Here is a 144,179-nt window from a genome sequence, read left to right as displayed (position 1 = left end):
AAAGCATTATGACTTTAACATCTTACTATGCCATGTAGACTTTAAATACCACCTTTGATGGTTAATTCTATGGATTCGGGACTCTTAGAGCCCTAGTTGCTTCATATTTCTTTAAAAGGGAGTATAAGAGTAGATTTGATGGTATAAAAGTAATTCTGAGCAATCTTACAAATAAAGCAGTTGATCAAATGTTTTTGATAAAAAACAAAGTGTATTTATAAGAAGTCTTGACTTTGTTTAGGTATGGCTTCTAAAATTAGTTTTGTCCGGACATGTTTTAAAGAGTGGCAGTGTTTTAGAGTAAGTATATAATTTCTGATGAGCAACTTCTTCATTGTAAATACTATTTAATTGAGTGGAAAGGAAATTTATTTGTATGCTTAAAATAATTATGTATTGTTCAAAAACTCTTTTGAACTGTGAGACTAATACAGGTGGATGTTAGAATGCATTTATACACTCTGGCTGGTGGTTATAAGATTCTGTCAGTTACTTATATTACTAGATGACCATCCACACTTGCTGAGGGGTTAGAGCTTCCTTGGAACCTTCGTCGGCTGGTTTTCCTCCCTTTTGACCTTACGTTATGTCTGGTCCCTATCATCTTGCTAGGGATTTGGGTAAAGCAGGTTGGGCAAACTTGTTAATACCACCACAAAATAAATTCTACTTATGAAGCACAGATACCAGTATATTTAGGTTCTATGGAGAAATAATAGTATGGTAACACATATATAATAAAAACATATTTTAACCTTTTAAAACAGAGGTTGTGGGGGTCTTAAAGGGCAAGGAAAAATTCTCAAATGATAATTTCTTTATCACAGTTGCCAATTGTAATTGCTTGCCATAACATGCCCTTTTTAAGATTTCTTGGCCTCTGAACTAAGTTCTCATCAACTTCCTCAAATCCCTTAGGAACAATTGAGAATCAGCAGTTTTATGATGTTTGGAAGGTCCTGTATCTGTAAATGGTAATTACAGAAATCTGTGTACTCTACTGCTGTGATGTTAAGTCAGCCCTTGACTTCCACTGACTTCAATTCTGTTCTTTTTTCTTGGTAGGTTAAGGAAATCAGCAGAGGTAGAGAAAGATAAGGTTGTAACAGGGCTGGAACCAAATAGAGAAGTTCTGTGACCAGGGGATAGTTTCTTCTCAATGCTAAGACTGGAATCTAGCAATCACTGTCATGTACCCTCTGTTTTCCATAGGTGATCAGTGAGTGTTGGTTATTAGTTAGGTTTCTTGTTACCTGGAGGCAGTTGGGGGTCCTGTCCTAAGAACATCTTGTTTGTTTTCCAGCTTAGTGGTACAGTGTAATCAGACTGCATTGGCTTGAAACACTGATTATCAGGTTAAGCAGGTACTAATGACTCAGTAAGCCATTTCTTGTGAGTCATAATGAACTAGTGTCCTAGAGAAATAGATTTAAAAAGGTTTTTTCATTTTAGATGTAGCAAAACTCAAGAGTTTTTAATTTGAAAATAAATTTTGTATTTTTATAAGATGCACTTATTGTATAATCTCTGTGCCACCTGCAAAGTTCCAGAGAATTTTTCAAGTAAGAGTGATTCTACTACAGGAAGTTTTGCTAAGGATGCTGAAAGAGAGAGCAGTTCAAAATAGGACTGGTAGGGAAGGCACTGTGATAAAGTATAATCTTTTGCCAATCTGTCTTGAGTTCCTCCAGGTGAAATTTTAATATTTGTGAATTAACTGGTTTATGCCTTTTTGGTAACTGTCAAAAGTTTGGCTCCAGTGTATACCATTTGCACATCACTGAGGTTTGGCATTACTGGGGACTAGAGAACTGAAGACAGGAGAACAGAAAAGGGAGGTAAGGCATAAAGCAGGCCAGGGAAGTTTTTCCAGTAAGGCCAGAAAGTGAGGAAAAATAAATTGAGGCCAAAAAACAGTACACTGGTGGCCTCTGTGGTGAAGAAGGGAACCGGGATGTGCCTGACAGTAAATGCATTGTCAGAAAGCCATTAATGGAAGAGCAAAGACTTTGTAACCCTGGCTCTTGGAGAGGGATATAAGAAAAAGCCCTTCCCCACAGTAGGACTGGAAAGCAGAACTGTGTAAGGAGTCAAGAACCGAATGGTATTGAACATTTGGTGGTCCAGACCTAAAGAAAATAAAATTTCTTGAATGATTAATACATGTACTTGATAAAATTTCAAAAGATACAAAAGGTAAAATGATAAAAATTACCCTTCTATCCCTGACTCCCAGCTAACCAGGTCCTTTGTCAGAAATGACTGCTGTTTGAGTTTCTTGTCCCAGAGATCTGTGGGTGTGTAAGCATTTACATATTTCAAAGGGTTTGTTCACTAAAAGAATGTATAAATACAGATAAACAAAAAGAAGAAAATATAAATCAGCTAATTATGTACAAGCCCGCTGCCACACATAACAGCTGTTGTTAGTTTGATGTGTAGCCTTTCAGGACTTTAAAAAATACTTGTGTGCTGCTGTATGTGCTCTCTTGCACTTCAGGCAATTTTTAAAAAATTATCTGAGTAATACATGAATACATTCTTGTTATTAAAAACAAATTCAAATAATACATAGTAAGTCAAAACTATTTTTCACCATTGTCTCCAGTTGTATCCCTTCCCCATTGTTACTAACCATGGTTACCTGCTTGTTGTAATTCTTCAAGCCTTTTATATATATCTATAGACATACATTGCTGTTTTTCATAAATGAGATCCTACTGTTTGTATAATAGCTGTAAAAGCACTATCCTGTTATTTTAATGTTCATGATTACCAGTTGGGTTGAACACTTGAAAATGCTTAGTGAACATTAATATTACCTTTTCTGTGAATAGCCTGAACTATATGTAACATTTGGTAAGCTGCTTTTATTGCTTTCTGTATAAATATTCTTCCACTGCTTGGTTTTAAGATGGCGTTAATATTGAACATACATATTTTCATAATATATGTAATCTATGTCTTTATCATTGTAATGATGCTGTAATAGATATGATGCTTGGTAAGATATGATGCTTGGTAAAGCTCTTGTACTTGTAAAGCTTTAGACATTTTGTTTACTATGACTGAATCACATTTATTTAACCATTTCACTGTGTATATTAAACTGGAGACTCAGAACTGTTAACAACAGCTATAATTTCCTGTGGAAACAGCTGGCCACCTTGACTAGACTTAAATGTTCTTAAATCTCTCTGATTATTCATAAATTGCTTGTACTTCTGCATATGTCTGATTGTGCCCCTTACAACAGAGTCTTTGTTTTTTTAATTTTCCCCTTGGTTAATCTCTTAGGCAGCCAGTTGTGCTAGACAAAAACTGTTAGGAGGGCAGAAAAAGATGTTATGGTTTAAAAAAGAAAATATCAAGGAGAAAAGATTTAAAACTATGGGAGAATTCAGAGAGGTGTTAGATTATTCCAAATAAGGGGAAAACATGAGGAAAGAAGCAAGTGTGTTTGGGAAGAGAGGTGATGGATGGAAGTGTTCAGATTGGGAAGTTGTAAGGAAAAAGTTGGAAAGGTAATTTGAGTCAATTTGTAGAACACATTTAATTCTATCTTGAGGGTTTTGGATTTTTTCACATGTAGGATTTTTCTGAAGCATTTTGAGCAGGGGAATGATATGAAGTGGTATTTTAGAAATATTAATTAGATATATTCAGAATAAGTTGAGGATAACTATGAGGGAGGAGAGAGGCTAATTAAGGCATTCATTACATTTAAGTGAAAAACAATGGCCAGCGTTATAGCATCGGCAGTTAGAATGGAAAGGGAGCTGTAGATTTGAATAATCGTATGAACAAAGACTTATAAGGAGATAAATTATAAATTATGAGTTTTAGAAATCAGCATTATTGAAGTATAATCTAAATAAATAAAATGTATCCATTTTAAGTGTACAATTTAATGAATTCCGACAAATGCACACAGTTCTATAACCACCACCACAGTCATGATAGAGAACAATTTCATTGCCCAGGGAGTTTCCTTTTACTTCTCTGCAGATAATTTTCTCCCTCCAGCCTCTGATCTACTTACTGTAACTATAGATTTTTTTGCTCTTCTTGTTTTTTTCCTTTTCAAGAGAGTTGCCTGTAAATGGAAGCTTACAATCTTTTCTGTCTGGCTTCTTACACTTAGCATAATGCTTTTGAAATTCATCTGTGTTGCATGGTTAGCAGTAGCCTCTTCCTTTTTCTTGCTGCTTAGTAATCCATTGTGTGACCTTTTTCTTGCTGCGTAGTAATCCATGTATGAATATATCACGATTTGCTTCTCCATTTATCTGATAATGGCATTGGATTGTTTCCAGTTTTGGCTGGCATGAGTAAAGCTGCTCTGAACATTAGAATGCAAGTCTTTGTGTGAACGTACATTTTCATTTCTCTTGAGTAAATAATAAGAGTGGGATTGTTAGATCAGATGGTGAGTGTATGTTTACCTTTACAAGAAACTGCTAGACTCTTTTCCAGAATGGCTGTATTATTTTGTACCAGCTATGCTGGAGAGTTTCAATTTTTCCACATCTTTGTTAACAACTTGGTGTCATTAGTCTCTTAACTTTAGCTTATGATGATGTTTTAAGGCAGAAAAATAGAATGGATAAAATGGGAATGTCAAGTGGGAGAAGCTGATTTGGAAATGAGTGACAGTGGGAACACTGGCTTCAGTTTTGGTTTTGAGTTTAAGGTGTGCTGGGTGGAAAAATGATCCCCAAGGTCCTGTAACTTCTCTTATAGAACTTCTAATAGAATAGCACTTTAGAGTCAGACATTCATGAGTTTGAAGATTGGCTCCATTATTTTCTGTGATCTTAGACAAGTTATTTTGTCCTTTCCAAGCTTAAGTTTTGTGAGTGTGAACAAATAGATGGTTGCACTTAGTATAGGTGCTAATGGAGAGTTCTCACTTGTGAATCGTAGCTGTCATCGTTGTCATCATAGGTACATAAAATAGATATTTCATGCCACTGTTAACTTGTGACTTTCTTGAAAATCTCTGCTTTTCTTTTCCTTTTCCTAACTGCTCTCTTCCCCAGCTGTGCTCATCCTTACCACAGTAGCCAGAGTGATTTTGTTAAGCACTAACCCTGTTATGTTAACTTCCCTGCTCTAATCCTTTCAGTGGCTTCCATAAGCTTACTTCAGCTCACCCTTATCTGGGCATAAATATCTTTTGTTTGTTTGTTTGTTTTAATGATTTATTAAGGTATCATTGATATACACTCTTAAAAAGGTTTCACATGAAAAACATTGTAATTACTACAGTCACCCATATTATCAAGTCCCTCCCACACCCCATTGCAGTCACTGTCCATCAGCATAGCAAGATGCCACAAAGTCACTACTTATCTTCTTTGTGCTATACTGCCTTCCCTGTGAACCCCACCACCACATCATGTGTGCCAATTATAATACCCCTCAATCTCCTTCTCCTCTCCCCACCCATCCTCCCCCACCACTCCCCTTTGGTAACTGCTAGCCCCTTCTTGGAGTCTGTGAGTCTGCTGGACATAAATATCTTGAGAAAGCCTTGATTAGGTCCTCTGTTTAAAAAAGTCCAGTACCACCTGTATTTTTCCTTTCTACCATTTATCGCTATTGTAATTATTCTTTTAATCTTTCTCCTCTCCACAATATTCTAAAATCCATGAAGGCTGGCGCTTGATAGATGCTCAGTTAATTTGCTGAATAGATTTTAAGTTCCTTCAGGACAAGGGCTTCCCTTTCTTAAATTTAAATTACCTCTGACATTTAGCAATTTGCTTTCTGTAGCATTAAGTTCATAATAGATACTTTTCAATCTAAGTAGTGGTTCACAATAAGCTACCTAACAATAAAATTATCAGGTCAAATAAGATGAAGAGTTTTAAAAATTAGTATATTTCCATTATGACATTAATACTTCATAGAAAGTGTAGAAAACAGAAGAAGCAAAAGAAGAAAATTAAGAGTATGGCAAAATTTCTTGGCACATGCTTTCAGATTGCCTTTCAAAAGAGTTCTAATGGTACACTCTTAGCAGCAGCGTTTGAGCAGTCTTCTTTGTCTTGCAAGAATTTTTAAAGTTTATAATTTGATAAATGAAATTGATATTACTGAATTCTGTTTTATTTATTCATTGCTTTCCAGTGAGTTGTCATGCTGCCTTTTTTTATGTTAAATTCTCATATACTATGGTAGGTTTCTGAACATTGCTATCCATTTATGTTTCTTATATTCCTGCCATATGTATTTTAATTTTCATAACTAAATATATTTAATATGTGACAGGGCTAGTCCTCTTCATTAGTTTGTGTCTGTTTATATTCCCAAGTTTTTGTCTTTTTATATTCTTCTTAGAACTTCCTTTCTTTTTTTGGGTGAAAGAGCCCCTCATGGATTTAACTGCTTGTGTGTTGAGTTTTACATGATAGAATAACTCTAGCAATATCTGTTTCCTTCCCCTGACTTCTGAATCTGACTGTAATCCATAACATAGTGTAAGGGTTCCAGTTTGCAAACCTTCCAAGTGGAAAAAATGAGGACAATATGTTGTGTGTTGGATTTCAGTACACACGCTTGTGTGTATTGTGTGTATGTATATGTGCTACATATGTGTCTGTGTAAAGGTTGCCAACTGGTGTTCCTTGAGAAGGATTTTCCTTGTTCTGAGATTATGCCTTAGGTGGCTTTATTGTGTTGGTCTTAAGTTGTTTTTTAAATTAACCTAACTTGTAAAATCTAAAAATACGGGAAATGCTATTTTTTCTCACATTCTAATGGCTGTCTTCATTGGCATAGTATTCTGATAGTGTTGTTTTATCCATGGAAAATCATGGTGTGGAGTCATAGCTTATGGGGATTAGGTTTTTTAATATCAGTGTGTAGGTTTTTTAACATAGCATTTATTCAGAATTACCTTTGCAAATTACTTTACACAAGGCATAGCACCATGTGTGAAACATCACTTGGTAAGTCCAACAACCATTTCTTCCCTCGAATACTGGCACTGTTTCCTTGCGTGGAAATAAAATGAAGCAATTTGCTTTTATTTAAGGTTCATTTGCACAAAATCTATCCATCTTTTACCATTAGAATCACACTTTGTGTTGAGAGATAAGCAGTGTGAGAATTGAAACTGAATGAGAAATTCACATCTTGTATCTCATGCTTTTAGGCTCAGTGGTGGCATGTTGGTAGGAAGAATCCTTACCACTAATTGTTTTCTCTCCTCTTTCTGAGCTTTCTTTCCCTGACACCCTACACTCCTGGACCAAAAAAATCAAGTAGAGGGGATGTTAGGAAGTATAGTTGAATTTGAATGAGTAAATAATATGAATATCTAAAATGCTTCTTGGAGAATGAACTGAATACTCATTTTATTAGTACCACAATATTAGGTTTCCTGCTCACTTAAACTCCTTATAACAAGTGTATATATAACCTTTAGAAAACATGTAACATTTTTATCCAAGACAGAAAGTTCTTTATACTGTAATCAGCCAGAGTTAAAAGGTTCTGTGATGTGAATAACGGAACACTAATTAATTCTTTTTGTTTTGTTGTTGCTTTACTTTTCAAAAAATTTTTTATTTAGGAAGAATTAGAGACTCACAAGAAATTGCATATACAGTATAAAGAGGTCCTTTCTACCAGTTGCCCAGTTTCTCCCAGTGGTAATGGTATCTTACGTAACTATAGTTACCAAAACTAGGAAATTGATATTGACACAGTTTACTAGACCATAGACCTTATTCAGATTTCACCAGTTTTTGCATGTACTCATTTTTTATTTTCTTAGATGTCCATGTGTGTAATTCTATAACATTAAAAAGATTTAACAACAGTTTGGACTTACAGAAAAGTTGCAAGGTAATAAAAGCATTCCCAGGTAGTCCTTGCCCACTCTCCCCTATAACATACTACATTTGTGTAATAGATTTGTTAGAACTAATAACAAACCAATTTTGGTACATTACTATTAAATGCCACAGTTTATTCGGATTTTACTAGTTTTCCCCTAATGTCCTCTTTTCACTTCTCAACCCCATCCAGGGCCCCATATCCCATTTTGTCATTTGTCTCTTTAGGCTCATCTAAACTGTAACCGTTTTTCAGATTTTTCTTGTTTTCAATAATCATGACAGCTTTGAGGAATGCTGCTCAGTTATTTGTAGAATGCCCCTCAGTTTAGTTTGGCTGATGTTTTTCTCATAGTTTAGTTTGTCATGGTGTTTTTCTGAAGGTTAAGTTACAGTTGGGATCATAGGCTTTTGAAAGGAAAACTACTAAACTATCATTTTTATCACATCATATCAAGGGTACATGCTATGACATAACATATCACTGTTGATGTTGACCTTAACCACCTGGCTCAGGTAATGTTGGCCAGGTTTTTCACTGGAAAGTTACTTTGTCTCCTCTTTTTCATACCCTACTCTTCGGGAGCAAGTCCTTAAGCATAATTTACATTCACGGTATAGGGGGACATAAATTCAACCTCCTGGATTGGGATTATCTACAGAAATTATTTGAGATTCTTCTAAGAGGTATTTTTTAAATTTATGGCGATAGTGAGAGCACTGAATCACTCTAACATATCTGTTCTTTGCAGGGTGGGAAACCCCGTAAACACCGGAAGGATCGGCTACAAGATTTAATTGATATAGGCTTTGGCTATGATGAGACAGATCCATTTATTGATAACTCAGAGGCTGTGAGTAACGTATCTTTAATATAGCAGCGATTCTTTGGGATAGTAGAAATCCAGGATAAAATCAGTTAAGCTAATGGTTTTACTAATTGTTGATGTACATCTAAATTGTTTCCAGTTTTATGTGCTTACAAATAATAGAGCATCTATGTACATTTATTTTTGTGTATGTGAGTAAATATGATGTAAGATAATTATAGAGTTCAAATATTTGTGTAGGATAAATTTTTAGCAGTGGGATTTATTGATCAAAGGGTATTTACGTCTTGAATTTTTATTGATATTCCCAAACTTGGAAGGGTGCATTTTGAAATAGCTTCCAGATAAGAACTATGCTGTCTTGAAGATTGGAGAGCTACTGGGTTGAATTTAATCTAGCAGACATCTTTAAGATGTACTTAATTATTTTATTGCTGCCAAGCCTCACTACAATGGCAGTAATTGAATGCCAGACTTTATTACCAGTCTGTTTCGATCAAGCTGCACAGCTTTTGCCCTGCAATCCTTTCTCTTATAAGAGGAAAAGAAATCTAGAAGAGCATTCAAGGACTATAGCAGTCCACTGATCACATAGGAAATGAAAGAGGGTAGACAAGGTATATATACTTAGATTCTTCTCAAGGTCCTAGAGTCACCTAAACCCTGGGATTCTGATGCCTTCTTCAGTGTGCAGAGATTACTTAGGATATGCAGGAAGTGATGCTAAGGTGACTGGTACACTGCCTACAAATTAATATGTCTTTTTCCTGTTACTACAATGCTTGTTTGTGTAGAGGATGACAAGGTGTATTAGTGATAAGAGAGCGATAGAAAGGACTTCCAGCACGAGGCGTAATGGATACCCTGCCATGCTCTGAAATTATTTTGGTGTCCTGACATTAACTGGTTTACCATATCAGGCAGCCTGGTCTATAGGAGTAAAATATTGACAGTGCCCTTTGAAGGAGAGAGGGCTTTCTGTTATTAAAAAGATTTGCAGTCTTTTTGTAGTTTAGAGCATGGGATGTTTTTGAGTCTTCAGTCTTAACTTTGATCTGTAACTCAAGTCAAAACCTGACTTGGTTTCTAATTCACCATGGACCAGGGGTAAGTCTTACTTAGCATTACCTAGTTTTCTCTGCTACTACTGGCTTGCCCTGCAGAATTACTCTGGGACTCAAATAAGATGATAACATGCTGAAAAAGCATACAGCAAGTAAAAAGCATTAGTATTAGTGTGAACATTATATGTGAGCAGATTTTGAATTCTAAATAACCCAAGAAGGAACTCAGCCATATATAAATGGACATTGCATATACTCAGGCTTACATTAATAGTATCTTAAAAAGTTAATATACTTTATTTTTTTAGAGCAGTTTTAGATTCACAGCAAACATGAGTGGAAGGTACAGAGATTTCCCATGTCTCCCGCCTGTCCCCACACATGCACAGCCTCCCCATTATCAACATCGCCACCAGAGTGGGGCTTTGGTTGCAGTTGATGACCCTACATCGAAGCATCATCGTTCAGAGTCCACAGTGTGCTTTAGGGTTTGCTCTTTGTGGTGTACATTCTGTGGATTTGGACAAATGTATGATGACATGATTCCACCACTAAGTATCACACAGACTAGTTTCACTAGCTAAAAATTGGCTCTGGCTATTCATCCCTACCCAGCCCCTGTCAACCACTAAACTTTTTACTGTTTCCATAGTTTGCCTTTTCCAGAACGTCATATAGTTGGAATCATTCAGTATATATATAGCCTCTCATAAATACCATTTTGAATATCTTTTTTTTTTTGAGAGGGCATCTCTCATATTTATTGATCAAATGGTTGTTAACAACAATAAAATTCTGTATAGGGGACTCAATGCACAATCATTAATCAACCCCAAGCCTAATTCTCAACAGTCTCCAATCTTCTGAAGCATAACGAACAAGTTCTTACATGGTGAACAAGTTCTTACATAGTGAATAAGTTCTTACCTGGTGAACAGTGCAAGGGCAGTCATATCACAGAAACTTTTGGTTTTGATCACGTATCAGGAACTATAAACAATCAAGTCAGATATGATTATTTATTTGATTTTTATATTTGATTTATATGTGGATCCCACATTTCTCCCTTATTTTTTTTTTTATTAAAATGCTGAAGTGGTAGGTAGATGCAAGATAAAGGTAGAAAACATAATTTAGTGCTGTAAGAGGGCAAATGTAGATGATCAGGTGTGTGCCTGTAGACTAAGTGTTAATCCAAGCTAGACAAGGGCAACAAAACATCCACGGATGCAGAAGATTTCTCTCAAAACAGGGGGGGGGTGAGGTTCTAAGCCTCACCTCTGTTGATCCCCAATTTCTCACCTGATGGCCCCTCTGTGACTGTGCCTGTCTTAGGTTGTTCCTCCCTTGAGGAATCTTACCCGTCTCTGGCTGACCAGCCATCTTCTGGGGCCATACAGGGAAATGTAAGTTGGTAAGTGAGAGAGAAGCAATATTCTTTGAAAAGGTTAGCTTTTTACTTCTTTGCAGATTTATGCCCTGTGGCTTCTATGCCCAGCATTTGTCTTGAGGTATCTTTACCACTTGGAAGAATTATGATACTTGGTAATTTTCGATATGAGGCACGAATTCTACTAAAGGGTTGTAATTAGGAAGGAAGAAGAAAAGCTTTAGAAGTAGCAGACGGAAGAAAACATGGGAAGGTTGATTATTTCTTTGACATAACTTCTTGTAGAGTGACATAAGCATGTATAGGTTTTAACAAACTACTAATTAAATTGCGTACACACATTAACAGAATAGGAATATAGCTACATAACAAAAGCAGACCTACAATTACCAGCCATATCCAGTGAAACCAAGAAAACCAGTTAGATACCCTAGGCATTTGTGAAAACTTAACAATAATATGATGGATCTTGTCTAACTGAATTTGAATAGTTTGAGAAAAATCAGACAAATTAAAACAACACATTCCTGGGAACTGTTTACATCTCATATGTTCTTTTAACAGTAGATAGTCTATAGTTGCATGATTTTGGAGCACTGCAACTTGCTGAATATCATCTTTTATAGCGTTGAAAATACTTGAAAAAAAAGTGTTTTCCAAATTGACTTTTGCAACCTATTTTTGGATCACATATCAATTTAAAGAGTGTGGCCATCATTTTGAAAGAAAACAAAATAGAATAAGAGCTATCATAGTTAGTCGCCAGTAGATTATGTGGTTTTATTCTGTGTGTGTGTGTGTGTGTGTGTGTGTGTGTGTGTGTGTGTGTGTGTGTGTGTATGTGCATGCACTGGGTTTTGATGGGTAATCAACGCACTTGGATTGTGGTGAAGGAAATTTGAAAGCTACTGTTTTAATAAATGAGGATAAAGTTTGTAGGTATAAGTTGTGTAAAAATTACACAATTAGTTACATTTATAGAATAGGGTAGGTCCCTATTTCATAAGAGGAAGTTGAACTAAAATTCAGGTTGTTATTGGCTTAGAAAGTAACTTTGTATCATTGTCCTAAGCAGATTATTTGGTTCTTTTTATGAGGTAATTCAGACATAAAATGATTCTGATCCAACCAAACTATTCTCTGTTCTTTTCATTGATTGTGTTGCCAGTAAGCTTTCACTGTTTGCATACTATTTGAAAGAGAGGGATAATAACCTGGCTCTAATTAATTTTTAGAATCATGTACTACTTACTCCTATAAATACCTGAAAATAAATGCTTTTCAGGATTTTTATTCTGACACACTGCCAAATTTTTACAAGTCTGAAAGCAGATTTTTTTTTTCATAACACCAGGTATGAGTAACACTTTTATTTAGGTTGTCTCTCTCATATTTCACCGGAATTTTGTGAAATAAGTAATACTGTCTCTGCTTGACAACCCTCAAGGATTGAGGCACTGTGGCACAGTGATTTTGCTGTGGGTGAGAGTAGCTACTTATTGCTAAATCCAGGCCTTTCTGATTCCCAAGTTCAGGGCTCCATTGCCTCGTCACACATTCTACTTAACAGGCTAAATTACATATGCAAAGTTGTTCCCCTGAGGGGTGTTCTTGTAGGGCAAGCTCGGTGAACAGTGCAGAAGACAGGCATTGAGCACATCTACAGTGCCCCGGGAGCTGGTGATGAAAGTGCTGCCCATGTGAGAAGCTGCTTAGTGTAGTGGGATGGGTTGGGAGGCAGTCAGTGACTCAGCATCACAAACTAATGAAATTACTCTAGCAAGGATCTTAACCTCTCTGGACTTGGTTTTCACTTTAAAATGGGAATATTTGCCTTCCTTGCATCACAAGGGTATCAGGAAGACCAAGAGAAATAATTTACATAAAGAAGCACTGAAAGTTATAAAGTATTTTACAAGTACATCTAAGCAAAAACTGTAGGTGTATTTATCACAATTATACATTTTTAAAATAATTACTGCAGAGTCTTCTCACTTTTAATGCTTTAGCTTTCACATCACACCTTTACTGGCATGTAGTACTGGGCCCTTTCTGAAGGTGTCCTCTGTAGATCTTCAGGGCATCCCAATAGTGCAGCAGCAAAGAAAGGGTGCATTCCTTTTTTCCTTCTTTTTCCTCACTTCATTTCTTTTGATTCCATATGATTAACCTGAGCATTCTTTATCCGTTCTCCTCATAATTTAAAAAGATAACAGGTTAAAATCACAACTTTTGTACTGAGCCTTAATATTGTTTGATTGATAACCAGTACCTTGTGTATATTCGTTGCCCATGACAAGGAAGTCTCCTTACAAATATGACTTTTCTTAAAGCTTAATTATATCATATGAAGAATCTGTAAGTAGCATTCTGGCTTCCCAGGTAGCAGGTATCTTGCTTCTATTAGATAAGTAGTTCCTTTTTTCTCCTCCATTGTGAACAATCACTTGGGTTAAAGTTGACCTTCATTTAATATTTGCTTTTTGTTCATCTTCATCAGGCGAGATACTGATAAACTTTAAAATCCAGGCTGAGGGGAACCTCAGCTTTAGTGATATTTTAGGTCAGACCTCCAGTCTGTTTCAGACAATTTTGAGTCTCTTGCTTCAAACAGAGTGCCTGGCTCAATATAGGCCCTCAGTGTATGCTTATTGAACTGGGCAGTTATTTCTCTGCTTCCTTTTAAAGCATGTATATGCTGTTTTTCTTTTAAATGTTTTTAAATTTTCCCTGTTTAAAAGATTTAGAGGTAAAGCAGAAGAAATAACTTTGTTATAATCTATTTATTAATAAAATTATATACTAATACGGTAGTTAATGAAATTTATTCCTTGTCTGAATGTTTAGTCATATGTTTTAATTTCTCCCCAGAATCATTTGTCATTAAGAATAGTAGCAGTGATCTTTAAATTTTTCTCAGCAGATGATATATTTATAATTTGCTTTGTTATTCCAGAAGTTACTTTCTTAATGAATATTGAGTAATCAAAGCTCATTTGTACTCTCAATAATAAAATTTTCTAAATTTATTCCCTGAACATCCTCCTTGGAGTTTTGCAGTTAGGATTTAAGGAAGATGCATGTGGTGATTGAATTTCTTTGACATATTTACAGAATTAATGACAGTGGGATATATCTGAAACCTTTTTTTTAAATCTAGTATGACGAATTAGTTCCTGCTTCTCTAACAACAAAATATGGAGGCTTTTACATTAACACTGGCACACTACAGTTTCGCCAAGCTTCAGATACTGAAGAAGAAGATATTACAGACCACCAGAAGCACAAGCCACCCAAAGTGAGTTTGTTCAGCATCGTAACAGTAACTTGAGGGCATTCAATTAATAGGGTATACTTGTGGAATTTTACTTGTGCTTTACAGCTATAAATGTAAGGGAAAAAATGCTAACCATTATTTAATGAATCTATAGTTGACTTGATTTAAAGTAAAATATAGATACAGGCAAATTAGTCCTTACATCATGGTAGAATTATATTTTCTTTTAAAATTTCTTTCTCCATATGTGGTTTAATACTTTATTTTGGGGATAGGTTAAGTTTCTAGGATAGATTAAGACTTGCTATAGAAATGACTATTAATAGCTATTTATCTTTCCTAAGATATGATTTGTAAAAAAAATTCTATAGAAAATATGTATTTCAGAAATGGATAGAGGGTCCTTAAAAAAGTGTTTCTTGATGTGTGATCCAAAGACTTACTTGTACTAGAATTGTCAAAATGTTTGAGATTTGTCTGTTTAAGATGCAGATTATAAGGCCCTCCCCAGATAACAGGATCAAAACCAGGAGTGGGAATGTTCATGGACCCTAAGAATCTACATTTTTAACAAGCAGTTCTAATGCACGCTGAAATTTGAGAAAAAAACTGTCCTGGACGCTGGTTTAGTAACATCAAAGAGTAAAGCACTGATACTTAGATAAGTTATACATTCTTTTCTCATATTTCAGATTCCCAAAATAAAAGAAGTTGATATTGAGATGAAGAAGCGGAAGAGGAAAGAGGAAGGGGAAAAAGAGAAGAAGCCAAGGAAAAAAGTTCCTAAACAACTGGGGTACGCGAAACTAAACGTGATAAGGGAGTAGTATCATAGCGTGACCAGCTCTCCTTTCAGGAAGATATATTTAGCATTAATTCAGCTTAGCTGGGTTTAATTTCATACACTATTTATATAATATCAATGACCTATTAATTTATATTTCGATAATATTATATCTATTAATAAGCAGAAGGCTTTGTTATCTTAGAGACTTCATCTTAGAGCCTTAGGGACTGTCTATCTGATTGCCTTAGAGTCATCTTAGAGACTTCATTGTGTTTTAGATCTGATTTATAAACATATTAAGTATTTTACTCATTACAACATTTTACCAATAAGAACCGGTTTGAAGAGATGGCTTAAAAATTGAACAAATTGTTTTAATATTTTTGTGCTAAAACTAAGCTCAGATGCCTGGGGATTGAGGATTGTCAATAGTCTACGTGTAAATGATTTGTGGTTTTTTAAATATAAAATAATCCATTTTATTTAGCCATTCTTAACACTTGTGACTTCAGGTAGTAATATTGAGTCTAAAAACCAAGTCGAATTCCTTGAGAGCCTTAAGTCATCAGAATAAAATGTTTGTACATGGCAGTCATAAAATTACCATTTGCCTCTGCTTCTCTATGGCTCTTTGTGCAGAACTAAGGGAGAGAATCTGTGAGAGTCTAGATTTTACCCACCTCCTTACCACAGGATTGCATCTGAATTTTAGGCTACCAATATCCAAAAGGTTGATTTAGGGAGATATTTATCCTCTCCTGAGTATGAGATTATAATGACCCTTGAGTTATTAAGAAATTAAGGAAAAACATTATTTTACTAACAGTTGTTTTAAGTGCTCATTATTTACAAGTAAATTTTTTTTAGGAAAAAAACTATTCAGTAATACCTTTTATGTACCCATTATATACCAAGCACTGTTCTGGTTTTGGGGTATATAACTTAAATGAAACATGGTCCTGCCTTTAAGGTACTAGTAATCTTTCAGATTCTGTAATGCACATGGAAACATCTAAGCCCAGAATTTAGAAAAGATTTCTTAAGAGAAAGTGATAAACTGAGACCACCTTTTTATGTAGTTCCTGAAATGAGAAAGTTGTCATTGAGAATTACACATGTCTATCTGATTGCATCACATAGCTGATCCTAGAATGGAAAGTACAAAACGATCAGAAGATCATAGCAAATAGAATAGGATCTAGATACAGGACATGGGGATGGATAGGGCTCACAGGTAGATACAGAGGTCTGGTATTTCTTTGGCAGTCTTTAGCACAAACCACCTGCAGTACCAGTTTGAAGGTGGACGTATGTGGCCTTCTCTGGTTATAAGGCAACTCTGTTCTCAGCAAAAATGCATTTCTTTATCTGGTCACTTCTTTGACTACTTAATAGATGTGTTAGAGAATGTGAATGTTCCAAAAAGAATGGTAAGTTTAACTTAGTGTACTTTAATAAACCTAAGGTACATTCAGTTTTGTTTCTTCCTGTTGACTTCATTCCTTGCATTTTCTTCACTGTCATGGCCATTTACCTGTCTGCCTTTCATAGGGGACAGTCCAGATAATGATGAAGATGCTATTGCAAAATTTAATGAGAAATTTGCTCTCCCACCTGTCAAGTGATTATTTTGATCTCTGCTTGCTCATTGACACCGCACTGTAACCTTTGAAATTGTACGTGGCCTCACTGATCACTTTTTTCTTCACAGAGTTGTGGCTCTAAATTCACACAAGTCTGAAAAAAAGAAGAAACGTTATAAAGATTCTCTTTCTCTAGCTGCCATGATACGAAAATTTCAGAAAGAAAAAGATGCGCTAAAGAAGGAGCTTAACCCCAAAGTCCCAGCGAACTTCACGCCCTCCTCTCTGAATAAACCCCCCTCCGCTGCTGTGGCATTGGGAAATGATGTTTCGGACTTAAATCTGAACAATGCTGACCCAGACCTCCCCATTTTTGTTAGCACAAATGAGCATGAACTGTTTCAGGAAGCTGAAAATGCCCTAGAGATGCTAGATGATTTTGACTTTGACAGATTACTGGATGCTGCTTCTGATGGCAGCCCCCTCTCTGAGTCAGGGGGAGAGAATGGAAACATCACCCAGCCAACCTGTGCTGCTCCGATTATGCCCAGGGTGGTACCTACACTCCCAGAAGGTCTGCCTGTCCTTCTTCAAAAGCGTATCGAAGACCTCCGTGCAGTAAGTAAAATAATGCTCTTGTTTCTTATTTGCTGCACCAATACAACAATAAATCCTTTTTTTTAAAGACAAAAATATTAACCCACATCTCATCAACTATGTAATTTTTAGTTTTCTTGATTTCCTATTAGGCATTGGCTATATGCATAGACATATACTTTTAAACTTCAGTTATAAACGTGGTTATAGTTGATCACTTTATTATTTCACTTCACCTTATAAATATTTTTTTGCATAGGTTTTTATAAATATAATTTTTATTGGTTTACACATTCATGTATAGAAAATAGAGGGAAGATAGGAACAGTAAATTGCAGAAATGTACCTAAACTTGGTCCAAACTATTGACATCTAGTTATTCTATAACCCATTTTACTAACTGATCCTTTCCAGCTAATCAGCAGCTTTAGTAAGCATACATTGTGTTCCTACTAGGACATACCTTAAGAGTTGAGCTTTTAGCATATCACAGATCCTCTCAAGATCAGCTTGGGTTTTTTTATTTTTATTGAAGTATCATAGATACACAATCTTTCAGTGGTTTCACATAAACAACACTGTGGATTCAGCATTCACTCATATTATCAAGTCCTCACCTCCTCTATTGCGGTCACTGTCTATCAGCGCAGTAAGATACTGTAAAATCATTACTTGTTTTCTCTGTACTGAACTGCCTTTCCCGTGACCTACCTATACTGTGAGTGCTGATTATAGTACCCCTTAATCCCCTTCTTCCTCTCTACCAATCCTCCCCAGCCCCTCTCCTTTGGTAACCACTAGTCCCTTCTCAGAGTCTGTGAGTTTGCTGCTATTTTGTTCCTTTAGTTTTGCTTTGTTTTTATACTCTACAAATGAGTGAAGTCATTTGGTATATGTCTTTCTCCACCTGGCTTATTTCACTGAGCATAAAACCTTCTAGCTCCATCCATGTTGTTGCAAAGGGTAGGATTTCTTTTCTTTTTATGGTTGAATAATAGTCCATTGTGTATGTATACTACATTTTTATACATTCATCTTGGTTATTGTAAATAGTGCAGTGATAAACATAGGGGTGCATATGTCTTTCAAATCAGGGATCTTGTTTTCTTTGGGTAAATTCCTACAGGTGGAATTACTGGGTCAAATGGTATTTCTATTTTTAGTTTTTTGAGGAATCTTCATACTGCTTTCCACGGCGGTTAAGCCAATTTACATTCTCACCAACAGGGTAGGAGGGTTACCCTTTCTCCACATCCTCGCCAGCAATTGTTGTTTCTTGTCTTTTCAATGTTGGCCATCCTAACTGGTGTGAGGTGGTATTTCATTGTAGTTTTAATTTGCATTTCCCTGATGATTAGCGATGTAGAGCATCTTCTTTCTATGTGCCTGTTGGCCATCCATATTTCTTTGGAGAAGTGTCTGTTCATATTCTCCACCCATTTTTTAATCAGGTTATTTGTTTTTTGAGTGTTGAGTTGTGTGAGTTCTTTATATATTTTGGATGTTAACCCCTTTATTAGTTATGTCATTTATGAATATATTCTCCCATACTGTAGGATGTTTCTTTGTTTTGCTGATGGTGTCTTTTGCTGTACAGAAGCTTTTTAGTTTGACGTAGTCCTACTTGTTCATTTTATATTTTATTTCCTTTGCCCGAGGAGATGTCTTCAGGAAAAAGTTGCTCATTGTTTATATTCAAGAGATTTTTGCCTATGTTTTCTTATAAGAGTTTTGTGGTTTCATGACTTACATTCAGGTCTTTGATCCATTTTGAGTTTACTTTTATGTATGGATTTAGACAATAATCCAGTTTCATTGTCTTACATGTAGTTGTCTAGTTTCCCAGTACCAGTTTTTGAAGAGGCTGTCTTTTCTCCATTGTATATTCATGGCTCCTTTATCGTATATTAATTGACCACATATGTGTGGGTAACTTGGATTCTTAATCTTCATTTGTTTAACTAGCTGCAAATCCAGATAAATGTCATCCATCACACTTTTCCATTTAATCTCAGGGAGATACTATTTTGACTTAAAATGTGTCAAACCCAGCTTAAAATGTTTTGTTTTGTTTTTTGATAATTTTACCATGTTTATCTGAACCCATGCTATATTTTAGTGTTTTTTTCCCTGATTACAAAAGTAAATCACACAGTACAAAACGTATTTCATACTTAGGGAAATATCCCCCATAATCTGACATCCCCCACCCCCAGAAGAGATGACCACTATTAAACTATTCATTTTTCTGGATTTTAATCCATGCATTTGCAAATTTTATATTATTAAAGTAATTGTTAGTAGGATTGTAATGTAGGATTTACATAACTTGCTTCTTCTAGGATTAGAGTAATTCATTTAAATCACATTTTAAAGTTAATCATCTCTATGTTGTAGCTCTCTTAACTCTTTAAATTTTAAATACCTGGTTAGGCAAGTATGAGATTTATCTAATTTTTTCACTAACTGGCCCATCGATTTTATTCAGCAGTTATGTTCTTTTTTCTATTTTTTGTTCTGTAACATTTCTTCTGAGGTTGTGACTTATTAATTAGTTCTCTTGTATTTTTACTTATTTTAATATATTTCAATAGTCTAGGACTTAGAGGAAGTGTGTAAAAGTATCTCATTGGCAGTGTTTCCTAAGTTGTAACTTGTGTTTACCACAGTTTTTCCTTTTTACTTCTAGCCTGTGTTGTTTGGCTCGTAAGATTCTTGATGGCTAGATCTTCATTGTGATGATTATTTGAAGGTGACCCTTTTATGCTGTCACTGCTTTTTCATCTTGAATTTCTCTTTCTCTTTATTTTTTTCATGGTGTAGCTTTTCCATCATTTACCTTCAGACTTCTTGAGTTCCTTTATTTTGGCTCTTTCTCTTATAGACAGCAGAAAAATGAAAATTTGTTTGTTTTCCTCGTTTGATCTTCTTCCTTTTAACAAATATTTTATCTTAGAGTTTTCATGATAATGTAACTGATTTTTGTCATTTTCTTTTATATTCTGTATCATTGTTCCCCACTGCACCTTTTTAAAAAATTTTTCTCAACCACTCTATGAAGTGTAGGTATTGTTTCCTTTTTATGGTTAAGAAACTTAAGTGAAGCCTAGTTAAGTCCACACACCTAGTAAGTGTTGGAGACAGAATTTAAGTACAAGAGCTAACTTACAAAAAGCATATATATTGAATGTGGTGCTGCTGTGTCCCCACTGCACAAGGCACTGTTTACCATTCAGGAGACAGTGCCCTGGCTGGGTTTAGTATACCAGTCATAGTAACAGCGACAGTTTAGATACTGTGTAATCTAATCCACCAATAATCCTGTGAGGTGGGTGTATTCTTCCATTTAATAGATGAGGAAACTAAGGTTCAAAAGGCTAAGTGATTCACCCAAGGCCACATAATTTTTCAGTAGCAGAGCTATGATTCAAAGGCAGGATTTAAAGGCAGGACCATTGAGTTCCATAGCAGCTTTCACTGGGTCTCCTGTGGTATATGCCATTCATTCTCGTTGAGTAAACAAAACTGGTTAGTAGTGAGTATGTTTCAGTCCTGCAAAACTCTGTCATATCTCATATACAAAAGCTATCATCTCTCTTTCTAGTAGCCATGCCAGGGTTAATTTACCTGCTTTCTAATCCCTTAGTAGGAAATTTTAAGAAGATTCATTTCACTTACCGATGTCTATGAATTCTCCATATATGTTCTTTGAAGTAGGAGGTGATGTTTTTTCTTCAGGAGATGAGAATTCATTCTTGGCTCATGCCTGTCTGATAAGGAGCTTCTTTTTTTGGTCTTTTCTCACTTCATAACGTTCTTCCACTGTTCAACTTCTTGACTTCTTTGGATTCTCTTTTCTGAAGTTTAGTTTTCATTCTGGCTTTCTTCCTGCATTTCCTACATGTACCCTGTCTTCATCGTTTCTGAGTGCTGCGCACACCTTGGAGGTTTTCCTCCTCTATTTACAGCAAGTAAAATTGTCAAATAACTTGGTAGATTCTCTCAGCATATGTCTTGCTCAAATTATTGGATCAGGCCTTTCAGTGTTTTGTATCTCATGATTCTCAAGATAAACTACTATTTTTTGTGATTTCCCTAGTAAATTTTGCTTATGGTAGAGTGTCTTAGTTTATATACTCTTTGTTTTTGGTCATCTGGTTAAGATGGCAAACATAATAATAGAATTGTTATCCTTAGCTCATTGAATTAATTTTTACTTATCTCATGGTAATAAACTTGGCTAATTTTTTCATTGCTAGTGATTAGTAGAATCCAGACGCAGACTGGCTGCAGTGTGGCAGTGTTACACAGTTTAAGTAAGAAAGCTTCTGGTCTCGTCCTGAATCCATCAGTTATTAGTGTGTGATTTTGGGGCATATCACATAACCTTTGTAAGATTTAGGTTTCCTGTTTATAAAATGCGGGCTGTAGTACAAATATCATTGACTGTTTTCAGGATTAAATATGGTATTGAGTATAAGATACAGAATATCATTCACATTGTCACAATAATGTCTGAAAAAGGTAAGGCATCTGCTTTCTGGTATCTTGAAAATCACATCTAGAATTGCTAAACAAGACACCCAGACCAGTAAAGAATCTTGTATGTATAATTTTGTGAATTTAGGAAGATTGAGAAAAATTAAATATGGACATAAGGGAAAGAATGGTATGTGTGCTAAATTTGCTTCAGCACTCTTTAATTGCCTACTCATGCCCGGTGCTAAACTGGTTATATATAGAGAATACAAGGTGAAGTAAACCACAGACCCACCCTCAAGGAGTTTTTTCTTATATGGACACAGTGTATTTATTGAGAGTTAACTTGACAATCCTACATTTCTCTAGGCTGCCAAACTTTTTGATGAAGAAGGAAGGAAAAAATTCTTTACACAGGATATGAATAATATTCTTCTGGAGTAAGTAACTTTCTTCTTTGATTAAAGAACCTTAAAAATTATTTAAGCCTTAAGAATTCATGTAAAAATATAGTAGATGACCACTGTACAAGTTGAATATTATCCGAGACTTAAATGTATTTTGTCACCTTATATGAAAATATCTTTCTGGGACAACTCTGCATATTTATATTAAATTTGGTATCATTTTCCTTCTACTTTTATTGAGATTTGGGGAAAATAATTCCATTGGTATCTAGTGAGGTTAATTATAATTTATATCAACATTTATAGCCAAATGGAATGTATGGTAATTTAATGAAGAAATCATATTGTGGGAAGAATGGAGGCAGTGTGGAGAGGACAAAAGTTAGATTGGAAAGGACAATGTGATGGCTGATACATAGAGTATATTTAAGTTACTGGTAATTTTTACTCTAAGAGTTTGATACTAATGAAGCTGCAGTTACCATATAGTTACACAAAAATATAATTGACTGCAAGCAGAACTGGGCAAAAAGAGTGGTCCTGGGAAAAGCAGCAAATTTTACTCCTCTTGGATGAAAATAATGTATACCTTCTCTGTGGTTCTGTAGCATCATATATAAACAAACAAAGCAATGTTTCCAATACCGCAATTCCTGTCTTTTAAATATATAATGGAGATAGTTTCTCTTGAGATAATGTAGGCTGGAATGGTTTGTGGGTTTTGATAGCTATTTTAATTAATTGCAATCTCCCATTCTGGAGTATTTAAAAAGTCTTTTTGGTCTCCATGGACTCATAAAACACATAACCTAGCATTCCACTAGTATGGTGACAGAGGAATTCCTTTTTTTTTAGCTGGGGATTTTCAGATTGATTCTGTCTGCCTAGAAGCAAGGCAAATGCTTCCTGTGACAGCTCCTTCTACCTGGCTCCCTTTTAAACAGCATACCCATTACTCATCAGAGCTCTACCCAGATTCCATAATCAAGGATCTGACAGGTTTTCTCTTTCCACTCGAGAGCCCTAAATTTACCGGATCGGGTCCTTTTCCTGAGACTGAGGTGATTCTTTTTTATTTTACATTTCTGTAAGAGGGAACAGTTATTTCTCTCTTGGTAAAATCAAAAAACAATCCTTGGGACATCTCAAATTAGCAGAATATCAGCATTCCCTGAACAAGCTTCTCTGTTAATTCCTCCCATGTCTATCTTAAAATGACTCCTCTAGTTTTTTGGAGTCTATCTGCTTTATTTCACAGAGAGCGTGCCTATAGTTCTATAAGCCCTGGTGTTCAAAGTTGAACTTTTCCCTTTTTAGTCACTTTCTTATGCCCCTGGTCTCTTTTTCCACTTCCGTCAACAAACATCCCTTATTTCTCTGGACTGAGTTAACCCACCCATCCCAACCCCTCCCCCGTGGTAACCACCAGCCACCTCTCAGTGCCTGTGAGTCTACTGCTCTTTTGTTCATTTTGTTTTGTTTATTCCCCAAAAAGTGAAATCATATGGTATTTGTCTTTCTTCGCTTGACTTATTTCACTTAGCACAGTATTCTCTAGGTCCATCCATGTTGTAGATTTCTTCTTTTTTTGTGGCTGCATAATGTTCCATTATATATATGTACCACATCTTCTTTATCCATTCACCTATTGCTGGACATTTAGGTTGTTTTCAGAAAGAACTTGATTCTGTGCCATGGCTTTTTATCTCTTCAGGGGTTACTTTTCAGTTGGAAAAATCACAAATAATTTTGAACCACATCTCTAACCTTTTCCACACCAAGCCTTCTTTAGGTAACATTAGAACCAGCCCATCTGAATAAAGTTACTTGTTCAGAGACAAGAGATGAACACCTCTCTTGTTTATTATCAGTTAACACATCGACAGGCTTTTGAATTCTTGCTTTAAGAGCTGTTTTAGATTGTGAGTTTGAGTTATTGCTCCCTAAGTCTTTCTTCAAGTGGTAATTTTTGGTGGTTATGTTATTTGGACAGTATTAATAGGATATGTGAATACTTGAGGAAAAAATGTGGGAAATTCAGCAGATCCCAGAGTTCATTTGCCTTAATTACTGTGAGCTTTTCTTTCACTAGTTGTTTTAAACTGATTGAATAAGAAATATATTCTGTTTTTTAAAAAGAGGGAGTTGATAGGGGAGAAAGACACATCATATGTCAACTTTGGGAAAATGACTTTGTTTCTAGAATCCTGAGTGAAGATACCATAGTAGGTAGCACTAAAGATTGCAGAGCAGAAGAATCTTATTTACAAAGGTGGCCATTGCCTCAGTTACGGATTCCCATGTTGCATTTCTTTGAAGCTTCTGTAGAAGCAGATGACAGCCTTGTGTAACTAGGGATATAAAAATGAGTTTCCAACTTATTTATTCACAAAACCCAGTATTTCTTCTCTAATGCATTAACAGCAGGTGGTCTTAGTATATTTTGATCCGTATAGAGCCTGTGGTGATCTGCTCATAATTTATTATCAGAGGTTTGAGACCCATTAGTAGTGACTTTCATGAATGGATATCTGCTTTTGGGATAGATTTCACTTAAGGAAGGAAAAAGAGCCTGGTGGAGAGAAGGGGACAGGGCTCAAGAAAGTTCACCACTTTAGGAGAACATTTATTAATCTGTGAAAAAAATATGAAAATATCTGAAATTCAGACTTCCATTGCCATGTGTTTTTAGTTGTCCCCAGATACTTTTTTAGACCTTCAGAAGGTTAGAATTCTTAGGGAAAAAAATAATAAAGTAGATATGTGAAGGTTGTATACTTAAAATATATTCCTCTCAGATAGAAATTTGTATATATTTGTGATAGACCAGTGCAGTCTAGATGTTACTGTTAGATGCTTCTTTAGGGGGCAAATAGAGTAAAAATAGAGCAGATAGAGCAGAAATACCCCACGAGCTCTTGAAATAGTGGGACTCTCAAGTATAGTGATTACAGGGTGGGGGGGTGGAGTATGATTTCTCTTTGAGGAAATGAACTTTTGGTTAATAATGGAGCTCCTGTGCTTTACCCAAATAAATGTAGACTTTGTCCCTGTTATAAACATATTTATTTACCCCTAGGGTTAATATGTTTCTCTAATTTTTATGTAATATAATTGGCTCTTCATGTTACTGAGTTACCCTGTCTTCAAAAACCACTGATTTTTATAAGTAGATCACTGAGTTGATCTTTTCTTACTTGGAATCTCTTACTACTTGGAGTTTCTATTTTATTTTCAGCCTCAACCAACCTTCATAATGAGGCAAGCCTAAAAAGCTTCCTACCCAGAGTCTAGACTTTTTTTTTTTTTTTGGTATCATTAATATACAGTCACATGAGCAACATTGTGGTTACTAGATATCCCCCATTATCAAGTCCCCACCACATACCCCATTACAATTACTGTCCATCAGTGTAGTAAGATGCTATAGAGTCACTACTTGTCTTCTCCTTGCTATACAGTCTAGACTTTTAATAAAAATCAGACCACATAGAATTATTTAACTAAGATGTTTATGCACAGAGGAGCTCATGATTTCAGTACTTGTTTCCTTTATGAACCTCTTCATCTGACCTTTTGATTCTTACAGCTCTTAATCTTCTTTCCATTTTTTTTATTAAGGTATCATTGATATATATTCCTAGGAAGGTTTCACAAGAAAAACAATTTTGTTACTACATTCACCCATATTATTGAGCCCCCCCCACACACACACCACATTGCAGTCACTGTCCATCAGTGTAATAAGATGCCACAGAGTCACTACTTGTCCTCTCTGTGCTACACTGTCTACTTCTTTCCATTTTTTATTGTAACTGACTTTGGTAATACCAAGAATTCTCTATTGCCAATACCGAGGAGTCTAGTTTTCCACATTTCATTGTTCGAGATTTCAGTATATCTCATAAGTAGCGGACACAATTGGTATGGCAGGGTTTCGTTTCTCCCTCAAAGGCTTGAATCTTCGCATGCATCTTACGTTTGTAAGAGGTATTTATTAAGTCTGTCTGTACTTTCCTCTATGATGAAGCGATGATTTGGACATAGTTTGTTGCCAAGAGCTGTAGTTTGGTCTTGGTCTTTAAATTAACACCTGTTCCCATCTTTCTACAGTACCAGCTGCCAGATATAATATCTTCCATCTTGGAAGAAAACTTAATTCTTTATTAATAGGCTTGTCCTGCTGAGAACATGGTGGCTGTTACAAACTCTTTTCTTTTTTTAAAAAAAATCTATTAGGCTAAATGATAATGTTTTAACAACTTTTATGCTCTTTAAAAACCTAATTTTTGAGTGGAAACAGGAATTAGGATTAACAGAGTGAGAATAAATTGAGCATATAGTTAATATCTAGTTTGTGCATTGCAGACATAATAAGAGAATGATGGATAAAACTAATGTAGGCAGAAAGGCTTTACCTCTTCTGAATCTATGATTTTTTCAAACTTCTCTAAAGAAAAAAGTAACTCACTAAGACTATGTGACTATCTAGTAGAGCAGTTGCAAGGTTGGGGTCGGGGGGAATATGATATCCCTTTAAGGAAGTGATCTTTTGGTTAGAGTTCGTATGCTTTATCCAGAAATGTAGACTTTGCCCCATCATCAAAAAATTAAATTTTTTGTTTGTGATTATATAAATTTCACTCTTAGACTAGACTCATTGAAATTTTCTATAGCATTATTATTTATTGGTGGGTCTTTTTTTTTTTCACCTTAAAAATACTGGCTGGGAGATTGTGGAAAGATAAAATGAGAAAAGAATCACTGCCTTTGCCTCCTTGCTTGTGTGTTGCTACCTAAAAGAAATACTGTACTATTTATTTGTTGTTTTGGGTAGCATTGAGTTACAGCTACAGGAACTAGTCCCTGTCATTCGTAGTGGTGTCTACTCCCATCTTGAAGCTTTTGTGCCATGCAATAAGGAAACACTGGTAAAACGCCTAAAGAAGTTACATCTCAACATCCAGGTAAGAGAAGGAACAATCATGCCTGCATCTGAGGTTTTATAACCTCTAAAGAGACTGGTTTCTGTTTAGGGCTTTTGCATGTTAATTGCTTTATAGTCATCTTATGTGTATTTAGTAACTATAGGAGGTTATTAAGGGCATGTTGGATCTTCTGGGGAGAATTACTTTTCAACAATGCATAGGTTTAAAGGATGTTTTCTAAGGCATAGATTCTTGGACTCTTAAATTAACCTCCATTCCAGAGCTAACACAACTTTGCCCTCAACAAATAACCTGACATATTTATAACTCAATTTGATTATTCTTAAAATGGATTTGTATAGATATGCTCACACTTATGTTGTGAAGACCAGTAGAAAGAATCATAGTGTTGCATTTAAACTTAGATTGCTTAGTGGAATCATCAATATTTTGCTAGGTTCTCCTTGACAACAACCCCACTAAGCGATTGTCCATGTTTGAATGCTTCCAATGGTCAGAATGTTATTTCATTACAGTATCAGAGAGTTCTTCCATGCACTGAACAAAATCTCTGTGCTTTCTACCCTCACTAGTCCTAATTCTACCTTTGAGTCCATTCACAAATCTAGTAATTTGTCTACTTCATGGCTTTCATACTTTTGAAAGCACTTAATAACCCCTTTCTCACTTCATATAAAATGTTTTTCACTGTCTTGATTATTCTTCCTTTAATGATTTGTTTGATTATATATTTTTGAAATATTTATAACTTGAGAGTAATAAAAAATAATTTGAATGTGGTTCAAGACCCAAAAAAGCCCTCCCTTTTTTTTTTCTATAAATAAAGATATTTCATTGAATTAAGGACAAGAATGCAGCCAGGAAGAGATGGGAACTGATAATTTACATTGTTTCTATCTCCTTACCTGTGTCTCATCTTTATCCTTTTATGCACATCTGCAATAAGATTACTTTATTCCCAAATTTTTATATTATAGAAAAGCCACACACACAGACTGACTCAGGTCTCTCATCCCAATCCAAATTCTTGGGACAGAAAAAAACCCCTGAATATGCTGTCTTGGGTCAACCTAAACTTTCCCGGGGAGTGGGGTGGGAGGGCATTACACAGCACAACATGGCTCTCCAAGGCCCACCATGGTGCAAATGTGGGAATGTGTGGTGCCCTGGATCACTGTAGCAGGTGTGATCTGACAGGCATAGAATTCTTTATTATAGGTTCTATACTTCGCTTAATAAAATACACTTTTGAAATGAGAAACTATAGTTCTTAATTCAAAGCAGGTTAATAATACATGAGATTTGTTTGAGGTCTCAGATTTTGTGCCTATGCCTGGCTCCTTCAGACATTGACAGTTGGAGCTTACAGCCTATTAAGTACAAATAACAGAAATGGGTACCAACAAAAAAAGAACTAGACATAGGAAAACAACTTTTTGCACATTGTAAAATATTTCTAAGCATTTCAGATAGAATGTTTGAAGTTATTAATATCCCCGTTGGCCATGGAAGAAAGATGCTTATTTACTCTTGGTTTTCTTCGTACAGTTTTATCACATACATTTGTATCCCTAAACATTATGTTGTTTGGATTTGCATGTTTTTGAACTTCATATACATGGAGTCATACTGTTTTCTTTTGCAGCTCGCATTTTGTAATATTCAACATATGTACCTCAGATTTATGTGTGACATTAACATGTGATAGAACCTCCCACATTTATGCTGGTGTACAGTATTCCATTGTATGACTATGTTCCAGTTAATTTATTCATTTTACTGTTGGTGCCTATTTGGGTTGTTTCTAGGCTGATAGTCTGAGCTATATAATTCTTAAAAAGTGATTCTCCAGGAACCATGATACCAGATGTTCAGTTTTTTTAAGTGGGATTTTATAGCAGACCTCTCATGTGCATGAAATAGGTAATTAGTAATAATATTTGTGTTCTGTTTTTATTAATAAAATATGTTTTTAAAGGAATACAATATTTTAATTTTTAAAGCATACCTCCTGTAACATGACAATTGCATTCCTGAAACTCTTCTCCTTACTCAAAATCATATTTTAAAGACAGCTGTTTCAGTGAAGAAAAGCAAAGCCTTATATTTCTGTACCTATGACAAAAATAAAGGTATGTTTTAAATATTTTTTATGGCTTGCAAGATGAAAATAACAAATTGATTGATTAAAGCTGTCAGGTACAAACCTACTTGCTTTTCTTTTTGCCCTAAACCCACATGAATAAGATTCTCCCAGTTTCCTCTCTCACTTTGGCCTTGATCTTGCATTTTTGATTGCGTTAAGTCACAATTACTAACAATAAATGAGAGAACAGGATGCCAACATCCTGTTGGTAGTCACCCAAACCAAACTGTGTGTTCCAGTATCCTAAATCAGTGTCTCCTCTTGTGGCACTGGGTCCCCGTCGTAATGGGGATTAACTAAGAGGAGTCTGTACGATGCAGATTTTGTTCTTTATTTCATCATTTATATACATTGAAGGATCCATATAATTTATTGGCCAAACATGGGGCATTTTTAGGACTACAAGGGAGCATCGTTAATAATTATGCTGGGGCAACAGGCCAAAACTAGAACTCTTCTTGGCTACTAGGGATGTGTGGTCTTCCTAATTTTATGTCCAGTGTGCATTGTGAAAAGACAGTGTTGATGAAAAAATGTCTGTATTTAAATATGTTAACATTGCAAATTCATAATGAATATCTAAAACATAAATTTCATCTTTTGAGGATCTGCCTGCCAAATAAGTTTTTTAAATACGTTTGAAAAACCTTTCAGTATATTTTTTTCCCAGGATGATCGTTTAAGAGAACCTCTGCAAAAACTGAAACTGGCTGTTAGCAATGTCATGCCTGAACAGCTATTTAAATACCAGGAGGACTGCCAAGCTCGTAGTCAAGCAAAGTGTGCCAAGTATGTACCTCTTCTGTTTGGACTGGCTTTTGCAAATGAGAAATACTTTTGGTTGTTAGAGAGTGATCATAAATGGACTTCACCAAGTTGAAATCCACATATACCACTGAGATGGTATAACTGAATATTTTCTAAGTGACATGTCACATCCCACTCAGTTGCTTTCGTGTCAAAAGCAAAAGGTCTGTTGATTTAGTGTGTGGGTGTGATCACACCAAGAGCTGGCACTGGTTAGACATTTTACATGTTGACCAACCTGACTGGCTGAAGTTGGACACAAATACTTTCTGAACTAAAAAATGCCTGTTCATACCTTTATATTACACTTTAAAAACCGTATTTACCAAACCATTTTATTATGTGCTTCAAATTCAAAGTACTATGTGGAAAGGTAGATTCCCTATGTATGCTGTCTTTTGAGTTAACATTCAGTTAAGCAATTCAACAAGTTTCTGTGGAGCATGTTACAGGCAGTGTTGGGTTAAAACTTTGCTTCATAAAATGTTTTTCATTTTTAGGTTGCAAACAGATGAAGATCGAGAGAAAAATGGGTCTGAGGAAGATGATGATGAAAAACCAGGGAAACGTGTCATAGGACCAAGAAAGAAATTCCACTGGGATGACACCATTAGGTATGATTTAACCAAAGCCTTCACTTCTAACGAAATAGTGAGGTAGAAGTAAGGTTTCACATAAAAACAATCTGTGGTAAATGGAAGGCTAGATTGGAAACAACTAAAGATTAGTATGTAGGAAAAATTTATTCAAGTGGAGATGGATTTGGTCCTAATATCCTTAGAGTGTTATCACTTTTATTTTCATAGAGTACTATTTATAAGCTGATCTTCTAATTATTGAGTAAGTCAGACTGGTTCAGAAGGTGAAATACTAGCGTACTTGTGTAATCAGGTAACTTTTTTACCAGTATTTCTGTACACGAGGTAGAGGGTTTGGTTATAGGACTACCCCTTTCAGTCTTTGTGCCTGGATTAAGGGTATCAAAGGAAATTGTTTCATATTGGGGATTTGGCTGTAGTGCAATGAATGATGTATGTTAGAAATTATCTTTGTGTCATCTTCTGAATTCTTCAGGTAATATTCTTTATTATTGCTGTCAGATTTAATGTGCTTTTTAAAAATCTGTTTGAAGCTAATTTTCTGCAGTTTTGCAGTCAGATTTACATATAAATATATTTTTTAAATCTATTTAGAACTTTGTTATGTAACCTTGTTGAGATCAAATTGGGATGCTATGAGTTAGAGCCAAATAAAAGCCAGTCTGCTGAGGATTATCTTAAATCCTTTATGGAGACAGAGGTGAAACCATTGTGGCCTAAGGGCTGGATGCAGGCAAGGTAAGAAATATGATATCCTAGATTTTATTTTACTTTCTTATTATTGCTGTTATTGAAGATGCATATATATATACACTCACACACACACATATATGACATTTATTTTGCTAAAAACTGAATGTGTTGTTTCACATTCTATACAATCATCTCAGATGCTCTCTTTTATAAATTTCAAGCACTTTAAAGACAAAACAGTCCGTGGACATACAGATATAGAGATTCACATAAAGGTGGTTTTGTTTTACTGACCACTTTTTCTTTCTTGCACCTGAAGTTGCTAGTAGAGAAAACTGGAGGAGGGAAGATGGTTATAACTTCAGGAGGGGCACTGCATACGGAAGGAAGATAAGGAACTGAGTACAGGAAATTCAGAGTGCAGGCAAAGAGCCACAGCCCTAGGATCTGTTGAAAATAGTCTATGTAGAGTGGTATCTCAGAAACTAAGAGTAGCCTAATTTAAAGTTCAAAAGAGTTAAGAATATTAAAATTAATAAACTTGTCATATTAAAGTGATGATTTTTTTATCTGCTATAAAAAAAAGATTGTGTCCTTTTAATTTTTTCAGAATGCTTTTTAAGGAAAGCCGGAGTGTACATAATCATCTTACTGCTGCTCCGTGAGTAAATGTAGACTCTAGATTTCTTCATTTATTTTTATTCATGTTATCTGCTTTGGTAAACAGAAGTATCATGTAATGCAAGGTGAAATGGACTTAAATGTACATTCAGACAATCTCCATTTTACCACCACCTTTTGAAAACATCATTTTCACTGTTAACTACAAAGACCTCACAACACATTTACGTATTAAATAGTTCTCAGGCTAGTCTCTAAAACCTGCATCCAAAGTGTAGCAGATACTGGCCTGAGATCTGGTAGAAAGGAGCCATGTAAACATGGAAGGTTCTGGCAGTATCCTTTGTTTCTGGGCCTCTGGCCTTCAGTTCCTTTGTCCTTTTTCTTCCCTTCTTAATTACCTTCTTTACACAGGTAGCCTATAGCCTTGTGCTTTCCAAGATAATTCCATATAAGTGCCTACCTTCCTTGCAAAGTGTGTAGTCCATAAAATTAACCTACTCTTCATGTCCTTCTTCTTCTGTTCAAAACAAAGTTATTTCCTTAGTGATGTGATTACAAAAGAAAGGTCTCTTAGCCTCCTGACAGGCAGTAGAAAAAAGGCAAGTTTTTTTCTGTGTTTACATTTTTGGGTGAATGACTGGTTAACTTGACAAGAGATATATTTTTACCTACAACTAGGGCTATTTCTCTCTAACCCAGATGTAGTATTAAGGGTTAATAAAATACAAAATTAGCTGGTCAAATGACAATTTACTATGCACTCTAATTCAGTATTCTGCTAAGAGGTCTGGTTAACATTACAAAACTCCCCTTCTCCTTGTATGTATGTATAGTTAAAATAGGTGGAAATTTTTAGGAAGGACACCTTGTTAGTAAACAATCAAAAGATGTATTGAATTGGTTGTGGTTTTCAGTCTTCTTGCTATTCTTGTTTACTGGATATAAATTTTGGTTGCATACATTCTAAGTTTACTTTGTGCAGATGGTGTAGTTATCCAGAAGTAGGGGGATACATACATACACATACATTTGTGTGAATCTACTTCCAGCCTTTCATTTCCCTATAGTTCTAAAATCACATATATATTACAGTTAGATATAAGTAATTCATTCCTTTAATTCTAAAGCAGGTGTTAATATAGACCCTCCCTTAGTCTTTTGTTTTATTAGTAGCTTCACTATTATGGCTGACTTCTGGTTTTCCTTTGTTTTGTAGAAAAAATAGGTATCTGGGCCTGGAGGTCTTTTGCCCCAAGTGGTCTTTATCAAAAAAAACTTTGAAAATTACGGTTGCCCTACTGAAGTTGTTGACTGGCAGTTTTAGTCAAGAGACTTGTTATTTAATTGATGACTCTTTTAACTTAGTGAAGTAGAAATACTCAGACAGAATTAAATCCTTTAGCTCATGAACCTCTACTCAACAGGCATTGGAGTGCTTTCTCCTGCTATGGAATCCATATATTTTTTTTTTTTCTCTTCTTTTTTTTTTTTTATTGAAGGGTAGTTGACACACAGTATTACATTAGTTTCTGGTGTACAACACAGTGATTTAACATTTATATACATGGTAATTCTAGGTACCAGCTATCACCATACCAAGTTGTTACAATATTTTGACTATATTCCTTATGCTATACATTACATCCTGGTTACTTATTTATTTTACAATTGGAAGTGTGTACTTTTTTTTTTTTTTTTTTTTTTTTGTGAGGGCATCTCTCATATTTATTGATCAAATGGTTGTTAACCACAATAAAATTCTCTATAGGGGGGTCAATGCTCAATGCACAATCATTAATCCACCCCCAAGCCTAATTTTCATCAGTCTCCAATCTTCTGAAGCATAACGAACAAGTTCTTACATGGAGAACAAATTCTTACATAGTGAATAAGTTACATGGTGAACATTACAAGGGCAGTCATCACAGAGGCTTTTGGTTTTGATCATGCATTATGAACTATAAACAGTCAGTTCAAATGTGAATATTCATTTGATTTTTATACTTGATTTATATGTGGATACCACATTTCTCTCTTTATTATTATTATTTTTAATAAAATGCTGAAGTGGTAGGTAGATACATGATAAAGGTAGAAAGTTTAATGGAAACCCATATTTTTTTAATCTTCAAACTTTTTCACCCTGGTTCTCAAAAGAACATTTTCACTCAAATTTCCACAGTACTTTTTCTCGCCTTTTTTCTTTCATTTTAATATTTTTATTTGTATTTTCATATTTAAAATAATTTCTTTAAAGACGAGAATATTTTGGTTTTTAACTATATTATTTACAACTTCTTGGCATAGTTTAATTTGAACTTGAAGTTCCTTCAAGTTCTGTTTTCCTATAAATAATTAAAATTCTTATAAAATTGTAAAGTAATTAAAATTCTTGAAGTGAGTCTCTTTAGGCAGCTTTGTTAGACTATTTTGAGTTATTTTATTTTGAGTATTTAAATTTAATTTAAAAAAACTTTACATTTCATATATTAATTGTTTGACCTTCTAGTTCATCAGAATTATGGGAAATGGTGCTGTATAGTCACATATAAACTGAGCACTTACATATAGTTCCTCTCTTCAAAGAGCATTGTAAATAGCAGAGGAAATGATTTGCCCATGTAATTAAGGGTTATACGTTAATAGTTTTCTAATGCATGACTGAACTGCTACTGAAGTGGCCTTTTTAATCTTTCGTCTTAGGGCAAAGAAAAAGGTGATACCTGCACCTAAACCCAAAGTGAAGGTGAGTATTGAACCAAATCTTTAATTAGTCATAACTGGTGAATGTTGAAATACGGTCAAGATATGATGCAAAAGATAATATGGTACTTAGCACAGATCAATATGTACCATACTTCTCAGGTGGGTGTTTTCAAACTTTCAAAATCCTAAAACCATTGTATTTGAAAAATGGATGACTGTGTAGCAGTGGGAAGTTTGCATATATTAACTGAATTATAAAACTTAATACTATGTGGAAAGATTAGGTAAAATATAAAAAATATCCTTTAAAAGTGTTGCTGAGATTGCAAATATGTAAGAGAAATATATAAAGCCCCAAACAAAGAAGAAACTGCCAGGGTGTTAATCTGTCAGTAAATTTTGGTTGCTTTTAGGAGCATTTGCTGATTTGTATCTATCACCTTACAGTTTAAGATTTCTTCTCAGTGCATAACAAGTTGAGTCTTCTAGAGCACCATATAGGCTGAGAATTCAAATGAAACTCTGCTTAACCTGGGACCCTCAAAGGATAGCATCTTTAGTAAAAGAAAGGACTAAAAAAGAAATCCATTCACCAGCAGAAAGATTGAGAAAAGTGTGTGTATTGGCCTGGGTTCTAGATTTGGGGAAGAGTCCCCCCTGAGAATTTTCGCTGGTTTAGTAGGAGTTTAATTTACACTATTTGCGTGATCTGCAAAAAACTTAAGCTAAGAAAATAACTTGAAGTTATTAGATTAGTCTATATTATAGACTAGTCTAGACAATATTATATGTCACCAATACAATTTTAAAAGGATGGAGAGGGAACCTATAGATTAATAGAATTAAGATAATTATTAGATTAATACTCTTATTAATTAGAAAAATTATTGGATTATTACTATAAACTCATTTGATTAGTATTAAACTATAAAATCATTTGATTAGTATTAAACCAGTTGGCAAATCAGACTCTCTCTAGAATAATGTACCCGCATCCCAGACCTCACAGGCTTATCACATGTGCCATGTCAAACATGAGTTTACAATTTGAGAGTTTAAAATTTGAGCGAGTACATGAGGAAGTAAAGTAAGTTACTGTGAGTGAAAGTCAGTGGAAATAACCAGCTACTAATTTAATTTAAGAATTAAACAACTGATCTAATTTAAGAATTAAATCCTTGAGAGCAAGTGATGGATTTATTAGGTTTAAAACAAAGTAACTTAAATTTTCTAAAAAGTTTATTTTGGTATCATTAATCTATAATTACACGAGTAACATTAAGTTTACTAGACTTCTCCCATCATCAAGTCCCCCCCACATAGCCCACTACAGTCACTGTCCATCAGCATAGTAAGATGCTATAGAGTCACTACTTGTCTTCTCTGTGTTGTACTGCCTTCCCTGTACCCCTACCACCACATTATGTCTGCTAATCGTAGTGCCCCTTTTTTTTCCCCTTATTCCCTCCCTTCCCACCCATCCTCCCCAGTCCCTTTCCCTTTGGTAACTGTTAGTCCATTCTTGGGTTCTGTGAGTCTGCTGCTGTTTTGTTCCTTCAGTTTTCATCTTTGTTCTTATACTCCACAGATGAGTGAAATAATTTGATACTTGTCTTTTTCTGCCTGGCTTATTTCACTGAGCATAATACCCTCTAGCTCTATCCATGTTGTTGCAAATGGTAGGATTTGTTTTCTTCTTATGGCTGAATAAATATTTCATTGTGTATATGTACCACATCTTCTTTATCCATTCATCTACTGATGGACACTTACGTTGCTTCCATGTCTTGGCTATTGTAAATAGTGCTGTGATAAACATAGGGGTGCATATGTCTTTTTGAAACTGTGTGCCTATATTCTTAGGGTGCATTCCTGGAAGTGGAATTCCTGGGTCAAATGGTATTTCTATTTTTAGTTTTTTGAAGAACCTCCATACTGCTTTCCACAACGGTTGAACTAATTTACATTCCCACCAGCAGTGTAGGAGGGTTCCCCTTTCTCCGCATCCTCGCCAACATTTGTTGTTGTTTGTCTTTTGGATGGTGGCCATCCTCACCAGTGTGTGGTGATATCTCATTGTGGTTTTAATTTGCATTTCTCTTATGACTAGCAATGTGGAGCATCTTTTCATGTGTCTGTTGGCCATCTGAATTTCTTCTTTGGAGAAGTGTCTGTTAAGATCCTCTGCCCATTTTTTAATTGGATTATTTGCTTTTTGTTTGTTGAGGCATGTGAGCTCTATATATTTAGAAGTCAACCCTTTATTGGATTTGTCATTTATAAATATATTCTCCTATACTGTAGGATGCCTTTTTGTTCCATTGATGGTGTCCTTTGCTGTACAGAAGCTTTTCAGCTTGATATAGTCCCACTTGTTCATTTTTGCTTTTGTTTCCCTTGCCTGGGGAGATATGTTCATGAAGAAGTTGCTCATGTTTATGTCCAAGAGATTTTTGTCTATGTTTTTTTCTAAGAGTTTGATGGTTTCATGACTTACATTCAGGTCTTTGATCCATTTCGAATTTACTTTTGTGTATGGGGTTAGACAGTGATCCAGTTTCATTCTCCTACATGTAGCTGCCCAGTTTTGCCAACACCAGCTGTTGAAGAGGCTGTCATTTCCCTATTGTGTATCCATGGCTCATTTATCATATATTAATTGACCATATATGTTTGGGTTAATATCTGGACTCTCTATTCTGTTCCACTGGTCTATGGGTCTGTTCTTTTGCCATTACCAAATTTTCTTGATACTGTGACTTTGTAATAGAGCTTGAAGTTGGGAAGTGAAATCCCCCCTGCTTTATTCTTACTTCTCAGGATTGCTTTGGCTATTCGGGGTCTTTTGTCATTCCATATGAATTTTAGAACTATTTGTTCCAGTTTGTTGAAGAATGCTGTTGGTATTTTGATAGGGATTGCATTGAATCTGTAGATTGCTTTAGGCAGGATGGCTGTTTTGACTATATTAATTCTTCCTAGCCAAGAGCATGGGATGAGTTTCCATTTGTTAGTGTCCTCTTTAATTTCTCTTAAGAGTGTCTTGTAGTTTTCAGGGTATAGGTCTTTCACTTCCTTGGTTAGGTTTATTCATAGGTATTTTATTCTTTTGGATGCAATTGTGAATGGAGTTGTTTTCCTGATCTCTCTTTCTACTAGTTCATTGTTAGTGTACAGGAATGCAACAGATTTCTGTGTATTAATTTTTTGTCCTGCAACTTTGCTGAATTCAGATATTAGTTCTAGTACTTTTGGAGTGGAGTCTCTAGAGATTTTTATGTACAATATCATGTCATCTGCAGACAGGGACAGTTTGACTTCATTACCAATCTGGATTCCTTGTATCTCTTTGTTTCGTCTGATTGCCATGGCTAGGACCTCCAGTACTATGCAAAGTAACTTAAATTTTTAAAATATTTTAAAAAGTAGAAAAGGGGATAAAAAATATCCATCAAAATAGACAATGTGGAGTTGAAAAAGAGCCAGGTATACTCTAAAAGTAAAAACTATAATCATTTGAAGTTAAAATTGTAATGAAAACCCACACACTCTTTAGGTTTTAGACTTACCCTGTAGCTTGGAAAAGATGAGTTTATTTGCGTATGAGGTTATGGCCAGAAGGTCAGCATTTGTTACTCTGTGCCCTTCTTAACTTGAATGTTAAATGAGGCTCCTTGAATACAGAGTAAATAGTGCTCCTTTTCTTAGTAACCCACTTTGTCTTCTAACCTAAATAATACTGAGCCAATATTTCATTAAATCTGTTGAATTACTGCTTTGTTTTGCCACTTACTTTACTTTTAAACTCCTAATACCTCCCATAAAGGGTTGTTAAATTTTGATAAATCTATTCAAACATAATGAGTTCATCAGAATTCTAATAATGAATGTGTTAGGATGGTATAGGGGATTTACATCTTTTTTGTGTGATTAAATTACTTTTTCCTTTTCTTGGAAAAACTGTATTTGCTGATTTGTTTTTTGTTTTTTGTGTTTTTTTCCCTACCTTATTGTCCCTCAAAATACCTATTTAATTCTAAAGGCAATATAAGGAAATACATGTAAAGGTAATAAAAGGAAATGCAGAAAATGCAAACAATACAAAAAATGAGAATTGTAGAAGTATCTAGAAATACTGCTCACCCAGAAAATCTGCCCCCTTCTGGGTCTTTGTCCCTACTTCCCCTCCTTCCATCCATCCATCCACCTGTTCTGTTTAACCATACTTAATTAACATTTTAGGCAAATGGGATGACCTGCTTTTTTGATTCAAATGTATATCCTGCACAATTTTCTCTGCCACTGTAAATATATAGTACTCTCAAGTAGATTTAATGTTTTTTTTAAATAAATAAAAAATATTAATATACTGGTAACATTACCAATATTACTCTGATTCACTCACCACCCTCAGTTTCTTTACTTGCTTTAATAATTTTCATTAATTGCGTGATTGGATAGCATGTCAGAGGAAGCTCATCTGCATACCATTCATGTTAGCAGACACTTTTGACCTTACTGCAGTTACACTACGGACTTCTGAGGGGCAATGAACTTTACAGTTGGGGCTTTCAAAATAGAAGGTTAGAAAAATTGCTAAGGAGGTTAGAGTATCACAGCATTGTTACCAGTTCATTTACTGCAACTCCTTAGAAGGTGCTAGTAAGGAGCCTTCCTTTTCCAACTATGGCTAAGGTAAGTGCTGTGGTTGTGTAAATGAATATGTGATATGGGACTTTGGGTTTGGGTTTATTTGGGTTTGTCCTTAGGAAATGACTTGAAGGAATTTTGAGATGATTTTTATGTAATAGTTTTATTTTTTAATCTTATAAATGAAATGAGTCAAACACTTTACATTTCTTATTTAAGAGAAAGTTACTTTTTAGTTCTCCTCCTCTTAATATTTTACTCTTCACTGAATTTTAAGAAAGTTAATTTTTTGGGGAGAATCAGTCTTTTAGGTATTCAGTGTTTTAATTCTTAACACCCTTGCTTCTTAGCATAATGCCTTGCTCACAGTGATCACTTAGTAAATATATGTTGAGTAAATTACAAATGACTTTTACCATAGTGAATAGAAAACATAATTTTAGCATGCTTGGATTGGATTATCTGACAGTTTGATGTACCAGTTTCTCTATGAACTGGCTATGGGGAGCTGCAGGACAGGGAATCCAAAGAGCCAGAAATTCAAGGAAGCAGAGTAAGGGTCAGGTCCTTGCAAACCACACTATGGAAGACAGGTAGATGCTTAAGGTGAGGGCAGAATTTGGGCAGAACTTTTCTTCAGTACAAAAAGAATAAAAAGAGAATAGTCTCTGAACAGATGGCTTTGGAATAGTATCCAAAGATCTAATACAGGAGGGTGAGTCAAGGCGCATTTCATCAATAATGGAACTGGTATATGAATGTTCCTTTGGCTTGGTTTTAAGCCTTCTTAGTATGGCTTACTAAGGTATGGCAGTTGTGTACAGTATTTTAGGTACTTTAGCTTATGAGGATGGTTCACTCAGCAGCTCTATCCTCTCAAAAAATTATTATGGTTTTTACAGTCTCTAAAGATTTCTGGTAGAATTTTAAACATCATAAGGATTTCTTAGTCCTTTAAAATCTAATACTTAGGATTTTTCTATCAATCATTTAATCGTTTCCCATATAATGCTGTTTATGCTAGGAGTGTAGTCCGAAAAAGGACCAGAAAACTCCCGCCTCCGTGGCAGCTTCAGTCGGTGGTCCTTCAGTGAGCTCCAGCACGTCCGCTGTGGCCTCCACCAGTTCTAGCTCCACGCCGGCCCAGGAGACCATCTGCCTGGACGACTCGCTAGATGAAGACCTTTCTTTCCACCCACCTGCCCTGGATCTTGTTTCTGAAGCTTTGGCTGTTATCAACAATGGGAACAAGGGCCCTGCAGCTGGTTCAAGGATAAGTGTGCCGACCGCAAAACCTCGTCCAGGACTGAGGGAGGAAAAATTAGCAAGTATCATGAGTAAGCTGCCCCTGGCTGCTCCCAAGAAACTAGATTCTACTCAGACTGCACATTCATCGAGTCTTATTGCTGGTCACACAGGGCCAGTACCAAAGAAACCCCAGGATTTAGCTCATACCGGAATCTCTTCAGGCCTTATTGCTGGTTCTTCAATTCAGAACCCTAAAGTTTCCTTAGAACCTTTGCCAGCCAGGCTACTTCAACAAGGACTGCAGAGGTCAAGCCAGATTCATGCTTCCTCTTCACAGACCCATGTCTCCTCTTCCTCCCAAGCCCAAGTTGCTGCCTCCTCTCACGCTCTGGGAACATCAGAGGCCCAAGATGCTTCTTCGTTAACACAAGTAACAAAGGTGCACCAGCATTCAGCTGTCCCACAGAACTATGTGTCTCCATTACAAGCAACCATTAGTAAATCACAGACCAACCCAGTGGTGAAGTTAAGTAATAATCCCCAACTTTCCTGTTCATCCCCCCTTATCAAGACTTCAGATAAGCCACTTATGTACCGCCTTCCCTTATCTACTCCCTCACCTGGAAATGGTTCTCAAGGGTCCCACCCCCTGGTTTCTAGGACAGTACCTAGCGCCACTACCTCCAGTAACTATTTAGCCAAGGCTATGGTGTCACAAATCCCCACGCAGGGTTTCAAGTCTCCCTTCGCAATGGCTGCATCCCCAAAACCTGCTGCATCTCCAAAACCTGCCGCATCTCCTAAACCCTTGCCCTCACCTAAGCCTTCTGCCTCACCCAAGCCCTCTCTGTCAGCTAAGCCTTCAGTATCAACTAAACTCATTTCTAAACCCAACCCAGCTCCCAAACCTACTGTATCCCCAAGTTCTTCCAGTCCGAATGCACTAGTAGCCCAGAGTAGCCACTCCAGCAGTAACAACCCCGTCCATAAACAGCCCAGTGGAATGAACATCAGCCGACAGTCTCCCACCTTGAATTTTTTGCCCTCGAACCGCACTTCAGGCCTTCCGTCTACAAAAAATCTTCAGGCCCCTTCAAAGCTAACAAACTCATCATCCACTGGAACTGTTGGGAAGAATAGCTTGAGTGGAATTGCAGTGAATGTACCTGCCAGCAGAGGTAGCAACCTTAACTCAAGTGGAGCTAATAGGACTAGTCTATCTGGGGGAACAGGAAGTGGAACACAGGGTGCTACTAAACCATTGTCTACTCCACATAGACCATCCTCTGCCTCAGGGTCTTCAGTGGTAACAGCCAGTGTGCAGGTATGTATGTGATCTACGTCCATGTAAGATTGTGTAAGCGTTCTTATGAATACACTTAGTGATGTTACTCTAGGTTGCTTATTATTTCTTAAGGCCAAGGAATGTTCCTGATGGTGACATCACGATGATGGGGACACCTGGACATGAGGTTTTTGGTGGGATGTGCATTTTTTCTAGTAAAATATCACATGCTTGCTTTCAAAAATTTTGAAAAAAACAGAACCAAAGTGTATATTTTAAACTACATCTTATCGAAGTCCAGAACAAAGTAGTAACTTATAAATTAAACATATCTGCACTTACCTCCTCTCTTCCCTCCCTGCCCTAGTCTCCTTCTGCCAACTTTCTTATTGTGTAATCACATTTATACATTCATATTATTTTTTTCCTTTAATCATTTGTCTTTTCAAATAAAATTTTTATTTTGTACAAATGTTGCAGTTATTCATATATAATCTAATGTCAGTAATCCTTTTTTTTTTTTTCCACTCTACAGAGTTGATTAGTCAGTAATCCTTTTATACCACAGTTTCCCTATAGTGAGTTTTTAGTTTAAATTTCTCTTTCAGGAATAGCTCACTCGAGAAATCTTTTTGAGAAGGCTCACATGGAAGCTCTTTCCTTAGCTCTTGCATATCTGATTGTTTCTGTGCTGTCACACTTGAATAGGTGTAGACTTCTTGGTTCACTAACTGCCTCACTCCAAACTGTAGTGTCCATGACCCTTGCTTAGTAGTTAGGATTATTAAAAAAGTCAGAGGACATTCTGATTTTTTTGTTCCCTTACAGGTATGTGTTTTCTCTGCCTAAATGCTAACAGCATTTTCTCTTCTTGAAATTCAGATATTCCCAGGCTATGACTAAATGTGTCTAGTTTTCACTAATTTTGTGCTTAGAACATGATTACATCTTTCAATCTCAGGGCAGTTTTTTCAACTCAAGAATTTTTTATTCTGTTGTGTGCCTGATTATAATTTCTGATCCATTTGGCCTAGGTCTTTATTACTTACACAGTTCATCTTTCTGCCCTCATATCATCTACTCTGTTACTGTTTTTGTCTTTCTGCCACTTCATTGTAGTCCGAGACTTTCTCAGATTTGTCCTTCACGTTGCTGATTTGGTTTCTTTAACCTTCTTTTCCCCTCCATGAAAAATAATGTTCATTGTAGAAAAATCATCATTCCACCATTGCTTTTATTTTTCTGGTACTTTTTTAGATGCTTTCCTAGAAAGTGGGTTTTACGTAATACTCTGTTTCATAATAAACTTTTTAAAAAAATGTGAATAACCTTTTATGATGTGTTCTTAGGTTCTTAAATTTTCTTTGAAAATAGGAATTTTGCTAATTGATGGAATTCTGTTGTTTTAAGAAAGTACTCTTAACTTTGTCCTACCTCTTATTTATATGGAATAGGAACATCTAATGAAAGAACTTTCCCCTTGGTGTTTGTAGAGGTTCTCTGTGTTCAATATAGGCAAAGCGATATTGTTTAATATACACTTAAAACCCAAATCATCACTCCACCATTACTGTAGGCTTACAAATGGATTTATTCCAGAATTGTAATACAGAACAAAATTCAGCTGATACTTCATTTATTGAAATCTAGAATTAACTGATGTTTTGTATCTGTATAATTTTACTTCAATGAGAAATAAGAAAATCACAAAAAAAATGATTAGGGATTATATGTTAAAATTTAAGTTATAACTAAGATCTGGGAGTTAGTCTACATTCCTGTTTGTATTGTCTTTATTAAAATGTTGACTGTTATTGACATTAATCTTTAATGTAGTCAAAGAACATGTGAGAGGATTAAGGCAGAAATGGCAGTGCCCAGCCCCATAGCCTCCTTCCTAGTGTCAACTGCTTATAACTCATAACTTTTTCTCTGTGCTTTTAATAAGAGTGAATAGAAGATTCTTAATTTATTCATTTTTAATATTATCTTTTGACTCTTTCTTGTTATAAATAAGGCTTTTAGCTCTCTCATACCTTTCCCGTTCTCCTGAAAGAGTAGTATCACAACTTTGGCTAAATCCATGACTGTGTAAAATTTTGTGTTTGTTGAGCTGAATATTCACAAATTATGGTTTCATTTGCTTTCTTATAAATTCTTGGCTTTTTTCCTGGAGGTAAAAATTGCTTTTTTTTTTCTTCTTTGTTTTCTTTGAATTTATGGTTAAGTCTTTCTTCATCCTTTGTCATCTGTAGAATCTACCAGTTCTTTTTTTTTTTTTCCTGGAAACCCCAACATAACCAGATATTCACTATACCTATTGTTTACCAATTAGTTTGTCAGCATAGAACCTACATGGCAAAATTTTTGTTGCTAAAAAGTAACTATTCCCTCCTGGTTTTCTCTTTCTGAAATGGCTTCATGGTTTTCAGACTTTAGTGTTTCTGCCATCATATTGGATCCTTTTTGTTCTGTCTTACTGGTTTGACTGAAGAAAGGTCAATAAATGAATTAAGGTTGTTTCAATTTCTGGTGAACCTAAGGTTCTTTTTTTCTTTTTAAACAGCATCTCATTGAAGTGTTATCAGCTACCTTGTGGCCTTGGGATCCTGTCCTTCTAGTATTCCAACACTAAAAACATTTCCTGTCAATGCGTGCAAAACTCAACTCTTGTCTGAAAGACATCTGCAGCTGTCTGCTCATTTGCAGAGTAAAAATGATAGGTCCTGAGTTTAACAAAAGTTAAAATCTTTCTAGGTTCAGATTTACTTCTGCCTGCTTTCTATTTAATAACTTTCCACTCAAGGTTTTCCTCTTCTTTCTTGCCCTTCAGCTTAATTGATTTTTTAAATGAATCCTGTCTTTGTCACTTTATAATTACCAAAGTCATTCATTCATTAAGCTAGTGTTTATTAGGTGTTTACTATGTGCCGGGCACTCTTCTAGGTGCTGGGGAAATAGGGTGACCTCCATACTCAAGGTCCCTCCTCTTATGGAGCATATATTCTGGGTGGAGGAAGATAAGCTAAATACAAATTTTCACAAATGTTAAGTGCTATAAAAAACAAAAATATGATAAAGTGTGATTACTGCTAACATAGTAGGAGAGTTGGGGAAGGCCTCTTTAAGGAGGCAGCATTCGAGCCGAGAATTCAATGAGGAGGAGCCAACCATTGGGGATCAGAGGGAGCAAAGGGTCCAGGCAAGAGGGATGGTAGGTGTAAAGGTACTGAGATAAGAAAGCAAGCCTGTTGGTGTAGCCTGAATGGCTAGGCTAGGGAGAGAAGGATAGATAGTGAGACCAGAGAACAACCAGAGCCATGTGATGGAGAACCTTGTGGGCCATGAAAAGGACTCGAGGTTTTATTCCATGTGCAGTAGGAAGCTACTGGAGGGTCTTCAACAGGGTAGTGGTATGGTCTGATTTATATTTCAAAAGATCAGTTTGTGTGTTGTGGGAATGGTGGGGGCAGATGTACTTACCAAAATAAAACATGTGGTTAAAAAATTAAAAATGTAATGCCCACCACAGGAAGAGCAAGGTTACCCTTCCTGTTTTACCCTGAAAATGAAATGTGGAGGTCATGGAAGGTGTTTTGGAATATGGATGCTGTCTTGAACTATTTGCCTGCCTTATGTTGACAGCTTCTCCCATATGCTTCTAAATGATCACAACAGTGGGATAGCCCACTTTTGAAAGGTCCCCCATCTTCTAGGAGGGAGAAATTTATAAATGCCCTTTCACTGTAGTTTTATTAACAAAAGTGGATATGGAAGGTTTTTGAAAGTACAAAATGTTAGACAGTTATGGCATTGTACCATTTTTTATTGCTAATACCAGTTACTCTTCATTTTGGAAGTTACCCTAATATACATTTTCCATCTCTTCTAATACTTCAGTTAGCCTCCTCGAGTAAACCTAACAAGAGTTCTATTAGCAATATTTACTGTTCCTCTCTAGGGGGCTCTGCTTGAGCTCCACTTGGAGTGTGTGCCTCATAGTACCTGAGACTATAATAGAATTAATTATTAAAAAGAAGAAAGAACTCTTGTTAAATTCTTAAATTGATGCAGGATCCTTTCTATCCAAACTGCATCAAAGCTTTATTTCTAACTCAGTAATTCTTTCCCATATGCACCCATTTTGTATATCATGGTTGGCACAGTAGAGGGAAAAACTGGAAATAAGAAAAGTAGTCAAATCCAACCGTAAAGTGATGAAGATTTGTACCTAGGTGTTGGAGCAGTTGTGGTTTAAAAAAAAAGGAAGTGAGTATTTTGACTGTGAGCTCAAATTGCCCTTCATTTTATGATGCCTAGAACTAAGTTTTCAAGCCTGAGTGGCAGGAAAGAATGAGACTATTGATAGCAGTTGATGTATAAGTGGGGGAAATGCTTGCAGGAGATAATTACTTCAGTTGTGGACATGCTGAGTTGGTGTTAGATATCCAAGTGATCGTGCGCTTGTTAGATATACACGATAGGAAATTGAGATCAGAGGTCAGAATATAAATTTGAGAGGTAACAAATAAAGAGATAAGGGAAGGGAAGCCTATTGGAGAGATAGTAGAAAAACCAGTATAGATGCCTTGAGGTTGTCATTTTTGTTCAGCAGTGGCATGGACCATTATGTGTATGAGTATATGTAATATGGCATATATGTATGGGAAGATCACCTGCATTTTTCTCATATATTAACTAAGAAAATGACCAGCTCATTATTAATAATGTTTACTGATAGGATAAATCAACACATAAAATAAACCTGACAAGAGCTGATGTTTATTATTGACTAAAAATATACAAAGAATTAAGTATTCTTGACCAAATTTAGAATTGTGAAATTTTTGGTCAGGGTAATTTATAATTGATAAAATAGGCTAAAAAAGAAAACTCACAGTTGAAGAAACTATAATAATATACTGAGGAAATTCTGTGATATCTGTAGATAAGTGCACATAGAAAAGTCACAATTATTTAATTGCTGTATAGAAAATTGTTCAAATAATTAGCCTGAAACCAATATAGTACTGTATGTCAACTATACCTCAATTTAAAAAATTAGCTTAATGAAGTATATTTAGTTTCTCAGTGAAAATGTATCAGTATTAGCATATTTTTGCTGTAAGTGTGTATTTATTCATAAACATGGCATCAAAGCTCAGGTAGGGGTATGTCAAGTCACCCTCTAATTTACCTATTACCTTGGGTAGTCTGTTCAGAATAGTAGTGGAAATGGAAACCAGCATTTAGGTGTTAAGGAGACTAGATACTATGGAAAACAAAGGCTATTATTGAGTAAGTTTGATAATAAAAGGAATACAAACAAGTCAGGTTGTTCCCAGGGCTTCAAGAAGAGCCACGAATAACAGTGTGGCTATAGAAAGAGATAAGAGGTCTCCATGTATATGAGAAGGCATATATCAAAAAGTGCAATAGTGGATATTTGTACCAGAAGATTCTGCATAGGTGGGATTCATGGCATAAGTCATGTGGTTAACTTTTGGAGGAGAAGCAAATAAGGCTAATGAGCAGGAAGGATATCCAGTGTGGCCTCATCTCTTTAAGATATTGTGATGAAAGGAAAGGGTATTGACTTAGGGACTCTATGAGAGATCATAGTCTGGAGCAGCAACTGTGGGCGTTGTTCCAAGAAAAAGTACAAGACAGTGAAATTACCAAGCCTTTTCAGAGACCAAATTGAGATTGTATGGAATTAATTACTAGTGGTTCAAATCTAAGAGCTAGGAGCACAGGTGGAAAAGTAGAAATCTAAGGTTAGAAATGAGTGGTTAAGAGAGTGATTGTGTGTTCATAGAGGCAAAACACAAGATAAGAAGGAGTCTACACTGGTGATGAAGAGCTGAGTATAGAATTATTTCCAAAACCAGTAGTGGTAGCTCTTTGAAATATATTTTTCACCTCAGCCTTTATTTCTGTCTTAAAAAGTTTCTGTTAGAGCAGATAAAAGACACAGTCTTACGCCCATGAGGATATGAAATAAAATAAATCAATTCAGGTTAAAGATTTATTTCTTATGTATTTTGACCCCTGGTTTCTGCAGTCCACAGCAGGAGCATCATTATTGGCTAATGCCTCACCTCTGACTCTCATGACATCACCTTTGTCTGTAACAAATCAAAATGTGACTCCTTTTGGGATGCTGGGTGGCCTTGTTCCAGTGACCATGCCCTTCCAGTTTCCCTTGGAGCTACTTGGCTTTGGAACGGACACAGCTGGAGTGACAACCACCTCGGGATCTACCTCAGCCGCTTTCCACCATAGCCTAACTCAGAGTAAGTGGGGCTCGTTTCCGTACTTGCCTACCTAGTTTAACAGGGAACCTCCCAAATTTATACTAATTCAGAGCAGTCCAGTTGGAGTTAGTGAAGGTTACAGAATATTTTTTTAAGAAATGTAGTTTACTTCATCTATATATAAGAATTACTGGGCTCTGAGGTTTTATTTACAATTTTGAAATGAACCATCTATACCACATTTCTATCTTCATGATATTTATAAGAGGAAATCAAATTTGTTGAACTATTTGCATACATATCTAAGTTTATATATGTAAAAATTTTCCATGTATGCATTCTAGTTTAAGAGTGACTTTGAAGTCAGAGGCTGTACTTTCATCAGGTAAACTTTTCATTTTTGGTCAAAGAGGGCTCAAATGTTCATTTTAGTAAGATCACTGACAAGTCTGTTTTCCTCTCAGATTTACTAAAGGGTTTACAGCCAGGAGCTCAGCACACAGCAACACTTTCCCACTCACCTCTGCCTGCACATTTACAGCAAACATTTAATGGTAAGAAAGCCGCCTCTTTTTCTTCGCTTTATTATTTGTATAGATATATAGATTGGATTAAAAATCTTTCTGAAAACAACATGTTGTGACAAAGGTTGGATGAAACAGATTTTCCTGTGACTGAATCTTCATTAGCAACACATCCCCTTTAAGAGAAAGGAAGTAGGTAAATGACATCTTTTGTTACATGTGAAGAGAGCCTTTTTTGAAGGTGTTTGTTATATTGAAATGACCAATAAGAGGATTCATAAGATAATGTACAAAAGTCATGTCCAGTTAATTATAATTGTTCACATTTATTGAAAACTTACTAAGTACCAGATAGTCTTGTGACTACTTATATGAGTCAGTAACTTTAATCTTACAACAACCTGTGAATGAGCTAAAGATCCCATTTTGCAGATCAGGAAACTGAATTAGAAGTAAAAACTTGCCAGAATGATACACTGACCCAGGAAGTTTGGCTCCATAGCCTGTATTCTTAACTATTAAACTTTGCTGGCACTTAGCAATGATTAAATTAATATGCCCAAACTGTGCATTATATACTTGCAGCCCAACTAGGTCGCTCTGAAATCTGAATTAGGTAGTAGACACTGGACTACCAATACAAACGCATTGGCTTCCAGGTCCTTGCTCTCACCGGCAGTTCTCAGGAGACTGCTGATAATTTTCTGAAGGTCATTTCAGTATCTTCCTGTTGCCCTCTTGACTTTGGAAGTTGACTGGGGCCTCACTGTTCTTTTTGGCCATGGCATTTAAAATTATCTTTGAGCAAGTTCACAATTGACCACAATGCAGAAATGGAGGCTATGTAGCAATCTCGAGGCAACAGGTTGTAATTAATCCTAGGAAGACCTAAGTGGTAAGCTTTCTGAGACTCACCCATTGAGAGAAGGATATAAAACTACAGTTGTGCAATGGGGAATGGGGGACACAAAGTAGGCACAAATGTCAGCAATGCTAATCTTCCTGAACCCTTTGATCAGGTTTTAGTGCTTAAGAAAAACTGCCATGTTGACTAAAGCAGTTCCACTCTGGGTACTGACAGCTGCTTGGTGTGATGAGTCCAGCTCAGGGCTCTGTGCTCGTGGGGAAACTGGTATGAACCTGCAAGTAGTTAGACCCACAGTATTCTTGGGGTTCAACATGACCTGAGTACTCCAGCTTTCATATGAATTATCTTAGTGTCTGAGCAGCACCACTACTGCAGAGGGAGAAAGGAAAAAGAACTGTCCATATTTTCTGCATAACTGAAATGAAAAAGTGTACAATTTTTCATTTTAAAAACATTTTAAAGTGTAGGATACTCAATTTGAGAATCGAGATTGGATTTTTTAAATTCTAGGACTGCCACTTTGAGCAAGTTTCTGAGTTTGTTTGACTATCACTTTTTTTGCTTGTAAGCTGGAGTCAGCTGTTTTTCATAGGCTTCTTATGAAAATTTAATAAAAATAATTAACTTAAAACTTATAGCATGGTACATGATACATAGGAAGAGCTCACTTAGTGTTAATTTTCTGACCTTATATAGCTTAGGGACAGGTGTCAGTACTTTTCTATAAAGGCCCAAATAGTAAATATTTTAGGTTTTGCAGGCCATACACAACTCTGCCACTGTAGTGCCGAAACAGCCAGAGATGATATGTAACATGAATGTGGCTGGGTTCCAGTAAAATTTAAAGGTAGTGGTTATGGACAGTGACTGCACTGGGGTATGGGTGGGGACTTGATAATATGGGTAAATGTAATAACCACATTGTTTTGTCATGTGAAACCTTCATAAGAGTGTATATCAGTAATACCTTAATGAAAAAATTTTTAAAAAGGTAGTGAGCCAGATTTGGCCCTTGGGCCAGACCATGTTCTAAAGAATATCACAGTCCAAGTAATATGAGTATTTTGTTTTACTAACTTAACTAAAGCTTTGTTGAGCAAAGTCCCACCTTGCCATTTTAGGAATTTAATTATACCTCAAATTATTTCTCTCCACATATGCAAGTATTTACTTTCATTATAAATGGAAAAGCTAATTCCTTTGATGTTGTCACCAAAATTATTTTAATAGTATTGTGTTCATACAGCTTTTGAAATAATCGTGTTTCATTGATATATCTTTTCTTCAATACAAGCAATTTTTTGGTTTTGTTTCTGTTTTACCAGATTAATTTAGATACCACATAAGTAAACCTGGCAATGTGACTTTTCTGGTCTCCTCCAGCCTTAAGATTGTTAATATAATGCAATAACTGGGTGGGGGTGGGAGGTAGGGTCCACTGTCCTTGTGAAGGCAATGACCTATTAGAGACTTTCTTGGTATTTTATCAGCTCCTGAGGTCACTGGGCCCTATTCTTTCTAGTTTAAATAGAGTAATCATTTTTCCCAGTGAAATTTAAATAGCCATATATGTAAAACTATGTAAAACAAAACCGTTGTTCCATGAGCAGACTTGCCTATCACAATTTTTGCCATTTTAGAACCAAAACAAAGATTCAGCTGGATTTTTCACTAGCAGTGTGCCCCGTCCATTTACAAAAATAACTGGGAATTATCAAATGCTATGTCATGGCAAGAAATTTAATTTCACTTGCAAGGAAATAAAATTGGCCTTTTCTTTTAAGAGATTCAAAAAACTGTAGATCCCTTGAAGGTGAGGATTATGTCTTCTGTGTTATAAGCATTGTAAATCTTCATAGCATTTGACACAATTGACTATGAGGTGGATAAAAAATACCTGTTGAAGTAGTATTCATAGGGCACTGAAAATGAATTGAATCACAGTCATTGACATAAGAGGATCGCTTTTGTTGATTATCTTCTTTATGTTTTCTCAACCTTTATAATGCTATATATAGTGTGCAAGATATTACAGGTTTTATTTTTAGCAGTGCCATGCACATGAAAATTAAAAGTTAATTGTCCTTTTTGCTTTCTTGAATCTATTTTTTTTTTTGAGAGGGCATCTCTCATATTTATTGATCAAATGGTTGTTAACAACAATAAAATTCTGTATAGGGGGGGTCAATGCTCAATGCACAATCATTCTTGAATCTATTTTTTATGCCTTGCTGACCCATACCAATTGAATGTCTCTTTTCTTAGATGGAGGCCAAAGTAAAGGGGACACTAAATTACCACGGAAATCTCAGTGACTTCCCTGCAAGCAAAGGAGAGGAGACGCTCAGCTGGCTGATGGAATCTACCTGATGGGAAAGTACTCATGTGGTCATAGGGCTGCTGTTCTGTCGATGTTTACATTCTCTCGTCCCAAGCACTGTGGTGAGGAGGAAAAGGAAAATAAAACATTACTTGAGTAAAGCCAGGTGCAGGAGGAAGAAATGCTTTTGTGCAAAGTTAGCGACCTTTGGTCTCTTCTAAAGAAAGACAAAGTTACCATATTAACTGACTTGAAAGAGACTCAGTTGTCAAACCCACAGAAGTACAAATTTGATTATTCCCCGGGAGGAAGAAGGAAATTGAGGATTTGGGTAAACTCCATCCATCCTGGGGGTTGGATCTGAACACTTATAGACATCACTGCATAATAAAAGGCAGCATATCTGGAATTAGGCCAGTTTGTCAGGAGTAACAATCATGTGTATTTGAATGGACTATGCAGCAAATTTGCCACAAAAAATTAATGACCCTATGTCTGATACAGATAACAGCTGAATAAATACTGTACCCTCAAAAATCCTGAACAAACTTGAATCTTCTCTAGTATATAGCAACTCCCCATGTAAATCAGTGGACTAAAGATACTTCAGGAAAGTAATTTTAGCACAGTGATATATATTATTAAGTCATCAAGATTTTTAAAGTCAAGAAATTGAAACTGTTGCTCTTAACAGACAGAACAGATGTCCCCTTTTTGTAAAAGGGTCAGTTTCATTTTCCATTCAGAAGCAGGCACTTACCTCTCTTCTTCAGGTGGTTTGTGCATCTGGAATTGACTGGTTAATTCTTATTTCCATTCTTGTTGTTAAAAAGTGACTGTGTTCACTTTTGTCTCTTGAGAAATGGGTATCTGTGATGTAGGGCCGCAACTTTTGTGCTCTTAGCCCTTACATTCCTGCTCTGTGAACTCTTAAGTTTCCCCAGCTTCACTTCAGTTCATAATTTCTCCTGTTCTCTTGGCTAGTTGTACTCCAGGTGATCACCCATGATATAAACAGGGATAAGTGTGTATTACATATGCTTCTTCATTGCTCATTCAAATGGCATATATATATTTTTGGAATTTTTAAGATAGTATTTTAAGGGGAGGAATTACATTGGGATCATTATGTGTACAATTATTTTTTTGTAACAATCACAGTGTATTTTTACTCCCTTATCCAGGGTAGTAAAATTGACTTGGAGCATTTGGGATCTTAAAGCTTTATTAATATCTACTTAGAATATTGATAAGTGAATAAACCTGCAGTTAATAAGACTCCTTAATTATTACAGCTTTCTTAGGCAAGTAGCATGTTCAACAAAGGATGTTAAGGGAGAAATGGTTCTGTTTGGATACGTTTTATTTATTTATTTTTTTTAACCTCATTACTGATCTAGTCCCCCTTTCTCTCTCTCTCTCCTCCTATTTAGACTTCTTATTTCAAACTGCACCCAAGAATGGTGTAAACTTGGTACATGTGTAATGACAGACCAACCTAAAAAACAGCATCAAATTGGTAGTAGCAAGATTTCTTGCATAGTCTTCATTACAAATCACCCTATGCTGTTAATTTTATGCAAGTAGAGTACTAACTGAGCCGTTTTTTTTCCTTTTATAAGCAGAAGTCCCAAATAGCCTATAGGACTGAATAAATTACCACAGATCTATTCAGATCTGTATACCTATATTTTGACTTCAAAGTCACATTGGCTTGCTTCCTAGCAAAAAAGTTAATAAGTAACTGAAAACTTTAGTTCCAAGAACTTGTTATAGTAAGGGGAAAGGATTATTTCAGAGGAATAATTGATATATTTACTTGCCTCTAAGAATTTAGTTTACTAGTGAAACAAATATGAATGTCTTTTCAATCCTGGTAGATATTTTGGAAGGATATTGGGATGTTGCAGAGAGATTTGACTTGAATCGAGTATGTTTGATTAAAGTTTGGTTCTTTAATTAGGGAAGCTTACCCAGTTCTTGAGTTATTCCAGTGTAGCATACCTCTTGCTTTTATATAATTTGGAAAAAAAACCTCTTTGCTAAATACTATGTATGCATTTTCCTTTGGGAAGCTAGCCTTTGTTTTACTTCCAATACTATGAGAGAATTCATATGCATATTAATCTCTTTTCCTGCTGATAACTGTGCGTGTATTCATCTGTGTATATGTGTACACATATATTTATTTGTATATAAATTCATTAATAGTTGAAATCAAGGAATATTAATTTTAATTTTTTAAATCCATCAATTCTGAATCATGCTGTGTGAAGATCCCTGATGATTCTTTGTTGTCATTAGAGAAGAAAAGGATTATCTGTTCCCCCCACTATCATTTTATAACTATCCAGTAAAACTATCTGAAGGCCCTTGGCTCTGAGAAGTTCATATATATATATATATGGAGATTACGATCTGTTTTCCTCATTCTTGATTCCTTGAGGGCTGCGGTTCCCTCCTCACACTCCCACCACATTTTCACTAAGTTATACCCATTTCTATCAAAACTACCCTTTTGTGTTGTACAAATGAAACAAACACCCTTATATTTCTTAATAAAATATTATCAGAAAGCTCCTACATGTAAATACAAAACTATTTCTTTTCTAGATCATACCATTGAAAATGGTGATCATAGTTTGTGGTCATCTATCTTTACAGTTTTTCTTACTAAAAACAAACATATAAATTGGTTATTTTTTAGCACAGAGACTTGTGACTCATACTGTATTTTTGCACTTAAAAGTCAAATTATGTTATTTTTAAAATGTTATTTGGAAAGGATATAGAACAGTGTGTATTTCTGAAGAGCATTAGCAACATCCCAATGCAAAAGTAATCAGCACACTGAATTACATCCCACTCAGCGGGATTCTTGATTCAGGAAAATTAAGCTGTTTGTTTTCACCTGTCTTGTATTTTCAATTGCCTTCACTGACGTATAAGCTGTTACTGTACATACACGTTAATCCTCAGTATTCACAAGCAATAACGGTCAGCATGGTTATCCTCGGGGATAGCAATGCTGAGCCTCAGTTGGAGACTGTTGGGAGCAAAGTGTCAAGCTCATTCGGAGCCTCCAGAATCAATGCAAGCAATAATTCTATTGTAAATCAGTTATCATTCTTTCTCGTGTGCTTCTGAGAGCAGAGGGCAAAAGAAGAAATCATGGTTTTAAAACAGCCTGAGGAAAGGTTTGGAAAGAAGCGAGGTTAATCTAAGTCACAAAATCCTGGTATTCTAAGGAAATCAGAGGATTGTGTCAGTACATTCTTTCATGCCTACCACCCCTTTGATGGATGTTGTTAGCCCAAATTACATTTTTTATATCATAGAAGTTAAATAGGGTTTAATGTATGGATCACCAAGGTAGGAGGAAGAACCGGGCCACATACATGTTTGAATACTGTGGGTTTGACACCTGTTTGAAAACAATTTATTGGAAAAGATTTTTAACCCAGGATTTTTTTTTTCCCCAAAGCAGAGCTAAATTGTTTACTACCCAGGGTTGGAAGGGGCAGACACCTCTAGTCTTTCTCTTTCTGGTTGCCCTCTACCACGCACCCCTTTCCACCTCTACTTGGTTCCAGACATTTTCTGAAATGGAAATTCTACTGTTACTCAAACTGCCATTGATTATGAGAACTCTATGTCCCTTGGGATCATCTCTTAGAACTCCAGTTACCTATCATATTTGCTGCTACATTGGTAAAATGAATTTTGCCTGTATTGGTCGACTTTAATCTAATTTACAGTTCTTCATTTCTTGAAGGCTTTGTCGGATAATTTGACCCGTGTATAGCATTAGGATACTTTATTTTAGGAGTGTACCATAAAAGCACACTGGTTCCTGTATTCTTTTAAATCATAATTTAGGTTTTGAATTTGTGTTTGCTTTTTTTGCTCATTGGTGTTTTATTTTAAATTAGAAATAGAAGAGTGAGAAATCTATGATCAGGCCAAACTTGAGAACTTTCCCTGTGCTTCAGCGCTATAATTTCTGCTGACCTTCAGTTCTCAGAAGAGGCACTTTTACTTTCTATGGTGCATGTATGATTTTTGTTTTGTTTTGTTGGCTTTGGGGGACTTTTGCTTTTGTAATAATGAAGCAGAAGAAAGATGCAGTAGTACGTAAATGATTTCAAACATGCTTTGCAATTTTTATTTTTTAAAGTTTAAGAGGAAAAGTTTAACTCTGTAAATCATTTCTTAGCTCTGGTAAAATGCTTCTATTACTCTAAAACATGCTCAATTCAGGCCTTTGTCTTTGTTAAGTGCCTTTTTTTCTTTTTCCCCCTCTTTCAAAACTGTTCTCAGATATTCTAAAGTACAGACTGGTAAGGGGATTCAAGAGGACGAATCTCAGACTTGCCAACGTCATGTCATACTATATGTTCTTGTTTTTCTTTATATGTATCAGGATGTATGTGTAAGATACATACATGTTTGTGTGTGTATATATGCATAAACATGTTTAATATATATATATTATATAGTAGTAGCTATATATTATATATATATAGTAGTAGCTATATAATATATATATATAGTAGCTGCTATAACATCACATCCTTTCTGAACACTCTCCCTTCAGTGTTTGCAGAACTTCTGCCTTGTTTATTCCATTGCTTTTAATCAATTCAAATGGGTGGATTGGGAAATTGTCTTTTCACAAGATGCTATCTTCCCCTTTTGAATATCTATAGAAGCTAACAAAAATGTGCGTGTATGTGTGTATATATATTTATATGCACACATACATGTGTGTGTATACATATATATATAGTAAGTCAGTTATTACAAGTGAAATAAATTTAGTGGGCTTACTAACTATTCCTGGATGTAACCCAGTGCTCTATGCCCTTCAAACTTGGTGAGAGTATATTGGAGAAAGCATTGGAATAACGAGTCTTTTGTGGGTCAGGTTGATCAGATGCACTATGGCAGGCAAGACTAAACACATGGGAAAGCTAGAGTTAAAACCATGGTATCGTATCTAAATGAGTTTTGAAGGAAGTTAGCAATTTTGTCAACATTAAAAATGCATAATGTTTTCTTCTGGGAAATGATTTTTGGAGAATTCATATAGCTGCATATCCACTAAAAGGTTAATAAACTTTGAAGTAGAAAGACTTAAATGCTGAGGAAAACAATCACATATAAACTATGGCATTCTTGAGAGATCTTCAGTTTTCTTTTTATTTGCCAGAAAATTACATTTGTCTTAATTTGATTTTATGGTTATTTAGATTTCTCCCTGGAGCAAGATAACATAATTTTCAGTATCTAAGATTCATCTGTTTCTTGTTGAAAACAGAAGTGACATGTTAAGGGAGACTAAGTTGAACCAATCCTCAAAACCTGGTACAAATGTATCTAATAAGTGCTCCCTTTAAGTACATTTTAATTGGGAAGAGGAGACTGGGGGCTCAAGAGGAGAAAGCAGAGGCTCCTGGTAGTGTTATCTGACAGCAAAACAATTATCAGGTGGCTTCAGGTCAGTCGTGTTACTCTTGAATTACTATGTTTAGGGGGAATATCATTTAACCTTCGTGCCTCAGATTACCCATTAGAAAATTGGGTATAATAATATTCACCTACCTCCCAGGGATATCAGAGACTTTACTATTTCAAAAATACTTTTGAGTTTTTCTAAAATGTCCTATATAACTAAAAAAGTATTATCATCTTCCTGCAGAGGCTAAAAATGTTTCACTATGATGGGTATAAAAAGCACCATATGATTTTGAAGTTAAAAAAAAACACTAGAATTCTAATTTAGATGCATATTTGTTATTTAAACATATTTGTGGTGGGATAAAATGGTTAGTTTCAGATTGATAAACGGGGAGGGGGAATAACACTAAGTTTCTGAACTAGAAGTAGGTTTGTTTAGCCTTTATGGTGTTACTACATGTGTGATTTTCACCACAGTTGTGGAACTAAAGCTAGGTAAAGTTTGGATGCTTGGTTGTTGGAGTTGATAAATGATCCTGGAAGTTTTATCTGCCTCACTTTTCCATCTTCCATTTTAATTTCCTTATATTGTTTGGTGATGGATAGCTAAGCTTTTAACTTTCTAAGAATGGGTGGGAGTCTTCTCTGATTCTTGTAAACCAGAGACTGTGTACTGTTACTGTTCTATACACTTATCCAGCTTTGCACTGAAGAGGTAAGTGCTACACACAGTCAGCTAGGCACACTTTTAGCCAGTCTACCTTTATAATTTATCTGTTTCTTCAACCCATGAAAGAGTTGGAGCCGTCAACTGCCCAGGTGGTAGGGAATGGGGTGAGAGGGGCAGGATTCACTTCCTAGCTGGAGCAGGAGTGGTGAGGGTGGAGGTAGAAGGAAACAGATTTTGCCCAACTCCAAGAAGGAGATGAAGATCATTTTATTCCACCTTCCATCCTGTCATGTGAAATAGTAATACAGAGAATTTTCCTTTTAGTATTTAAAACAAAAACAGGAAAAGTATGTAGATTTAAATTGTAGCACATGTTTCAGGGTCAGGAAAGAGAATGTAGGGGGATGAGGAACAAATTGTCCAGTTCAAATAAGTCAGGAGAAAACACCAGGTCCAAGCAGAGAAAGCCTATGGGTTAATCCCCAGAATTGGCAAAGGCCTATTTAATCTCTAGGGATAGGATGTTTTGTTTTGTTTTTCAATCACTTTTTGGTTTTTTGTTGCTTTTTCCAGATAAAGCCTTAGTAGCCTCTCAATATCAACTATGCAGATAAACACACTCTTTATTTTCCACATTTTCCCTATTTTTCCATTCTTCAGATAACAGGTTAAGACTTCTACCCAAAGAAATAAGGCACAAGGGTTTTATTGAATGTGTGTTTGTTCCTCTACAAAAAATTAGCAGAAGCATAAAATAGAGATTTTTTTTGTGTGTGTTCATCTATCCTAAAATGTGAACTTTATATTCAAAATAAATACACGTCCTTTTACTGGTGCAAAACTATAGGTAGAATCATGGAATATCTTTGGATTGTTAAAATAAAATCATCCCAATGTTCAGTTCTAAGAAAGTTTGAGATTCTGTGGCACAGTGTTCAGATTTGTAGAGCTGAACAGATAGTAAGATTCTAATTAAAAATAGCTTTGAATATTAATATTGGAGTTCTTCTTTCTACATTTCCTGTAGTCTTCATTTTCTTTCTTCTAGTCTGAGCTCTTAAGTGAACCATTTCATCAGCCAGTTGCTACACTAAAATATAACTTGCATATTGCTAAGAGTCTGGGGAGAAAAGGTTAAACAGTTTTTCATCTCCTTTTCTCACTTAGGCCATCTATCCTGTGTCCCCATTGAATTAAAAAATAAAGAGTTCAGGCATATTCTAGGAGATTGTTTACATCCCAGCACAGACTCAGACAGGGACTCACAGGATTTTAATCAGACTGCGTTTGATGAACAATTTGATATTAGATTACATTTTTCTCAGATACTCTAAAAGTACTATTTGCTTGAAAGTAGCTGTTTTTGATCTCTGCTAAATTTCTTTATAATAGAATACTTCTATTTCCAAGTCTTTCTTATATATTTTATAGTGGGTTAGCACTGAAATTTTAGACACTTTTCCAAACCGTTTCATGATCTCAGTAGTATAATTTAAAGGGGTCTGTATATGCCCAGGACTTAGATTGATTGGTGACTGGAATTGTTTTTCTCCTCTTCTTTGTATTAAAATAGATTACTATAAAATGTGGTAGCAGCCACATTTCATGGCTTCCTCTTGATACTTCTCAAGGTTATCTAACAGAGGCAGAACTTTGTTAGGGGCTCTTATTTTTCATAATGCTCTGCCTTGCTTATTTTCCTACTTTCCCCAGAGTAAACCTACTTTGCAAAGGTCTGAGTCATACAGGCCATATGAATCCTTAGTACTGATTTTATGTTCCACAGAAAACTGTATATATTATTTGTTCCCATTTTGCTAATAATAATATAATTCTATGTTATCTTAAATCTAGTTCTAAAATATTTTATAATAGAGCACTAATGGAAACCTAATTGAAATACAAACAAAATTATTATTACCCAGGAGAACTTGGAAAACTGTTTTTGCAGTTAACATCTCCGTCTACCCTCTGAGCACACTGAGTAGGAGTCAGCAGTAACCAAGGCCAGCCAGGCGGCATGTTTTTCTGTGCGACAGCCTGTGCTTAATTTGTCAAATCCTAGCTGTCTTGTGTCTTCTGTCCTTGCAGTCATACACTTTCCTTATTTTTTGCTTATCTGTGCTATTTGTAGGGTAATGTACCCTGTTGCCAGCAAATTGGGTTTTCTTTCCTACATCTGCAAAATACCCAGTTTTGGCTAGAGGCATTAAAAGAGAAGTTATTCTCAGTTAACAAAAGGTATTATTACTGTTTTATATAGTTAGTCAGAAAGTTGGCCGACTTTGACCAACTTTTTAAATCCTGGCTACGCCTACATAATTATTACATACCCCTTCTGAGACCTTCAGATAAGCAAAGGGCCCTTCTATCAGTAGAGGTGGGTTTCCGATCTACAAATAATTCTTCAAATTCATAGCCAGCGTCCAGAGAAAAAATTCAAGCTTTCTACTGTCCTTTTGTTGTCTGTCATTGAAAAAATAAAAAAAGTATCAAAAATACCAAATTTTTCTCAAGATGAATGTGTGAATCTGGGGCTTGCTCTTCTGTTTTGCTTGCTAAACAGTGTCAAGCTTAAAAGAAGAGGAAAAGAAATCTTTTGCTGGAGAAAATTTTGTGCCCCAAATAACATGTTAATCAAAGTCTACCATGGTAACTAAGTGATGGGTATTTCTTTATTACAAACAAGAAAGTTTATTTGCGGTTTTAAAAATGTGCACTGCAGACCTATTTGCTATAACTGATTGGAAATAAGGATTCTGATTTTTAGTCTGGGTAAGCACGTATTTCCAACCCTTTCGGTAGGAATTGTGGTAAGGGAAAGACTTTTGTTTGGTAACAGAAGGAAAAGGAAAAACAGGACTGACTGATACAGTGAATGTTCACTCTGTAGAGGAACTTCCCTCCGGTTACGAATCTTCCTCTTTAGCCACCTCCACACATGACATAGATGCCAACATGTTTCACAGCCAGTCTTGAAAGAAGGAGCATAAATAATCTCTGCTCCTCTGGGTGAAAGGCACTGATTACTGTGTTGCATTTGTTTATAGGGAGGTGTGTTTTGCTAACTTGAAGGGATATACTGTATTTTTAAATAAGTGTGTGACTTAATATTTTGGGATTTTTTTTTCTTCCTATAAAACTGGACCTGAACACAGCTTTGAGTTGATACTTGTAATAATCTCAGGACCTGAAAGATTGTAGCATTTAGTGTGTCTTAAAAATTATGTACTGTACCAGCCATGGATTTTTGTAAATATACCTGTCTCCCTTTTTTGTATTATTTTAGTAAAAATAATAAATTTAAATAAAAGGGGGTGGTGATGACATGTGAATGGGTGTGGATATGTGTGTGTGTGTGTGTGTGTGTTTGTATAAGGCTCTTTTGAGATGAACTGGTGCTTGTTTAATTTCCGGCTCTAATCAGAGCAGGAATATGGACAAACTGCTGCTACTGAACCCCGCACTGAGTCGAGGTGTTTCCATTCTGTCTTTCCCAGTGGTTGACTAAATACGAGCTACCAGGAAATGACTCAGAGGTTAAATTCTTCCCACTGCCATCTTGCCTTTGCATTCTCAGTTATTGCCCTTTGAACTTTAATGGTAAAGCTTTCCAAACTTTGGGTGGTTTGCTGGTCTCTAGTTTTTAGAGAGCTCTTGTCACTATTTTCTAAGAGGAAAGAAGGACAGGTAAATTATTTTAACCAAAAATTACATATTTCATAAAACCCAGATGAATTTTGGATATGTGAGAGGACTTCAACATTCCTAATACGGATCTGTGAGTCAAGTAAATTACTATACTAGAATATACTATACCCATGGATATACTCCTTCAGTGCAGTGCAGGGGATTTTTTTTTTCTTTTCTTTTTGTTGTCGCAACAGCCTTGCTCATATTCCAGGTGTAGCTAGCAAACCCCTGTTTAAAAGCAGGAGCCTTATTTGATTCAGTGTAGATGTTTCCTGTCTATCCTTTGTGACAGGGCCTTTTACATGAGTGTTTTTTCTTTTTGTATGTGTTACGTGTTTGTTGTATTAAATAAAGAGGAATGTACATACTGTTCTGGTGTCTGTTGCATTATTGGGCTAACTTGGATTTTAGTATCTCGTTCTTTCAGTGGTGGCTGACTGTTAGTCTTCATCACACTGTGCCAGGCGCTATGGAATACAGAAGTGAAGGACACAGTCCCCACCCTCCATATGTTGATAAACAGTTTGCAATCACATGATGAGTTAAAAGATAACAGTTCAAAATTTGTCACAAAGGTGTGTGGTCCATTGTCACTTGGCATTTGAGTTCAGAGCAGGGGAGAAATTGGACTGGAGACATCTGAGAAGACTTTATCAAGTGGATGGCATTTGAGCTGGACCCCAAGGATACGTGGGGTCTGGCTAAGAAGGAAAAGGGAATGTCCTGCACAGAGTTGGGAGGAAGCAGAAGCAGGACCAGGCTGCTGGGAGGTGTACACTGGGGTCAGGAGAAGCCAGATTGTGGGAGTTGTGTAATGCAGGTTCACAAGGTTCTTCCTTTGGGTTCTGGAGCGGGTAGTATGTGAGGGTGCTACCACAGTCAAGGCCTGAAACGTAGATACAGTAATTATCTGCAGAAGTGATGATCTTTTAAAGCCTTACTTGTAGAGGATTTCTTCTAGGAAAAGTATTATTAAGAGAAAAGTGGAAAAAGAATTAACCTTAGAAATGCAGGTAGGAAGTGGGTAAAGGATGAAGAGAGAGCACTTGTCAGAGAATAGTTTCTCATTTTTAAGTGTGTAAGTATATACACATAGGAGATACAGAAAAGGACATATGCCCCCAAATAAAAAGTGAAAGTATGGATGCTTTTCTTTCTTGAGTGTGTTTTCAGTTCATTGCCATAAAGATGAGGAATTTTTAAAAGGCATAGTCCTCGTGCATGAGAGAAGGAGGGTAGGCTACAAGTGCTTTTACCAAAAAACTAGTAACATTTAAGGACAGTTTTGCAAACTGTTATTGGAAGTAATAGCTCCTCAAGAAATCTGTGGTTTTTAAATAACTTGACTGAACTTTGTTAATCAACATCTTGTAAATGTGTATTAACATAGTGAAGGTGCCATTGTTAAACAAAATGACCCATAATTTTCCCCAGATTGTTTGACCATGGAATGCTTTGTATCATGTGACTCCAATTGACATTAAATTATATAAGGCATGCAAAGCCCACTTAGCACAATGACACATAGTGAACACTACATACATGTTCGCTTTTATTACTGTACTAGTACTGTTTTATCATATTTTGTATTTTTTTAAAAGTCTTTAAAAGAAAAAACATTGTCCAAGGGATTAAGGATTTCAGAATAACCAAGAAAAAATATTTCTCTCTGTTAGAGAGCCAAGAAGCAAGCAGAGCGAAATGCAACCAATTCTCTAGCACTGAATAGCGATCAAGTGTCTGGAAGTTGGGGCTGTTTAAGAGAGTATAGGAAAATACATGAAGTAGGAAGTATGTTTTAGACTTGTCCACACAGGCAAGACATCATCTCAGACCCAAGCTCTGGCTCAGGAAAGTATCTGTGGCTGGTTATGAAAAGAGTGCACAGAGCAGCAACTATAGATGGAGTTCAAAGGCAAAGTTAACAAATATTGGGATGGAGCTACTTTGCTTTTCCAAATTTTAAGGGGAAAATGGACTTGTGCAGGAGGTCTGTACAAGGATGTTCATCTTGATGTTTAAAACAGTAAAAGTTTGAAACTAACACTGTGTTAGGATTACTTAAGTAAACAAAAATAATGTTGAATAAAAAAATTTTTTTAAATAATGACCAAGATGTCCATGTATTAAGTGAAAGGGTAGTTACAAGTGTAAGTGCACATAGGATCAGAAAACCATACAAGGACATACACCAAGATGTAAAGCATTGGGGTATGGGTGCTTTTTTTTAGCCTATAGTGTGTTTTCAATGAATGTGGATGACGTAAGGAAGGTTTCTGTTTTTAAAGAAAGAAATAGGTGGGCATGGTTGAAGAAAGGGAATAGAAAGAAAGAAAGAAATGGGAAGGAGGTTCTTCCAGTGTCATCAGTGGGAGAAGGGAAAAGAAAACTATTTATTTATTCTACTTAGGCTATATTAGTTCCCAAAACTGGACCTATTCTGCAGGGAAGATACACAGAGCTACTTGATTTAAAAATTTTTTTGGTGGGGGAGATTATCCTTCCATTTGGTTAAAAATAGTATGAAGTACATGGGCATACAGCATCTCTTTCCTACCCAAGGTCCCCATTTTCTTCCCCAGGGGACCCACTGCTACCATTTTCTACAGTTATAAATGCGTGTTTGACTTTGTAACATGAATTTAGCATACATATCTGTTGTACCTAGCCTTTTTTTTAATTATCTGGGAGATGATTCCACTTCAACATGTAGAGGTCTGTCTGATTCTTTCTAACAACTCACAGTGTTCCATAATTGTGGTATCACCACAATTTATTGTATCCATTCTTTACTGACTGGCATTTAGATACTATCACAGTTCAAACTGTAATAGCCTTTATTTATTCACAGTCTTTGTATGCATATCAGACAGTCAAAAGTTCATTTTGGCATGGATAATAATGACCTCACACTCAGCTTTGAAAGTCGGTGTCTTCAGTCTCTAAAACAGTGCTTCAAAGTACAGCTTTGAGAAAATACTTTAAGAGTTTTAGAAAATGGAAGTAAAAAAACAGAAGAGCAGATTCTGGGTGCATCAAGGGTTGAGTTACATTGCAAGTGAGATCATGAGCTTTTCAAAGGGCAGTGACAACCCCCAGTGGTCTGTGTACCCTGTTATGTCATGAGTGTCCTTACCTCAAAAACAATTGCTCTTCCTTGTCAATATGTGCCTTAACTGGCTTGTTTTTTCTGTCTCTGTGTGTATCTACCTCTTCTGCGTCCCTGTGTCTGTCCCTTCACTGTTTCCCCGCTGTCTTTTTTCTAGTAGGCAGCGTAGTGTGAAGGAGATCAGGCTGACGTTAGACAGACTTGGGTCCACAGGTCCCCACTATGAAGCTGTGGCACTTTAGACGCAATGCTTAGCTCCTTTGAGCCTCTTTTCTAATTTCTACAGTAATGATATCCAATGGCGGGGTTTGTTGAATTAGAGACAAATGTATGGAAAGCACCTAGCATAGTGCCTTGCACATAAGAACTAATACATGGTGGCTACTGTTCTGTCTCTTTCTGCCTTTTTTCTTCTTAAATTTATGCTTGCTTTTGCTTTCCCTGTTTCCCAAAATATAGAAGTGAAGCCACAATATTAAAAAAAATGTTTTTAAATATTTAAAGTACAGGAGTGGATAAATATGTTAAAATTCTTTGATTGCAGGTGTCAACCCCTGACTTAAAGAGTAAAGGGAAACTGGTTTTTAAAAAATAAAAGCCTATTCAATAAAACAGTGAAGGGGATCTTTTGGTTTATTTAACTGAGTAGTCTACAGGTAAACCTAGTTTAGGCAAGGCTTCATCCACTGATTCAGTGTCACCAAGATCCAGTCCTCTATCTTCACTCTGGCATTCAAAGTACCAGGTTTCAAGCTGCCTGACCACTTTCAGCTCTCCCTTCATAGCCAGATGGCTGCTGCTTTCCAAACTATATGTGAATATGTGTTTTATATACTTTATTTTTGCCTGATTGTACCTCAAAGCAATGCGTTAATCATGTGCCTCAGTTCATAGCACATGGTCATCACTCAGTACAAGAACTCATTCCCATGTTTTATTGTAAATTAGGTTTCTCCTTCCTTAGTTCCTACTCCCACTGTCGCATAGGCACCCACTCTTTCTTGTTTGATATGTGCCCTGTTGTGCATGCATCCTTCTAAAATAAGTAGTGTTAATTTGTGTGTATGCAATTGTCGTTGATTCCAGTGGTCCTGTGCTCTCAGTTTTGCTGTTTTTGTATCACTGTGTAGCACTCCACCCTATACGTCCACTGCATTTTACAGTTGTTCCCCTAGCGGTGGATATCTAGGTTGCCTCTGATTCTTATTAACACAAGAAAGGCTATATATATAGTTGTCTGTGTATTGCTCATCTTTGCTCTTTATTCAGTTGCATTTTTGTTTTGTAGATAATAATTTCTTACCAGTTTTAGAAGTTACACATTTTAGTCTGTTACCTGTTTTAACTTTGTCTATGGCGTCCTGTACTGAGCAGAAACCTTTTTTAATAGTCAAATTGACCTACTTTTTATCTACATTTGTGTTTTGATGGGTTTGCTATGAAATACTTCCCTACCCCTAGGTAACAAAAATATTCCTCCTACATTTTCTTCAGTTAGCTTTGTACTGTTCACTTTTTCATTTAAATCTGTCTTTTGTTCACCTTATGTTGTGTAATATATAGGTGTCCAGCTCAATTTTTCTTCATTTTGTGAGCCAATTTTCCAGCACCTTCTAGAAAATACTTCTCCCATTAATTTGTGGTACCATTTAAATCCATATGTCAAGTTCTCATATATGCAAGGGTCTATTTACAAGTTTTATTCTGTTTCGCTGTTCTTTTTGTTTCTATACCATGTCGTAACTATTTTTCATTACTGTAGACTTACAGAATGCCTTAATATCCAGTAAGGAGAGTCTCCCTATTTGCTCTTCTATGTTGACTCATCTAATTGTGGATTTTTATTCTTATATAAAATTCTTTATTCTTATATAAAATCTTCAAATTCCATTAAAAAATTCAACCAAAATATTTATTAGGATTGAATTTAATTTGTAGAGTACTTTGGAAAGAATAGAATCTTCTCTCTGTTAAATTACTTCATTCATGGTATATCTCTTCATTTATTCAAATCCTCTTATGTCTTCTAATAAAGCTTTTAAATTTGCTCAGTAAAGGTATCATTTATGTATCAATTTATAGGTACTTTATAGTTGTTACTATTATGAATAGTATTCTCTATTATATTTTCTTTTTTTATTGCAATCAAGGAATGCTATTAGTCTTTGAAAGTTGTTTATATCCAGCAATGATGTGAACTCTCTTATTCTAATAATTCCTCTGATTATTTAGCATTTCAATGGAGATGATCACATAAGCTACAAATAATTAAACTGTAATCTCTTCTCCCAACTCCTTCTCTTTTTATGTCTTAAGAGCATTGGACTGATCCTTTCATACTATTTTAGACAGTAGTGTGAAAGTGACATTTTTGTTCCATATTTTAATAGGAAAATACCTAAGTTTTCTCCATTGAATATAGTGTTTATATTTTTTTGGTATATAGTTTTCATGAAGTTAAAGCTCTATTCCTAATTTTCTGGGAATGCTGATCATTGAAAAAAACATGAGGTTTATGCTTTTCCCATAAACCTTATATATGATGAGCACTTAAATAAAATTTCTTAAAAATGCATTCATAATTTTTTTGTTCCTATAATCTCTGTTGTGTTTGTTTTCCTGTTTCATTCTGTTTTGTTCATATGCATCTTCTCCTTTTTGCTGACTCATTCTTGCCAGAGGTTTGTTCTAATTTTTCAAGGAACCGTTCATTCTATTTATATGTTCATGGTTGTATCTGTTTCATCTGTTTTCCGTTTCTTTTGCTTATAATGTCCCTTGTTTTTCTTTATGATGTGTTTTTGCCCTAATACCATATTTGATACCCCAGCTATCTATATCCTGAATAATATTCCATTGTCATGAATATATCACATTTTTGTTTACCCATTCATTAGTTGACAGACACTTAGAGACTATTTCCATTTTTTGGATGTTAGCAATAATGCTGCTATGAACATTTGTGTACAGTAGTTCCCAATTATCTGCAGGGGATATGTTCCAAGACCCCCATAGATGCCTGAAACCCTGAATAGTACTGAACTCTCTATATGCTATATTTTTTCATATATATACACACCTATGATGAAGTTTAATTTATAAATTTGACAATAAGAGGTTAACAAGATCTAATAATAAAATAGAACAATTAAAATAACATACTGTAATAAAAGTTGTGTGGATGTAATCTCTGTCAAAATATCTTAAATGTTCTGTCTCACTCTTCTTGTGATGATGTGAGATGAGAAAATGCTTACGGATGAGAAGTGAGGGAAATGAGTCGGCACTGTGACATAGCATTTGGCTATTACTGACCTGACAATATGTCAGAAGGAGGATCATCTGCTTACAGTTGATCCTGGGTAACTAAAACCATGGAAAGTGAAATTATAGGACTACTGTACACGTTTTTTGTGTAGATGTATGGAATGGAATTGCTGGGTCATGTGGTAAATCTGTTCAATTTTTTGAGGCACCACCAAATTGTTTCCTGCACTAGCTGTCATTTTACATTCCCACCAGGCATGTATATGGGCTTAGATTTCTCCACATTCTTGCCAGCATTGTTATTTTCCATTTTTTAAAATTATAGCTATCCTAGTAGGTATAATGTAATATTTTGTCCTTTTGATTTGCATTGCTTTAATGACTAGTGGTATTGAGTATCTTTCATGTGTTTATTAAGTATTTAGAATAGTAAGAATAACAACTTATATTAGTATATTAAGTATAAAAGTACTTCTTCCACATTTTTCAGAGACTGCTGTAAACTTTCTAAGGCCTCATATGTCTGAACGTTTCATCTTTACATCCTCACATTTAAATACTAGTTTAGCTAGATAAAATATTCTAAGTTATTTTCCTTCATCTCTTAGAAAATATAACTTTGTTGCTTTTTTGTCTCCAGTGTCTCTGTTAAGATAATATCAATCTAATTTATTCTTTTGTGGACTATCTCTAGAAGCTTATAGAATTTTTGTGTCTTTAATGTTATTAAATTTCACTATAATGTGTCAAAGCTTTGTTTTTTTCCTAATTTTTTGTTTGATGCTCCATGAGACCTTTGAATTGGGATCTTTTAATTTTTGAAAGTTATGATTTTGTTAAATAGTCTATTTCCTAAATCCACTTTCTCTCTTCCTGTAACTTATATTGTACAGATATTGACATTGTCTTCTAAATGTTATTTCATATTTTCTCTTTCTAGTACCTTCTGTGAAAATTCCTCGAGCTATTGTAGATCATTATTCATTTTTCAGCTATGTAGCCATTCTTGTTTTTATCCAGTCTCTTGGGTTTGTTCAGTTATTACGTATTTCATACCCAGTGTTTCCATTTGGTTCTGCATAGCTGACTGTTCCTTAATATTATCCTTATATCTCTGTGTAGATCTTTATTATGCTTCTTTTAATTTCTTGATCTGCCCTGTTCCATTCTGGTTTGTCTAGTACAGTTTGTTCCATTTATTGTCTCTTCTGTTGTGATTGTACTCCTCAAATATCTGATTATTTTTCACCTGTAAGCTTGTTTTCTTCAGCATTTATCAGCTTTTTAGTTGGTGATATACACTGATTTGGAGGCCCCTGGTAGGGTGCCCTAGCATATGCTTTAAGAAGTGGGTTGGGAGCATCAGAGGGCATTTCCCAGAGCAAAGTCCCAGACCCTAGAGTCACACCTTTGACTTAATTGTGGGTCCGACTGTTAGGCAGGTTATTGTTTTCTACTAATTTGCTCACAGTGGCTTATTTCTGTGTGTTTTAGTGATTTTTTAAAAATCACATACCCCTGCACTTTAGAACTTTAACAATAGGCATTCTTTGAGGCCTGGATTTAAAATATGCTCCTTTAAAGAGTATTTGAGTTTGCTTCTAGGAACTAAATGTTTGGCTAAAGGATTTGGGGGTCACAGAAGTAGGACAAATTTCAACCACAAATGCATATGAGTGGTTATTGCTGGTGATTTGGAACTCTTGTAGAAAGTTCCCCACCGCGAACTGAAGTTGAAACAGAAAAGTCTTTTCTTGGTGAGGACAGGAATATTTTTTTTCATTCCCAGCAATGAGGTCAATCGCTGGCGGGTCCATCATTTTGCAAGAGCTATGGTCTGACCTCCTACCATGCTGTTCTGAGGCTTCCTTTCCTTTGACTGCCTAAGACAGTACAGAGTCCCAGCTACCTGGATCAGTGGAGAGCCTCAGGGCAAATGCTGCTTTGGCACCCAAGTTCTTTTCTTGCTTTTTAACCTCTAATTATTCTGACCCCCTTTACTTTATTGTCAGTTCAATCATGCTTTGAAAAAGTATTTTTTGTGTTTGTTAAAATTTCACCCAGCATTTTAAGGTGCTTAACTTTTAGAGTGATTTCTTTGCACAGCTAATCTTCCATAATGTCAAAAACAAAATCCTATATATATATTTTGTATAAAAAGTTCTATGTCTATATAAAGGTAAATACTAATATTTAACATAAAGTATGTAAATATTTAATAGTTCAATATTAACTACATTCACAGTCCAGGTCATAAGTCGCCGACAGTGTATCTGATGTCTTGGTGGAAAAACAGGCGTTCCCTGAGGAGGGGCTGACAGTGGTAACTTCCTGCACTAAAACGGGACTCTCTCTGTGTCAGTTTCACCAGACGCCCCAAAGGCTGAAAACAAAACAGTAGGTGCTGAGGCCGCCCACATTCTAAAGGGAGGAGGATCTGAATCACCTTCACACCCGAGCTAAGAGACTGAAACTGAAACTGGAAGCACTGTCAGGACTGAGGAGGATTAGTTGGCATCCACCTCCAGGTCCCAAGGAGAAAATGTGAGAGGATTTCTTTGGAATAGTTGTCAGTATGCTGGACATTTCCCTTCTCCCCAAGCAGGAGGGGGCAGGGAGTGCTTCCTCGTCACCTCCTGCCAAAGGAGGGGACACTCGGAGAGGACCATTTGGAGAACTCGACACACCCTGTGGATTTGAGGGATACAGGGACTGGCGTCTGACTCACTACTAAAGGTATACACACAAATTGTAGGTGGCTGGCTCCTTGAGCAGACAGACGAGGAGAGACAGGTGCCTTCAGAAAGGCTTCCACCCCCAAAGTCCCTGAGTTCCTGTGGGTCTGATATGGTTTGCAAGAAAGAGCCAGATTCGCTCTTTTTAAGAAGGAATTCAGCGAAAGGGAATAACCTGGAGGGATGAGATGACCTCCGTGGAGGGGAGGCTGCTGGAAACTAAGGGGCTTGGGCAGGAATCCTAAGTACCTAGAGACGGGTGGCCTACAAGAGAACGTACAGGCCAGAGATGCCCAGTGACCGAGAAACCATTCAGGTCCCTTGGGACCAGCTGTGAGGAAGGCAGCCTCAGGCAGCAGAAACACCAGTTCTTCCAATCAAGTAAGACCTTACCTGTTCTTCCTTACCTGGCTGAACAGGAAGGCAGGCCCTGAACAGCACATGGGGAGGAGGCAGTGTGAGAGGAGAAATGACAATGACCATGAGCCCCATTCTCCCAGATTTCCAGGCTGGAGGATGGAAGAAGTTTTCAATGAATGGATGTTTGAAGTTTTGATAAACAAGATGAACCTTGGATGAGGTTCATCTTGGATGAACCAAGATGAATCACTGGATGAACCTTGTTAATGCCTAGAAAAGGAGACTTTAAAAAATAATGGCAATGATTACTCTTCAATGTGTTTGTTACCTAAAAGGGACTGGAAAAGCTATAAATTTCATAAAGGCATACAGAGGAACAGCTCATTACAGCCGGTTTGTAGGGGCTTTCATGGGAAAACAAAGATGCTTTCTATTCACACCTTCCAAGTCTAGCTTGTTCCAGGAAGAGGTTGCGCCGGAGAAGAGCAGATCGGGTGGATAGAGGTTGGTTGTGCCCTCCTGCCCTCACCGCCCATTTTGCAGCCTCAGCTAACATCAGGGAGAAGTTCTATTGGATGAAGTTTGGAGTTTTAATGTTATACAGACTGGACTTTTTTAAAACCAAAGAAGAAGGGCTAACTGTCCGGTTATTTCCTCGAAGAGCTGTGTGAACCATCCTGATTTCTTGATGCAGAAGGTGGTCAGGAGGTTTGAAAGCAGCAGGTGAGAGGAAAAAAACTGCTCTCAGCATCTTCATCATCACATTTACTTATGAAGATTATAATGTACTGCAGTTTATATGCCACCGAACATTACCTGTAAGGGTAATTTGATGTAAAGCAAGAACTTTAAACAGCAGAAGCTATTATGTTATGTGAAGTAGCCATGAAGATTCCGTAAACTACATAGACATCAAGTGATTATCTTGCTTAAAAATATTTATGGAAGTTGTCAGATTTAAATATTAATTACTTATTTTTCTTTTACAAAAGAGGCAAGTGTTTCTCATTTGCTTTCCTTTTCTGTGATGACTATGAGATGAGGCTATGAGAAATACATTGCTATGTGGTCTATATTCTGTTCGATGGCAGTGAGCATTCATTCCCACATCCTTCTATGCTCTCTATTATAGGGGACTAGAATTATGGATATGACATTTCCCAAACTCCTTTGCCTTCAAGGTTCTGGATGTGATTTCTGCCAGTGTATTCATGTGAGATTCTGTAGGTGGGAGGAAAAAGTGGTATTCTTTATTTCTGTGACAGCACCTAGCAAAATGGGTAGGTCATGGTAAAGTTCTGCCGTAGCCTGCCTTCAGCCTCTATCTCAGTACTTGGGGGCAACTCTATCAGCAATTGGGGGGGGGTTCCCTTCATTTTTCTGACCTGGGTGACAGCTGCAACCTAATACTCTGAACTGTTTGTTAGTAGTTGCAACTTCCCCTAACTCCTGCTGTCCTTCTAATAGTGCCAAACCATCTCGATGCCCTGCACTCAGTTCCTTTCTGCTTAAAAGGCCTACAGTGGTTTCTCTTTTTTCTGAGATCCCTGGATACAGCTGCCTAGTTGATATTTTGAAAGAAATGAACATACTTTATGGGTCCCTTTAAGTTAAAAGTTATTTTTTACAAGTATAGGTGACATTAACTGCCTTTTTAAAAGAAACTCATGCTATGAAGAGATAAATTTGAAAATGGATATTTAGAAATGTTTATCACTACGTGGTTTTCGTTGCCTAATGTGTTAAGCCAAGATTTCAAAAATAATGAAACATGCTGAATTACATTGTTTTCAATTAAATAAATAATAAACTTTCTTTACAGAGAGAAATTAGGACTTTTTTTTACTGTTAACAAATAAAAATATTTTAGAAATATCATTTACTTCATTTTTTTACATCCTTTTTATTTCTACTTTGTGCATGTTTTAAATGTATATACATTGATTCAGTAGTCCTATGCTACATATTTAAAGTTAATTTTAAAATAAATATAGACTTATGCAGAGGCACAAGATTTTTATTGCTACAGATATACAACCACAGAAAGCTATAATCATTGTGTTAGGACACAGATCTATGGTATCACAGTTGGTGGGAGTGCCTATACATATATATCCTCTCATTAGTCCTGGTTCTTCCCCACCCAAATTTCCCCCATATTCCCATGTGCATGGCCAGGTAGTCAGTCCCTGCTGTAGCTGCAGTTAAGACTGGACTCTTGGGGTTCTGTTCCCACAGTCTAACTGGGCATAAGAAACTTGTCTCAGAACTTCTCTACCCTCACAGAGCTTGAAGGACAGTACAGTGGTGGCCACACAATAGTTGGGGAATGGAGGTAGAATCTCTTTACTTAAAAGCAAGGACATTGCCCCCCAACATGTGCACACATATAAGCTGAAGATGCCAGCTCCCTCACATCATTTGGGGCTCTGCTGAAATGTCACCCCATCAATAAGGATCTCCCGGAACATGGTAAGAAGCAATCCAATCCCAACCTTGTGCCCACAGCTTCATTTTTCTCCATAGCATTATTTGACAAATTTTGTTTTACTTGTCTTCCCCTTCCTAAAATGAAGCTTCCTGAGTATGGAAGCCTTTACCCCGTTCTGCTTGCTTTGTTTCTCTAGCATCTCAAAGAATGCCTCACAGCAGATGCTCAATAAAAATTCATTGAATGATAAAATATTTGTTTTCCCAGCCTTGCTTGACCAAGACATGGGAACATGATCCAGGCCATGCTAAGTTAAGTATTCACCGCAGAACGTGACTCTCAGGTAATGACTTAATCCATTCTAGCACAAGTGGAAACAGAGAAGCCAGCTACAGCCATTGCCTTGGAGCAACAGCTTTGATGCCAGTGTCCAGTCCCTGTCCAGTGTCACTGTGTCCGCACTGTGAGCTGTAAGCAACAGCGCTGGTTTCACTGGATCAGATCTGGGGCAGGATTCGGGAATGAGGTTCTTGGCTTCCAAACCTGGTCTCCAGCCCTACCAGGAAATTCTGAGAATTACCCAGCATCTTTTTAATAAAAGACCCTTTCCACTATGAAACTTAAAACACCATTTTTAAAAACAAGCTTTGGAGTTAGATGGGCAGAAATATTACATCAGAGTTGGCCACAGCTAGAGCTGGGGGACTCTGACAGACCCAGGAGGAAAGACCTGTTAGTGTGGGAAGTCGTGAGTTGCTGGCACATGGGCGAAGAAACATTGATTAATTTTTCTGGTCTATGAAGAAAAATGCCAAGATATAAATAGTATAGTAAGAATATGAGGGACTCCATCTTAAGGCTAATTCCATTTAAACAACAACAAAAAACAGAGAGGAGGCAAGATTCCCAACATCGCTTATGGTAATCAGCCAACAACTGACCCTATCTCAAGGCAGGGCCGGCAGTCCTGAATGTTACGTTCCCACTCTGAGGGTGACTACCATATTGGAGAAGAGGATCAATAAATTCCTTGTGCTAAGTTTACCTTACAGAATATCTAGAGGACTATGCACAATGACATAATGCCTCTCACTAGAGATAAACCTGAGACCACATGCCAAAGCCTATGCCCCCTGGACCTGTGCCTCATTCTTGAAAGCCTTAAAAGACACCAATCCTAAGACTTAGAGTGCACCTCCTCTCTGAGGCTGTCTTCACTCCCCTTTCGAGAGGATACTCTGATTTAAAGACTTTTTAAAAATTAAAGTATCATTCATATACAATCTTACGAAGGTTTCACATGGACAACATTGTGATTTCAACATTCACCTATATTATCAAGTACCCCCCATTGTAGTCACTATCTATCAGCTTAGTAAGATGCTATAGTGACTTAGACTTCTTGCGGCTCAACATAATGCGTTTTATCTCTGTGCTCTTCCAAGCCTCTTGGGAGGTTAATAAAAGATCCCTTTTCCCAGTGGTAAGTGTCTTTATTACTTCACTATTTCATTCAGTTTTCTAGACTTATGCACAAGTCTTCATTCTCTCTGTTCTACTTCAAACAAGTAGGGAAGGCTATTAAGATATGTGATTTGGGCTTGCAACTCCACGTCCCCTTGGTGATTACAGCTATATGATCATGCTCTTAAGCAGCCAGCCTGAAAATCTTTCTTTGCTTTGGGAAGTTAACAAAATCTCACTCATCCTGTGCTCCACAGCTCCCCCAAATCCTGGGGTGGTGGGGGCTTAGTTCCCATGCTATGCAGATCCAAGTGAACACTGGACAACAGGTGACCCTAGCTTCAGGAATTGGCAAGGGATTCGCCCTATGCCCAGCACAAATTCAAGGAATTTCTCTTTCCTCCCTTTTCTTCCTTGTTCTCTGCGATATTTTGCTTCTACTCTTGCTTTAATGAATTCTTTCCTTACCCACACTGGCCCAACTTAGTCAAGAATTCTTTCTCAGTTAAGAACCCTCTCATGCCGGGGTTGAGGTTTCACCCAGTGCACAGGGAGAGTCCTCCCCAGACGCAGCTGCCCAACAAGAGGACAGCTGCATCTTGACTCATCTGGAGGATGATGGAACTGCGACATAAGTAATCTAGTTTATAACACACAAGGCGTGAGGAAAACAATGAGAGGTTCGGATACCTGGAACAGAAGGTGAGAGGAAAGGAAGTGTGAGAGATGAAGATTAAGACATACAATGATCAGTTTAGGCAGGGCCCAGTACCCTGAACTTTATCTCAGGGCCAATGGGGAGCCATTGCGATATTTAAACAAGGGGTAAGGTCGCTGAGACTCAGAAACATTAGTGCCTTCTTATGCAATTAGGAACTGAACCAGAAAATGAACTCTTAATTATTTCTAATTAGCTAATTCCTAATGAATTAAGTATCAACTCCCTGATGTTCCATCTGTATCACTGACCCAACTCGGAAGATAGACGTTGCTAATTCGCCACCGGCTCTACGGAAATGGCCTCAGGGCTTAAACCGGAAACAGAAAATGACCGGGGCAAACGCCACCTAAGGGTAGGCTGGAGCGAAGCGAAGTCCGGAAAACCGCAACACCGGAAGGGGCTGGCAGTTTCCGGTAAGAACCGGATGGAGCGGCAGGTGAGAGGTCGTCTCTCCGATTCGGACTGTGTACCCAGGGAGGCCGGATCCGTGACGTAGCGTGCCCGCTTTTGCACAGGCGCAGAGGCTACGGCGCAGGCAAATGCGTACGCAAAGTCGTGCGCGCGCCCGTTCTCCGACCGGCTCTTCGGTGCTGTTTCGAGGGTAGAGCCTTGGCAACTGTAACGCGGACTTTTGTCTTCTGAACTACAGTTCCCAGCACGCCGTGTTTCACATATTGATATTCATGTAGTTTGCAAGGCAAGAGTTAAGAAATGATGACGTACCGAAGGGTTTAACATTGAATATGTTGTTTGAGGGCGTCGTTCTCAGGAGCCCCAGTGGCCTAATGGATAAGGCATTGGCCTCCTAAGCCAGGGATTGTGGGTTCGAGTCCCATCTGGGGTGATAATTACCCTTTTGCCGTCTTAAAACAATTATACCGAAACGGTTTTAGTTTTTTTTTTTTTTTTTTAGGAGAGCAAAGCAGAGGCTTTATTTAGAGAGAAAGCGAGAGGACAGAGCTCCTGGCTCACGCCTGGAGGGGACAAGAAAGCCCCCGAAACGGTTTTAGTTTTAAAAAATCGGAAGTGTGTAGCTTTTCAAAGTGTTGGGCTTCACCTTGCGAGAATCACGCTCCAATTCCTTCCTCTGAGCTGTACGTTCCGTAAAACTAATGGGAAGTCAATACGTCGAATTTTTATATCCTCTCTAAAAATAAAAATTTATCTTCTTCACGTGTCCCATTATTGACATTCCCGCCAGGCTCTTTTTCTTGAGACTCAGCAGTCAGTCAGCTAATGGCGTCTTAAATAACGCAGTCAGGAAAGGACCTCCTCTGGGTTTTTTGAGGACCTGGCTATTCAGTGACACTCGGCTTTCGTTTGCTTTTCTCTTAACTCCTTACGGGCCCCGCTCGGCGTTTGACTGGTTAGCCGCGAAGGGAAGTGAGAAGTTCCAGTGCTCTGCCATCGATAGGGGGAGCCGGCCCTCTGGGTTCGACCCTTCGTTAGGCGTCTGGGGCTGGGGGTTAGGGAGTTGGCGGGGCGTAGGGCACCTTGAGGCCCCAGGCTCGGAGGACCGGAGAATGGCGGCCTTAGGGTCCCCGGCGCGCACGTTACGGGCCCTTCTACGGGAGTTACGCTGCATGAACGCGGCCACTGGCCGACCCTATCGCGACACCGCGGCCTATCGGTACCTCGTGAAGGCTTTCCGTGCACATCGGGTACGGAAGCCCTCGTTACGGGTGCTCCCGCGTCCCTTCGCTGGGAGGGAGGGAGAGTCGGGCCTTAGCGCCTGCATTTCTGAGGCCCACCCTCCCGCCGCGACCTGCGTCCAGCCGACAAACCGGGGCCTAGGCCGGAGGCTGTGGCCCTCGCCCGGGGCCTAACCGAGGACCTGGGGGACGGCAGACTCGCCTGGGCGCGCGCCGTCCCCGAGGACTGCATTCACTGGTCTCGTCGGTGCGGAGGGGAAGGTCCAGAAAAGAAATCTGTAATAAGGTGAAGAGTAATAGGAGCTTCTTGAAGAGCAGGAAGTGCGTTTTTCTCATATTGTATTCCCTACACCATTTTAAAAAATGGTGCCTTGTAGAGTTGAACTAGAAACGTGTAATGGGGTTACGTACTCATTTAGAACATTAACTTAGTCATACGTGACCATATAGAGTTTTTCCTTATGTAGCAGATAAATATGAACACAAGGGAAGCCATGTTCGATAAATTCCTTAGTGAAATCCACACTCCATATCCCTCTTTGGCAAGAGCAGGCGAAGATAGTTTCATGATCAAAGGGTGGAACTTACTCTCGGGGACAGTGACTTGTAAGGATATGTATCGGAACAACTAGAACCTAGGTTACCTGGTTCCCAAATAGGGGTCTTCTATTTGATTGCTGCCTTCGGAGTTATGGATCGGGTTTCGAAAGAGGCTGCACCCTATCTCAAAAATAGTAAATTGGAGAGTCGACTTGGGCTTTAGGGAAGGAAACTTACTGTCCTTTGAGCAATGTGGGAAAAGGGAGGACCACAGTCCTAACTTGAGTTTTTGAGCCATGGAAGTTAAAATGCAGTGTTAAAACCAAAACTGATTTTAAAAGGCCACCATTTTAGGGACTTACAGGAACTTGGTTAAAAACGGCGAATAAGATGGACATGGGTCCTGTCTTGTACGAGGCTCATAGTCCAACTGTGATGCCATACAACAGGAGTCTTAGTGTAAAGGAGTAGGCTTTCAGGAAGAAATTCATTAGGTTGGGACTTGAAGGATAAATTGGAATTAGCAAGCACATGGTGGTTGGGGAACTTGAGGTCCAAGTAAAAGAAGCTGCACATTTGAAAACCCAGGGGTGAGAATGGTTAAAGCTTAGGGTGTGGTGGGTGAAATGGAGGAAGACGTAGTAGGCAGGAATTTAAACTTTATTGTAAATGTAATGGGAGGTTATTCTTAAGATTTTTAAGAAGGGGACGTGATTATGGTTGTACCCGATGGAGGTGACAGTAATACCCTTGAAAGAGGCTTAGAAATAAAAATTTTTTTAATTACCCAAAAAAGGGGAAGAGGATTGGTAATGGCTCTGAAATTCCTTGGAAATACGACTGAAACTCATGCTAAAAATTCTAGAAACACTATTCTGTGGCATGCATGGAGGGGAATGGTCTCTATTTCCTGCTGGAAATGGAATTCTAATCCAGTAACTATCTGTGCCCATTTTCTGTGTCCTTTCCTTAGGCTGAAGGGATCCAGTTAAGGAGGAATGTCCCCCTTACCCTTAGGGAAAATAGTTTTCTTTTTCATTTGATTGTTTTTGGCCTCTTGTGATTCATTTACTATATATTGCTGACCCTCTGACTCCTCACGAGTCAGACTCAGCTGAATCAAGGTCTGCATTCTGTCCAAGTCCTCATTCAAACTGTTATTAGTTTGGCCTTATAGAATGGAGATGGATGTTACCCTCTATTGTGATATTGGTGTTGGTCTCATAAATTTTTAATTTTTAAAAGTTGAATTCATTAAAGCAGATGAATCCTATTTTTGGGCAGCTTATGAGTGTCATTTTCACATATGTGATCTTCAGATCTTAATACATTCTAGCTGTCACATTCCAACCCTAGATATTCAAATAAAGGAAGGGGATTGTGTAGGCAGTGGTGACCAGAGATTAATCCACAGGTGGGCAGGGTGCCTTAAGTCATATGAGGCTTTGCACACATCTCTGTCTCATCTTTCCTGCCCTTTCCTCACAACCTCAGAACCCAAAACTAGTCAAGTAAAGGACAGTGTACTAATTTAATCTGGAAATTAGTTATGATTAAGAAAAAACAAGGTTTGGAATCACTGGGACTTCCAAATGGATATGATGTTTCCAGCTACTTAAGGTTATCAGAATCCAGATACATCAGGTGGATAAGTAAATTGTGAGAGCAAGTATAATTAAGTAATGTGAATGTATGCATATTACTTTTATACATAAGACCTTTATTTTCTTACTGACGCTAATTTTCAGACAAAGTAAGTTTTTAGTTTTCACTGAAAGCATGTCCCACATTAGCCATAACCAAAGTCACAGAACATAAAGCAACTCCTCATTTGTTTGGAGGGGAGAATGTTCTATATTCTATTCCTTAGGTAACACTAATTATTATTGACCTGATGCTAGTTCCCCATCTCTGCTATTAGCCAACTTCCAAGCCTCTCTGGACTTTAGTTTACTCATCTGTAAGTGAGGAGTTGAAACAAGATGACTTTTACTGGTATAAGAATTTGAGGATGTTCAGTGAAACTCCTCAGTGCAACCCTTGTAAAATTCCTCTTCATTAACTGGAGGTCATCTTTTCTAATCATCAGTAATTACAGGGTGCGTCTATGTATTAAGTATACACAAACGTATACATGTTTCTACGTCCTCTGTGCAATTTAATTTCATTCTAGAGAATGTCTATTAAATCTTTCTCTGTGCCCCTGTATCTGTACCTGGGCTATTAATAGACTATCTGGCCTTGCTACTTCTCTAGGTCACCAGTGAGAAGTTGTGCAGAGCCCAACATGAGCTTCACTTCCAAGCTGCCACCTATCTCTGCCTCCTACGCAGCTCCCGTGAACATGTGGCTCTTCATCAGGAGTTTCATGGCAAGGGTGAGCGCTCAGTGGAGGAGTCTGCTGGCTTGGTGGGTCTCAAGTTGCCCCAACAGCCTGGAGGGAAGGGCTGGGAGCCATGAAATGGAGGTTCCTTGGATGCTGCCTTCATACAAGAATTTAATCATTTCTATCAATATGTATTTATCATTAAAATTTTTTTTTAAGTTTAGGGGTTTTCTCTGTAATTTTGTTGACTGTTTCTTAGGTTTCATCTTTATTCTCAGTGAATTTACTGAACTTAAATTAGGCTGATTGATGTTCTTGATCTACTTTTAAAACTATTGTTTTTTTTTTAAAGTAATATAAGCCTATTGTTTTAGGGAATTCAGATGATACAGATATATGAAATAAGAGCCATCTTTGCTTTTCTTTTGTCCCTCCCCTCTCCCATCCCCATTACTTAGTAACTATTACTAACAGTTTGGTGTACATCTTTCTAGATACTTGCTATGCATATACAAACATACAAATCATACATACACACTTTAGTAGGAAACACACACATAATGATGTGTTAAGGTCCTGGCAGGAAAACAGATGGCACACTCAAATAGGGTTACTGAGCAAAGTTAATGAAGGGCTACAGAAAATGTGGACTGAATTAAGGTGGTAATGCTCCTAGGGGCTAGCCATAGTGGGGAGGCCCAACAGTTGACCCTTAGGTGTAGGAACACGGCCACTCCTCAACTGCAGGTTGCAGGGGGGATGTCCAGGGAGAGGGAAATGGAATGAGCACTCTGACTTCTCTCCTGCTTTGCAATATGTCAGATTGCTCTTCCTCTTGAATTTTCTGCCGGGACGAAGGGCTCCACCACGCAGTTGGCTGACCAAGTTAAAATCTTGGGCTTCCTTCTGTATTCCTCTCTCTAGTCACTCTCCACATCCAGTCAGGAATTTCTGATCCTCCAGTAGCTCTAACATTCTTCTCTATCTTCACTGTCTGTTTTAGTTCAAGCACTGATAATCTTTTGAAGTCTGAATGTTCCCTTTAATGTTCTGAATTCCTCAAAAAAATCATTTTCTTTTTGTGAACTATTAACAGTTCTTTATCCGCCCCCTTTGTGGTACACATCAGTTTCTTGTAGACGTGTCTTATGACCATTTTTCTCCTAGACTGCAAGCTCCCTAAGAGCAAGGCCCGTGTTCCTTCACCTTTGCAGTCTCCAGAGCACGTCCACAGTGGCATACCCAGCACTGTTCAGTCAGTGCTTTGAATGCATGGCTTGGAGTACACTCTGAACAGAACCATTCCGGAAGCATTTCAAAACAGCATCTCTTCTAAGAGATTAATATTAATATAATGGAATTAAGAGGTCAAATAAATATTCAGTTGAACAGATAAAAAAACTAGAAATGTTTAACATACATTTTTCCCCCTGCTTTATTTTGTGAGTATGGGTATATTAATATTCTATGAAAATTTTTACATTGGTAAGAGGAAGCAAAAGGATTAAGATTGGTTGGTATTTTGATTTCCTTTGTTATTAAAATACTATATATACAATAAGTAACATTTTAAAATAAAGACATTTGAGTCAGAACTGCCTAACAGGGTAAGAAATATTTATCACAGGTTTGAACTCATATAGCCCTAGGTTTTAATCCCACCTTGATAGTTTACCAGCTGTGTGATCTTGGGCAATTAGTTGACCTGAGTTTGTTCCCTCTTCTGTAAAATGGGAATGCCACCATTGTGGTTGTAATTAATAAAGAATAATGTTGACATGAAACACTTACACAGTACCTAATTAGTGCCTGACAAAAACATTAAAATCTTGTTTTTACTGTACTCATTCTTTTATCATGAACCGTTCTCTAATCCCTATTGCCACCAATCTTCTGAAGTATAGATAAGTTACTTCTTAAGGTTTAAATAATTCATTTAGGCCATTTCTGTCCACATATTCAAACCTGTACCTCTTATTAATGGTCTTAACTATCAGGGATTAGCTGAACTCAGTGTTAGAAATAAAAGGAATTGATTCTGGAACACAAAACTTTTAGCAATAAACATTTCATATGGAGGAGGTCCCTAAACTATGGAATCCTAAGGTTTTTGGCACTGTTTACTTACTATAATTTTTGATGTGGTATACACATTCCTTCACTTTGCTCTTTCTTCTATTTTCTCTCCTAACTTTAACAGTTGCCTCTCACTGAATTCTGTTAGCATTTAAATATGTGTAAGGCTTTTCCATCTAAAAACAAATATGGAGCCTCTAATTAAATGCCTTTTCAGTTAGCACCTTCTCTTGTTCTTCACGAAGTGGATGAATGTATTCCATGAATTGGATGAATTATATTCATTTCTACATTTTTTTAACTTAAGTTGTATTGAAGTATACTTTATAAATAAGAAATATACCCATTTCAAGTGTACATGTCAATAAAGAGTGACAAATGAATGCACTGTAACAATGACCCCAATATAAGGGTAGAATATTTCCATCACCCCAAAAAGTTCTCTGATGCCCCTTTGCAGTCAATCCCCCCTTTCCATACCGGGCTGCAGGTAACCACTGACCTGCTTGCTATCACCACAGATTGGTTTGGCTTGTCCTCAAGTACTTCATCAAAGTGCAGGCATACACCATGTCCTCTTTTAAGTAGGCTTCTTTGGCTCAGAATGCTGATTTTGAGATCAATAATCCATGTTGTTGCGTATATCCATTCTCTGCATTTTTCGCTGCCCATTTGTCCTCAATCCACTGCAGTCTGGTTTCTGCCCCTCCACTCTAACAGGACTGCCTTGCAATGTTACAAATGACCTTCAAACCACTAATCCCAGTGGATCATTCCTTACCTTTCTTGGTGTCTAGGGAGGATTTGACACTATTGCCCTTTCTCCTTGGCTCTGATGACACCACATTCTTGTATTTTTCTTCTCTTGCTCTAGCCATTTGTCTTCGGTTTCCTCTTCTGTGTAACCCTTATGTGTTGGTGTTCCTCGGGTTCAGACCTAGGTCCTTTCCTCACGCTCTACATGCTGTGCCTGGATGATCACCTCTGTTTCCCAGGCTTCAATTATCATCAACAGGTTAACTCAGTTCATGCTCCACTCCCAAGCTATAGGCCTGTATGTCCAGTGCTAGAAGACACCACCAGTTAGATGACTCACAGGCATCTCAAATTCAGTGTATTCAGAATAGAACCACATCATCCTCCCCTGTCTCTCTCCCCTCTGGTATTTATTCTCTGTTAGTTTATTGACACTTTTCACTAGTCATTCAAATCAGATATATGAGTTATTCTTGATTATTTCCTCTTCTTCACGTCCTCAGTTAAATAATCACTAAATTAATTAGAGTCTACCTCCAAAGAATCTCTAGAATCTCTATAGCTTCTATCCTAGTTCAGACCTCATCCCTTGCATCTCTTTCCCAGAAGCACTGCCCTCCCTAATTGGTCTCGTTAACTCCAAATTGCCTTATTCAATCAATTCATTTTTTACTGATCTTTTCTCTCTCGCTTACAAATCTTAAAAGTTAAACTTTAACAAGGGGTCCGGATTTTGGCCCTTGTCAAATCTCTTATGCCTCATCTCTACTCTTCTTATATTTGATAGTCTAACCATACCGAAATTGAGTTCTAGGAGCCGTGGTCTGTCTTTCAACATTTTCCTCTTATGAATGCAAAGCTCTTGCCCTAATAGTACTCCCTTTCCCTAGCTAATTCCTATTCATTCTTCACACCTCAGGTTAAATTTAACTTTCTCTTTCTTCCTTCAACAAGCATTTTTGATGCCTACTATGTGTTCAACACTGGCTTAGGTATCCTTATCTTTTCATTCTTAAAAAAAAAAAAGTGACTGTCCTGTTTCAAGCGACATGGTTTATATATGCTTATTGCTTTTAATTCCTCTGCCTTTAATAGACTATCAACCAGCTCTCTCAGTTCAGGTTTGGCTCTTGCTATTTCTCTTCTAGATAAACTTCAGATACTTGTACATTTTAACTAGAACTGTTTCGGGCTATGAGGTATGGAGTTATCAGTACTTTGCTCATCCCTTGTCTGGGTAAGTGTTAGGAATACAAGTATGAAATGATGATAAGAAAACGTTCACATAGTAGGATTATATCGGGGGAAAAGAAACCTTTGCTGTTTTGAACTAAAGGCAGGCTAATCCAAAGCACATTCTGTTTGTAAGGTAAGTTTTTAATTCACCCAACTGAAAGATATGTATCTTACACAGAATTTTAATTTTTAAACATGCATTTAAATGAACAAGAACCATGTTTATAAAATTTAATAGTAGGTATGTACTGATGCCCCAAGAATAACAATAGTATTAAAATTTACTATACAGCCTTAATTATTTACTATGTTTAGCTTATAAATTATAATAAAATGAAGCATCTGTTTGGACAGCTAGCAAAATGTATGTTACATGTACCTATTCTAATTTTTAATTACCTAGCATGTATAGATTAACTATATATATTTCTAGCATGTATAGATTAACCCTACTTTTATATAAGTTCCTGTTTCCTTATGAGACCTTGTTCCTAAAAAAGAATGGATATTATTGCTAGAATGTACAAAAAGACATTCGCAGAGGTTTTTGTTTTTTCAGATAAGATTAATATATAGTTACTAAATTTAAAAAATTAAAATTTTTTAAATTTAAATTTAAAAATAATTAAAATGGTGGAGTTAATACAGACTAGACACAGCTGAAGCGAGATTAGTGAACTATAAAATTTGTTAAGAAAAAAATTATGAAGGTAGTTTGGCAAAACAAGGTGGAAAATACAAAGAGTAAAGGGATACAGAGGATACAATGAAAACTAATACACATTTATTTGGAGGTGCAAAAAACAGTACTTGAGAATAGCTAAAAATTTCCTAGTGTGGTCACACATTCTAAAAGCTCAATAAGTCCCAGGTGGCATAAATATAAAAATAAATGCACATCTAAATACATCACAGTAAAATGGCAGAAAACCAAAGACAAAAAGATAAAATCTTAAAGCAACCAACTATCTTCAAAAAAGTGACAGAGAACTGACTTCACAGAGGCATTGGAAGGTAAAAGACAGCAGAAAGACAGAATACATATGCTGTATGAAAACACCTTCCAACCTAGAATATCATGAATATAAATGTTTAAAAGACCAGTAAAAATATCCATCTAGAATTGAGAAAGGCAAAATAATATTTTCATGTTAACAAAAATGGGAGAGTTCTCCATAGCAATCAAAGCAAAAGCAAACTCTGAAGCAGGGTAGGCAAACTTCTGTAAAGAGCCAGATAGTAAATATTTCAGTTTTGCAGACTACTGTGTATGGTATCTGTCACCATCACTCAACTCTGCTCCTGCAGTGCAGAAGCAACCCTAGACAATAGTAAGTGAATGAGCCTAGCAGTATTCCAATGAAACTATTCAGAAAGATAGGCAGTGGGCTGGATTTGGCCTGTACATTGCTTGACTCCTGTCCTAAAATTTAAACTTCAGACAAAAGGGAAATGATCCCAAATGGAAAGGCAGAGATTCCAGAAGGAACGAAGAGCAAAGAATGTGGTAAATAAACGGACACTGGTTATATGAAACTTGGTTTTAAAACATATAGGTGTGTAAAGGTGTTGATTAAATCAGACTGCAATATGTTAAAGGTGTCTGCTGCAACTTCTACAATAACCACGAAAAGAATGAAAACAAACTACCAGAAAAGGTGGGGGGGGGGTGTAATGATTAGACGACAGGCAAGAGAAAAATAAACATAAAACTGACAAGCCAAATAGAAAAAGTTTAAAAAGTAATTACTTGAATATAAATGTTTAAATTAAAAGTCCAAATATCAGACTATTAAAAAAAACCTATATGCTGTGTATAAGAGATACATATAAAATGTGAGCAACCAGAAAGAAAAAAGATAAAAACTAAAATCTCTTCACGAACTCATAATTATTCAACAAACCTATTTTCCTACCAAGGTTATTGTTCAGAATAAGGTCATACTGTATATATAATAATGCATCACTCTGGGACATAAAAATCTACATTTTTCTCTCATTGTAAATTGTTTATAAATATTATTATTCCTACTATTTGGAGTTGTTGGAATTTTGAGTTCTCTGAGTAACTGGAGGGAGGATATTTTGTCAGTTGCTAAAGACGTGATTCTAAAATGTTTATTGGCCCAATATGCAAAGGGATCTTGGGACTATATTGCTATTTAAAATTTTGATCTAATAATTTTAAGTTCCAATGCGATGCATAGAAAATTTTAATGAAAAATTTTTACCATTACTTCCTTTTAAAGTATCTAAGGAAGGACTTATGTCTCATCTTAAGGAACTATTATTAAACAAAAAAGGTTAACACCAGAGCAAAGCTCAGAGCTAGACATTTTTGTTAGCTATTCTGTCCTCACAGCAATGCTCCAAGGTATGTTATGTTTACCTCGTTAGACATGAGATTTTCTCCTGGTCATCTCTTTTACTTTCTCAGAATATTGCTTAATTTTTAGAGTTCCAAATGTAGACCAACAGCTTCCTGCTATCGTAAGTAATGATAATCCAAATGGGTTAGATCACCTATTTCCTAGCGTATTAATTTTAGGTGTTACTTCCTGAACTTGCCTTTTCCGTTTCGGGGGGCTTACAGTCGCTATGAACAGATGAAGGGAAGTGATCCAGATGTCAGATCTCCAGGGCTGCAACTGTGGAGGGCCTGGCAGCAGAGGGTGGGTCCCTGAAAACGAGTTAATCGGTCAGGAATACGCCTACAGTATACTGAGACAACCCCAGTTAGGGAGTCCTAACCGACGGACATGGTCTGTACGTACTTCCGACTGGGGCTAACCCTCTCTTTAGTACGCTAACTCGGGTGTGATTCGCAAGCTCAGCACTCTGCAACCCCAGCCGACTGCAGCCGGGAGCGAGGACTCGGCGCATTTGGCAAATGCGGGTCGAAGGTCTTTTAAGGCACCAGTCTCGCGAGATTTGGGCGAAAGGGGCATGAAAAGCCCGCGTGCACGCGCCCAAGAGCCGTTAAGGGCGGAACCCCTCCCGGGCGGAGCGGGCGGAGCAAATACAGTTTAACGCCAGTTGGTGGAGCCCCAGCGGGAAACGACTAAGCGCGAGGAGCGTGCGCGCTCACGTTGCGGTGACGGTGGTGGCAAGCGGCGTCAGAGCTTTACGGGGGGGCTGACGGTTTCTGGCGGGTGGCGGTGTTGGAGGCGAGAGCTTGCTTAGTCGGTATCGCTTCTGTCTCAGGAACCCGACGGAGTGAGGGAACGCGGGTCGCTTCCGAGGGCTCCTGCCTTCCACGTACGCGTCGTCGTGAGGAGCACAGCCCGAGCTCTCTGCAGCCCCTCCTGCTCTCTTTCCGCACGCCTTGAGGCGGCGATTGCAACCGAGACAGCGTCTCACCTCCCCCTACCCCTTCCCCTGGTCCCCCCCGCCCGAAAGGGCCCAGTCGGCGCCCCACCCCCGCCTGTCTACCCGCTACGCCGCCGCCGCCATGTCGGCGCAGGCCCAGATGCGCGCGATGCTGGACCAGTTGATGGGCACCTCCCGGGACGGTAAGTGTCTGCCAGCACCCTGGGGGTGGGGGATGGGATGGAGAAAGCGTGGGGAAGGGGCTCCGCGGGTGCACCTGGGCTTGTATGTGTGGCCGAGTAAGGGTCTCCCAGATTGGTAACACGAGGTCCCGGCTTCCGTCCCATCCAATCAACCCTGGGCAGGCGGGTTTGGGGGGCGGTGACCGAGCGGATTGGCGGGAACTGCTGCCAATGGGGTCAGGCGGGGCCTACAGGCAGAAAGGGGAGTTTGAGATTCAGTGTTGACTTGGCTGGGACGGGAGAGCGCCCGTCTATCCCCGCGTAGTCGGGCGGCGTGTTTTGTGGCTGATTTGGTACCTGTGTACCGCCAAAGTCTCCGCCCCGTGAACTAATTACTTAACTCAGTGCTTTGGTATCATCCCTCGCCGCCGCCCTCCTGAGTATCCAGAGAGAACTGTCCCACCCACCTCTTTCTCTGGGTCCGGAGGAAACGTTTACTATGAACCCAATCCCCAGGGGTGCACCCTCGATCCCCACAGAAACAGCCATTATGGAAAGATCTGACCCAAACCATGATTTCTTGCAGTGGGTGTGTTTGGTCCCGTTTTGTGAAAAGAAAAGTGTTACGGCCTGTTTTTTTTCCGAAAGGCCTCCATTTTGTTAGACAATTTAATAGAGGCTTTGTTCAAGTAAATATTGACAAGTCTTGCATGTGTCCCAAATAGAACCATTTTGAAAATGTGGGGCCCAGTTAAGTAGAATTGAGGCAAACAACGATTCTTTTAGGCACTTACGTTAGGATTTGTATAGAAAATCACTTACTGCTGGTTATCTTTTTGTCGTAAAGAGAATTTCTAAATAAGATGAAACGCTGTTGCTTTTTTGTGATAATTAGTAGTGTACTCTTTCAAATTCAGCTCAAATCTATGCTAGTATGGAGAAAAGGTTGAGTTCAGTGCTCTCTCTCTTAAAAACAAAGCAAAACATTTGCTCGTTTTTGTATGTTGCTTGTTCAGGCAGAGAGTTCCTTGGTCATTAAATGTTTTTTCTTGACAAGTTATTTGAATTGTTTGACGTAAGAGAAAAGGCACACTTCAGTTTTCAGCAGTCGCTTTTATAATTTTCTTAGGTGCTTTGCAGCAAATTATGTGAGTAGATTTTTTTAATTTATTGAATTCAAGATTTTTTAACAATGCATATTTAGAGTGGCTTTTCAGTGTTCACAGTTAGGTTTTAATGAAACTACATTGGGAGCTTTTCTTCGCAGAACATAGACAAATAGGTGTAGATGGCAAACCTACTTATGGTTGTGTTAAGGAGGGGAAGATTGGGAAGGCAATGAATTTTATTTGTGTAGTAAGCCCTTGAAAGTTAACATGAATTTAAAATGCCACTGGAGAAAATTTTACCCGTTATCATTTCCACTTTAGATAAAAATGGTTATTTTGTACCTGCAACGTGTCTTAACATTTGCTCCTTTTCCAGTTTCAAGATGGTATTGGAAAGGGCTTAATCCAGGATTTTAATTGACAGAATTATCTTTGTAATAAATTATAGAAATCATTTAAGACTGACTTTACATGATCCTTTTAATCCTAGATGTATACTATTTTTTGTACCTTCTGCATGGATTGAATTTCCTTTGAGGGAAGTTGAATCAAAGTAACTACTATCACCTGATAAATTTCCAAACTAGGTAGCCAATCTGGTATTAAAAAGCTAAATTAAAAAAATATATATATATATATTTATATATATATATGTGTGTGTGTATGTATATTCCTGTGTGTGTAATCAGAAACACAGATTTCTTAAAATCCACTCTGCTTTTATACAAATAAGTTTATATTTTTTATGTGTTTGTTACTGGATTTTTTTTGCCTCCAGACTGAGGATTTACCAATGAACTCATGTTTACGAGCCCACGATATTATTTAGCTGAAATGACTGGATTTTCACTGCTGTGTTGGGTCAGAAGTAAGAAACACTACTTTCAAGGACAAGAATTGAATGTTCTTTTGATACCCACATTCTTCTATGTATACAGGATAAGAATCAGAACATTCTTCTTCTTAATAGCTAATGAGTTCTCATATGTTATCTTATGATTCAGGACTTCTAAATAATTAGGATTGTTCTGTTTTAGCAAACAGTCAACTTCAAGTTGTTCAGGGATAGGGGAACATGGATATGATCCTGAATAACACGATGTAATTTGAAACCATATAATGGCAAGCTTTGTATTGGACAAAGGAACAGTTTACAGGGAATGCTGTTGGGTGTATTTGGCACTAGGAGGTGGAAATGGGGATCCAATAGGTGGGAGAGAGATGGAAAAGGTAGGTAGGAGGGTATTTAAGGCAGCTCTGTCCAATTTTTTTTTTTTTTTAAATCTCAGAGACTAAAGCAACCACCACTGTGTTCTTGGATAGTGGAACTCAAGGTGGCAATAATGCTCTCAACCCCTAGTGTCCTGTCTGTGAGGAAATCTGAAGTGGCACAGGAGGTCCAGGGCCCTGGGAAACCTTGCTTTCCTTTCACCTCACCATCACCCCCAATAAAAGATTATTCCTTTTCCCGTTCCTCAAAGTCAGGTTTTAAGTAGTTCCTTTTTAAACTCCTTAGAGATGTAAGTCTGTTAAATAAATCTTATTTTAAATTGCTTAAATTAGTTACTCATTAGGTAATTGGATTACCTAAACTTCACTGAAATCCTCAGGAATAGGAATTTTAGTGGCAGGGAAATGGAGAGATAATTTTGGATTACTGGGCACTTCCAGAAAGGACAGTCCTGGGTGAGTGATGGAAGTGGGGTTCTTTGGACATCCAGAGGGCAGCATGATGGCGTTGGGAGGCTGGGCAGGGGGATGATGAGGAGGTGCGGGAGAGGAATGCATAAGGGAGGTGGGAGGGCCAAAGACAAACTTTGCCTTCTTTGCAATTTTGCCTAGGGCCCTGGTGGTGGCAACCGCCTGTGTGCCACTGAAAATCGTGCCGATGCCTGGCATACTGCATAAATGGAAGCAGGGTACCGCGTGAGTTGAAACATTGGTCACACTATATAAAGTTTGTATATGTGAATCAGTGTAACTCATACCCATGTAACTGGGGGTCTGACTGTATTTGGATTTTTCTGATAAGGCATCATGGGCTAAGGAAAAGAGCACTGGGCTGGGACTCAGGAGGCCTGGTTTCTAGCCCCAGCTGTACCTCTAATTGTAACCTTGGGTAAGTCACTTAACCTTTTTTGCCTCAAGTTACATCTATAACTGTTAAACTGGGAAACCAAATAATTTCCTATGTTACATTAAGAAAATGTTGGAAAATAAGTATATTTTAAGTTTTTTAGAAGGGATACAAATTATCTTATTTTATCTGAAGTTTAAGATACATTCAATTTTATAAATACTTTTCTGTTTTAGTTGTTAGCATTTAGAAGGAAGAGAGATTATCTTCCCTGAACATACTCCATTTGAAAGCAGGGAGGAACAGCACAGGAAAATTCAAGCACCTGTTTGAGAATTATCTATGTGACAATTGGAGGAACTCAGTTCCTCACACAGGCTATAGTCATTTTTGCTGAGTTGGGTTAATTGCAAGGATGTCTCTTAGCTAAAGCCCTTTTGCCAACAAATACAGTTTGGTTATGATGAGTCTCTGGTCCTGACTCCAGAAAGGCCTGGCAAGGTGCAAGAAGAGATGGGAGTTAAAATTGAGGGTGTGAATTCAGATTATTTCCTAAGTCTAGGGACATTACAGGAGGTAGGTTTGAGAATTTCCATACCTCTTAGTTGCTTAAAACCTTTACATGGGAGCAGAGACCATCTCTTGAAAGGCTAAAACAGGCCAGGGAATGGCAATCTGCTGGCAGTCAACCAGTAGACTAATAGAATGTGGAATACAGAATCGAATTTTGTAGCATTATTGGTTGTCCCTTATGGTTATAGAATGTTCAAGGCAAGTTAGAGCTTTCAGGTAATTTTAGCTATTTTTGTTGATAAGTTTTCTAAATATACATGATGTACTTTAGTAATCTACATTAATCATAATTTAATATTTTCACTGTTCAGTTGTACAGTAGTAGTTTATGGTATGTAAAAATAAAAGGGGACTTTCTGGAAGATAACACGGAAACACAGTTCAGAAAAAAGTAGTGTTCAGTGGATTTTCTTCATACAATCATCTTTACTGTAATCTGTGTTCCTTGACTTGTCATCAACATCGAGAGCGTTTTCTTTTAATTTTCTCTCATTAGCATAATGAGCCATATTTATTTCTTGGTCAGTTGTACGCCATTCTTCTGTTCTACTTGGATTGTTCATTTTAAGTGAAGGAGGCGTGGCCTTTAATGTATAAGCACATGTTTTTTCAAATAATAGTGGGGTATAGCTTACGCCAGAGCTTGTAAATTGTTCAACATTTTCGTAAGGTTAAACAATAGTTAGATATAAAGTTAAACAGATTCAGAAAAGATTTGACTTTATCAGAGGTCCAGGCATATCAAAACACTGAAAACTCTGTTAACACCTGTATAGTGAACTTGTTTTAAAAAAACTTAGCTCATTTTGAATTCTGAATAATATTTCTATCTAAAAAACAGCCCAGAAGACAGTTCTAGTATCACTTCATATAACCCTACATGCTTCTTGGATTCTCTGGAGTTGTTTAGCTCTCCTAAGGGGAACCCTGTGCTTCTGAGACATTCTTTTACTTTGGGTAAAAAATAAATTGAAACCAAAGAAAAAATCACTTCGGCTGTCACTGCGTAAGCTCTAAAGCAGCAAACAAATGCTTTGATTTGGTTTAAGTAAGATGTCATACAAGGAGAGTGAGCTGCATGTTCAAGTGGATAGCAGGAACTCAAGGGCAAGTAGGTGTGGGTCAGGGGTCAGGTTTAGTGAGTCAGTGCTCAGTACCAGGTGGTCCATACAAACATTAAAGCTTGGAGTGACTAAGGGTTCAGGTAAGCAGTGGGGTTGCAAAGATAGGCAGATGGCTTAAAACTATTAAGTCTGTCAGTAAGTCTAGGCCACTAGATAAATGAAACAGATAGTCCTCAAGGAAACAGTGATTCTGCTACCCAGTTTAACCAGCCTACTAAGAAATTGTGGACTAAGTAGATGAAGAAAGTTGGAACATTTTGCTGGAGAAAGAATGAGGGAGCAAGAGAGGGTAAAGTTTCTGACAGGACTCTTCTGGATTCAGCACCTGCAAAAAGTCATTCTGTTCCTTTTTGGTTTAAATTCTCATGCACTAGTCACAAGGGTAGAAATTGGAAGGCAAGGCCAAAATCAGTTAATCTATTTTGTAAGATTATTGTGGATATAGAGAAAAGTAGTTTGTAAAAAACTGTGAAATTGGCTGTAGTGTTGTTTTTAACTGAATAACTTAAGACTGAAAAGTTAAAGCCAACAAAAGTAACATGTAGCTCAGTTAACTGAATAAACAACATATTTTGCTTTTTTAGCATGGGCTAGAGAAAGCAGTCTTTAAAACTTTTTTCTAAAAGAACACTCACTAGATGTTGATCCATGTATTCTAATTCAGTTGTGAACCATGTGCAGTGATTTTTGACCTGTGTAATTGAACACGAAAATAATTTAACCAGCTGCCTTTGCTGAGTCTTTTGTCATGTCTCCTGAACACCTGGTAAATTGTTTTGTTTTTACCTTCTTGAAACTTCAGTTTTCTGTAGACCTCAGTTTCCTCTTTCAGAGTTAAACTTTCCAAACCTTTGCCTTTTAATAAAACAGGTTGGATAGTATCTACAGTTTACCTACCTGGTTCAGCTGTTCCTGTATTCTGTACTACTATTAGGTTACATACCACACCCTTTTCAGTTACTTGAGGTTATGTTTTGGTTCAGGGTTAGAACTGTGGCCCACCTACTTTTTGTAAATAAAGCTTTACTGGATAAATAAAGGATAGATAACCATGCCCATTTGTGTATATATGGGCATACATGGCTGCTTTACCTTACAACAACAGATTTGAATAGCAGCAGAGACATATGGCTGGCAAGCTTAGAATACTGCTATCTAGTCGTTTAAGACAAAGCTTGTTGACCACTGTTTTAGATTAGTGATTCTCTTAAGTACAGTGTAGACCAGCATACTTAGCATCACCTGGGAACTTGTTAGAAATGCAAATTCTTGGGCTCACCCAGAACTACTAAATGAGAAAATCTTGGGACTGGGTCCAACAATCTGTTTTAAGAAGCCTTCCACATGACACTGATGCACATTAAAATTTGAAGAAACCCTGTTCTAGATAAATGTTTCCCAAATGTTAGTCACCTAGATCTATATCAAGCTTACTATTTTTTGCCCCGTTTTCTGTTTTTAAATATTTTATCCTTATGTCAACTCACTTTCTAAAAATTTAATTTTAAAATGAAAGTTTATGCCACCAGAAAAACACAATGAAAACAACATGGGATTATCAGAAATAACTAGACTTTGTTGTCAGTTACCCTATGCTAAAAATTAGAACTTGTTAGATGTATTAAACACATATTGAGCATTAAATGGAAACACTTTTCTTGACTTAATCATGATAAATAATCACCACTAAGTGATAGAGTGGTGTTTAAAATGTCATTTTGGTGAAATCACATACATCTAAAATCATATTTTGTACAAATACCATACTTTGGAAAATACTGTTCTGATTACTCATGTGAAAGGAAAGCTGTTTGAACTGTATATACCTAAGTCCCTACGTAGAAATTACTAACCAGAAATACACACCTGTGCGATGGAGAGATACTGAAGTACCTAGAGCCGTCCATCTAGAGTTTACATTTCTAGGGTGAAATTACCTCATTTAGCTTGATTTCTTATGTGTCTCTTAGTGTTTGGTCCATGGTGGCTAGCAGTTATGCAGGATTTCCACAGTGGGATTGCGAGTAGGTGCCTGGCTCTGGGAAAAGCTGCATTTCAAAGATAACCCCTGGACTAGAGACTGGTAGAAATGGCTTTCACTCTACATTATGGACAGAGGAACAGCAGGGTATGTTTGCTAGTAAAACAGCTGATTCACCCCAGACCGTGTGTTTTTATTTTGAGAAATTGCTGTGTTACAGTTTAATTTGCCTCATAGTATTAGAGGGACTATTTCCCCAGAAATAATGTTCTGTATAGTGATGTGGTTTAGGGTACACTAGTTGTTAAGAAAAGAATCTTACTTTCCTGAATATCCCCAGGTTGCTGAATTGTTTTAATTATTCCTTTCCTTTTCTTAGAGATAATGGATATATTTGCTTCTATCGTATTTTCACTCTGCAATAAAGTAGTGACAGTAGGACTCTAATCCTAGAGTACTGTAAATCTAGTGGGAAGTGAAGATTTACACATGAACAGTTATGTTTATTTTAAAGTGATGAATTCTGTGGTACTGATTAAACATATCTAAGTTAGAGAAAACTTTAAAAAATACAAAAAAAATCAAACATCTATATGAATCAACAAATGTTATTTTGTATATTTCCCTCAACTTAAAGTAAACTGTTACAAGTGAAGTCTCTTATGTTCCCCTTCACAATCTCAGTCCTTTCCCTAGAGGCAGTCTTTGTTTTAGTGGTTTGAAGGCTTGGTCTCCTTCATGATAATCTGTTTTTCATTTTAACTTCCTTTATCATTCAGTTGTCTGTCACCTCTGTCCTTTGATACTCTCATTTCGTTTCCCTTTTATTTTCCTTCAGTGGTTTTAGATTTGGGGAGGCTCTGCTTAGCTTTTATAGCTGTCACCAACCAGTGAGAATTTTCTTTCAAATAAATAAATCAGCCAATTACTTTTTCTTTGGTTCTTTCTAGCTACTTCTTTATAGCCAGAGATAGCTTTCATTCTTTTAGTTATGTGTACAAGAAATTCTGGATGACAGAAGGCACCAGATAGCCAAAGTCTGAGTGTTACTATGTCAGTATTGCAGCTCCGCAAATAAGTACCAAATATAAAACTCAGCAGGTTGCAACTTTTTAATGACTTTTTCCTTTATGGCATATATTATAAAACAAATTCTATATAATCTACTTTCAGAATCTGATTTTTTAGGTGACCAACTCTTCTAATGTATTTTTTAAATTGCAGAGGAGAGATATTCTACAGATTTCCCAAAGCATGTATTCCCCCCCAAAAATGTGATGACATTGACCCCCGCCAGTGTCCAAGACTCTATGCTTGTGTAGAGAAGATAGAGTTTTAGCAAAGGGAATAGAATCCTTGGAATGTAGCTACTTTAGTATTTTTGTTCTCATATCCATTGTCATTCTTTTAGTTCTTAAAGACCCCAGTAAGCTTTTTCTGCTACTGTTGCCCTGTCTCATTTTTTATAATTTTGTTAAATGGATTTTCATAGATAAGTAGGCTGGTAGATTTAAAAAATTATTTTAGCATTATTAATCTTTGATCATATTCAGCAACAATGAAATTTCTACAGTGGGCATTGCATTTTTAAAATGTTGGGCTTGTCATGGGGATTATAATGGGAGTGCTATTTGCACCTACTAGTAATTAAACCCTAGGACTATATGACAGGATTAAGAGAGATAGCCTTTCTAAGCTATATATAGTACTCTTATTTTTGCATTTTCTGGGGGCTACCCTAGTCAGTATGATTTTATAAGTTGTGTTAGAAAGAAGTGACTTGGTGTTAAATTTGGAAGGGAGAATGCCATACTTGATTTTTCCCACTGCCGTCTTTGGCTGACTACTTGTTTATTATATTTTGTATATAATAAATATATTCCTGAAAAGTTTGATATATATCATGTCATATTAAGTGTTTTAAAAGCATCTGTAATCATTATGTCAAGACATGGTAGTGAGTCCTTTTATAAAATGAATCCTGTAGTTTGAATTGTATAAATATATAGTGAATTAAACTGTGTATTAACAAGAGCATATGGAGTAATAAGTGTTTTTTTAAAGGTTAATTACAAAATGGTTCTTATAGGTGAGTTAGGCTGAATTCTAAAGGAACAACACAGGTAGGTGGGAGAAGTTAGTAGAGTTGGTGAGAAACTTTGAGGAGGGTGTCAAAGTGATCAGATTGGTTCTTTGGTATAGTAGACACTGTTCAGCTTTTACCCTTGGTTCCACATGGAAGACCTGAGTTTACTAGTTACACAGCAGCTCTGTTCCTGCCCTGTACTAGTCTAGAAATTAGCCATGGGTCTTTATAAAGTTCCCTTCTTGCTGTGTGGACTCAGTAGCTTATATTGTAAGAAATGATAGTAAGAAGGTGGAACATTTCTCTGCATTCGGGGATTCAAGGGCACGGAAATGAGAAGCCTCACGCTTTTGGTTATACACACCTCCAGTTCTTACTCTGGCTTTCCTTTCACTGAAGGGGTATGGATTTTATTTCAGTAGGAATGTACCTACTTTGTTCCCAGACCAACTCTGACATGTGGCCCCTAAAAAGTATACCTGTGGGGAGGGCTTTGGCTGTCATATTGGAGAAAGTGGGAGGGTTTCCCCATCTCTTGGCCCCATTTATATACTAGGAGATGCTTCCATTTGCTTTGTGTGCTGTTGAGTTTTCTCTTCTCTGTTTTCCCTAAGCTAAGCTCTAAGCTAATTCTGTACAAAAGAAATACTAATTAGTTGTTTTCATAAGTTGCTTGCCATTAATGCCTGATAATATGCAGTAAAATAAGGATTCTGCATACCATTATATATGTCAAATATTACAAACTTTAAGGTTCTTTTGAAATGATAATACTAAACTCAGTTCACTTTTGCTTAGCCTTCACAGTTGTTGATCACATAGCATGGTCATCCACTCACAGCTTAAAAAAATACAGGGAGCATCGGAGAGAATGGGTAAAGTAAAATTTTGATGTTTTTAAAATAGCACCTAAATCTATGAAAGTTGATTTGATTTATTGTTTGTGTGGGAGGGAGATGGTGGGTGGCACTGGAGGGGAGGGGGTGTGGATATTGGGGAAAACAGCATGCACCATGTAATATGATTTCAGATACTGCTACAATTTGAGTCTTAAGTTTCAGAAAAGGCAGGAGCATAAATGGCAGTGTTGGGATTTACAGTGGGCTCATTTTTCCTCCCCAGCAGATGAGGGAATTTTGAGAATAGCATTTGAACACAGTTTGGACAGGAACCTTCATTTTAGAGCAGCCTGACCATATTCCCTGAGTGAAACTGCCTCTATCATCTTAGGCCCTGTTACATCGCTGAAAGACCTCTAGAGGACTAATATATATGCATTTCAATTTTTTTGTACACCTGTGAATTCGGGTGTTCTCAAATACAGGTAGTAATTCATGAAGCTCATGAAGGGATTGAACAAGAGAGAGAGGTCAAGAGATTTGTTACTCTCAAGTTAGTTGCTTGTTAGGGAATATTAATAGAAGTTTTGAGGCTTCCTGCCAAAGTTCTAAGTCAAGTTTCTAATTCTAAAAATTTGACATTGTAGTTATATACAAAGCCTAATTAATTAACGTAGAGGTTATAAAGGACAGAGAGACCTACATGTTTTTATGGATATGAAGTTTTGTTGTTGCATAACTTGGTCTAATCTCTGCCCCATTATTTTAAAACATTAAAAAAAATTTGGTTCATACACTAAAAATCTGGATTGGAGGAAAAATGAAAAAAAAAAAGTCTTAAGAAATCATGTTTTACCCAAAAAATATATTATTCTGGCCCCAACTTTGCTATTCTCTTAACATGAAGCTATTTGCCAAAGCCAAATGAAAACCTGTTTCCCAAAACTACCTGCCTCTACTCTGTAAGCTGTGTCAAAAATACTGCTCCAGTTTGGAATGATCTTTCTCCTTTCCTTTGGTCTAAGTAAGTTCCATCTTTCCTTCAAATTTTGGCTTCTACTTAACTCTATGAAGCCTTTTCTAATCTCTCCAGTCCTTGGTAGTCATTCCAGTCTTAGAATCCTAAAGTACTACTATACTACTATTGAAACATCCATGTGGCACTTGGATCATGCTGCCTTGTATTTCTTGTTATTTCATTTAAATATCCTATTTCTCTAGAAAAATCATGGGTTCCTTGAGGGTAGAGAGCTTGTCTTATATGCCTACTATAAAGGATATGTTCACTAATAGGTTTGATTCTGTGATTTGGATCCAGCGTTAGTGTAACAGTAACTTTTTTTTTTAACTTGGGTTATTTTTATGTGAATATGTGCCCAGAAAACCCAGAGATGAAATACATTGAACTCATAAAACAATTCTTTTGTATTATAAGGAGATTGGGTTTTTATTTGTTGCCTATTAATTGTAGTCCCCTTGCCCTTTGCCCCCCCTGCCCCACCTTTTTTTTTTCAAATTGGTGCTGTTTTTACCTAGTTTCCTTTGGTAAATATGGTTTGGGCCAGATATCTTGACAGAAACTAAAACTATAAGTATTTTTATTTTAAAATTCTTTGTTGGTTTAGCTAAGTTATATTTTTTTACGACATGAGCCCAAATAAGTTTATTAAGTACTATATGGTAATGTAGCCAAGTTATTTTAAAATGTTAATCTCTTTAAGTTTCTTAAGTAAGACTTTAAAAATATCAATAAACAGATACTCAGTTGTTAGTCTCTCTTAGGGTAACAGTTTACAGTTAGCCCCTCTTGTGTATTTCTGTATCTATTAAATTTCTGTAATATTAAATTATTAGGGATTTTAATATGTTATTGTTTTAAAGGTTTCTATAAAGTACAGCCTGATACTTGGTAGCTGTATTTTTTGTTTGCTGCAGTTATCAGATGCAGTTTATAGAGCAACCATTCATATGCAGTGAGGAGTTATTTAAAAATGCTTTTTGGCATTTATAGAAGTGGATTTTTTTAGAAAGCTCACTGAAGATAATTGCTAAATTTGTATTGTTCATATCTTATCAGATAGCTGTGTCTTCAGGGCACAATACTTAATATTAGATTTAATGTTGATGATTTCTGTAGCAAAGCAGTCACCTTACTTGGTGAAATGTCTGATTAATAAAACTGAACCTCGATTTTATTCTAAGGCTTGTCTTATAATATGCTTGAACTATTAGTTTGACAAAGCACGTTTTGAAACAATACTGCTGTTGCATACCAAGAGCTTAGATACTTGTAGCAGGAGACTCATACATAAATATAAGGGCTTTTGTCTTTTCTACTTAAAAATTTTATATCATCTTTAAGTTTCTTAGCATAATTTGGGTACAGATTTAAAAGGTTCTAATATAGCATTGCCATTCTGGTGTGAGTTTATCATATTACCAGTCTAACAAAAGCTTAAGGCCCTCACCAAATTCCTGATGAAATATACTTAAAAAACAAACAAACCAGTTTTAAAAACCCCCAATTGGCCCAAGGACCACTTTCCAGAGCTCTAGCTTTGGACTTATATCTGTTAGTCATACTCTTCTCTAGGGTTACACTTGTTAAGTAAATATTAAAAAAAAATAAAACATCCTGATTTTGTTCACTTTTGTTTTCCTATACAAGAATCTTTACAGTCAACATGTACTTCTAGATGCTGTATTGAAATTGCTGGCAGAGTCTATTCTATACAAACTGAACAATCTGGCCCCTTGTTTTATTTGTAAAGGTTCAATGTATCTATGCCTGCCTACTTCAGTCTGCAAGGGAGTGTCAGAAAGGCCCCGCATTCGCCGAGCCGTGAGTTATCACTAACTTTTCAGATGTGTTAATGAATGTGGAACAAAAACAGTTGTGTTTAAAAGGAAAAAAGGACCATCAAAATAACTTACTATTACAGTAGCAGGCGTGAACTCTAAATGAATTATTCCAAATTGTGGTGTCAAAAATAACCTACTCTAACTAGAAACGAGCTAGCTTCTAGAAAACCTCTTGTTGAACTGTTCTGAAGCCATCATTTTAGGTATAAATTTTGGTTCTTAAAATTTTATATACCTGGTTGTGAATTGGAATGTCCTGTAAGTCTTTTTAACCACCTTAAAACAATTTGAACAAAATCTTACCCCACCTAAAAATGACTGTAGTTGACTTGCATATTAACCTCTTTAGAATAAGACCATGTGAAATTGGTAAAGTTTTAACCTTTTTTGTTATTCACATGTGAAAAACAAATTAAATAGTTGGATCACTTCTTAGATGAAAGTTTTTGGAGCACTCCAGGCACCATGTGAAGTATAGAAGTATTTACAGTCTAATTTGGTACCAATAGATCTTGCTTCAGTAATTCACCAGTAGGTTTTCATTCATCAATGATGATATCAATTTAAGGTAAAATAAAACACCTACATTTCTTAGGGTTTATCATTCAACATAGAGGAAACATTCTTAGGAGTTTTTTTTCTTTTTATTCCCAAAGAAATTCTAAGCAAAAAAAATCGTAACTAACATCTTTATTTTGTTGATAGGCTAGTCACCTTTCTTTTTTTTAGATTCTTTAAAGTTTTGAGTAAGTAGGTTGGATTAGCAGGTTGGATGCTTCTGTTGCTTAGGGAGGTGTATTGTGTTACATGAAAACAGGATGAATTTAAATGTACCCAGTTTGGCCATATACAGCACAGACTACATAAAACTTGGAGGTATGGAACCTCTGGAGGCATTAAAGTTAACATTTCGTTTAGGCAGTATGCCTTTGTTTGGTGTGTAAGTCCTTCCAGGTTTGTACATTCTTAAACCCGTTATTCTACCCTCTCTAACTCCTCCCAGCAGCAAAAGGGAGACACTTCAGCTGGAACAAAATAGTGGAAGAAATGGCGTCTGGGGTTCAGTGGGGATTCGCAGTGTGTATGCAATGTTTGCAAGATTACTTTTATGTTCAATTAATGTAAATAATCACAAAATAACTCAGTGCTTAGTGTCAAGTAGGGAACATTGTATACCAGTAGAAACTCCTAGTGGGTTTGCTGTAAGCCTCTTAACCTCTTGGGGCCTTAGTTTCTTCATCTGCAGTATGAAGGAGTTGGACTCCATTATCTTTAAGGTCCATTCCTGCTCTAAATCCTATGCTTTTCTGAAGTACTCTATTTAACAACTCATTGCTTTCCCCTTTGACTATTTTGAATTACATTAGCAGTACACGAACTGCAACTGCATGTTGTCTAAAATAGTTTTTCTGTAGGATATTATATAAAAAACTAATCCCCCTTTAGCTGGTTTATAAGCGTGTGTGTGTGTGTAGCCACACATAAAAAGCTAGTGATAGTAGGGCTCTCAGAAAATATTTTCCAGTTTTCTAACCTTGAATGTTATTAACTTTCCTATATTACAGGAGATACTACTCGTCAACGAATCAAATTCAGTGATGACAGAGTATGCAAGAGTCACCTTCTGAACTGTTGCCCCCATGATGTCCTCTCTGGAACTGTATGTATTTATCAAATTTATTGTTTGATTATTGGTATATTACAAAAATGAACTGCTTGAAAAAGTCTTAATTATTTAATTTTTGTTACACAATGACTTTTTAAAATGCTGTTGTTAGGGGAAGATTTGTAGGCTAGGCACAAATATTTACTCATGTTGATGATACAAATCTGCAGTAATGAGATTCCTCACAAAGGTAATTTCTGTGTTTTACTTATAGATTTTTCCAGTCTTCAGAGAAATTTTTTAAAAAGCAGTTATTTGGAACATAGAGGCAATTATTTTATTATATAGCAATAGCATTTTTAGTTAAGGAATAAAATAATATGTGAGATTTAAAAAATAGTTTACTGTTGAGCAGAGTAGACTTTTATCCACAACAGCATGCATTTTTGTTAAGATTCTTGCACATTTATATTGTGGAAATCATAGTGGGGAAAATATTTAGTAAATAGTTAAATTCACACAGCTTGATTTGCAAGGAGTGTTACCACTTAGAAGTTTATATTACTGAACTCCTAGTAATGTAAAACTCACTTAATTTAGATTCTCTGTCTTGTAATGGTGGTTGATCTTAGAGAATCATCATCATAATTTGAAATATAAATCACATGAGGATGAACTTATGCTTAAATAGATCAAAGCATTTGATTCCTAGGCTTTTGGCTTTGGTTGAAATTCTTTCTCACTGCAAGAGTCTCCACAGGCTGCATCTGATGGCAGAGGAAGGCTAGTAGGGCTAAACATTTAGGTGACTATTTCTCATTTGCCAGAAATGACTGAAACTAAGGAAAGATTTCAGCTTCCATTTTCAGAGCTAAGAGTTCCCTTGTAGATGTCTCAGTGAGTGGTTTTGTCTTGATAGGAGTTAAATACTCCAAACAGGTAGGTATCAAGGCATATGCAGTAGGAAACACCTCTCTTTCCAGTAGGAAAAACTATTGAAACTATATTATGTTAAAAGGAAAAAAAGAGCCTACACGTAAAAATATGTATACTACCTAATACTTAAAAAAGTGTACCACCACCAGACAAATCATTTTCTGAGCCCTTAAATTAGGACTGTGACAGATATTTAATCCTCATAGTATCTTAGTATACTTTCACTGTATACATTTACTATTAAACTTAGCAGTTAAAGTAATTTAGTGGCTAAATTATCACTTCCAATAAAATTTGAGAGAAAGATTAATAAAGTGGCAGAATTTAGTATATTTTTTAGTACTTCAAAACTGGCCATTTAAAGACTTCGACATATGTTCTTCAGGTATGGCATTAATAATAAAAATCTGACATCATAGTTGTGGTTTACCTTTTACAATATACATAATGCAGTTACACTCATTTATTTCTTAAAACCATTCTCTGAGTTACATGATCCACAGTAAACCTTACTGATAGTAAGTGGCTTATTCAAAATCACTCAGTTCTATTAACTTAAAGCAAAACCAGGACTGAACCCAAATTTTCTGGGCTATAGTCTAACGTATTTTCAACTCTGTAGGGAATACTTAGTCATCTGTCATATTAAATAAAAAAGATCTTGGACTTTGATTCCTGTAAAATTCTTGCTGGTAGATTTATAAGACGCACATTTTTTAAATTATAACATTTATGAAATATACATCTTAAAATTGGTAATAGAAAATTCTGTCTTAATGGTAACATTTTTCTTGTAATACAGATTTCATGATGAGGTTTAAAAGTGACTGTCTTAGAGTACACAACAACCAGTTAAGTTTAAGCCCATCTAAAGACACTTTCCAGGGAACCTCTGGACAAAAGTAATCTTTTTGTCAGTCTAAGAACGAGATCGTCATATGTAAGGATGGTGTTAAGTAATTGTGAGTCTCTTTCAGGATTTAAGCCATGTTTTAAGGACTGGCTGTATGACTTTGGGAGACCCTGTGTTGTCATAGAATGGTGTCCTTGGGAATTTGAAACCATCCATAGTGAGACTTTCTCATGACCCTTATTAGGAAAAAGGGCTATTTATAGCAGTTCATTCTATGTATAAATGGTTTGTAATTACATATCTGACTTCTTTAGCAACCAATCTCTGTAGGCAGTCTAATAAACAGTTCACATCTCTTCATGTAGAAGATGCCCAATTTTTGTTGATTTAATAACATGTTAGGTGAAGGATGAAAAAGCTGAACTCTGTTGATTTTATAATTCTTTCCCTTTGGTGCCTAACTAAAGGTTGCCCTTTAGTTTCCCTGACCCTGTTCCTTAGCTCTGCCACTTCCAGCAGAACATGACTCACCAATATTCTAGATTATTTAGAAGAAGGCACAACAATGTATTCACTGGATTTTTTTTCATTATAAAGAAGTTGAATTTTATATCAAGCATTTGGAGATGAAGAGTGTGATTTCTAAAAATATACTCATAACTGACAACTAGTGTGGCATAATTTTGGAATTCAGTTTGATAAAAATGCCCCTGTAACATTTTACCTTCCATTAGTCTGGTACTCTAATTAATATAGTCAATTCTTAAGCTAATAATTAGAGGAGGTAAAATATAGAACAGGATCAAAATAATTGTATATATATTTTTGGATTTTGATTTTTATTAAGAAGCATGTCTAACATAATTTCAATGTTACTGTATTTCAAAGGCTTATATTTTCCTATTCATCTAAGAATATTTTCTGGTTTTAGTCCTACTCTTTTCTCCTTTTGGCATACTTGGCTTTTCCCAGTTCCATTCACCTTGCAGACAGACAACATCCCCTTACAGATTTAAGCAAAACAAAAAACCTAAGCAGAGTTGTCATTTTTTTCCTCCCACAATCATTTCTGTCACATATCTTCCCTGAGGAAGGCTAAATATGTTGGGGTGCTTAAAAAAACAAGTTTCCATCTAGTTCCTAGTAATCTGGGGAAAAGATATGTGATAGTGATAATTAATAGGAAACGTTAAATCTAAAGCAGAGATGGTAACAAGCTTGAAATTAAAGTCTGCAGAGGTGGAAATGTATACTCAAAGTGTGCCTGTCCTAAATTCAGAAATGGCCACTACTAATTTTATTACAGCCTTCATCATAGTGTAATTTTAGCACTGACGGGCTGTCATGTCTTCCAGCATAAGGTCATTATTTTTTAGATGGGAAAAAATGAGGGCTCAGAGAAATCCTGTTTGTTAGATCTCTTATCAAAGAATCACAATATATGATACCATGCAGGAATCTCAGAGTTATTTAAACTGAAATACTTTAAAAAATTTTTAGTTGTTAATTTTTTAGATAACACAATTTTATAGGGCAGTGCCTTTCAGATGTTTTTTGAGATGTCCTTGGAGGCATTGCATATACTAGTGACATGGGGATAGACCAATCTTTCCTATTTGGACTAGAGTTTTACGCATTTTACATATAGGGATTTTCTATGAAATTCTGTTAAAAAAAAAAAGATTCTACTGCTCAGAAATAAAATTTAAGAAGAACTGGTCTTGAGAGATATTTAGGAACAGGGATAAAATAAAATTCTATATGCCTTTTTGAAGTGATTGGGTGGCAGTGTTGGTTGTCAAAAATTCTGACTGAGTTGATTTTATGGTGCCTGAATAAGTTCTGGGTTTTGTCTGAAGTGCAATTTTTACTAATTAAAACTTCTTTATTGCTTCTCTAGCTCTTTCTTTTAAGGCCTGGTCTAAAATCAGTTACTCGGGTACATACAAACCTGAACTTTAAAACTGCTGCAGCCTCTTTGATAGTACATATGCAAAAGAGGCATGAAAGTGTGGAGAAGCAGAGTAAGTGATAAGACGTAAACAAACCCGCACAAAATTTTCTCAGCCAGCCACTAGAATGTAAGTTTCATATAAAGGGATGTTTTTTTTCAGAGCTGTATTCCTAGCATCTAGAACAGTATCCCTCCATTGTGTTGAATGAATAATAAATCCACCCAAAAGTAGAATGCTAAATAAACATGTATTTTCATAAAACTAAGTTTGAGTTTTAAAAATTAATGATTGTTCATGGGAAATGTGTTACTTTTAAACAAATGAAGAGAGGATCTTCATTTTGTTGAGTTGCTTGTTAAAGTACCCAGCAGTGGCTTCCACATTTCAAATGTGAAAAAGTTAAGTCTGTAGATATTTCACATCCAGTCTCTTCTTCAGAAATGGTTTGTTTGGGGCTACTTTGGTATTTTTAGTAAGTGCTTTTAACATAGCCCAAATTACTGGCTTGATTTTTTTTTTTTTAAATTTATATGACAATTTCTAGAGCTTCCCAATTTGCAGAATGGCAGTTAAACCTTAGGTTTTCCACATTTGGCTTTTGAAATGTATTGTGTCCTTATAGAGCAGATTTACAGTTTGTATTTTATTCTTCTCAGTCTACTACAAAAATATATATTCTTATAAAAAGCATTTCTAAAGGCCACCTAAAGCAGAAACATATTTGGTGCCTAGGATTTCAGAACCACATTATAGGCTTCCCAATGAATAATTAAAACTTTACTGTTGAACTTTAAAAACCAGGTCCTGAATATAATTTGGAGCATTGTTGGCAAATTGGCACATGAATATCCTGAACTAGTCATCTTGGTACCATATGCCTTTGGGACAATCTAAATAATCCTGCAGTCATTTGTTTATATACTTACTGTACTTCAGGCTATGGAGGTGATGTTTTTGTTTTTATTTTCAAAGTTGTCCAGAGACCGTGTATTCTAGAATCTTGTTCTATAGTCTGTCTCTAGTTGAAGTTGGCCAGCATCTCTGCCCATTACTTGGATTAATAGTTAAATACAAATACAGATGATGAATTACAGTGCTGATGACATCTTTATTAAATCAAATACAAATTCATTAAACTTTTATTCTATTATATTACTGAATTAGTCTGAAGGAAGAATCCTTTTTCAACTTCGTAGTAGAAAATTTCAACTAAATAAAAGTAGAATTGTATTATGAACTTCATGTACCCATAGACCAACTTCAGTAAATATTTTGCACATAGCCATCTTGTTTCATTTATAGTCACTTACGTCCTTTTCACCCTTTTGTTTGTTTTTGAAGCAGATCTTAAATCTTGGGGCTATTGTTTGGGATGACTTTGAAACTATAAAGTAGCAAAGGCCAGTTACTCCCAAGCAAAGCAGAATGAAGTCTGGAAGTCATTGTAGAAGCAGATTGTTTTTCATAGTCTGAAACTTAACACATTCTGGTGTCAACATTTGATTCTCCCTAAATGCTCTTACCAAAGAACCAGGTCTTATCCCCTTAGAATTCCCTGGACTTTCAAATGTCTTTAAGAGATATGTACCATTATGCAAAGTGTATTTTAACAAGTCTGAAGAAACTAGTGTGTTTTCTGAGGCTGTTCACTGAAAAGGGGAGGATGGAATTAATATCATTTGGGAGACACAGGCAGTGAACACAGACTAGAGCAAACAAATGGTAATAAATGAAAACTTGAAACAAATATTTTTATTGTACAGGTGATTTACCACAAACATCAAGCAAAGTCACAGATTCTCTATCACTGGAAATATTTTTAAAAATGTGGTGAGTTCTACCTTGATGTGCAGGTTGCAGACCAATATTTTATGGTATTTATTATAGTAGTGTTTGGAATAGTGAAGTTTTAAATATTGGAAGCAGAGGAAGAAATAGCAATAGGGTAGCAAGAACTTTAGATTAATGAGGGCTGAATGGGAAAAGTAAAGAGAACTCACAGTAAAAGTTAACAAAAAATTCCCCTTCAAGAAGTGATTTATTTACTTCTTTTTGGAAGGTAGAGCTGATGGTTGAGATCCTCATTCAGTGATTCATTCACTTAACAAATACTCGTTGAGGACCTGTTCTGTGCCATGTGCTATGCTGGGGAAATAGAAATGGACATGGGTTTCTGCTTTAGTGGTGGGAGCTTAACATCCTAATGTGGGAGACACAACCAAGTGTGAAAAATAAAGTGTTTAAATGTGTGACGAAACAGCATGGTTAGGTAATTTAGGTAGCCTGAGACAGTAGACAAGGAGCTACTCTGGCAAGGTAGCTGGTAGAAAACTTTCTTGATGAAGGGACATTTGAAGAGATTGAAATGTTTAGAAGCCAGTCATTTCTGAGTGGGAAAGAACTTACTATATGTTTTTACCACACAAAAACTTCTGCTGGTTCCCTACTATATGTATGTATATATATGGTCAAAAATCTAAAATCCTTAGTACAGTCTACCTCTCCTTTGAATGAATAAATCAGTTTGATCTTTGCTTTTGATCACACTGATTTATTCATTGTTGTCTTACTACTTTCCCTAGCCTGCTTCTCATTTTTGCCTGCTGCTTTTCTCTGCTTGGAATGCCCTTTCCTCTATGGATTTAAATCCTGCCTGGCTTACTACACGATTGCCTGGACTTCTAAACCCCATTGTAGCACCTCTCTCCATACTACTGAATAGGCACTTATTTTATCTTCATTATGTATATGTCCTCTTTTCTTCTCAGTTCCATAGTATAGTCTATTGGGCAAGGCCTTCATTTTAATTTTATCTAGATATCTTTTCATATCTAGGGTTAGAAATGGATAAAGTGCTTCCTGCTATTATCTTTAAAAAAATATATTAAGGAAATGTAGAAGAGCTTTATTTTTCTTTATCCACTCAGTGAAAAATGGACTTGGAGGTGGAACATATGAGTGGGAACAAGCAGTTAAAAAATTAGGAAGTGGCAGAAAAGCAGGAAGCAGTGTGCCCCATTCCTCTTCACCCAACACTCATTTTTGACTTGTTACTTTTGAGTGCCAGGATTGGAATTAGGAAAGAAGAATTAGTTTTTATTTTAAGACAGTAGTGGCAGAACTGAAACTCATATCCAGGTTTTTCCCAAATTTTACTAGGCTTTCTCTTGTTCTTGAGCTGAGTCTTGAAGCAAGCATTGAATGTAGATGGAAGAGGGATCTTACAAATATGAGAAAGGAAGAAAGTGAAGTTCCAATAAGTGGGATCAAAGTATAGTTGATTTATATTTTAGAAAATAGCACTGGAACAGTATTTGGAAGGATTCACATGCTAGGCCAGGGGTTTGTATTTCCTGTGCCCTCTGTCCTGCTATCAAGAGTTTTAGTCCACTTTTTCTCCAGCTGGTGTTTTCTTTTAGTACTTTACCAATGTCACTGTCTATTCTTACATTCCCTGCCATCTTTCTGCTATATCTAAATTATCATTTTGATGTCTTTCACCCTTGTCTTTTACTTAAGACTCTTACACTAAAAAAATGTAATAAGAAGACAAACGGGGAAAATTATTATTTTAAACAAACTAAGCAATATAAATAAATAAATGGAAGAATTAAAGCCAGGTTAGATAAAATAGAAATACCTCTGTAATGAAGTATGATAAAAGTTCTTTATTTACATTATTAAGACACTATTTTAGAAATTTCTATTGTTATTCCCAAGCATTCTTTCTCACCTTCTCCCCCATTAAATGTTCCTGTGGTGATTTTCTGTGATCTTGCATGTGATCTTCAGAAATACTTTTCAGTATCTCCATTGTTAATAAATTGACTGAGAGAGGCCAGACTCAGGGTTGCAATATAATTTGTTTATGAGGGTCTCCAAGGAAAATACTTCAACTGAAACTCCAAGGAGGAATATGTAGAAATTTGTTTGGAAAACTACTTGGATAAAGAAAGCCTTTGGTGACTGTACTCTTAATATCTGTACCATACTGGATGCATGTCCAAAGCAACCTGTGTCCATCAGTAGATGAATGGATAAAGATGATGAGGTACATATATATAATGGAACATTACTCAGCCATAAAAAGAAAACAAATCCTACAATTTGCAACAACATGGGTGGAGCTAGAGGGTATTATGCTCAGTGAAATAAGCCAGGCAGAGAAAGACAAATACCAAATGATTTCCCTCATCATTTGTGGAGTATAACAACGAAGCAAAACTGAAGGAACAAAACAGCAGCAGAGTCACAGACTCCCAAGAAGTGACTAGCTGTTACCAAAGGGAAGGGGTTGGGAAAGGTGGGTGGGGAGGGAGGGAGAAGGGGATTAAGGGGCACTATAATTAGCACACTTAATATAGGTGGGTCACTGGAGAAAGGCAGTACAACATGGAGAAGACCAGTAATGACCCTATAGCATCTTACTATGCTGATGGACAGTGACTGCAATGGGGGGAGGGGGCTTGATAATATGGGTGAATGTTGAAACTGCAGTGTTGCTCAGGTGAAACCTTCCTAAGATTGTATATCAATGATACCTTAATTTAAAAAAAAATCAGCATGTCCAAAAGAAAACATTTTGCTTCACAGATCAGCTCTCCTGGTTGATTCAGTCAGTTCCCTTGGTGGTATCAATGTTTGCTCATGTTTGAAATATTTAATACCTTGGTAAGACTCCTGATCTTTTCCTCTCCATACTTCATTTCCATTTAGTTAACACCTGTGAATTGAAGGTCATTGTGTTATTGAAAGAATACTGAGTTACATTAAGGACTAGACGCAGATTTTTTCTCTTCTGAACCACTAGCTTATGATCTTATGCTTATGATCTTCTGACTTCTCTGAACCATGATTTCTGTATTTGTAGGAAGGTGGTAATGGGATTGAAGAGATCCTTCCCATCTTTAAAATGCTCTTAATTCTTCCTTAGCACTCTTGTTTTCCCGTCGTCACATCCTTTTCATTTCCTCTTCTATTTGACCCTTACGGCTTTATTTTTGGTTTGTCATAATAGCATCTCCTGCTCTTGGTCTCTTCCATGTTGTTAGTCCATCCAGTAGTGTTAAGGCTTCTAAAACAGACTTCATCATGTCATTTCTGTTCAAGTAGTCAAACATTCTTCTTTGCTTAGAGTAAGTTCTATATATGTTGACTCATTCAGAATCTTCTACCATCTATTCATTCTGTAATTTTATCCATATAGCAATCCTGAAGCACTTAAAAAAAGAGAAGTTTGTAGGGAGTAGGTTTTTCAGAGTTAAGTGGATAATAAGAGGTAAAGGAAAGTCTTCTGAGGTGGTCAGTGCTCAGTCTTATTTTGTTTATTACTTAGGCAATATAGTTTTCAAGTATAAGAGGAAAAAGCATAAAACGTGTATTTCCCATTATATATATCGTCCCCCTTTCCAGACCTAAACCCTGTCAACAATTGAATGACCATCTTTCACTCTCCTTTCTGTGCATTTACAAGTATGAGTGTGTTGTGTTTTAACAAATGGCATTACATTATTTGAGTTTTTTCCACTTAACTGAAGTCTCCATATTAGTGGTTTAAGTGATTCACATTTTTTAACAATGCCTGCATAATATTTCATAGTATGACTTTCCTAAATTATTTATTCAATGACTATTAATATGGTACAGTTGTTGATTCTGTGGTATGTAGCATGGTGATGAAATCCTCATATGTGCATCTTTGTGTACATTTGCAACTGTTGGTTTTGTTCAGTGTCTTCCTTGAGAATATAAATTATTTGATAGGAGGAATTACCTTCTCATACTGCTTTGTAATTCCCTTAAGAATCTAGTACATAAAACTGAGCAAATGTATTAACATATAACAAAGCAAAATATTTGCAAGTACTTGGACCTGTTACTGTGGCTAGTTTCCATCACTGATATATTCATTAATGTATTACTGCCATTACTTTGCACTTGGCAGCAAAAAGCCAATCCGTTGATTTGCTCTACTGTAATACCATTTTTATTTGTAGATTTTGATGTTCAATTTCCATGTGCCTTTGTTGATGTTAATTTTTTTTTCTCTCAAATCAAAGTGGCTTCATGGATTTTTCTGATTGTAAGAATATATACTCATTGTGTTTAGTCAATTAATATCTAAAAGTTCAGAAAAACCGATCTCACAGCAATGTCTGTATGTGAATTTACTAAAATGGCATTTTATTATATGTCTTTGTTTGCCATCTTCTCTTTGCTCCCTGTAGTATCAGGTACATCATTTCTATTGGCCATATGTGTCATACAGTTATTCCATCATTCACTTAATCAAACCTTTATTGCTAGGCTCCTAAAATGTTTCTGATGTTTTAAATCAAAAAACACCACTGTTAAACTTTATTGTCCATTTATCTTTATGTACTTAGATTGTTTCCTTAAGTTTTTAGAAGTACAAGCATACCTCATTTTATTGTGCTTCACAGATACTGCAATTTTTTTTTTTTAATTGAAGGTTTGTTGCAACCCTTTGTTGATTAAGTCTTTCGACACCATTTTTACAATAGCATTTGTGTGTCTGTCACATTTGGTAATTCTTGGAATATTTCAAACTTCCTCATTATTATTGTTTGTTATTGTGGTTTGTGGTCAGTGATCTTTGATGCTACTATTTTAATTGTTTTGGGGTGCCATGAACCATGCCCTTATAAGATGGCAAACTTAATTGATAAATGACTGCTCTGTTGACCAGAGTCTTCTGCCAAACAGTTAGCTAAGTTGTTAATGTAAAGGGAAAGTTCTTGAAGGAAGTTAAAAGTGCTACTCCAGTGAACACATGAAAGATAAGAAAATGAAACAGCCTTATTGCTGATGCAGAGAAAGTTTTAATGGTCTAGATAAAAGGTCAAACCAGCCACAACATTCTCTTAAGCCGAAGTCTGATCCAGACTTCAATTCTGTAAAGACAGAGAGGTGGAGAAGCTGCAGAAGAAAAGCTGGAATCTACAAGATATGAGTTTGTGGGGTTTAAGGAAAGAAGCTGTCTCCATAATGTGAAAGTGCGAGGTGAAGTGGCAAGTGCTAGAAGAGAAGCTGCAAGTTAACCAGGAGATTTAGCTAAGATAATTAGTGAAAGTGGTTTTCAGTGTAGAAGAAACAACTTTCTTTTGGAAGAAGATGCCACCTAGAACTTTCATAGTGCCTGGCTTCAAAGCTTCAAAGAACAGGCTGACTCTCTTGTCAGGAGCTAATGCAGCTAGTCCACTTGTTGAAGCCACTGTTGATTTACCATTCAAAAAATCCTAGGGCCCTCAAGAATTATGCTAAATCTACTCTGCCTGTGTTCTGTAAATGGGACAATAGAACCTGGAAGACAGCCCATTTGTTTATAACATGGTCTGCTGAATATTCTAAGCTCACTGCTGAGACCTGCTCAGAAAAAAAGATTCCTTTCAAACTATTACTGCTTACTGTTCATTGACAGTGGAGATGTACATGAGGTCAGTGTTGTTTTCATGCTGCTAACATAACATCCATTCTGCAGTCTGTGTGTCAAGGAGTCATTTGGACTTTTAAGTCTCATGTTGAAGAAATACATTTAGTAAGGCTGTAGCTGCGAAAGTTAGTGATTCTTGTTATGGATCTGGGCAGTCAATTGAAAACCTTCTGGAAAGGACTCACCATTCTAGGTGCCATTAAGAACATTCGTAATTCATGGGAAGAAGTCAGAGTACCAACGGAGTTTGGAAGAAGTTAATTCCAGCCTCATGGGTGACAGTGAGACAGAGCTACGAGACTTCAGTGGAGGAAGTAACTGCAGATGTGGTGGAAATAGCAGGAGAACTGAAATGAGAAGTGTAGCCTGAAGATGTGACGGAATTGCTGTAATGTCATGAAAAAACTTGAATGGATGAGAACTTGCTCCTTCTTGATGAGTAAAGAACGTGACTTGAGATGGAGTCTACTAGTGAAGATGGTTGAAGTAAATGATTTAGAATATGACATGAACATAGTTGATGAAGCAGCAGCGGGGTTTGAGAGGATCGACTCTAATTTTGAAAGAAGTTCTATTGGTAAAATGCTATCAAACAGCATTGTATGCTTCAGAGAAATTGTTCATGAAAGGAAGAGTCAATCAGTGTGGCAACATTCATTCCTGTCTTATTTTAAGAAATTAACCCCAGCTACCCCAACTGTCAGCAGCCACCACTCTGATCAGGTGCTAGCCTTCAACACGAAGGCAGGACTCCACTGGCTCCACTAGCAGAAAGGTGTGCACACTGAAAGCCTAGATGATGGTGAGTGCATTTTAGCAATACAGTATTTTTAAATTAAAGGTATCCACATTTTTCTTAAACATAATGCTATTGTATGCTTAACAGATAATACAGTATAGTGTAAACATAACCTATATATGCAGTGGGAAACCAAAAATTTCACTTGACTCACATTATTGTGATATTTTATTATAGTGGTCTGGAACTGAACCCATGGTATCTCCAAGATCTGCATTGTAGAATTCCTTAGTAAAATCATCAAGGTTATTTAATAGTGATGCATTGTACTATATTTGGTCTTTTATGTAGGAGGATAAAAATAAGAGAAACTATTTTCCTCATGAAGCTTAGAGTCCATTTGGGGAGATAGCTTTTACCTTTGGGATTTCAAAGGAATAATGTAGTAGTACTTGACAGTAATGACTTTGTAAACAGTAAAACAGAGAATAGAATGCTGTGAGGTTACAAGAGAAGTTACCAGTATCTGGTATAGTTATTTGGTCAAGACTGGAGGAAATAGATTTAGGGTAGAGAAGACAAAATGTAGAGCTGAATTTTTCCAGTTAAAAACAAACATTTTTCTCCATGTATAATATAAGAATTCAGATGTCTTAAAACACTAAGAGTAAACTTGTTGGAAGAATTTAGTTATGAAGTAAATTATTTGTTAGGTTTTAAAATTCAAAACTTTCTGTGGCTTTCATCACAAATAGTCATTTTAAGTTAAATAAGCAAACATTTTTTTTATTCAGTTTGAAGTTCACTTATTTCAGAAGAGAAGCAGCACCAAGTATCTTTGCACTTAAGTGTTCAAAGCATTATTGCAACATCAGTGGCCCTAATCATCTGATTAAAAAGCCACCACAGAAGGAACCAATGTAGAACCATGCCATGACCAACTATGGGCCTGTCCTCAAAAGCAGAATCAGTTCTGATTTCATCACTGGAGTACGGTCTCTGCCTTTCCCCTCCAGAGGTCAGATCTGTTTTGTCCTGGGGCATGGATTGACTACTCTCTTGCTTATTAAGCCCAGGGTCCCTTATGCCAAATGTTTATCTCTGCCCTTTTTTCCCAGTTTGGTTCATTCAGCAATTAATTATGAAGCATTCCTATGTGGCACAGGTACATGTGGGTGAAATAAAAAATACTTGTCTTTGGCAAGCTTACATTCTATAGTGAATTAAATCTTTCTCCGGTCTGTAAATCTCCCCCAAGGCCTACATTCCCCCAAGTCTCCTCTCACCAAAACTCTAACCCTACTACAGTGCTATAATTGTGTCCTTTTTGGTGTTCTTTTTGTTCTTGACGCACGTAGTTATTTTTCTTCCTTTGATTGTTGTGATATAAATTTAGAACAGGGGAAAATCTTAGAATTCCTGCCAAAGGGTAACATGGGTGGGTGACAGAGATATTTAGGGTAAACAGTGAAGCAAGATTTATATGTTACGTTTTTGTTGAGAACAGATTGGAACTACAGTTTCTCAGAGGATAAATGTAAGGGAGTAACTAGAGGAAAGGCAGACTGCTGTGTGCAGAGCTTTTCTAGATGTTATGGGGGATGATATCTAAAAATATTAGTACTGAAATAATTGGAACTAGCATAGTAGAGTGGAAGGGGTGTTAGACTAGAAATCGGTCTAACTAGGTTTCCCAATAACTTGTCCTGAATAAGTCTTCCTGGGCTTCAGTTCCTTTGTCTACAGAATGGGAATAAAACTAGATCAGTGAGTGGCTCTCAACACTATATTAAGAACTTCTGGGAGGCTTTTAGTTGCCAGTGTTGGGATGGTAGGGCTTGGGCCTATTTTCAAAACCTTCCATCAATATTATTTAAAAGCTCCTGAGGTCCAGGTTGGCAACCACTGAACCAGATCAGTGACATTTCCAGCTGTGACATCTTAACAGTTGATGAAATAAATAAGCATAGTGTCTCATTAACAACTATAGCTGTGGAAATACCTACAAATTTAAAGGGGATTCTTGGAGTGATTACTGTTTAAGAAACTGGCAGGCTCGTGTAGCAAAGACAGTAACAACGTTCTTTTGCCATTAATTTCTTTCATTCCTGTCTTATTTTCCTGCATTTTTTTTAAGTATCAACAAATTTTTTTCTACAGCTTTTTCTTAATAAGTGTTGCTCAATCAGCAGCTTTAAATTTTCACGTGTCTGTAGAATGTTTTAGTTGCTGCTCTTTATCACTATAAGGCTCCTTTGTTTGCCTACAGGCTAGCAGATGGAAATAAGCAATGGGGCCTCAGAATTTTAGCACACTCAGTAACACAGTGAAACTGTATACAGCCATTAGTATGGTGTGGACTTTACAGTAGTGATGAATGTTTCTTATTTCCAAAGAAAGCCTTGTCTGCTCATGGTGTACCATTTGTTCCTTTACAGAATTAAGAACTGAGATAATACAGTTCTACAAAGAAACATTTTTAGATAGTCATAAAAACTAAGTATTGGAAGAATAAAGCTACCTAATGGTTGAATTCTTTCCTCAAAATCCTAGAAAAATGGTTGTCTAAACTGCATTTGAATCTCTCAGTTGTCTGGAAATTCACTATCTTCTGAAGAAGTTTATTCCATCTTTGGAAAGCTTTGATTATTAGGAAGAACTCACATTGAGAGTTAAAATCTGACTCTCGAGTCCTTTGGGACCATAATAAAATCTATTCCTGCTTCATACTGAGAAGTTTTACTGTGTTGATTAATGACTAGGTTCACATCTTGATTCTTCTACAGTTAATTATATCTATTTTCTAGCTTTTTTTGTATAGCTTGTTTTTGAGACACTAATTTATTCATATTCCTTTTGAAATGGGTTAGCACACAGAATGTTTCTTGAAGAAAAGGGGTTTGCTGTTAAAACCAGCCTTCAGTACACTCATACAGTACCCTAAAAGTTAGTTTTATATCACATAAATTTATCTCATTTCATGCCATACTGTAACCACTACTCTTGACTAGTAAGTTTTTTTATTTTGCTAGTTTTCTGCTTATACCTAGTTATTTGTAAATTTGTCATCTTAGGTATAACCAGAAGATTTCATCTTTATTTCTTTTAAATTTTATCTGGCCAATCATTTTGAATCTTTATCCAGCGAATTCACTATCCTTTTTAGCTTAGGATAGTGTACAAAATCGATGACCATTATCTTTTGTTTACCTATGAATAACCAGGGGGTTGGCAAAAAAAGTTAAATTGTTAAAGCCATTTCTAGATACTCTATGCAAGGCTGAGGTTCAGCTCTATGTGCTGTGGATACTTTAGTCCTGTTCCCTGATCCTGGGAACTTCTCTCTGATTAACAGTGGTGTATTTTTTTATTGAAGTATCATTGATATATAATCTTATATTGGTTTTAAATGTATAACACAGTGGTTCAATACTTACACATATTAAATCCTCACCCCTTCTAGTGAGGTTCCTATTTATAAGCACAGATGCTACAGAATCATTGACTGTATTCTCCATGCTGTACTGCCATCTCTGTGACCGATTTATATTGTGATAGTGAATTATTACTGTGCCTCTTTATCCCCTCCCCCTTGGTAAACACTAGTCACTTCTCAGTGTCTGTGAGTTTACTGCTGTTTTGTTCCTTCTTTTTGCTTGTTTTTATATTCTCACTGGCATATTTATAAAAAAATATGCCTTCTAAATCTTCTGTTAAAAGCTGAAACACTCTTTCCTTGGCTTTTCCTAATGTTGGTTTGCTTCCTCTTACTTTTTAAGTCCAGTTTAAATGTATCCTCTTCAGAAAGGTCTTCTCTGACCACCTCATCCTAATTAGGCTCCCATAGTAATGGGAGCATTTCTAGTTTTTTGGTCACTTAACTTTGTTCAGAGACACAATTATGGTTAATTTATTTGTTCCCCCTCTTCTAGAACGTCAGCTTCATGAGGTCAGAGTCTGTATTGGTGTAACTTAGTGCTATGTCCCTAGCACCTAGCATAGTGCTTGGCACAGTGGGAACTCATGCAGCAATTGAAGGAATGACTTCACTGTTGAGATGTTTTACTGTACTTTATGTATGGTTTTTGTAATAAAAGCAAAAGAATATTTACTCTGCCTTTTTGAATTACTATATTCCCTTTTCACCAACCTTCCAGAGATTGAGATGTTCCAATGATGGGATAGCATACCTCCAATTGGAAAATCAATCCTTTACTTTGATCACCCATTAATTGCATTTATAATTATCTTTGCATCTAGCCCACTTTTTTCCCCTCAATTTTTCCCCAAAAGGATTTCATAACAGACCTATTGGTAGCCCAGATACATGTAAAAATGGACATATTTTTCAGGAATTTTTGTGTCAGATAGAAAAGCCTATGATATGGTAAATAATATCCAATTAGAATTCCAAGTAGAGCAATTCTAGGTCCAGTAAAAGTATTTTATTTCCCTGATACATGTTTGTAAGTGGGGTTAGATATTTGTTCTTTGTGAAGTTAGGCAGGCATACCTCGGAGATATTATAGGTCAGTTCAAGATGATCCCAATAAAGTGAGTCAGATGAAATTTTTTGTTTCCCAGAGCATATAAAATTTACATTTACACCATCCTGTAGTCTATTAAGTGTGCAATAGCATTGTGTCTATAAAACCAATGTACATAACATACTTTAGTTAAAAAATACCTTATTGCTAAAACATGCTGGACATCATCTGAGCTTTCAGTGAGTCTTAATCACTGATACAGATCACCATAACAAATACAATAAAATGAAAAAGTTTGAAATATAGCAATTACCAAAGTGTGCCACATAGGCATAAATGAGCAAATGCTTTTGGAAAATTGGCACCAATAGAGTTGCTCAAGGCTGGACTGCCACAAACCTTCAATTTATAAAAAATTCAGTATTTACAAAGTGCAATAGAGAAAGCATAATAAAACGAGGTATGCCTGTACTGGGTCTTAGAAAATAATCTCTTTACTAGTTTTCCTGGAGTCTTGTCTGGAATCCATTATTAAGGTTACCAGTCTATTGTTTGAGGACTCCATCTTCATTTGAATATCAGAATGTTTTTTAAAGTATGTTTACTATAATTCAGCAATTTGACTTACACATTCTTTGAGTTTGATTTTAAATTAGCTTTGTTTTCTGTGTTAAAGAGCCAATGGAATTATATTTGATATACAAGCTAGGAGCTTTTTCTATATTCTGATAGGCTGTTCCTTGTCCATTTGTTTTTAAGAACAAAAGTGATCACTATCCCCATCTGTTGGTAGACAGAATTAATGTGGTTTTTTCTGGCATCAGGTTTTATACTTGTGTATGAAATTTTGTAATTTGAAGTCCATAAATAAAGAAGCATCTGTATGACTTAATATGTATTCTGAAGAGAACTGTGGTTGTTAATGAATGAATTTGTTCTTTCAATAATACGTGTCTTTTCTCCCCCGTCTAGAGAATGGATCTTGGAGAATGTCTGAAAGTCCATGACCTGGCTTTAAGGGCAGATTATGAAATTGCATCCAAAGAACAAGATTTTTTCTTTGAACTTGATGTATGTGATTTTGTTTTAATGAGTTAGATTATCTTTTGCATTAAACATATTGACTATGGATTAAAGGTTCTTAGCAAATTATCTTTGTGGTTATATGAAGGGTAGTACTAAATTAAGATTGATCATATACTTTATTGACTAACAACATTTTTTAAAAATATAAAGTAAACCTATTTTAAATGTGTCAAAGTCATGCAGTTCATATATTCCTTTGCAAATAAGCATATTCTTCTCAATAAAGTAGTAATCAGTAAGGAAATATCAATTTAAGCAAATGCAAACTGATTTCTACTATATATAAGACCCTTTAATAATCTACTAAATGTCTACATTCATATGCATTTTTGTATCTGAAAATAAACTTAGAGAGAGAGGAAGGGTAAGGACAATTTTTTAAAGGTAAAACTAAGAAGAAATATTAGAGGAAATAGAAGATAGGTGTCTTGAACCGAATAAATATCTTGAATAGAATATTTAGGTATCTTGATAAACTCAAAATCTAACTATAGCATTTTTATAGAAGCATGAGAATTGTTAAAAAATGGGAAACTTTCATATTTATGCACAACATAGCAATAAGCATTACATAAAACATACTGATGAGCATAAATCTTATGATACTTTTTATTAGTAAGGTGATTAGATATTTGATTTTGGAGATAAAATGATAAATAGGACCCCCTATCTACTTCTCTGAACTTACAAGGATTTTTGCTAACGGAAATGAAAATCATCTATGCAAACATAATTTAATATGGGGCTGCAATAATTGGGAGAAACACCTAAAAGTAATGGAATTATGACATATGGTGGGCATAAATTATGGCAGAAATTTACCATCATCTAGATGTAGGGGTGTGGATGTTTAGGTTATTTTGTCTTTTTTTATTACAGTATGGAATACATTACTTTTACATATCAAGTTACCTATAAAATGTATAGAAATAGAATAACTGAGTCAAAGAGTAATTTTGCCACATTGCTCTCTAGAAGAATGATCAATTCACACTCCCACCAGTAATATATGAGATCATCTATTTTCTTTATGGCTACGCAGTGTGTTGTCAAGGTTTCGTTGCACCTTTGATAGAATAAATGTGGAATGTAAGTGTAGTTTTAATTTGCATTTCTCTTATAGGTGAGTTTGCACTTATTTCATGTACAGTTGACTCTTGAATAATGTTGGGGGTTAGGGGGACTGACCCCCCACCAAGTGCTGTCAAAAATCAGCATCTAACTTTTGACTCCTCTAAAACTTAACTAAGAGACTACTGTTGACAGGAAGCCTTACTGATAACAAAAAGTTAACATGTTTTATATGTTGTATGTATTATACTGTTTTCTTAAGGTAAGCTAGAATAAGTTTTTCTAAATCATCACAAATCTCCAGAAAACTTTATATTTCCTTTTCAGTGAACTATCTGTACTTTAAAAATTTTTTTGTCTATAGGCTAATTTTGGATATTAGCATTTTTCTGATATGTACTGACTTTGCATATTATAAAAACTAGTCCCTTCCTTCAAATAACATGTTGTATTTTTTTCCCTATTTTTCTTTTGGTGGTTGTAGTCTTGGACATTATTTGTATGTAGTTGTCAAATTTATCGATCTTTTAGAAATAATACATACAACATATAAAAAATGTTAACTTTTTATGTTATCAGTAAGGCTTCCTGCCAACCAACAGTAGTCTGTTAGTTAAGTTTTAGGGGAGTCAAAAGTTACATGCTGATTTTGACTGCACTTGGTGAGGGGTCAGTGCCCCTAACCCCTGACATTATTCCTGGGTCAACTGTACATGAAATATGTGCAAACTCACCTATAAGAGAAATGCAAATTAAAACTACACTTACATTCCACATTTCTTCTATCAAAGGTGTATTTGTTGAATTAATTTGAAAAGGCCTTCCTTATTCTGAGGTGATAGAGATCTTTCCCATGGTTTCTTCTGGTATTTTTATGGCTGTATTTTATACACTTAAATCTTTGAGCCAACTTAACTGTATTCTGGTTGGAAAAATTAGATCCAACTTTCTTTTTCCAGATAGCCACTTAGTTGACCCAACACTGTTAGTCCATTTTCTGGCTCACTGCTTTGAGATGCCACTTCCGTTTCCCCATAAGAAAATTTTAATATATTTCTTCTGTTGTGAGTTTAAAGATAAAAAATTCTAAGTGAAAAGGATCAAATAGTTATGTATTTGTCATTACAGATAAAAGCTTTTAAATGACCCTTTTACTGCTTTTCACTTTGAAGAAATTCTTGGATTAACCAACCATTTATAGAATTTGATATGTGCTGAATAATTTATACTTTTAATTAAACATTTGTTTTAAATTAGCTGAATTTCTATATAGTAAGGTGTGAACGTCTAAATTGCTTAACTTGGGATTAAATCTTAAAAGTTTACTTTTAAGTGAACTATTAATTATAGACATACAAATATATATACCTGATACATGTTTTTTATATAAGTATTGACTGGAATTTTTGCAATATACACTGCTCAAATTTTCAGTGTTTTAATCTTTGAAAAGACAAGTTTTCCTGATTGTAACATTTTTATAGTGAAAAATTTGAACAACACAGAAAAACAAATATTAGAAATTTTCATATATTTGTATATTTGGAAATAATTACTGTTAACATTTTATGTACTTCCATTTTTTTGTGCTTTACAAAATTGAGATCTTTCTACATATATCATTTTGTAACTTGCTTTTTATTTACAAATGAATGATGAACATTTTCTTGTGTCTTTAAGTGTTCTATTAAAACCTTTTAATGGCTGACGATCAGAATTTCTATGTGTTACCTGGATATTTAGGGTATTTACAACTTTTCACTCTTAAAAATAACACTGTGAAGAAAATCTTTGAGTATTAATCCTTCCATGTATCTCTGATTACTTAAAACAAATTTCTGGAAGTAAGATTATGAAATTGAGGGACATTTTTAAGGCTTTTGACACCAGTCACAACATTGCCATTTTAGAAAGGCTGCAGTGGTTTGTGCTCCCTCAGTGGAATATGAGAGTGGCAGTTTCCTAAAAGCCTTACCTTTCCTGGGGAAACTACTTACTGGAATTGTTTGTTCTTTGCCAGTTTGATAGATGGTGAATAATTTTTTCTATTCGTAACTGAAATGTGCTTGTTATATTTTTATTTCCATAGTCACATTTTTTTAAAGTATAATTTTTGAGTTAAAGGTATTTCTGAATAAAGTTGGTTTTTCTGGCAGTAACTGTCTTTTAATCAAACTCTTTAGGCTATGGATCATCTGCAGTCATTCATTGCAGATTGTGATCGAAGAACAGAAGTGGCTAAGAAAAGACTAGCAGAAACTCAAGAAGAGATTAGTGCTGAAGTAGCAGCAAAGGTAAGAAACGTCAATCCTTTTGTTAGTACAAAGTGTAGTTTTAACTCATTACTTTTGTTTTAACTTTATTTTGAAATAATTAACTTCATGCAAAGACATACAAGGAATTCTATATCCTCTTCTGTAGCCTTCTCTTGGGTTAACATCTTACATAGCTATAATAAAATATTAAAGCCAAGAAATTGATATTGGTCCATTCCTTAAATTTTATTCAGGTTTCACAGTTATGCAGTGCACTTGAGTGTGTATGTAGCTCTGTGCAGTTTTATCACATGTATAACTTGGGTAACTACCACCATAATTAAGTTACTTAACTAAAGTATTACAAGGCTCCATCATGTTAACTCATTTATTGCCACACCCATCCGCCTTTTTCCTTAGCCCCTGGGAACTAGAAATCTATTTTGTCTGTATAATTAATATTAATTCACCAAATATTACATAAATGTAATCATGGATTATAAATCCTTCTGAGATTGGTGTTTTCCACTCAGCACAGCTTCTGTGAGATACATACAAGTTGTTCTATGTACTGGTAGTTAATGCCCTTTTATTCTGAGTAGTATTCAGTGGTATGAATATATCACAGTATAACTATTCGCACATGGAAGGACATTTGGGTTGTTTCCAGTTCCTGGGTAATACCAGTACAGCTGCAGTAAATATTTGTGTACAGATTTTTGTATAGATTTAAGTTGTCATGTCCAAGAATGCAATTTCTGGGTCATATTTTAAGTCCATTTTCAGTTTGGAAAGCAAGTGCCAAACTTTATTCTGTAGTGGCTATATGACTTTACATTCCTACCAGCAATGTGTTAGCGATCCAGTTTCTCCACATCCATGCCAGCATTCAATAATGTCACTGTGTTTCATTTAATCCATTCTGAAAGTGTGTATAGTGATATCATTGTGGTTTCAGTTTGCATTTCCCTGATGACTCATGATGATGAACTAGTGATGATTTTTTTCACTTGCTTATTTGCCATCTGTAATCTTCAGTGAAATGTCTGTGTATAGTCTTAATGTTGAGTTTTGTGTTCTTCAGATGTTCTGTTTTATCACTACTGTTTGAAAGTGTTTTGCTGTGAAAACAGTCCAGTGAATCCCAACTGAGTAAAAGCCATCAGTTTTCTGCTATCTCATTATTTTAAAAGAAAATTCTATACATATTTCCCCTCTAAAACATAACCACAGAATCACATCTATAAAGGTAATGATTTTTTTATGTCACCTAATATCTGCAATACGTTCATTTTTTTCTATATAGAGTTAGTTGGTAATACTTCCAAACTCATTCTATGAAGCCAGCATCACTCTAATACCAAAACCAGACAAAGATACCACAAAAAAAGAAAACTACAGACCAATATCCCTGATGAACATACATGCAGAAATACTCAACAAATTAGCAAACCGAATTAAAAAATACACCAGGAGGATCATACACCATGATCAAGTGGGATTCATCTCAGGGATGCAAGGATGGTACAACTTTTTTTTTTTTAATTTTGGTATCATTAATCTACAATTACATGAAGAACATTATATTTACTAGGCTCCTCCCTTCAGTAAGTCCCCCCCACATACCCCTTCACAGTCACTGTCCATCTGCATAGTAAGATGCTGTAAAATCACTACTTGTCTTCTCTGTGTTGCACAGCCCTCCCCATGCCCCCCACACACTATACATGCTAATTGTAATGCCCTCTTTCTTTTTTCCCACCCTTATCCCTCCCTTCCCACCCATCCTCCCCAGTCCCTTTCCCTTTGGTAACTATTAGTCCATTCTTGGGTTCTGTGATTCTGCTGCTGTTTTGTTCCTTCAGTTTTCCTTTGTTTTTATACTCTACATATGAGTGAAATCATTTGGTACTTGTCTTTCTCCGCCTGGCTTATTTCACTGAGCATAATACCCTCTAGCTCCATCCATGTTGTTGCGGATGGTAGGATCTGTTTTTTTCTTATGGCTGAGTAATATTCCATTGTGTATATGTACCACATCTTCTTTATCCATTCATCTACTGATGGACACTTAGGTTGCTTCCATATCTTGGCTATTGTAAATAGTGCAGCGATAAACATGGGGGTGCATCTGTCTTTTTCAAACTGGAGTGAGGGATGGTACAACTCTTGAAAATCCATCAACATCATCCACCACATCAACAAAAAGGACAAAAAACACATGATCATCTCCATAGATGCTGAAAAAGCATTCGACAAAATTCAACATCCATTCATGATAAAAACTCTCAACAAAATAAGTATAGAGGATAAGTACCTCAACATAATAAAGGCCATATATGACAAACCCACAGCCAGCATCATACTTAACAGCGAGAAGCTGAAAGCTTTTCCCCTAAGATCAGGAACAGCACAAGGATGCCCACTCTCCCCACTTTTATTCAACATAGTTCTGGAGGTCCTAGCCATGGCAATCAGACAACACAAAGAAAGAAAAGGCATCCAGATTGGTAAGGAAGAAGTTAAACTGTCACTGTTTGCTGATGACATGATATCGTACATAAAAAACCCTAAAGACTCCACTACAAAACTACTAGAACTAATATCTGAATTCAGCAAAGTTGCACGATACAAAATCAATACACAGAAATCTGTTCCATTCCTGTATGCTAATGATGAACTAGCAGAAAGAGAAATCAGGAAAACAATTCCATTCACAATTGCATCAAAAAGAATAAAATACCTAGGAATAAACCTAACAAAGAAAGTGAAAGACCTATACCCTGAAAACTATAAGACACTCGTAAGAGAAATTAAAGAGGACACTAACAAATGGAAATTCATCCAGGCTCTTGGGTAGAAAGAATTAATATTGTGAAAATGGCCATCCTGCCTAAAGCAACCTACAGATTCAATGCAATCCCTATCAAAATACCAACAGCATTTTTCAACCAACGGGAACAAATGGTTCAAAAATTCATATGGAACCACCAAAGATCCCGAATAGCCAAAGCAATCCTGACAAGGAAGAATAAAGCAGGTGGGGTCGGGGAGGAATCTCACTTCCCAACTTCAAGCTCTACTACAAAGTCACAGTAATCAAGACAGTTTGGTACTGGCACAAGAACAGACCCATAGACCAGTGGAACAGAATAGAGAGTCCACAGATTAACTCAAGCATATATGGTCAATATATAATAAAGGAGCCATGGATATACAGTGGGGAAAATGACAGCCTCTTCGACAGCTGGTGTCTACAAAACTGGACAGCTACATGTAAGAGAATGAAACTGGATTATTGTCTAACCCCATAGACAAAAGTAAATTCAGAATGGGTCAAAGACCTGAATGTAAGTCATGAAACCATCAAACTCTTAGAAAAAAACATAGGCAAAAATCTCTTGGACATAAACATGAGCAACTTCTTCATGAACGTGCCCCCCTGGGCAAGGGAAACAAAAGCAAAAATGAACAAGTGGGACGATATCAAGCTGAAAAGCTTCTGTACAGCAAAGGACACCATCAACAGAACAAAAAGACATCCTACATTATGGGAGAATATATTCAGAAATGACAGATCCGACAAAGGGTTGACATCCAAAATATATAAAGGGCTCACACACTTCAACAAATAAAAAGCAATTAATCCAATTAAGAAATGGGCAGAGGATCTGAATAGACACTTCTGCAAAAAAGAAATTCAGATGGATGGCCAACAGGCACATGAAAAGATGCTCCACATCGTTGATCATTAGAGAAATGCAAATTAAGACCACAATGAGATATCACCTCACACCAGGTAGGATGGCCAACATCCAAAAGACAAACAACAAATGTTAGTGAGGATGTGGAGAAAGGGGAACCCTCCTACTCTGCTGGTGGGAATGTAAATTAGTTCAACCACTGTGGAAAGCAGTGTGGAGGTTCCTCAAAAAACTCAAATACCATTTGACTGAGGAATTCCACTCCTAGGAATTTACCCTAAGAATACAGGCATGCAGTTTCAAAAAGACATATGCACCCCTATGTTTATCGCAGCACTATTTTTACAATAGCCAAGAAATGGAAGCAATGTAAGTGTCCATCAATAGATGAATGGATAAAGAAGATGTGGTACATATACACAATGGAATATTACTCAGCTATAAGAAGAAAACAAATCCTACTATTTGCAACAACATGGATGGAGCTAGAGGGTATTATGCTCAGTGAAATAAGCCAGGTGGGAAAAGACAAGTATCAAATGATTTCACTCATCTGTGGAGTATAAGAACAAAGAAAAAACTGAAGGAACAAAGCAGCAGCAGAATCACAGAACCCAAGTATGGACTAACAGTTACCAAAGGGAAAGGGACTGGGGAGGATGGGTGGGAAGGGAGGGATAAGGGGGAAAAAGGGGCATTACGATTAGCACACACAATGTGGGGGTGGAGGGCACGGGGAAGGCAGTATAACACAGAGAAGACAAGTAGTGACTCTGTAGCATCTTACTATGCTGATGGATGGTGACTGTAGTTGGGGTATGTGGTGGGGACTTGATAATGGGGGGATTCCAGTAACCACATTGTTGCTCATGTAATTGTACATTAATGATACCAAAATAATGAATGAATAAACAAACAGACAAACAAAACAGAGTTAGTTTGTTCTAATCAGCATCCCAAAAAGACAAGAATTAATCCCAGTGGAAAGACATGAATTAAGGGAGAAGTGGAGCCATGCTAGTATAATGAAAATTAATAATGTGCTGTGTCATGTATATGCAAGGCACATTCTCTCATTTCTCACACCTTTGTGAGATAGGTTTATCCCTACTCCTCAGATGAGGAAGTGGGTTCGGGTTAAGTACTGTCAGAATTACACAGCTGGTGATGTGTGTGGCAGCAAGCGAGACCTGTTGTACTCTAAAGCCATGTATTTGCTTTAACGAGTATCCACCAGTTTGTTTTAACTTATATTTGAGCCCGTGCTATATTTTGGGTATTACAAACATGAAGATAGGAAATATAAACAGCTATCTTTAAAATGGTATGATACATATAAAAGTAACTTATAAAAATACAAAGGTGGCACAAAGTGGAGGGTAGGCTGTGCTTACGTGTTTAAGTGGGGGTGAGATCTGGTGATGGCCTGACAAGAACATTTCACAGAATAAACTTTTGAGTTGTATCTTGTTGAATGAATAGATATCCACTAGTCAGGCAAGAGAGGTAATGGATGACATTGTAGGAAGTGGGAATAGTATGTGCAAAGTCAAAGAGGCAGAGGACAACAGGGTAAGTTTGGGAAACAGTATAAACAGTATAACTATAGATTTTGTTGATCATTTTATTAAGATGAGTTTTATTGCTGACTCACTGAAGTAAAGACAGGCAGGCTCAAAACATCCCGATGTCCTACCAATTCGCTAATGATATGCTCGAGAGCATTTTTTATACTTATATTATCTTAGATATAATAACAAGCCTTTTCTGAATATTTTGTAAATATTTTGAACTTTGACAACTCATTCTACTTTTTATTCATGATCTTTTCTGTTTCTTTCTAGGCAGAACGTGTTCATGAGTTAAATGAAGAAATTGGTAAATTATTGGCTAAGGTGGAACAACTAGGAGCTGAAGGGAATGTGGAAGAATCCCAGAAAGTAATGGATGAAGTAGAGAAAGCGCGAGCAAAGAAAAGAGAAGCCGAGGTAACTGAATCCTTCATAGTAGTTTATAGAGCTTTGATATCTATACTTCTTAAGAACATCTATTTGGAAATTACTGAAAAGTTATTACTGTTAGAGGGAATTTAAGACTATTTAAAAATATTAGTCCATGTCATACTAATGGGTTGTGTATCAAACTTAGTGGTGGTCTCAAATTTAAGGCCATTGTTCTGTTGAAATTAATACTGGTAAATGAAATTGGCTAAACTAGCTAGTCATACACATGTAAGAGGCATGCACACACACATAACATGTACATTGTCGCTGTGATCCTCGTTCCCATGCACCTATAGTATTCTCCCTTCTCTTTTCACCTCAGAATAATGGTAGTACTTTGGAAGCTGCCTCTCATTCTTCCTCCACAGCACAGGTCAGAATTTGATATCTTGCAGAGATCTATTACTTGACCCACCTGATGTTTTTTAAGCAAATCGAATGCCTTCACATGGGATTGTACTCTCATTTTGCCATAGTCTCCATTGTTTCTAACTGTATCACAACCTGGGTTTGTTTCTTATTCTAGCCTCTGAAGGCAGAAGCTTAGATCATTGATTTAGACTATTTAATGCTGTAAGTTTTCTTCTAAGCATGACTACAGTTGCATCCCACAGCATTTTCATTTGTTGTGTTTTCATTTTCATTCATTTCAAAATACTTGCTAATTATGTTTGTGATTTTTTCTTTGACCTATGGGTTATTTAGGGGTGTGTTTAGTTCTTAAATATTTGGTGTGTTTTTCCCCAAATATTTTTGTTGCTGATTTTACTTTAACTCTGTGGTGGTAGAGAATATTTGTGGAATTTCAGTTCTGTTAAATATGTTAATACTTGTTTTGTGGCCCTGCATATGGTCTGTCTTGGTGAATATTTCATCTGCACTTGGATATTTTACCCTGTTAAATGGAGTGTTCTGTAAATGTCAACTGATTTAAGTTGATAGCTTTGTTCAAGTCTTTATCCTTCCAATTTTCTGTTTACTTGTTCTATTACTTACTAAGAGGAGAGTTGAAGTCTCTAACTATAATAGTGGATTCATCTGTTTATACTTTCCATTTTGTTGGTTTTTGTTTCATGTATTTTGGAAGCTCTGTTATTAGGTTAATACACATTTAGGATTGTTACATCTTTGATTAATAGAACTCTTTGTTATTTTGAAATTCCTTCCTTATCCCTACTAATGTTCCTTGTTGTGAAATCTCCTTTGTCTGATACTAATAAAGCCTCTCTACCTTTCTTTGTAAATTAATGTGCTATAAAGCCCAGATAAACCATTAAAGTTATCTTTAATGTAGAAAACTAGTAGTAGAAATAAAGTAGAATCCTAAAAAATACTTAACCCAAAAGAGGGCCGGAAAAAACGGGAACAAACAACAGATTGAACACATAGAAAATAAATAGCAGGATGGTAGATTTAAACTAGTTGCACCAGGAGGTATGTTAAATGTATGATCTGAACATTCTAATTAAAAGGCAGAGATTGTGAGACTGGAATCTTTAAAAAGCCAGACTTAGCTGTATGCTAGCTACAAGAAATCCACTTTAAATATAAAGACACAGATTAAAGGTAATAGGATGGAACAAGATATACAGTGTAGCCATTATTGTTAATTTTAATGTCTTAATATTTATTTCTTTATATATAATTAATATCAATCCAGAAAATTATTAAATTTAAAAAGCAAAGTATTTTATAGCTAGTTTATTTTTCCAAAAGACTCTTTGGTCTTACAGACTCCAAGAAGGGAGTAGCAGTTACCAAAGGGGAGGGGTGTAGGAGGGCGGGGAGGGAGGGAGGGAGAGAGAAGGGGGTTGAGGGGTATTATGATTGGCACACACGGTAGGGGGGGGATCATGGGGAAGACAGTGTAGCACAGAGAAGGCAAATAGTGACTCTGTGGCATCTTACTACACTGCTGCACAGTGACTGCAATGGGGTAAGGGGGGGACTTGATAATAGGGGTGAATGTAGTAACTACATTGTTTTTCATGTGAAACCTTCATAATAGTGTATATCAATAATACCTTAATAAAAAAATAAATAATAAATAAAAAGACTGGTCATGAAGCCAGTATTACTTTCCTCCCATATAGTGCAGTTTTCATAAAATCTCATATGTTTGTACTTGAAGATTTACTAGTATCACATCTTAACATCTTAATGTCTGTAGCTTAACATCTTTAGCCTCTTAATACATGTGTTATCATCAGTTGATTTTTACTGAGGACAGGCCAATATAAAATTTACTGACCCATTATAGATTGTGTTCAGCTGACATTAATAGAAAACTTACGATGGCTTAACCATAGCAGGGTTTTGTTTTTCTCATTTAATCAATACTCATAGTTAGGGAGTCTGGGACTGGCAATCAGCTCCATGATGCCATCTAGCGTATTACTTCCAGTTTTATGGTTAGCTGTTCTTCCTATATGGATTCATCTTTATGCTTACCAGTTTGTGGTACCATGGCCACTAAGCCTATAAAGCCTTTTCTCTATGTGTAAGTAGAAAGACGGGGACCTGTAAGTCACAAAAAAAGTGAGTTACTTGCCTTTGTCTGTTATGTGTTTGTATTTTCCCTTTTTAAAACATTTTTCATTTATTTAGTAAAGTTAAGAGTATAAAGAATTCCCCTAATCCTTCACCCAGATTCCCCAAATGTTAATATTTTACCACATTTGCTTTATCATTCTCCTCCTGTGTGTGTATTTGAACTGTCTGAAAGTAAGTTACAGATAGGATTCCTCTTTATCCCTAAATACTTTGATATGTATTTCCTAGAAACAAGGATATTGTATTATATAACCACAGTACAATGATCTGAATCAGGAATTCACATTGATGCAAACAAAAACCAGAATAAGGCACCATTCATCTCTTGTCTTACAGAACTACTCATGTGAGAGGGAAGTCTTATCATTTGTGTACACTTTTTGGAAGGGACAAAGTGGTCTGTGGGAAAGGAAATGAAAGGAAGCTATAACGATATAGAAGGCATACAGTCCTTCTCTGCAAGCCTGGGCTACTTCTGTTTCCTTGGTCCTTCATTGATGTATAGTTTTGGAATTGCCACATCTCAAATAACAAAAATTATAGAAAACAAAACATTGTAGAACACTGAGAAAAATCTTTTCAGAAAGTCATGTTCTGTATCATGGTAGAATTGTTATGGTAGTTCACAACAAAATGTATTAGAGGCTTAGATCTTTCACCTCTATTGGAGAGGTCCTGAGGACAGAGGATGGAGGTAATGGGGAATCTATAATTTTCATGACAAAATAATCATGCCTTTGTGTAATCACGAGAATGCATTTTAGATATAAACATAGTGCATTTTGTATAACTGTATGATTTCAATTAGGTTTAAATGAACATTGGTTTTCTCACTTCTGTTTAGGAAGTTTATCGGAATTCTATGCCAGCTTCCAGTTTCCAGCAGCAGAAACTTCGAGTTTGTGAAGTCTGCTCCGCCTATTTAGGTCTTCATGATAATGATAGACGACTGGCTGATCATTTTGGGGGTAAACTGCACCTGGGATTTATTGAAATAAGAGAGAAGCTTGAAGAATTAAAGGTACATTGGTAAATTAATATCCCTCACTTTATCAAATTTAGTCACTCATTCTGTTGATCTGTATTAGTTGTCTTTTATGTAGTATTTGTGACTATGATTCTGTTAAACATTCATACTGGGCAGTGTAGGATCATAAATGGAGATAGCAGCTGGTTTAATGAATGATGTGTAAGAAACAGATTTTTAAATACTGTGCCCTTATTCTGGGAGGTAATATTTTGTGTTGGAGATGATGTTGATTTAGGAATCTTGCAAACTGGGTTCTAAACTAATTCTTGCATACAGTACATTGTTATTTTCTTTTCAAAAAAATAAATAGTAATATACCACTATTTAAAGGGAGATTGAAAAAAATGAGCCCAATATGTATTTGAAATATTTTGCAGTTCTTCACCAAATATCAGCAAGCATGCAGGACTTACAGGTTTTTTTTTTTTTTTTAATGCTCCTGCCCCATCTCAGAAATAACTTAGAATGAAACCTATTTTTTTTAAAAAGGACAATCACTGTGACTTAAATACATAGGATTTTGTGAGAAAGGCAACACAGTTCTTATATGCTGAGTTCTTTTGAGAAAATAAGCGAACAAAAATGGGGAGAGTATTTTCTGAAGAGGTACACATAAGCAGAGTCAATGGATATAATCAGTTTACTTTTCAACAATCTGTTGTGCCTAGTTTTTTAAATACTGTGGCAGTAAGGTTTATATTATATGCAAGAATGTTTACGGTTTATTACCACATTTTAAATAAATTTAGGAATAATGTCAATGTCCAAAATTAGGGGATTTAATAGTAAGTTATGATATAGTCAAGGGAGGGACCGCTATAGAGCTGGAGACAGAACTTCCCAGTTAATGGAAGTAGCCTGAGCATGGCTCTAGCTACTGTGACTGTGTGCTGCACGTGAATGCAAAGAATGAGACTCGAATGAAATCTTGAATACCAAAATAATTCAAGAGTGGTCACTCCTTAGCAGTAACCCCAAAAAACCCCGAAGAGCCTGGCCAGACTCAACAAAAAAGTTTCTATTAAAAAAAGAGTAGTTGCACTACAGCATATTGTTTGGGGCTCTAAAAAATGGTGCCTACTTGGAATGTTTGCAGGTACAGACCTAGCAAGAGAACTATATAATGTTTTACTGGTATTTTTAAAAGTAGCATCAGGGTGTTAATTGGAAGGTAATGAAGACATTTCTGTATTGGAAATCATCGAGCATGGGATCTTAGAATGATTTATAATGGTTGATGTTCTTTAAAAAATGCAAAATAATGCTAGGAAACAATTGGAGGAGGAAAATCTTATAGATGTGATTTTGAAATATCATTAAGAAGTCATGGAGGAACATGAAATTTTACAAGTGTTCCCAAAAGTGGTTCCAAGGATTTTGGAAACCAGACTTGAGCCTAATGATTATTATACCTGGCAAACTTCAAATTGAATTGATTAAACAGGTTTTTATGTCATTTGAACTATATTAGAAACCAGATATGGTAAAGTTTAAGATTAATGCTCAATAAGAATGGAACCAATACAATTTAAACTTTTTTTTTTTTTTTAAGAGAGTTGTAGCTGAGAAGCAGGAGAAAAGAAACCAGGAACGTCTGAAACGAAGAGAGGAAAGGGAGAGAGAAGAAAGGGAGAAGCTGAGGAGGTATGGAGTAATTAGTTGAATAGTCCAAGTATCCGAAGTTGAATATTCCCAATTTTATGAAGAGATGTGATTAATAAAAAAATTTTTAGATGTTAAAGAATCTGGACATGGGAATTTCTGTGTACTCTTTAAAATACTACCATGTGAAACAGTGTTTGTACAGGTATATTAACTTACAGCCATTTATGTCAAAGTGATTTCCACCAAAGTATATGGAAAAGTGAATAAATATGTGCTTCATACCTTTCTGTTTTGTATTATACAAAGCCCTTTTCTAGCCCTCTGATTTTTTTCATAACAGGCTACATTTATACCAGGCTGGCATAGAACTATTTTTATTTTTATGATATATTGTATCTTTGCTGATACAAGGTTTGGTGTTGTTTTTTTTTCTTTTGTATTACTTTACATTATACTTTGATATTTCTTCAATTATAGATGCTATTAAAAATCCTAATTTGATAATACCTAAATACACACAATTCTTTTATATTGATACTCAATAGTTGATAAAGTAATGTTATTCTTCATATTTAGAATATTTAAATGTAAGAAAGCTACATGTAGACATCTTCCCTTTTTAGGGCAAGTGCTGTCATTCCTCCACTGAGATAGATGTATTGTTCATTTACCATGAATTTTAAGTCAGAGCTTTATTTCTGTTCTCTTTTGTGTACACTTGAGGTTTCTGTAGGAATATTGCCCAGTATTATAATATTTAAGACAATATAAATGGCATTATAAACCTCAGTTTAAGTTAAAATTCTGCATTTAGTGCCACTAATATAAATGATTCAACTGAGGTGACAGTAAAATGAGGAAAAGTATTATTTGAAGGACTATGTTTTCACATTGGTAGAAGATGAGAACGTATATTGCATCTTACTCCTTTTTATTGCCAAGTGGCACATTTCTTTTAACATTGATTATAAAATGCAGTATTTCAGAAATGTTTTAAAGTTTTTCATTTTTTTTATCTGTGAACTTGAGAAAATATTGTAGCTAAGTATGGAAGTGAGGAAGTTACAAGTGTACAATTAAACAAGCTGGGATTCCAAGAATTCCAACTATAGTTTAAAAGGGTAATGATACAAATTACTATTATTTATTTCTGTTGTGTGCCAGGCACCATGCTACAATTCTACCTGTGTTAATTCATCTAATCCTTACAATCCCCTGGGAAATCTATATCACTTTTCCTGTTTTCCGAATGATCAACTAAGCTGAGGGAAGATAGATAACCTGCCCAGGTCACACATGTGGTGAGTGGTGGAACCAGAGTGAAAACTTCCATCAGGCTGAGTCCAAAGCCATGTCTCAACCATATTGTGTATTCTTTTTAAAAAAATTGAAACTGTGGCTTCCTAGTAACCATAATATTAGCTATTACTATTGAATGAGCATATTTATGCCAGGAAATGTGAAGAGTGCTTTATGTAAGAGTGTCATGTATCATGTTAAGTCACAGGTATTGTTAAGATTGAATTTGGTGTTCTGGGGTTTATAGAATGAGGTTGTAATTCCAAAGTGTATGCATCTCAGACCATAGAAATTCATAGAGGGAAAGGAGAAATGACAGAAGTACAAATAACAAAGAATTATTTCTAGTTTGGGAAGTGGTTTCTGCAGAATTGGTTTAAGTTATATTAATATGAAAGTACATTAATATAAAATGCCTTACATTTATAAAATTAGTATAAAAATCAGGCATCAGGAAGAATATTTTTAAAAAGTGCACCACTGCACTTTTTGTCATTTATAGTTACTTTTCTAAAAATAGATATTCTTTTTTTTTTTTAGGTCTCGGTCACATAGCAAGAATCCCAAAAGGTAGGTGTCTATATAAGATGTAAGTAGTGAAGTTGCATTTTTTAAAGGTAAACCATGTTGTGTATTCTTTTTAAAAAAAATTTAAACTGTGGCTTCCTAGTAACCATAATATTAGCTATTACTATTTAATGAGCATATGTATTTATGAACTAAATATCTTTTAAAATTGAATGAAAATTAAGATTAGTACTCTTAATTCTTTCATAGTTCAAGTTTGATTGAAGAAATTGGTCAGATGATAGTTACAAACTACAATTTAGTTTTATCGGAGTAAGATTATATATAGTACCCTGAAGTTATGTGGAAAGCTAAAAATATTTCAGAATTATTTCTTTAAGATGTTTTTAAAAATCTTGATGAATACGTGACAGGCAGGATTTAGATTTTTTAAATCAGTTTGGGTGGTACATCTAAGAAACACATTTTGAGGGAGTTGTTCCTGTTGGAGATGTAAGTAGGTTAAATAGTTGGATACATTTTTAATGAAGGATCCATGATGGGTTATTAAGAGAAACTAAAACTTAGCTTACCTTCTGATTTTGACTTGGATTATCATCCATTTGTACAGTGATCATAAATAGCTTCGAAGGAGCTCTTACAGTCTTTAAAAGGAAAGGGAAAGAAACTTAAAACAGTTTCTTTTGACTTTGAGCATTAATATTTGGGGCTTTCTGAAGATATTCTTTACAGTTTTCATTAGTTACTGGTAATTTTTTTCTACCTGAGAAAGGTGGAGAAACATGGTGTACCTCTTCATTCTTCTTCACGTACTGTTCTCATTCCTATTCATGTCCGTTCTCATGAATCCATTCGTACCCAGAATGCCCTTTCTTTCTTTTTCAAATCCTACCGTTCCTCTTGTTCAGATCACATCTTCTGAGTATTCCTCATTCTAAAGAGTAACTATTTCCTAAGAACTTTTCCCTCTAAACTAGAGCAGTTGTTATGAAGGAAAAACCTGTGTTTCTGCTAGATGCCTCATAGTACTTCCTAGAATCTTTCAGTGGTATTTCTGCTTAAAACTCTTAAAAACTAAGACATTAATAAATGAGACCAGCTGTGTCAGCTAATTTATAATTGTGAGTTTCTCAAATACAGGCTGAGAAGTAGAAAAATTAAATTCTGATACTGTCCTTGTTTACTGGTTGATTAATGCCCACTGGTCTGTTTGTTGAACAGATATTTAAATTATTAGACATAGAGCATCTTTAGATATTTAGACCAGAAATTTAATTTCTGCCACTCTGGTCCAAGCTACTTCCTTCTTACTTCACTATTGTGATAGTCTCTTAACTGGTCCCTTAATTTCTATACTTGCCCACACCCCTTCTCCACTTCAGTCTGTTTTTCACATATCAGCCAGAATGAGCCCTTTATTTTTTTATTTTTTATTTTTTTGGTATCATTAATACACAGTTACATGAGCAACATTATGGTAACTAACTCCCCCCATTGAATGAACCCTTTAAAGAGTAAAATCATGCCAGCCCTCTGTTCAAACCTCCTAGACTTACTCCATTTCACTCATAGGAGAAGTCGAAGTCCTCACCAGACCTTTTAAGTAGAGTGACCAATCTGCTCTGGGCTAGCTAGCGGTTTATGTCTTGTCTCTCAGCATATTTGTTAATCATTCGAACCCTTTCCCGCTGTATGATTTATCGTTGAGAGCATCCTGGTTTGAATGATAAAGTGCTTGGTCATCCTGCCTGTGAGACCCCAGATATGCTCCCCCTTGCTCACTTCTTACCTGCCACACAGTTCTCTTCTATTTCTTCGACATGTTGAACTTTCTCCCACCTCAGGGCTTTTACCTGTTCCGTCTATCTGAGCACTTTTCTTTGAGGTGGCTGATTAGCTGATTACCTTTACTTCATTTTATCTTTGCTTACATATTATCCTTTCAGAAAAGCCTTCCCTGCCTATTCTTTATAAAAGATTACCACCTCACTTCTCTCTCCATCTTTACTCTTCTTAATATATAATTTCTTTACTACCTGACCTCCTTTTATTTTACTACCTACATATCCATGTAGACTATTCAGGAGTATAAGATTCATGTGGGTAAGGACTTCACTTTATTTGCTGCTCAATTTCCCCATCCCAGTCCAGTCTAGAACATTTCCATCACTATCTTAAAAGTGACCCTTCACAAGTTACATACCCCATTGTATCCCTCCGAATTTTTTTGTATTTGCATATGTCATCCATACCCTTCTGACATACACAAGTTAGTTTTATGACCTGTGGCGGCTGCAGAAGTGTTTTTCCTTCTAGTTTCCTCAAAATGTTTTTCCTTCTTTGTGCCACTGTGTACTCAATGTAAATACATTTTTTTTCCAACTTAAAGTTCTTTAAAATGATTTATGCAGTTTAGTTTTTTTAGCCCAAATAAATTATGTACTAGTTGAATAGAGAACTGTCCTGCTGTGCTTTGGTTACACTGTGTGATTAGGCATACTGTGGGCATTCAGCCTTGTTTCTATAGCCATATATACCCTTTCTACCTCAGAGAGTTAGTAACTTATCCATAAGCAGTATTTCTCATGCCTCTCCTCCCTTCCTTCCATGCTCATTGGATACATACCTTATTTCTAAAGTATACTAAAAGTCTTAGAAATTTAGATGAAGTTAGATCCATAAAGCATCTAGATAATACAAACCCTAGCATGTAGTAGTGGTACAGATTTTAAATATTTTAAAAATATTCCTGATAAAATTTATACACTACTGATCAACCTCTGAGAACTAGGTGTTTAATTTTTATTATGAAATGCTGATATTTAACATACCAGCACATGTATTTTACAGATTTAGCTGACTTCAAATAAAATAGGCATTACTGAGGGATAGCTCTCTTTAAAGAAGAGACTTTAAGAAATAAGCTTAAAAGCTCACAAAGCTTAAAAACTAAATCAAATGTTTTGGTAGATCCAGGTCTAGAGAGCATCGCAGACATCGGTCTCGCTCCATGTCACGGGAACGGAAGAGGAGAACTCGATCCAAATCTCGGGAGAAACGCCATCGCCACAGATCCCGCTCTAGCAGCCGAAGCCGAAGCCGCAGCCACCAGAGAAGTGGGCACAGTTCTAGAGACAGGAGCAGAGAGCGATCCAGGAGGAGGTACTGAGGTGTCCATAAAAGGATATGGACTACCTTATGGTTTAGATTTGGAATGCTGTTGGTTTGAAACTTGGATCTGGTAATACGTACACATTTGTGTATGGGTGTACATATTTTCCCCTGATTTATATGGGTAGTTCAGAGAGAATGTACTTAAGAGCCAGAGTAAGAAATTGGAACCAGTATGTGCAGAGGTTATTGCTTTTCTCTGCTTAGGGTGTCTTGGCAAAAAAAGTACTTTATGGGCAAGTAACTTTAGGTACCAGTACTCTCAGAGTTTTTTCTATATTTTTTTGGTGAATTAGGGACTCTGAGGAGTACTTTCATTTAAAGAATTGTTCAGTTTTGACTAATTTTTTTTCCCAAACTTCTTTGAGCTGGTGCACTTTCTCAGAGCAGACACATTCTAGTATATTCTTGCTTATCTGCAGTATAGATATGCATTGTTTTATAAAGTTAGCTTAGCAGGGCAGATTCAGAATCTTAAGGAAGTTAGACTTCTTTAGCATGAAAATTCAAAAGATGCAGGGAGGGCAGACCCATGGGAGGTATGTTTAAGGACCTGAATGTATATCTGGGATCAGACAGAATGTGGTGGAGCCTTAACACTGAGTCTGTATAGCTCAAGCCCCCAAAACTTCTCAGGTCATATGTTGGCCCTTAAAGCCAGGTCATTTCTGTGGAACATAAACCATGCTTAAAATTGCTTTTTTCTTGACAACTGTTCTTAAGCATAAATGTGATAAACTTTGAGTGCCTAGCACCCACTAGTCTTAAATTTCCTATGGATTACTCTACACAAAGCCCATGATAGAATTCACAGAAAGCTTTATTAAAAATTTTTCTTTCTTTCTTTTTCTTTTTTTGACCCTCAACTAGCCATTCCCTGGAACTCACCAGCTAAGTTGGTTAATAGGCTCTCAATCAATATTTTATTTATTTCTTAAATTACTGCCTGGTTCCAAGTAGGTTCTTCTTTTTTTTTTAAGTTCTTCCCCCCCTACCTTTATTGAGGTATAATAAAATTGTAAGATATTTAAAGTGTACATCGTGGTGATTTGATGTACACTGTGAAAGGTTCCACCATTAATTTACATACCCAACCTCACATATTTCTCTCTCTTTTTTTTGATGAAAATATGTAAGTTCTACTTTTGTAGCAAACCAACTAGTTCTTGAGCAAAATCAGTAAGAATTGTATACTTCCTACTGTACTAGGTCTGGTAAAAAAAAAAAAAAAGCATAGTTGAGCAATTTTATTCAAGTGAGTTAGTGCACAAGACTAACCTTGACAACAATCAGATAACTTTAAAGTGCTAAACTACATATCGTAGGGTAAATAATACAGGAGTTTAGATGAAGGAAATAGCAGAATAATAATAAAATGGCTTCAGGTAGTAGATAAAATTCGAATAAAGTGGGTATAATTTGAATAGATATAACCAGTAGGAAAAAGATATTCCAGACAGAGTGACTATCATATGCAGAGAATGAGCAGGTAATTTTTAAGAGACAGGGTTCCTCATATAGTGTGTTTTGTAAGCTGGTTATCTCATGCTCTTAAAACTGGGGGCATACAGTGCAGTACCCAGAAAACTGTGTTACAAAAAACTGCTCAGTGAATCTTACTTGCACTGTAAATTTTGGAAGTTATCCTACTCGGTGGAAGGTGTAGCCAATTTCTCTTGTCATTGCCCTCCTGTCATTGTTTTTGGTGTCTATGAACTCTTAAATGTCTGTATTGGTGGGGATGAAAGGAATGGATATGAAGTTTCCTCACCTAAGATTGTGTCCCAGATGCTTCCTGCATTTATGAAGTTGTATAGGAAATGTTTCCACCGTACTTCATGACACTTCTAATCTAATATTCAGCATGTTCATAAAGAGGATTATTTTTGTAAAACTTAAAAATTTTGCTTTTCTTGAGATCACTTCTAACTTTGATACTCAGATTATTCTCTTTCAAAGCAACGTGGTTTCACCAAAAATCAGACAATTGCTATTAAAAACTACGTGTTATTATGTATAAAATAGCATCAAGTTATTGCTACAAATTTGAGGTTGATTTTCAAAGTAAAAGTCTTAGGATTCATTGTTCTCCTGCCCCAACTGTGAAAGTACTGGTCTTTGATATAAGTAGTCTGTCTGTGACCTTTCCCTGGTAACAGTCACCTTTGGTAAATGAGGACCATTTGCATTTTTGTACCTCCTGCTCTGTTCAAGGACACACACTTCAGACTTCATTTCAGAGTCAAGACTACTTGGGTTCGGTGGCCTTGGCCAAGTAATCTATCCCGACTGTCTTTCCCCATCTGCTGAGTAGAGATAGTAAGACTACTGCTTCATTAGGATTATTGATGCTTTGAGTGAAATAGTGAATGGAAACTGCTTATGTATGGGAACTGTGATCTCTGATAAAATATTGGGTGATGCTCACCTCATATTTGATTTTCAGTTATTATTACTGACCTCTGGGATTTACCAGCAACTCATGTCCGTGTCTTTAGGCATCATCTCTGTTATCTCTCTTCATATTCCATTCTTAAAAGAGACTGTGGGATAGATAGGATTAGTATAAGCAGATGTGCTCTGTATGACATTCCCCCCCCCCACATTATTTTAAAGCTTATTAAAACCTTAGGTAGAACACTCAAAGTTGACAATCTTTCAACCTTTTTGGTTTATTCCTCCATAACTATGTTTCTAAAACTGAGTATAGTAGTAGTTTTTCCTGCCTAAGAAGTTGAAAGTATTACTTAATTAGGCCTCGGATCCTAATTCTGAACATGAGTTAACTGATATAATTATGTAAAGGTACCATGTCACCTGTAAAGAACCAAATAAATGTAATATGTTACTGATTCTTTCTTGATGTTGAAGAGTATAGAAGATTACTTATATTTTGACCCCATAATATCCTCTTTTTTTTTTTTTATTGAATCTCTGACATGAGCTTGTTTTGTTACTATTTATTGAAGTTGGGTATGGGAATAGAGAGGCAGTATTAAGAAACATTTATGGTTGACCAGGATTTATTATAGTATAATCATCTTTCTCTGTCTTCTATCCTGATTTGTTTTCCTGTTGGTTGAATGAGCTAACTTAGGGAAGGGGTAAAGCAGATTTTTAAAACAAATGGTTATTTAAAGCCGTATCATTAATTGAATAGTTCTCATCTAAGTCAAGTGTGTTGGCAAACTGTTGCCTGCAGGCCAAATCTGGCCCCATAGCCTGTTTTTGTAGAGCCAGCAATCTATGGATGTTGATAAAAAGGAAAGGAAGAATATACCATATAGACGGTATGTGATCTGCAACTCCTAAAATATTTACTCTGTCCAGACAACAAAGAAAAAAGGTTTGATGGCCCCTATTCTAGTCCTTGATTTCCATCCAATTTGGATTTACATTCTGTTATATGTATTTTTTAAATTGGATAGCACCTTTTACTTCTTTAAGGTATTTAGATATATTTTTATATTAAATGTATTTGCTATGAATTGGAGAAGCTTTAGGATTGCCTCTAAGATAATGAGCATATCCTATCCTATGAATTTTATTTTAGCTTACAGTTTTTGACCCTTGGCTGTTTGTTTTCATCCATCCCCTTGTTTTAGTATATTGATCAAATACTGTAGTGCTCTCTTCTGTCAGAAAACTGACTCCTCTGTTTTTCTTGGATGTATTCTATCTTCAGCTGTCAGTACCTTAATATTTATCCGATTCTTTCATTTGGATTTTGGGTTTCCCAACACATTTTGCTCCTCAAATTAATATTTTTCAGATCCTCAAAAGAAAGATTCAGAGACCAAGACTTAGCACCACGTGACAGAGACAGGAATTCAAGAGACAGATCACCTCGTGACAGAGATCGAAAAGATAAGAAGCGGTCCTATGAGAGCGCTAATGGCAGATCAGAAGACAGGAGGAGCTCTGAAGAGCGCGAAGCAGGGGAGATATAATTAGCTGTGTACATATCCTCAACCCTTAAGCTTCCTATGGAGTTACATACTATTGTTTAGTTTGCAGCTGTTCGGGGTGACACAGTGAGCAGTTCCAGACACCGATCCAGCTAGGCTAGATGTACAGTATCTAACTTGATCTGAACTTGTTTTCCTTGATGAAGCCTAAAACTACATCCATAGTTTCTGGTGACCCTGTAATACAATTCTGAAAGTACAATTTTATATAATAAGACACCAGTGTCTTTATTCTTTGTAGTAGGAGTGGTAGTGAATGAATTGTGTTACTTGCCTTGGGATTTTTTGACATTTGTAAAATGCTGTCTTCCTTTCTTGTCTTGGAATTTTTCTTTTTAATTATTCTTTCTTTGACTTTTGTATCCCCTAATACCTCCACGCTCTCATTATAAAAAAACGGGGGCAGGGAAGCAATATAACTTCTGTTCCGAGGTTCTGTTCCCATTATTAATTACTAGCTGATGACAGTTCAGAGCATTTATACTGGAATGTGTGCAGGAGAAATTTAAAATACTGGGACTTTTGTTTTATTTTAACAGTGCCTATTTAGAGTTGGAAGTTGAACAGCTGTTGCATTACATACTTTGCTTTTTTATTGAAATTTTGAAATCAAACATGTCTTGATTTTTTCTGTTCTATTGAATTGCTATGTTCAGGATGTTTTGGAAAGGTGGGTGGGGGCAGGGACTATTTCATAAGCACTTCTTTTATTTTGTGTGTGTGGAGTATAAAGACTACACCCTTACTGTAAAAAATAATAACAATAAAGTGAAAGAAACAATCACTACCGCCATAATTCAACTGTAACTTGTAAATTGTCACTAGAACTATTAGCTGTGGGCATTTTCTTCTATTGTTAATAGTGCCTATTGTGCAAGGCACCAAATGAAATATATACTGCAAAGATTCAAGACGAACTGTTGTTCCTCCTGGGCCCCTTGCCGACTGTATTCCAGCTCCTTCAGGGATGTCTGGAACAACTGCTATAGAGAAGGACCGGACCTACAGAAGAAATTGGGGTTTTTGTTTGTTTTGCTTTTTCATTCAGCAAACTGAAATAAAAACATGGTGTAACCAACGTAACGAGACTAGCGATCTCCTGCATTGAAGAGCTGTATACCCACTAGTGATTTAAACAGTAGTTGACAAGTATCAGTTGTGATCTTAGAAAATCTGGAACAAAAGTATGGTAAGTAATGGAATTAGTGTCTGAATAAACTAAGATCATCTTTCAAGAACTGTGTCTGTCTTTGGTCCCCTAAGACAAATTTGGTGTGACAGGAATGCAGACCTCAGACACAG

The 144,179-nt window shown here is 36.3% G+C and overlaps 2 protein-coding genes, 1 long non-coding RNA gene and 1 other non-coding gene across 16 annotated transcripts in view; 3 read left to right on the top strand and 1 right to left on the bottom strand.

Annotated features, from left to right (window-relative positions):
• UBN2 (ubinuclein 2) overlaps positions 1-62,132 on the top strand; it is a 70,636-nt gene extending 8,504 nt beyond the window's left edge. For 2 of the 4 annotated variants that reach the window (XM_036994522.2, XM_036994521.2), the window contains exons 3-17: positions 8,600-8,701; positions 14,292-14,429; positions 15,101-15,204; positions 16,907-17,396; positions 22,224-22,294; positions 27,099-27,228; positions 30,027-30,145; positions 30,664-30,777; positions 31,357-31,500; positions 32,066-32,116; positions 34,783-34,825; positions 40,460-42,007; positions 48,033-48,264; positions 48,690-48,779; positions 51,883-62,132. In XM_036994522.2, the coding sequence (XP_036850417.1) occupies positions 8,600-8,701; positions 14,292-14,429; positions 15,101-15,204; positions 16,907-17,396; positions 22,224-22,294; positions 27,099-27,228; positions 30,027-30,145; positions 30,664-30,777; positions 31,357-31,500; positions 32,066-32,116; positions 34,783-34,825; positions 40,460-42,007; positions 48,033-48,264; positions 48,690-48,779; positions 51,883-51,932 (3,426 nt within the window). In that variant the 3' untranslated portion in view covers positions 51,933-62,132. The remainder of the gene's footprint in view (positions 1-8,599; positions 8,702-14,291; positions 14,430-15,100; positions 15,205-16,906; positions 17,397-22,223; positions 22,295-27,098; positions 27,229-30,026; positions 30,146-30,663; positions 30,778-31,356; positions 31,501-32,065; positions 32,117-34,782; positions 34,826-40,459; positions 42,008-48,032; positions 48,265-48,689; positions 48,780-51,882) is intronic. The other 2 variants (XM_036994523.2, XM_036994524.2) reach the window with 2 other exon arrangements.
• Positions 62,133-76,618: 14,486 nt separating this feature from the next.
• Positions 76,619-76,691, top strand: TRNAR-CCU (transfer RNA arginine (anticodon CCU)). Its single transcript has one exon. It is a non-coding gene; the product is annotated as a tRNA-Arg (tRNA).
• Positions 76,692-77,210: 519 nt separating this feature from the next.
• Positions 77,211-143,955, top strand: LUC7L2 (LUC7 like 2, pre-mRNA splicing factor). Of its 10 annotated transcripts, none has more exons than XM_073238369.1 (13): positions 87,545-87,945; positions 97,673-97,749; positions 100,485-100,555; positions 101,579-101,652; positions 102,141-102,235; positions 119,577-119,675; positions 122,945-123,055; positions 128,565-128,708; positions 132,121-132,297; positions 133,859-133,950; positions 135,751-135,780; positions 138,709-138,900; positions 142,682-143,955. In XM_073238369.1, exons 1-13 carry the CDS (start codon positions 87,885-87,887, stop codon positions 142,857-142,859), a joined length of 1,401 nt encoding a protein of 466 aa, XP_073094470.1. In that variant the 5' UTR covers positions 87,545-87,884; the 3' UTR covers positions 142,860-143,955. The 10 variants fall into 10 exon arrangements, with proteins under 10 accessions (XP_073094471.1, XP_073094470.1, XP_073094472.1 ...); XM_073238371.1 differs by lacking the exon at positions 97,673-97,749 and adding an exon at positions 90,876-90,959 and having other exon boundaries at positions 87,547-87,945; XM_073238372.1 differs by lacking the exons at positions 97,673-97,749; positions 101,579-101,652 and adding an exon at positions 90,876-90,959 and having other exon boundaries at positions 87,549-87,945.
• LOC140849842 (uncharacterized) lies at positions 85,010-87,343 on the bottom strand. The gene is made up of 2 exons (XR_012132086.1): positions 87,208-87,343; positions 85,010-87,113 (listed from the first exon to the last, which is right to left on the bottom strand). It is a non-coding gene; the product is annotated as an uncharacterized lncRNA (long non-coding RNA).
• Positions 143,956-144,179: the final 224 nt, after the last annotated feature.

This window comes from Manis javanica, chromosome 6 (genome assembly GCF_040802235.1).
Source record: "Manis javanica isolate MJ-LG chromosome 6, MJ_LKY, whole genome shotgun sequence".
Taxonomy (NCBI): domain Eukaryota; kingdom Metazoa; phylum Chordata; class Mammalia; order Pholidota; family Manidae; genus Manis; species Manis javanica.
The sequence above is the reverse complement of the archived record's forward strand: the minus strand, read 5'-3'. Positions and strand labels throughout refer to the sequence as shown.

Excerpts from the sequence above, each read along its gene's own strand:
- LUC7L2 (XM_073238369.1), top strand. The coding sequence starts at position 87,885 with ATGTCGGCGCAGGCCCAGATGCGCGCGATGCTGGACCAGTTGATGGGC. Across the intron at positions 133,951-135,750 it reads GAAAGGGAGAAGCTGAGGAG|GTCTCGGTCACATAGCAAGA; the intron begins GTATGGAGTAAT and ends TTTTTTTTTTAG. Across the intron at positions 135,781-138,708 it reads CATAGCAAGAATCCCAAAAG|ATCCAGGTCTAGAGAGCATC; the intron begins GTAGGTGTCTAT and ends ATGTTTTGGTAG.